The sequence below is a fragment of the Peromyscus leucopus genome, chromosome 1 (assembly GCF_004664715.2).
Source record: "Peromyscus leucopus breed LL Stock chromosome 1, UCI_PerLeu_2.1, whole genome shotgun sequence".
Taxonomy (NCBI): domain Eukaryota; kingdom Metazoa; phylum Chordata; class Mammalia; order Rodentia; family Cricetidae; genus Peromyscus; species Peromyscus leucopus.
In genome coordinates this window covers 2,213,739-2,357,917 of record NC_051063.1, presented here as the reverse complement: position 1 = coordinate 2,357,917, position 144,179 = coordinate 2,213,739, and the positions used below count along the sequence as shown (strand labels likewise).

At 46.2% G+C, this 144,179-nt stretch overlaps 1 protein-coding gene across 6 annotated transcripts; it reads left to right on the top strand.

Annotated features, from left to right (window-relative positions):
* The first annotated feature begins 44,575 nt into the window (after window positions 1-44,575).
* On the top strand, window positions 44,576-128,655 carry Bcas1 (brain enriched myelin associated protein 1). Of its 6 annotated transcripts, none has more exons than XM_037204537.1 (13): window positions 44,577-44,721; window positions 52,075-52,151; window positions 54,718-54,796; window positions 67,922-68,499; window positions 84,658-84,813; window positions 85,512-85,556; window positions 88,201-88,332; window positions 93,836-94,045; window positions 103,146-103,187; window positions 107,938-108,105; window positions 119,724-119,789; window positions 124,077-124,358; window positions 127,691-128,655. In XM_037204537.1, exons 2-13 carry the CDS (start codon window positions 52,080-52,082, stop codon window positions 127,763-127,765), a joined length of 1,905 nt encoding a protein of 634 aa, XP_037060432.1. In that variant the 5' UTR covers window positions 44,577-44,721; window positions 52,075-52,079; the 3' UTR covers window positions 127,766-128,655. The 6 variants fall into 6 exon arrangements, with proteins under 6 accessions (XP_037060440.1, XP_037060442.1, XP_037060446.1 ...); XM_037204536.1 differs by having other exon boundaries at window positions 44,578-44,721; window positions 88,198-88,332; XM_037204545.1 differs by lacking the exon at window positions 88,201-88,332 and having other exon boundaries at window positions 44,576-44,721.
* Window positions 128,656-144,179: the final 15,524 nt, after the last annotated feature.

The following is a 144,179-nucleotide window of genomic DNA, read 5'->3' as shown; positions in this document are numbered from 1 at the left end:
CTATGCCGTATGGGCTCCCCGTAACAGCTAGAGAAGGTAAAGAGATCAGAGTGCCGATCTGGGGATTTGTGGGTTTAAGCAGTTCTCTGGAGTGCTAGAATTTGTGAGTTTCAACTCTCCTGTCTCTAAATATATAATCCCACTACTAGGAAAACTTAAGCCAATGTGGAGGTAGATTACAAACTCAAGTTTTGCCTGAGTTCCAGAGTTCAAGGTCAGCCTAAGCAACTCGGTGGGATCGAGTCTCACAGCAGAAGGAAAGGCAGGACTAAGGATACCACCCGATGGCAGAATACTGCCAAGTGCGTGTGAGATGCTACATTCAATTTCCAGTGTCGATTAATTCATTATATTCTCCAGCACGGTGTGGAAGTCAGTATAGAACACTTGCCTTGTGTGTGCAAGGACCGGATGCAAGGCTGGGTGAGGCAGGACTGTAGCTCCCATGGGGCAGGTCCAAGCTCTATGAGCTGCCCCAGGTCCCCTGTGGCTCATCTGTCCATGGGTCCCACTCTTCTCGTCTTAGAAGACACTGGCATCTGACCTGCAAGTTTCTGCTTGACTCTGAAAATCCATTCATTTTTTTTCCCTCACTCATCCAAGATAATTAGGATTTGTTATATCTGGCTTCAAACTAGGACTGAACTTTAGTCTCAGGAAGGCAGCTAAAGGCAGCAGCTTCCAAGCAGAGCCCTGCGGGGGGTGGGTCTGCCAATGATTGCCTGCTGAACCACATCACCTTCTTGGTTCATCCGGGAGTCACTGGGTTCACATATTGCAAAACCAGACCTGAGATGCTGCCTTGCATCCTTCTTGGGCAAGCAAAGAACATAAACATCTTTGTGAGACCCTGAGGGAGGGAGGGAGGAAGGGAGAGAGAGAGAGAGAGAGAGAGAGAGAGAGAGAGAGAGAGAGAGAGAGAGAGACCCATCCACCAGAACATTCTTCTTGGTGACTACTGGGTTTTGTTGGTATCAGGATAGCCAAGAGGTTGGGAGTTATCTTTCCTTACTATTTTAGGATTTTTCTAAAAACTTTAGAATAGAAAAGCACAAGAAACTGCAGGATTAATAAGTACATAAATTCGGTTTCCATGTTCAAGGTGTGTTCGGAAGCAGAGCAGGAGGAGAGGCCACTGTTGGGGTAGGGAGACGTTAAATTATGAGATGAGACACATGTTCTTTTTTGTTTGTTTGTTTGTTTGTTTTGTTTTTTTTCAAGACAGGGTTTCTCTGTGTAGTTTTGGAGCCTGTCCTGGATCTCACTCTGTAGACCAGGCTGGCCTCAAACTCACAGAGATGTGCCTGGCTCTGCCTCCCAAGTGCTGGGCTTAAAGGCAGGCGCGTGGCCCAGGGAGACACATGTTCTCGGAGCTGGCTCCTGAGGTCAGCAGGATGTGCAGCAGAGAAGATGGACATGAAGCAGGAGAGATGGAGAATAACCCCAAACCTCTGACCGAGATCCACCGAAGCTCTGGGTCTCTGCCCCATCTCTCAGTGATGCCCATGCATGTGACCTACATGAGAGACATGCCCCTCTCCATGAAGCTAAACAGCTACCCACACAGAACAGTGAGATTCGAGTGAGAAAACGTACTGGTGCACATGGACAGCAGGACCTGGACCAGAGTCGCTGCCCCATACCACGGAAAGAAGCCTGCAGGAGCTGGGAAAGTCTAGCCAGTGCTGGCCTCCAGAGGGCTTCACGCCTGCTCTCCACTTCCCTGAGTTGTACAGACTTCCTCTGTGGACTACCCCAGTCAGGAAATAGAGAAGAGAGTTAATTCGGAGGAACACAGTGCCATCGTAGCCAAATTAGCCCAGGGCAAATTTGCCATCGATGAAAGGATTTCTGCACTTGAACATGAAGACATCTGAAGGGATGCATTATTGCATTCTCCCATCCAACCGTGCATTCATTCATTCACTCCACAAACACAGAGTGACCCTGGTTGAGCACTGGGAAACAATGGGAACCGAAACAGACTCACAATGCCCAGGAGCTTCCTGGATCTTTATTGGAGAAATTATTTTGGCCACTCCACGTAGTTTAAAGGATATTTATTTAATGGTGTAACTCACAAATTAAGTAATGGGTAAGTCGCAGGGTCTGGGGAAGGTGTAATGCAGTCCAGCAGTGTTCTCCGGAGCTCTGCACAGTCCACCTTCACCGTTCAGCGTCCCGGCAGGCACCGAGAGAGTGCACAGAGAGAGCGCTGGCCCATCCAGCTCTCGGGTCCCCAGGTGCCTCCTCTCGCCCCACCCCGCCTCGTAGGCCTCGTAGGCAGGCCTCGTAGGCAGGCGTGACAGTTGCCAGAGTCTCAATGGGGGTTGGAACTTCCAGATCCAAGCTGGAATGGCTACCCACTACAGATCTTGATCTCCCTGCTTCTTTCCCACCTCATTGATTTCTCTACAAAGTGTGGTGATACTTTAAAATGTGGATTATGCCAAGCATGGTGGTGCACACCTTTCAGTGCAGGACTTGGGATGTAGGCAGATGTTTGGAAGTTTGAAGCATTGTGTGAGCATGGACACACACACACACACACACACACACACACACACACACACACACCTAATTGTCTTAAAATGTAACTTACAGTCCCTAGCATAAATGCACATGAGGTATACCACTGAGGCATGGGGCCGGGCTTCTGCATCTGAATGAACTTGCCAGAGAGAGGGAATGTAGGGCACACTGAAGCTTGGCAACCTTTTCCCTCTGCGCACTGTGCCTATAGGCAATGATGGAACTCATGTAAAGAGCTGTCACGAGTGGGATGAGTGGTACATGTCCAAAATCTCAGCACTCGGGAGGCTAAGGTAGAGGAAGAAAGAGCTCCAGGCCAGCCTGGGCTACACAGGGAGAACCTGTCTTCAGACAAACAAGCAAATCTATCAAGAGCATAGATCCTTCCATAAGCATTCTCACTACAGTAAAATAAAATCTGAAATTAAAATAACAAATAGAATAGGGAATAATTGCTTTGATGCACTCTTGGCTTTCTTGCAGTGGTAAGGGACACCCCAAATGCCCATCTACAATGAGTCTTTGCCTGCTTTGTACCGTGTGTAAACACTTCACAAATCACTGAGTCTGAAGTTTATGCAATCCTCTACCCAAAGCATCTATCTGCCTTAGGATGATTAATGCACATGCCGAGTCACCACATGTCAACTCCTGTTGACACCGCTCTGTGAACTCAGTGCCCTGTGTCCTCCTCTGCTGAAGTCACACTTTAACTGGGAAGTCACAGGCCTCCCTGGCCTCTCTGACCCCTCTCTCAGTAGGTCAGCGATCTCTGCACACACTTCACTTCCTCCAAACTAGAACCAGCTGTTGACTCATTCATTGAAGAAGGCTGCAGAATGCCCTTGAGTGGCCGGTGATTGGCAGTGGGGAATGTTCTGTGCCTGGTCCCTGAGCTCTGCCCCCAGATGCTCCTGTGGGCTCTGCATGTGTGAGCTGTTTAGCAAAAGTGCTCCCAAACACACAAGGCCATGTGGGGGCTGATGCGATAACTCATGCCACCCATCTCCAGCCAGTGTGACAGTCTTCACTCTCAACCCAGAAATTGAGTCTTGGTGCTCCAAACTGGAATCTGTAAAATCAAAACATTTTGTGAAAAGCTTAGAACTGTGCCCAGAATGTTCCACAAGGTACAAAATGGTGCTGAAGCAGTAAAGAAAGACAGTGTAGGTGTAGTGTGTAGTGGATACCTAGATAGGTATAGGATAGTAAAGTAGATTATTGTATCTACTACTAAACTAATTTAGCAAAATATCAGCCTTAGATAATTTGCACTGATATGGATTCTTATATATTGATACAAATGTAAACTGTTTTTATATTCCTAATTAAGATAATTTGTATATTGATACAAATTCAAAACTATAATCATCATATTGTACACATGTTCCTACTCCTATTTGAAATATCCTGTATATTGATACACATGTAAAATTATATTCACCATACTCTATATATGCTCTACCTCTGTTTAGGATATTTTGTATATTGATAATACATTAAGGATACTGTTATTACATTACACTGTACACTTCTACCTCCATTTAAGATATTTTGTGTATTGTCACAATTTTGAGGTCATTGTCTTTATACTGTATGTCTGTTTATAGACTATTTACCATGTTAATGTGAAACCTTAGTCCTTAGATTATTTAGGTAGAGAAGACGTACAGATTAATAGTCACCCATGCTTGTCATTCTACAGTTATGTTAGTTAGGTTTTCCAGATTTACAGGAACATATGTCAGATAGATAGGTAATCTTGAAACACTTCATAGACCTAGGGAATATAGCATTTAAATGTTTTGGTAACTTAGAATTCAGTTGACATGAGACACGATTACTCCTGGCAGCACCAACTTACTCCTGAGAGAATGTTGGGCTTCTAAGACACTGTTTGGATGTTTGTCTTCTTGGCACAAAATGGCCTGCTGGGCAAAGAACTGTCCTTGCCATGACTGCTAACATATGAACGCTGTCCTTTCCAGATGAGCAGGACACAAGAAAAAGCAACTACTGACTACCGAGACAGGGTAAGATGCTCTTCCAAAATCCTTGCTTCTGAAGATAGTCTGTCAAATATTCTAGGCCTGTAGCCAAAATGGATGCCCCAACAGTGCTGAGAAACTTTAGATGGCTGTCCAGGCTGCCAGCTGTCTCTGTCTATTCTCACAATTATTCAGAAATTGCTTGCTTGTATCACCTGTTTTCTCAGGTATTATTATGTTCCTTTTCAGGCCTTTAATGGCGTTGAAGACTAGATAGTTACAGTTATCATCCTCTCATATCTTAGCTAAGAACATTTCAGATGCTAAAAGTTAGATTTTTTTAGACTAGGACAGCCACTGAAGTAATCTCTGTAACATGCCATTTATCTGTGTTCTAGACATATCTGGATTTTAGTATGTGTCTCTTGTTTGATGTTGTTCTTGCTGGTTGTATTTCTGTCTTTGTTTAGGTTATTACCTTTCCCCTTCCCTGGACAATACGTGATAATCCTTCCTATTGTATATAGTTTTATACTAGGTTAGAACTTTCTTTTTTAGACGAAAGGGGGAGAGGTAGTGGAAACCTGTTCTATGACCCTGAAGTGCAGCCCTAGAGACTCAGCAGGTAACTGCTCTACTTGCTAAGACCTTGAAGTCCACGCCCCTGGGGTGTGGCCTCTCGGCTACCCTTTAGACCTGAGAGGCAAGCTCTCTTCTCTCCCACGTGCACTTGGATGTGGGACTGACTGAGATGGCTGGAACCACGTGAGATTGTGCCCCAGCATTCCAGAACCTGCGACAATTCTGTTCTGTACAGTGAGTTTCTCTCCCCTAATAAATTCTTTGGCCCTTTAAGCAGACTCTGTGGATTTCTTGCTTTAGCAGTGAACACCTTTAATTCTAGCACCAAACAGACCTAAGCAGGAGGATTCCTGCATGTCCAAGGCCTGCCTGAGATGCACAGAGAAACCCTGTCTCAAAAATCCAAACAAAACAAGGGTCTGGAGACATGGCCCATAGGTTAAGAGAATTTGTAGGCAATCATGAAGTCCAGAGTTCAGATCTCAGCATCCACTGATGAGCCTGGTGTCACCTGCACACCTGAAACCTCAGGTCTGAGGGGGCAGAGACAGGAGGATCCCTCAGACTCTGTCCCAGACACTCAGTGGAGGGTGACAGAACTGGACGTCCTCTTCTGGTGCCTGTTTGTACATGTGCACACGCACACACATATACACACATAAAATATAAACCTGTTTTTCTAATTATTTATTTTATGTGCATTGGTGTTTTGCCTGTGTATATGTCTGTGTGAGGGTGTTGGATACCCTGGAACTGGAGAGTTACAGACAGTTGTGAGCTACCGTGTGGGTGCTGGGAATTGAACGCGGGATGTCTGGAAGAACAGCCAGTGCTCTTAACTGTTGAGCCATCTCTCTAACTACAAAATAAATCTTTTTTGAGCACACCCTGACCCCAGACTTAGGTACTCAGCCTTCAGAATCTTCTTTACACTACCTAATCAATTCAGCGAGCTCAGAATAGGAGCAGTACCTGGCATTGTCTGTGGGCTTCCGTCAGCATGTCTTCCTTTAATTTTTAATTCATCATCTTGCTTTGACAATGTTACCTTGCTGCTGTGTCCCTGAGATTCACTTGATTTTAACTTGAACACAGTATCAACTGCATGATGATCTACACTTACTTAACCATTATCTTGTTGCTGGATGTTCTGCTGGTACCTGGGGTTTCTATCTCATATTGTCTTATCATAATATTCCTGTCTATACCCTTCATGTATGCCTGTGAGTACCCTGTCAGGTCATTAGAGAACTGCAGGTCATAGGCACCCAGAGCATTTGTAAGAGCTCACCAGATAGCTCTCCGTCTGTGTCCCAGCATTTGATGTTCCCATCAGTATTCTATGAGAGTTTGCATCTCAGTGTCTACAATGTGGTTCAGTTGGTACAGTGCTTTTTTAGCATGCTCAAAGACCTGGGTTCCCACCCCTGCACCACACAAACTGGGCATGGTTTGGACACACCTGGAATCCCAGCACAAGGAAGGTAAAGGCAGAAAGTTCAGCAGTTAAAAGGCATCTTATGTTAACCGGGAAGTTTGAGGTCAGCATGGGCTACATGAGACCCTGTCTCAACACATAGAAAGAGTTCTGGTCTTACATCTGGGTGTTTCTCTATCATGATGGTGTGTCCTGGGGTGTGCTGCAGAAACCCATGACTCAGTTTCTTCACCTGACAAAGAAATCTCTGACACCATGACTGGCCTGCATGCTTGGTCCTTGATAAGCAGACTTGCTTCTCATCTTGTGTACTTGCTCACCCTTGCCTCCCTGTACCCTCCACCTGGCTTTGCACTCAGTGCCCTGACACCTGGCATTTCCCCCACAGCACACAGGCACTGACAAGGGAACTTTCTAGCACTATCAGTCTATACTAGTCACAGGCTGGGACACTCTTCACACTCAGTGACCACAATGACCTGGAGAAAGCAATTGCCCCAAAACCTCAGTGACCCTGCCTCCTGGGGATGCTCCCTGATCCCCACTGAGGCACACCCATGACTGATAAACCCTAGCTGAGTCTTGGCAGTGTGCCTGCCCAGGGAACACACACTTGCTGCAGGTCAAAGGCCAAGGACTCCTTCTTCAGAGTCACCTACCAGAATATACCATGACATCTGCTCACCCTGGTCTGTTGATTGCACCCAAGAGATGAAGACCACCCTGTATGACTGGTCCCATCTGTCCTCAATTCACTCAGCTGAAGTTCTCTATGGATGCGACACCTTTGCCTCATGGGGCTGTTCATCTCATAGTTGTACAGTCCCTAAGCTCTGTGGTGGGGCTGTGCTACCACTTCAATGAGAAGGAAATGGGTGGGATGACCCCAAGGGGGATGATGTTTAGTGAGTGGACCTGAGACTAAGTATGCAGTGAGTTAAACATAAGAGAAATGAAGAGGCTGCAGCTAAGTCTCGGTCCATGTGTCTCCTGAGGATGAAGATGCTCCTTTACAATTAGGTATCTGTAGGAGACCAGCTCCAACCTATTGAAGGGTTCTTGAGGGGAGGAGTGAGGAATGAAGAAGTATTAGACAGAAATATAGACGGAGATGATGAGAAAGACAGAGACACAGGACAGCTTCTGGAGGCCTTGGGGCAATACCCAGTAACCTGAAGATTTATTCTAATGGGCTTTTTATACACTACCAAGGGGAGAGGCACAGACTTCCCCCTTTTAAGATCAAAGCACAACATACAGCCAAGTGTAAATCCCTCAAAACACCTGGCAACCACACCACTGGCCAAATCATGCAGCCCTGCTGGGTAAAGCAAGCTCAGACTTTCTGACCTTGAGTAAGGCCTTTCTAGGGAGCCTCTGTGGGCCCTCACAGGTATCCCTGAAGCCACAGCTGTGTGGATCCCATGATATCAAGAGAAAGATGGAAGGCACTTTCCCAGTTGCCATGGTGCACTATCTATGAGTGTGTTTTCCCTTGTGACACTATTTGCCTTGTGGTTTCCCACAACAGTGCTGTACACCTTTCAATGAATCATGGAGAGAACTACCCAAAAAGTGATATTTGATCCATCATGATTTGGGAGCCAGAAAGTGTCACTTTTAGCACCCATCCCATTATGTGTCACCCACCTCATAATTATTCATTGAAATTCCTTAAAATCCACATTGAAAATACCGGTTTTCTTCTCCCCCCTCTCCCGCCCTCTCCTGCTCTCCCTCTGTCTCCCCCTCTTTCTCCCCACACTCTCTGTAGTTGGCTGTTCTTTACTCTCACTGTATGCTCCTTGGGCGCATGCCACCCAGCTCCCAAACAAGCACATGGAGTTTTATTATTACTTATGAATGCCAACCCTTAGCTTGGCTTGTTTCTAGCCAGCTTTTCTTAACTTAAATATTCCCATCTACCTTTTGCCTCTGGGCATTCACTTTTCTCTATTCTATATTACTTTCTTTACTTCTTACTCCATAAGTGGCTAGATAGCTGGCCCCTGGGGTCCTCTCTTCTTCTCCTCTCCTTTCTCCTCTCTCTCTTCTCTTCTTTCTATTTATTCTCTCTGCCTGGTAGGCCCAACTATGCCTCCCCTATCTAGCTATTGATCATCCAGCTCTTTATCAGGCCATCCAGGTGTTTAGGCAGGCAAAGTAACACAGCTTAACTGAGTTGAACAAATGCAACATAAAAGAATGCAACACATCTTTGCATTATAAAAAATATTCCACAGGATAAACAATTGCAACACATCTTAAAATAATATTCCACAATCTCTCGCTGTGTGTGTCTGTCAGTCTGTCTGTCTTTCTCTATCCCTTTGTGTTGCCAAGTAAACTTCTTGTTAAACTGTCCATGTCTCTAGGCAAATCTTTTCCTTCCATAAGACAAGGACTGAGATGAGAAACCCTTCACTAGATAAAATTTCACGTGGTGAAGAGCACCTGCTGCTCTTGCAATGGACAAGATTTGTTTCGCAACACCACGAGGCAGCTCACAACTGTCTGCAACTCAAGCTCCAGGAGATCTAATGCCATCTTATGGATTAAATGGACCTCAGAAATACACACAGTGCACAGACATTGTCCAGGCAAGACACACATATCCATAAAATAATAAATTAACTGTGTATATTCATACATATTTTTACATCAAGATTTCCCACAGGCTCTTCCCCCACTGTGTGGTCACAGGGCATCCTTTTAACTCCTCTCTCTCTCCTCCAGGATTCTAGCTCCCTTGTATCTCAACCTTTCAGGGAAATTCCCCAAACCTTCAGCTTCCTCCCTCTCCTCTTATGACCTCAGCCTCCTCTGTCATTTCCCTGTGTGCTCTCTCTTCCTGAATCATTGTGAAGCTTGGTTTGTTCTTTTGCATGGTCTTTCCTTGTCTGTTTCTCTGAACTCTTAAGTCCAGCTCCTCTTGGTCACTCCCTGACATTACAGCTTAGGAGCCCAAGAGTGGCTGTCGATTCCATTCACACACTCACTCAGCAGTGCAGGTTTGGACCAGGGGTGGCGCTCTGCTTGTAAACTCCTTGGCTACCATGCATGAAAGCCTGGGTTTGGTCCCAGGGACTGCATGAAACCAGGCTTGGTGGCTACGTTTGTAATTTCAGGACTTGGAAGGTGGAGACAGGGGGATCAGAAAATCAAAGTCATCACACATGAGACAGGCTGAAGTCAGCATGGGCTACATGAGACCCTGTCTCAACACATAGAAAGAGTTCTGGTCTTACATCTGGGTGTTTCTCTATCATGATGGTGTGTCCTGGGGTGTGCTGCAGAAACCCATGACTCAGTTTCTTCACCTGACAAAGAAATCTCTGACACCATGACTGGCCTGCATGCTTGGTCCTTGATAAGCAGACTTGCTTCTCATCTTGTGTACTTGCTCACCCTTGCCTCCCTGTACCCTCCACCTGGCTTTGCACTCAGTGCCCTGACACCTGGCATTTCCCCCACAGCACACAGGCACTGACAAGGGAACTTTCTAGCACTATCAGTCTATACTAGTCACAGGCTGGGACACTCTTCACACTCAGTGACCACAATGACCTGGAGAAAGCAATTGCCCCAAAACCTCAGTGACCCTGCCTCCTGGGGATGCTCCCTGATCCCCACTGAGGCACACCCATGACTGATAAACCCTAGCTGAGTCTTGGCAGTGTGCCTGCCCAGGGAACACACACTTGCTGCAGGTCAAAGGCCAAGGGCTCATTCTTCAGAGTCACCTACCAGAATATACCATGACATCTGCTCACCCTGGTCTGTTGATTACACCCAAGAGATGAAGACCACCCTGTATGACTGGTCCCATCTGTCCTCAATTCACTCAGCTGAAGTTCTCTATGGATGCGACACCTTTGCCTCATGGGGCTGTTCATCTCACAGTTGTACAGTCCCTAAGCTCTGTGGTGGGGCTGTGCTACCACTTCAATGAGAAGGAAATTGGTGGGGATGACACCAAGGGGGGGGGGATGATATTTAATGAGTGGACCTGGGTTAAGCATGCAGTGAGTTAAACATAAGAGAAATGAAGAAGGTGCAGCTAAGTCTCGGTCTATGTGTCTTTGAGGATCAGGATGCCCCTTTATAGTAAGTATCCCTGAAGCTGCAGCTCTGTGGACCCTACAATATTGAAAAAAAGATTCAGGGCTGGCGGCGGCGGTGGGGGCACACGCCTTTAATCCCAGCACTCAGGAGGCAGAGCCAGGTGGATCTCTGTGAGTTCAAAGCCAGCCTGGTCAACAGAGTGAGAATCAGGACAGGCTTCATAGCTATACAGAGAAACCCTGTCTTGGAAAACAAAAAACAAAACAAAACAAAAACAGAAAGGAAGATTCGGGGCACTTTTCCATTTGCCATGGTACAGTATCTATGAGTGTATTTTCCTTTGTGAAAAAGTTTCCCATGTTGCTGCCTGTATACCTTTCAATGAATCACATGGAGATTACCCAAAAAGCAAGACTGGGTCCATCGTGATTTAGGAGCAGGAAAGTGTCACTTTATCCCCTCCTATGATGTGCCACTCACCTCAAAATTATTTGTGGAAATTCATTAAAAATTCATATTGAAAATACCAGTATTCATTCTCCTTCTCTCTGTGTCTATGTGTCTCTGTCTCTGTCTCTCTGTCTCTCTGTCTCTCTCTCTCTCTCTCTCTCTCTCACTCTCTCACTCTCTCCTTCTCCCTTGGTTTTGCTAAGTTATCTTCTTGTTAAACTGTGCATGTCTCTTGGTGTTGCTGGAGGGCTTCTCTCCAGGTTCCACCAAGCCCCACAGTCCCACAATCCACATATAAAATAATCACTCAGACACTTATATTACTTATAAACTGTATGGCCGTGGCAGGCTTCTTGCTAACTGTTCTTGTATCTTAAATTAACCCATTTTTATAAATCTATACCTTGCCACGTGGCTGGTGGCTTACCGGCGTCTTTACATGCTGCTTGTCCTGGCAGTGGCTACCGTGTCTCTTCCTCCTTCCTGTTTCCCCAATTCTCCTCTCTCCTTGTCCTGCCTATACTTCCTGTCTGGTCACTGGCCATCAGTGTTTTATTTATATAGAGCGATATCCACAGCATCTTGGATCTATTCTTTCCTTCCGTAAGATAAGAGCTGAGCTGAGAGATCACTCACGAGTTAAAATTTCAGCTGGTTAAGAGCATCTTCTGTTCTTGCAGCAGAGTTTGTTTCCCAGCACCACATGCAGCTCACAACTGTCTACAATTCCAGTTCCAGGGGATTCAATGGTGTGCTGTGGAATAATCCTTCAGCACACTGTGGATATGTATTACTCTCATTGGTTTAATAAAGAGCCAACTGGCCAATAACTGGGCAAGCAGAGGTTTTTCAGGAGAGCCAGACTGAGAGGACGATGGGAAGAAGAAGGGCAGAGTCATGAGGAGTCATCAGGCAGAAACAGAGGAAGCAGGAGATGAACATATGTGCTGAAAAAGGTATCACTACAAGACAGAGTGTTGATAAGAAATATGCGTTAAAGTTTTAAGAGCTAGTTAGTAACAAGCCTAATATATCAGCTGAGCATTTATAATTAATAGTGAGTCTCAGTGTGGTTATTTGTGAGTGGGCTGGCAGAACAGAAAACCCTACCTAAAAATAGTGCCCAATGTGGGACACTATTTCCACATAAAAAAGCTCCTTATTAGACAAATCAGGTGTTTTAACAGGCAAAGTAATACAGCTTCACAGAATTAAACAAACACAACCTAAAGAATACAAAACATCTTTGCATCATTAAACAAATATTCCACAGCATAAACAAATGTAACACATAAGATAATATTTAACAATACCCCCCCCGTCTTTCCTTCTCCCTTTTGTTTTGCTAAGTAAACTTCTTTTTTCTTTCATAAGTAAAAAAATTTTCTTTCATAAGATAAGAACTGGGGTGAGACAAACTTCTCTAGATTAAAATTTCACATGGTTAAGAGCATCTGCTGCTCTAGCAGTGGACAAGGTTGGTTTCCCAGCACCACAAGGCAGCTCACAACTGTCTGAAACTCAAGTTCCAGGGGATCTGATATTGACTTGTGACCTCCATGGACCTCAGAAACACACACAGTGCAGAGACATTATCCAGGCAAAACACACACACCCATAAAATAATAAATTAACTGTGTATATTCACACATGTTTTTACATCAATGTTTTCTCACAGGCCCTTCCCCCACTGTGTGGTCACAGGGCATCCTTTTAACTCCTCTCTCTCTCCTCCAGGATTCCAGCTCCCTTGTTTCTGGACCTTTCAGGGAAACTCCCCAAACCTTCAGCTTCCACCCTCTCCTGTTATGACTCCAGCCTTCTCTGTCATTTCCCTGTGTGATCTCACTTCCTGAATCATTGTGAAGCTTGGTTTGTTCTTTTGCATGGTCTTTCCTTGTCTGTTTCTCTGAACTCTTAAGTCCAGCTCCTCTTGGTCACTCCCTGACATTACAGCTTAGGAGCCCAAGAGTGGCTGTCGATTCCATTCACACACTCACTCAGCAGTGCAGGTTTGGACCAGGGGTGGCGCTCTGCTTGTAAACTCCTTGGCTACCATGCATGAAAGCCTGGGTTTGGTCCCAGGGACTGCATGAAACCAGGCTTGGTGGCTACGTTTGTAATTTCAGGACTTGGAAGGTGGAGACAGGGGGATCAGAAAATCAAAGTCATCACACATGAGACAGGCTGAAGTCAGCATGGGCTACATGAGACCCTGTCTCAACACATAGAAAGAGTTCTGGTCTTACATCTGGGTGTTTCTCTATCATGATGGTGTGTCCTGGGGTGTGCTGCAGAAACCCATGACTCAGTTTCTTCACCTGACAAAGAAATCTCTGACACCATGACTGGCCTGCATGCTTGGTCCTTGATAAGCAGACTTGCTTCTCATCTTGTGTACTTGCTCACCCTTGCCTCCCTGTACCCTCCACCTGGCTTTGCACTCAGTGCCCTGACACCTGGCATTTCCCCCACAGCACACAGGCACTGACAAGGGAACTTTCTAGCACTATCAGTCTATACTAGTCACAGGCTGGGACACTCTCCACACTCAGTGACCACAATGACCTGGAGAAAGCAATTGCCCCAAAACCTCAGTGACCCTGCCTCCTGGGGATGCTCCCTGATCCCCACTGAGGCACACCCATGACTGATAAACCCTAGCTGAGTCTTGGCAGTATGCCTGCCCAGGGAACACACACTTGCTGCAGGTCAAAGGCCAAGGGCTCGTTCTTCAGAGTCACCTACCAGAATATACCATGACATCTGCTCACCCTGGTCTGTTGATTGCACCCAAGAGATGAAGACCACCCTGTATGACTGGTCCCATCTGTCCTCAATTCACTCAGCTGAAGTTCTCTATGGATGTGACACCTTTGCCTCATGGGGCTGTTCATCTCACAGTTGTACAGTCCTAAGCTCTGTGGTGGGGCTGTGCTACCACTTCAATGAGAAGGAAATGGGTGGGGTGACCCCAAGGGGGATGATGTTTAGTGAGTGGGCCTGAGACTAAGTATGCAGTGAGCTAAACATAAGAGAAATGAAGAGGCTGCAGCTAAGTCTCAGTCCATGTGTCTCCTCAGGATGAGGACACCCCTTACAGTTAGGTATCCCTGAAGCTGCAGTTCTGTGGACCCCAACTAGATAGAAAGTGCAGCTGGACAGTAGCGGAACCCGCCTTTAATCCCAGCAACCAGGAGGCAGAGACAGGCAAGTCTCTGTGAGTTTGAGGTCCACCTGGTGTTCTAGTACAGCCATTGCTGTTACACAGAGAAAGCCTGTATCCAAAAATCAATAAAATAAAATAAAAGTTGAATCAAGGACATTTTCCTGATTTCTATGCCTCATCAGCTATGCCTTTCTTCCTCAGCATCACTCATCATTCACCTTATCGTTCCACTAGCTCTACTTTTAGGCTTGTTCCGGATCATGGAGAAAAATACCCTATCAGGTATGTGGTGGTTTAGTGGCGTGGGGGGGGGGGTACATCATCATGGTTTAGGAAGGAAAAGGGGTTACTTCATGCCCATGAATATACCTACCTTGTAAATAGTCATTAGAACTTTTTTGAAATCTGCAATGAAGTACCCAGTCTCAGTGGGCTGCCATACCTCTTAGGGGGTAGCCTCTCTCTCTCTCTCTCTCTCTCTCTCTCTCTCTCCCTCTCCCTCTCTGTTTTGTTAAATAAACTTCATGTTAGACTGTGTCCCTTGACTGAATTCCTTCCTTCCATAAGGTAAGAACTGAGGTGTAAAATCCTTCGCTGTGTAACAGTATCAATGGGTCTTTGTTCTAAGATGTATTCTACATGGTTGATCCTCATATGGTCTCAGACAGCTCAAGTATCATGTTCATTTTGCTCAGAGAACTCAGAAAATTTACCCCCAGAGGACCTAGCTAATAAATGATGATGCAGAGATATCAGGAGAGCCAGCTGTGGGTCAATGTCTTACTAATGACCACTGTAAAGGGACCACCACAGTGCAAGCCATGGACTCATGACCCATGTGTGTTCGTACATGTTGTGTGTGCAGGTTGTTGTATAGCAGCTCCCTCGAAACTGAAGCATTTCATCCCTGAAGAAGATAGTTGAAGACTCAGGAATTGAGCAAGTCCTGAGAGCTTTGGTCCTAGGAAGCCCCTTCACATAGTACAAAATCTGTCATTTCAAAATATCTTGAATGTGAACATTTTTCCACAGGCTCACCCCCCCCCACACACACACACAGTAACATACTGTGTGGTCAAAATTCTTCCTTTGAAACTTTTCTTAGTTACTTTTCAATTACTGAGAAAAAACATCATGGTCCAGGCCACTTATAGAAGAAAGTTTATTAGGGGTACTGTTTCAGAGGGTGAGTCCATGATCATCACAACAGGGAGCATGGCTGTAGGCAGACAGGTATGAGAGCCATCTTGAGACATCACCCATGAGGCAGGGATAGAGCTAACTGGGAATGGCATGGGCTTTTGAAAGCTCAAAGCTAACCCCCAGTGGCACACTTCCTCCAATAAGACCACACCTCCTAATCCTTCCCAAACAGTTCTACCAACTGGAACTAAGTATTCAAACACATGAACCTATGGGGGGCCATTCTCATTCAAACAACCCCAGATAGTTTCTTAAGCACCACCCAGTCCTGGGAGAAAGAAAGCTAAAGATCTGTGATACAAGGTGATAGAAAGAGAGGGAGAGGAGGGCAAGGGAGGGGAGGAAACGTTCAGTGACATAGCCCAGGTATGCACAGGTCATTTTGGCTCAGCAAGGTTCACTTCCCCATACAGAGCAGGTGGACCCAGTGGCAGAAGCAAGTTGAAAGTCCTGACAGACCACAGACAGTGGATGATGGTAGGGAACCTTTTCACTGACCCCATCACCTTCACTCTGCATCATCTTCTCCTCAACCATCTCCATGGACCATTTTGCTCTTCCTGATTCCTGGCCACACAAACTCACTCCAGTTCCTTGTGCTCCATGCTACCTTTGCCTGGAAGCTGCCTTCTGTATACAGCGATGGTTCACTCGAACTTCTAGGTAGATATCATATATCAAGATGGTTTTTCCAGACCAAGCCATCAAGCTCCACAGCTATCTCTTCTTTTACTGAAAGGCCTGAGGCTCAGTATCTCCGTCCTTGTCCTTCATGCTGGCAAGGGCTGACAGTTTGAGAAGTTTGTGAGATGAAGTGTGGCATACAAAGTCCTCCTGATAGACATCACTGCTTTCACCCACACTAAACTGTACCCCTTCTCAAGATAAATGGCAGAGGATGAGGGGAGGTTAGTGTCACATCAAACCCTCCTCTCTTTTCATTTCATAGCAAGTTCAAGTTTGAGATGGGCTCTCAGAGAGAACTTGAACAGACAGGGAGGCCAGAAGTAGCTTTGTAGGCATAGTTTGTCATTGGAACTGCCAGCTCCCCAATAACCACACAGAGACAGACTTAATGTTAATTGTAAATGCTCAGCTAATAGCTTAGGCTTGTTACTATCTAACCCATATTTCTTATCTATACTCTACCACATGTTGCCTTTTTTCAGCAAGGCATGTTCATCTTGCTTTTCTCCATGCATCTCTCTTGGCAACTCTGACTCCACCCTCCTTCCCTATGCTTTTTGTCTGCCAAGTCCTGCCAAACCTCTACCTGCCCAGCTATTGGCTAGTTAGTTCCTTATTAACCAATTAGAGTAATAAATATTCACAGTGTACAAAAAGATTACTCCACAGCATGGCTTTGAATTGGGGAGTCTGTCTTGGGGTCAGCACTGTGTGGCTCTGTCAGCAGCAGATGCACACCTCAGTTCTAATTAGTATCTATGAGTGTTAGAGAGAGGGGTCACTGAAGATCCAGAGGGACGAAGGGAAGCCATGGACCTCAGTGCTTCCAATCAGGGAAGAGAGAAGCTGAGTTTTACCTCACAACTGACACCTGTCTGGAGAAGAGGATGCTTGCACAGGGGGAGGGGCTGAGGGCTGATCTGAGAGCAAGTGGGTGTGGTAGATGGATGGTGAGAAGCCATATGCTGGGCACGGGTCTAGGTCTAGAACATACGCACATCTACACCACATGTGGGCTGATCCACTTCTCCTTTATCACAGGTGATAAATCATAAGTGAAGTTAAACTAAGGCCCGTGAGCCCAGCAATCTGCACAGGGCTTGGGATGAGGTCTTCTTTTTATATCATTACTATCATTATTATTATAATATATATTAATATAATGATAAGGGCCTCCAGCAGCCCCTTATCAGCCTTTCCTATCTTGAAGCCCTGGGATTGATTATAGTCACTCACTGTCACAGGCAGCTTTCTGCATGAGTTCTCGGGACCGGAAGCCAAGTGGTCACACTGGCAATGAGAGCACTTTGTGGACTGAGACATGTCTTCACCCCCATGAGCTTTGGTTTATCAGAAGCCCCCACAGACTTGGGAGGCACAAGATGTTCTGATCAGCTCAAAACTCACCACAGGACATGGCTAACCCTCACTAGCTACCTTCTATCGACCCCAGCAGCTTATACTCAGGGAGGGCCCCACAGCATCCATGCCTGTAACCTGCCAGACGTCCACATCCTTGTGTAGACAGAATGGAAACTTGTTAATACATCTGAGCATCAAGAAAGTAGACCTCTCCTTTTGAGTTCAGACCAGGAGTTAGCTATTATTCTGCTTTTCATAACAATGATAACAAGACACAGGCTTGCTCATCACGGACACTAGCAACCATTTAACAGAACATTCACCTCCCAGAAACTTAAACTATTGGGATGTTTATTGTCATCTTAAGTGTGAAGCTGGGGTTTGTACCTCCAAGCAGGGGAGGCTAAAGATGCTGGAACACTGACATCTTAGAACCAGAGCAGTAACCAGGACATTTCCTTCGACTGTTTATGTCACATTAACTGGCAAGCACAGCGTCTGTTTATTACAGAGGCTCACAGTTGAGAGGGATTTGTTGTTGTTATTCATTAACCCCAGGGCAGGACTCCCCAACTCCGACCATCTAAAATTGTGATCTAACTGCGCCACCTGCTGGCAATGTCAGAAAGTACATGTGGCATCTGGTTCCTGTTTCAGAAGGGCTGAGGCGAGGACAAGTGACCTGGCCCAGAAACCCTGCTCTAAATCTTCGTGCTGTTCCACCTTCCAAAAAGAAAAAAGAAAAAAAAAAAAGCAAAAGTATCTGCAAAAAGTACACACTAAATAAGTTTGTATGCAATTAGTTCCAAAAGATGTTTTAACCTGCAAACGTTTTCTGTCCCATTTCTTTGCCAAGCTCCAAAGTGTAACATTGCACCAAACCTAAAAATCAGGCAGCGACATTCACTCTGATTTTTTACCTGAATGAGGAGTCAATTCTGGGAAGTGAATATTTTCTTCCATGTTAAGGGACGAACAGACCATGACCTCACCATGCTGCTCCCTAAGGAGTGGACACCTCTCCTGAAGATGATTTATCCATCATTCATGAAGGGTAGTCACTTGCTCCAAGAATATATTGTTCGTGTAGAGAAACTATTTAGAATTCATAATTTCTTCCATCTATTCAAGGGAGGGATTCCAATTTGGAATTCAAGTGAAAGATTCCAATATGGATATATTCTTTGGGCTTTTAATGCCATGGATATGAGAAGGCAAGCCTTAATTTCAAGGCAGACTTCATGACCCCAGGGTGCTTAAATAATTATACACAAACAGAAAGCAGGGGTTATTAAGGCCAGCTCAAGTTCAAGCCACAAATCTCCCCAATGGGGCATTGTTCCCTCCTTCTGGGAAGGTGGAGGAGTGAACACATAAGGAGCCCAGATCATATCTAGAAATGGCATTTCATGTGTTCCTCTCCAGCTGGTTACACCATGGGCTTTTGTACTCGTGAGCTGCCTGAGGGAGGGAGACCCAGTCCTGCAATTGAAGGCACGTGGTGGCTTACACCAGCTCGCTTTAGTCACACCCAGCATCCTGTTTGTACATGTCATCTACCCTTGGCCGACACCAGCCCCTAGCAGATTAGCTCGCCTGCTTTAGATCTCATCCCGGAACTAAAACAAAGGAAGAAGGAAGAACTGATAAGGCCCTTCTTCCGGGGAGTCTCAGCCTTGGACACACAGAGAAAGCTCCAGCAGACTTTAAGTAACATGAAGTATGGCTGCCCAGACTCGGATACAGACTCTTGATACCTGGGAGGATGGCTCACTGCTTCACACAGCAGGCATTGTGAACCACTGGGTCAAGGGCATCTCTGTCTCCCACGAAAAGCATCTGTGTTGTCTTTAGGATATTCAGAAACCTCTCTTTGGGGCCTTGAGATGTGAAACCTTATCCAGGGAAGGGCAAACTCCAGACACAGAGAACCTGGATGCTTTTGTGAGAGAATGTTCTTAATTCAGAATCCTTACATTAAAACCAATGCATGCCACCACTGAGGTAAAGATCTTGTGGCAGCAGACATTTGATTCTCAGGCAGAATCCTCCTTGTTTTCCCAGGCAGTGATGCGTATGCCATGGGGATGATGGAGCTCTAGCATGTAGTGGCATGGTGAGGCATTCCAACTGCCAGGGAACTGTCTGCAGGTGAACAGCTAATTCCATTGGCTCAGACAAGACCTGAGCAAGAAGGAATCTGGTTAGAGTTTCTAAGAATAGTTCCCTGCTCACATCCAGATGGGCCACCTGGGGGAGACCCTTCTTTGGCATCCTTCCTCTTCCAGTGTTGGTGTGACCACCGAGTCAGTGGCCACCATGGGGCATGGCAAAAGCCTGTGCTCAGAAATGAGTCCATGGAGAGATGGGGAGATATTCTTCCTTTGATGATGTGAACAAGCTGCTGCATCATCCTGGGCTGCGAATCTGTGGACTTCTTAAGAAATAAATAAATGGGCTTACAGTTTGAACCACTGTTCTGGCATTCTGCTACTTGGAGCCAAAAGAACTCCCTAAAAATGTATAGATTTGCTGAAGAAGAGAAATAAGTGATTAAGAAAGAAATGAACAAAACTCAAGGTGCCATCTATATTGATTTAAGAATATATTTTTGTGAAGATCTATTTTTCATTTCTTATTTATGTGTGTCTGTGCATGTGAGTGCAGTTGCACATGGTGGCCAGCAGAGGACATCAAATCCACTGGAGTTGCAGGTCTTTGTGAGCCACCAATATTGGTACAGGGCCACTGAACTTGGGTCCCCTGGAAGAGCAGCAAACTCTCCTAACCACTGAACTAACTCTCCAGGCACCCTGAACACATCTTATACTTTCTGTCTCTATGATTTGCTTATTTGATCATGGCCCTAAACAAGCTTAGCCCCAAACCAACTCTTTCTAATTTGAAGGGTTTGGATAGTGATCAAAGGGGTGTGTCCGAGGAATGCTTCAAAACTTCCAGAGAACGCACAGGCTTTGAATGCAGCAAAGGCTTCTGCGGAATGTGGGAACTAAGATGCATGTGATGTGTTCCAAGTGCTCCCAGTGCTGCTTAGAGAGAGACCAGCCTCAAATACAGACAAGTAAATGAGGAAATTCCTGAGAGACTAGAGAGAAGGAGCACTGGCTCAGTGTTCTCCCAGTTGCCTCTGGGAAACTGGGCACAGAGCAGACATAAGAAGCCAAGGGTGTGTCCCACCGTTGGAAATACTAAAGAGCCAATGGGTAAATTGTCCCACCTACCCCGTTTGAGACACAAACGGGGAAGAGGGATAAATCTTCGGATGAAAGGGAAGGGATGTGGATGTTCCAGAAGACTATGTAGCCAAAGTGGGCCTTCTCTACTCGGTTTTCACAATCACCCTCAAAACAAACATGGTAACAAGATCTATTTAACTTCAGTCAGTAATTCTGTTCCCTGGCCTTTGTAATTGACTTCCTCACAAACGCCTTGTTTCTTGGATTACTGGGCAGCGTGATACTCCTGTTGTTTTGATGATTTGCTCAACTCTTCCTGATAGTTGAGCGGCTGGCTGGACAGGGCAGTTGACTGACCATGGATGGGTAGCAGAACTGGCATCTCCAGGGCCATCTAACCCAGGCACCTCCTCGGTCTCAGCCCTCTGGCTCCAGTTAGTTTGTCCATCTGGATTCTCTTTCCACCTTCTCCCAGCTCCCACCTCCTGTGGGCACTCCAGGTGAGCTGTGTCCACACCTAACGAAGAGCTTCTGCACCCTTGAGCTCCTAGCTGCTTTGGCTGAGGTAGATACCAAGCAGAAGCTAGAGACAGGGCGTGAGAGCAGAGACCTCATGTTGACATGTCCTTCAACAAAAAAGTTATTGTTCTTGTGCTGGGCAGAGTAGCTCATGCCTCTGGTTCCAGAACTCAGGAGGCTGAGGAACTGAGATTTCAAGTCAAACTCAGGCTACATGGTGAGAGAGATGCAGTCCAGCTGGTGCTACAGTGTGAGACCAGGTTTCAAAAACAAAGTCACTGTTGTTAAAGCAACCAGCTCCAACCTACCCTCGCTCCTTCTCAGGACATCACTGCTCTCCATGGGCACCCATGCTGTCCTGTCCTGCCACCCACAAGCCTTGTCATGAATCTCTCTGCAGATAGCCCTTGCTTGGATCACCTGCCTATTAGCACATGTCACCCATTTCCTTTTGACCCTTACCACGAATGGTCCCAAGGATCTCTTGGCTAACTCGCAGTTATGAATCATAGGAGGAACAGAGTGGGCGGGGCAAACCTGCTGCTGAAATGCATTCCTTTTGGTGGTAGGTGTCAGGAATCCAGAGCCACCCCCTTCAGGAAACAAACTGGGCGGTGAGGGCGTGCTGTTGTTTGCAAAACTCCTTACCACACATGTCCCTGAACAGCTGTTTCCACGGGCCAGGCGGTCTAGAAAGTTTGCACAGTGTAGCTCAGACAAGACAAACACATGGTTCCCAAGAAGTAGGCAGCCAAAATGTGTCACTGTGGAGGGCTGGCAGAGCCAAGAATGGTCCGATTCTGCTTGTTAAAAATCCTTGTTTGGATGCCGAGGGGATGCAAAGGGATGTTGAGAATGTGCCATGCTGGACCCTGTGAGTGGTCAAAAGTGAAATGAGAAAAGACCGGCAGACAATAATAAAACCCCTACTGTGGGCCACGTCCTGCCGCCCTTGGCCTTGCTTCGGGAAGCCCCTCAGACTGGCTATTGTGGTACCCATTCTATAGATAAGAAATCTGTAGTCAGTGGGGTTAAAATGACTCACAGCCCATTACCCAGCCAGCAAGTAAGAGGACTAGCATCCAGCCTCAGATCAGAGGCTCCAAGCCTGCTTAGGGATGGGAAAAGAGAGGACCCAGGGGTCCACATACTGTCCTTGTCATAGAGAAACCAAGGCCAAACCAACCAGGAGACTCCCTTGATGCTGGCTAGCTTTCCTGGCACAGGAAGGGGTTATGCAGGTTGCTGGGGGAGATAGGCCACTCACGATCTTAGTCAGAGCTAGACCATACAAGCTGTAATGCTGACCTGACAGATGAGATGTGACCCCTGGTCGAGGAGTAGCGTGACGGTCGTGGGGCAACTGACCACTTGCTGACTGGATTTGATGTCTACTCCACAGGAGGGATTGCCATGCCTGATACTGTAATCCTGACCAAAAGCTGTGGCTCAGGAAGTCATAAGCCTAGAACAGAAGCTGCTAACGTTGCCTTGCTAAATAAAGAGCATGCTGCCAAATTGCCAGCTAATATTTATGCTTATCCCACAGCCCTGGGATATTCTCAACCTTGGTCAGAGAGTGGACAGCAGTCAGGGTAGAGATTCGTAACTGTCAAAGTGCTGAACAAGAAACAGAGTTCAGCTCCACAGGGGATGTGTCGATCGACTCCAGCATCAGCCAAGGCTCAGGAAACTTGGCGGGTGGGGGTGGGGGGCGGGATAAAGGCTGGAGGATGGGGAGGGGTGCTGTGCAATGCAGTTGTTCGGACACAACATGGCTACGACACTCATGTACTTCCAACAGCTGTGGTTCCTTGCACACAATCAAGCCAGCCAGGGTCCTGGCATGGCACGGGATCAAGACCCACCCCTTACCAAGGAGTGTAGCTTGAGTTTTCCGCCTTGCCCACAGTCAGGACAAATCTCTGCCACCCACCAGTCCCACAGCCGCTCAGACCCAACCAAGTAAACACAGACACTTATATTGCTTTCAAACTGTATGGCCGTGGCAGGCTTCTTGCTAACTGTTCCTTTACCTTAAATTAACCATTTCTTTTTATCTATGCCTCGCCACGTGGCTGGTGGCTTACCGGCACCTTCACATGCTTCTTGTCATGGCGGCAGCTGCAGTGTCTCTGGTCATGGCGGCGGCTGCAGCATCTCTGGTCATTGCGGCGGCTGCAGCAGCATCTCTTTCTGCCTTCCTGGGCCTTTTATTTCTCCTCTCTGCTAGTCCCGCCTATCTTTCCTGCCTAGCCACGGCCGATCAGGTTTTATTTATTAACCAATCAGAGCAACTTGACATACAGACCATCCCCTAGCACAGCCAAGTGCAGACCATCTCAAACACCTGCACTCAGGCCCATGGTCCTAATCATCCTCTATACGGACCTGCTGGGTAACGCCACAAAGAACCCAAGAAGGGCTCCCACAGGACATACAGAACATCCCACAGCAAAGGAGCCACTGGAAAATGATTGGTGTTGAGTGGGTAGAGGATCATTATAATTTTGAAGATGTGGCTGCTGGTTGGATTCGCATGCACAAATGGGAAGTGTTATAAAAAAAAAAAATGCCATGAAGTGGAGAGAAGAACATGTTGGAGAAGATGTGGGGTAAGTTAGGGAGATGGGAGATAAAAATGATGATATTCCGTTGTATACAAGTAGGAAATTCTCAGAAATAAAGAGAGGAATCTAAACCACTGTCTTCGTCCCTTTACATCTGTGTCACCTTGGGCAGCGTCCCACACTGGTCAGATGAAGCAAATACCACCTTTATCTCAGTGTGTCACCAGCCTTGACTGAAGGTCCTTTCCCCCTGAGTGGTCCCATCACTTAATGGACATTCAAACATTTTCAGGAATCCAGGAATTGCCAGGTGCACGGGCATATCTGATTACATAATTCTTTTTTTAAGATTTATTTTTATTTCATGGATATGAGTGTTTGCCTACATGTATGTATGTGCACCATGTGGGTATAGTGCCCATGGAAGCCAGAAGAGGGCATTGGATCCCCTAAAACTGGAATTACCGATGGCTGTGAGCCCCCATGTGGATCCTGGGAGCCAAATCCAGGTCCTCTGCAAGAGCAATAAATGCTCTTAACTGCTGAGCCATCTCTCCAGCCCCTGGTTATATAACTTTATATTTTTTGCCTCCTCAACTGGAGCAGAAGTTGAAGAAGAACCATGAACAAAACAGTGTCCAGGAGCAGGGCACAGGTTACATCTCCACTTCAAACAACTCTGGAAGAAGTGAACTATGATGATCCCTTATTTTTTAGTGTGTGGTATATGTGTGTAAGTGTGTTCATGTGGACATGAGCATGTTTCTTTCTCTCTCTCTCTCTCTCTCTCTTTCTCTCCGTGTGTGTGTGTGTGTGTGTGTGTGTGTGTGTGTGTGTGTGTGTGTGTGTGTGTGAATGTCTACCTTATTTTTTGAGGCACTGTCTCTCATTGAACACGGAGCCCACAGACTTGACTGGACTAACTGGCAGTGAGTTTCAAGAATCCACCTGTCTTTGCTCCCTTCCCTCATTGCTAGAGTTACAGGCATGCAGCATCATATGCTGGCTTTTTATTTGGAGGCTGAGGATTCAAACCCAGGTCCTCAGGTTTATGCAGAAAACACTTTACAGACCGAGCCATCTTCTCAGCCCTGTGCCTCTGCCCCTATGCAGAGAGAAAATGGAGTATCAGAAACGATGTCCCCTGTCTGCCTGGCTCCCACACAGTGACTCCTAACCACTGCCCTATGCTTAGTCCCTGTTTTGTTGTTGTTGTTGTTGTTGTTGTTGATGTTGTTGTTGTTTGTTGTATGTTTGTGTGTGCATGTGTGTGTGTGTTTTACAAACATTTCTATCCTTTTTGCTTTATGAAAAAAAAAAACCACTGTTCTGGACACTTCAAATATTAATTCCACACACTTCATAAAAATTCCCAATGTTGTGACAGCTAGCATTGCCCAAACATACAAACAGAATATTTCAGGGCCAGAGATGTTAAGTATATCCCAAGGTTGCACAGCCTTTCCAGTCTAAGCCCAGCTTTGCTCAGACTGACATCAGGGTCACAGCATTTTAAGAGAGACAGGACTGAACTGCCTGCTGGGAGCCATGTGACTTCTTAAGGGGACAAGATCTGAGAATGGCATGAACAAGTTCTCCGGTGCCAAGACCTGGGAGAATTTAACCCATTTTTGGCAACTGCCAACACCATTGTTGATAGGAACAAAGTCTGCCCCCATACTGTTATATTGTGAGTTTGCAAAAACTGAGTAACTAGGTACTGGCTCTCAGCCATCAGCCACACTGTAAACATATATATATATATATATATATATGAGAGTCAATAATGATCTTCTTAGCGACATCAAGAAGATTCATAAAGAAAACCCTGCCCTGTTCTAACCTCAGACTTATGCTAAAACTTCCACTCCTTTTGTGGACAAAATAACTGCAACTCTGAACTGGAGAAGTGAGCTGGAGGAGAGCCCGGCCCCTTGTTCTAGCCTCTGTGGGCTGAACAGTAAAGGTTAATTACTCCTAGGGAGATTCTGGCATTTGATCCTGGTGCCAGACAAACTTGGCCAATATTGACGCAGACCCAGCCAACATCAGAATGCAAACACAAATGAAAATCCAGCTTCTTGGGTAGGAAAAGGCCAAAAGAGTCTGAACACCCAGGAGGATTGATCAAAGATTGAGGCAACCCCTCAGGCCCTAATGCCAAGGCTTCTGTCTGATACTGGACCACTAGAATAATTTGTACAGATGCTCAGGCTGGGGTAGAGCATCTCTTCTCAGACTCAGACTCCCCCTTGTTAGTCTTTGAACATTCCTAGCTTCTGCACATGTCTCTCTAGACAGTATTCCTTTGTGAGGCAGACAGAAACTACTCTTCATCTCTTTCTCTCTTTTGGAAGCTTAGCCTTTGGTGTCTGTCATATAGTAAATGCTTAATAAATACTAGAAGAGATGGGTGCATGTGTGGGTGAATACACGGATGCATGCATGGATGGGTTGATGAGTAGTAGAATGTGGAGATGAATAGATGATATCTGAATATTATGGGTAGGTGAGTAGATAATGATTGGTTGAATGCATGGTCTAATGCAGTGGTTTTCAACCTTCCTAATGCTGTGACCCATTAATACAGTTATTAATACAGTAATATTGTGGTGACCCCCCAACCATAAAATTATTTTTTTGCTACTTCATAACTGTAATTTTGTTATTGTTACAAATCATAATGTAAATTTCTGATATATGACCCCCAGAGGGGCCATGACTTACAGGTTGAGAACCACTGCTATAATGTTTTGATGGATGCTTCTATGAAACAATTGATGAACTGACAAGAACTTCCTTATTCTAGAATTTGAAGAACCCCATGTTCCAACTGTAGTTGGTCCATATAATTCTAAAATCCCATCACTGGAGAATAAGCTTATCCTCAATCCAGAATGCACGTTTGTTGGGAACTTTTCTGTTCTGCCATTCAGCTCTGCCCTGCCAGCTGGCTCCCAAACAACCGCACAGAGACTTATTATTAATTATAAATTCTCGACCAATAGCTTGTTGCTAGCTAGCTCCTACATCTTAAATTAACCCATATTTCTTATCTATACTGTACCACGTGGAGCACAGCACGTTCATCTCCTGCTTCCTCTGCATCTGGCTGGTGACTCCCATGACTCTGCCCTTCTTCTCCTCAGCGTTCTCGCAGTTTGGCTCTCCTGCCTAACTTCTTCCTACCTAGCTATTGGCCATTTAGCCCTTTATTAAACCAACAGAAGGCACCTTGTCAAAGACAGATCTTCACAGTGTACAAAGAGATTGTTCCACAGCACAAGTTGTCTTGTTTCAGGAGTCTTGCTACAGTTCAGTATGGTCTTGTTTCCCATTAACCAGATTTCTCCTTGATAAAAATACAGTCAAGTGCAGGACCCACCTGTGATTCAACCTAAGCATGTCAACCCACACCTCTTTTGAAGGAGTGTTCTATACTAAGTCCTGAGAGGGGACTTACAGAAGTCCTATTTGCTTCTTACCTTATGGAAGTTCAGGTCTACAGACAAGATCAGAGTGACTGCGGTAATTGGTCTGAAGTAGTGTCATATCTTAGTTTGAATTTTAGCTCTGGCAGGTACTAGTTGAGGAAACATGGTTTCTTCACTTCTCTAAGCCATGACTTTTTATTTAAAAAGGGGAAATGTTTTAAAATAGTAATATAGAGGCTGGACAGATTGCTCAGTGGTCAAGAGCTCTGGCTACTCTTCTAGGGGACCTGGGTTCCCAGAACCCATATGGTGGTCCATAACCATCTGTAACTCCAGTTCCAAGGAATCTGACACCCTATTCTGGCCTCCTAGGGAACTGCACACATATATAAAGGTAAAAACTCATATACTCAAAAACTCATATAAAATAAAATGAATAAATCTTAATTTTTAAAAATAGTATAATAATTACTGCAAAGAATTGTATTAAGGGGCAACAAAATACAGTGGTGTAGTAACTGGTCAAGCAGTACAACATGGATATGGTAGCTGGTAGGTACAATAATCAAATAGTCACTAAGAGGTTTTCAATCCAGTTAACAATGATGACTAGCAGTAAGCCAACATTCCATAAACCCTGAGTACTGGCCAGTAGCAGTGAAGAGGGTTTTATGGAAAGTTTGTCTTAAATGACATTGAGGCACCCAGGAGAAAGACGGGAAGGTCTTCTCCTTGCTATTTCCTTTCAGTTACCAACTGACGCTTCTGGTTGCACCAAAGTCAGAGCTTTGGTCTGGTGCCAGGACTTCTTCAGCCTCTCTCCAGGGAGCTCCTCCTAGGTGTGGATGATAGGCAGGTGTCTTAGCCAGACTCATCCTGGTGATAAAGACCTCCGAGGAAAGGGAGGATCTGTGTTGACTCACTGTGTCAGCAGGCTTTATTTTACCATGGTGGACAGAACACAGTGGTTAACAAAATCTTGGCAGCCAGGAAGGAGAAGGAGAGAGAGCGGAGCCTGTGTTCCCAAGTTCCCCCTTTCTTTACCTTTTACGCCATCTGGAGATCCTCAGCATATAGATGGCACTGCTCACATGATTGGGGCAAGCCATCCCCCTATGATGCTTAACCTTCATTGCCAACTTAACTAGACTTAGAATCACCATGGATACACTCCTCCAAGTGTGTCATTGAGGGTGTTTCTAGAAAGGCTTAGCAGAAGACGAAAGAGCAACCCTGCCTTAGTTAGGGTTTCTATTGCTGTGAAGAGACATGAGATCATGGCAACCTTTATGAAGAAAACATTTAATTGTGGGGGCTCACAGTCTCAGAGGTTCAGTCCATTGTCATCACAACAGGAAGCATGCATGTGGACAGACGTGGTACTGGAGTAGTAGCTGAGAATTCTACATCTTGCAGGCAACTGAGACACTGGGAGGTATCCTGAGTCCTCAAAGCTTGTCCTCCACATTGACACACTTCCTCCAACAAGGCCATACTCATTCCAACAAAGCCACACCTCCTAATAATGCCACTTCCTCTGAGATTATGGGGGCCAATTACATTGAAACTACCACACAAACCCTGAATGTGCACAACACCACTCCATGGGCTAGAATCGGATCAGAAAAAAAAAGGCAAGCTGAGAAACCATCATCATCCCCTCTGCTTCTCTGCAGAAACTGCTGAAAGACCCTAACCCTTCAGGCTTACACCCCCAAGCCCCAGGAAATAAGGAACTAAAAAGAAAACTAGTTCCAAGGGCCACCTGACTCAGCCATTATTCAACCTATAACAATGTAACAATGTAAAAAGATTTCTGTTAAGAGATGTGCTCAACTGTGACTGGGATAGTTGCAAGTGTTCCAGGAAGGACCACTGTGACCTTTGTGTAAACTCCACTCCTGCCCTGATACCCGCCTTGAGGTTTCAGGAAGACTGTACATTCGGACGTGACTGTACCCACTCTGTGATCAGACCATGATCTTGTGAAATGAAATTGTATTGGAATTGTAATCTTATGGCTTTTGTGGGTATTTCCTTTAAAAACCCCATGTGGCTGCAGTGAGATGCGGCTCTTGCTCTTAGGAGCAGAGTTTGACCTTCTGTACAGTCGCTTCAATAAGCCTCTTGCTGTTGCATCAACTGGACCAGAGTCTGGGTTCTTGGGGTACCCACTCAAGACCCTAAACCTTTGTGCTCCAACACTGCAATGTGGCCAGCTGCCTCATGCTCCTGCCAGCAGAACTTCCCACCATGGCAGGCGGACTGCATCCTCAAACTGTGAGCCAAATGAACTCCTTCTTCCTTCAGCTGCTTTTTGTCGGGTGTTTGGTCAGGGAAAGGAATAGATTAACTAGCACATCTCTCAGTGAATCCTGGCTGGAGATGTCCACAGATTCATGCAGAGCCACACTTCCTCAGCTCCTGGCTGGATCTCAGTCCAGTCAGACTGACAGTCATATGAACCATCAATGTAGGCAACAAAATATAACCAGAATATAAGACCTTTTTCAAACCGCTGTTGTATCTTTAGCTTTTAGAATTATTTTTTATTTATGGAAGACAATATTCACTTTCTACTTGTGGCAGTCACCAATTTCTAGGGTATGCACATGCCATGGTACATGTGTGGAGGTCAGAGGACAACTTGCAGGAGTCTGTTCTCTTTCCACTATGTGCATCCTGGTGCTTGAACTCAGGTTATCAGTCTTGGAGACAAAGAACCTTTACCTCCTGAGCCATCTCACTGGCCCTGATTTCTTCTTTAAATTTACTAGATAAATTGTGAGTCACTTTACAGGAAATGTGTCATGACGTAGGAGGCGAGGGACAGGACGGAGACCACGTGTGGCTAATTCAAGTATGGAGGACAACAGTAAGAGGAAAGAAATACAGTTGCATCCTCAACATTTGCACACACCTATGACAACCTTTCCTACACCTCCTTAGTTTCTGCTTCGATGGTCTGTGTAGTCCTTTATTGCTCCTCAGACATCTCATGTTCTCAGCTATAGCTCTAGAGAGACAAAGATGACCCTGATATAGCAGAGAAGTGAACTCATTTTCTCAAGGGAAAGATCCATGACTCAAAAAGTTCAGCTTGAAACTCTGTCTAAAGTGCATCAGGGAGGTGGATGGACATATTGCCTGCTCAAATGACCATAGGAGTCAGAAAGATGAGAGCCCAGGAGATGTTCTATCAGTAAAATGCTTGTACAGGTCTGAGGCCCTGAGAGCCCAAGAACTCATGGAGACAAAACACACACCCAGGTGTGGAGACAAAGTACTTCCAAGGCCAGCTGTGGAGAGGCAGAGAGAGGTAGGTCCCCGGGCTCACTCACCGCCTAAGCTCTCCTAGTCAGCAAGCTGCAGCCCAGTGAGAGACTTTCAAAAACCAAGTGGACAGCATCCTGAGGTGACACCTGAGGATGACACCTGAGGGTGACACCTGAGGGTGACCTCTGGCCTCCATGCACATATGTGCACAGCACCCACACATATCGACATGCACACATTCAGACAGAGAAATCAGCAAGGTGACATGGGACCTGTGATCAATACTTCCACACAGACTCTCTGGCTCAAAAGGCCTGGTTACCTCAGCACAACCTAAAATTCATGTGGTGATATATTGTGTTCCCCAATATATTGTGCACCCCAATAAAGCTTGTCTGAAGATCAGAGGAAAAGGCCAGCTACTATATTAAACATAGAAGTCAGGCAATGGTAGCACATGCCTTTAATCCCAGTATTCGGGAGGCAGGGATACATCTGGATCTCTGTGAGTTCAAGGCCACAATGGGGAACAGAGCCAGGTGTGGTGACACACGCCTTTAATCCCAGCATTAACCATAAAGATCTGGAGGTCTGTACAGACAGAGAGGAAGCAGCAGAGCTGGGCAAGAAGAGGAAGTGATGTAGCTGGGCGGAGAGGGGACGTGAGATTGCAGGGAAAGAAAGCACATAGGCCTGGGTATACAGGAAGTAGTCTATGGAGACTGAGGCGTCTGTAAGGTGAGGTTGGCTGTGGCTTGTCCTATTCCTCTGAGCTCTCAGGTTTTTACCCCAATATCTGGCTCTGGGCTTTTTATTAATAAGACCATTTAGCAATTTGTGTTACAAGTTCACTAGAAATAATCAGAATATCTAAGCATTGGATGGAAAAAAATCATACTTGCTGTTCTAAACACTAAGTAGTCTTCGTATCTTTATTTCATGTAACTATAAATATTCTAAACTGTGCAGTTATTGTGTTAGATTAATTATGAAATGTGAAATACACAAAGCATCTCCTTTACAAACACTTTTGCATTTTCATGGAGATGTGGGGTTTTCTGATCGTTTTTTTTTCAAACTTTCAAAAGAAACATGGCATAAGAAATAACTTTATTTTTAAAAAAAGAAATAGCTTTATTGCTTGTGAATTTGCCTCAAGAGAAGTGATAGTGTAAAAATGAAGCTAAGTAGCAGCAGCTGCTGGGACACAAGCCAGAGGGGGAGGGGTGGGACCCAGAAATACTGCAAAGTGGCGCCCCTTAAAAAGGCCGCCAGGTCTCGGTTCTGCTCCTGCAGTTTGTGAGGCTATGACCAGCCCTCCTGTTTTATAACGAGAAGCCAGAATTCTAAGCTTTCTTGTAAGTTCCTCTCTTTGTTAAATGAGAGCAATTGATCCTCGCTTTGAACAACTCGGCTCTTCACTCAGGACACAACCTGAAAGCAAAGAGCAGGAACTGCAGAGGTGAGGAAAACCGGCTATCGAGAGCCTGCTGCTTTGGACAAAGGACAGAGACAAATGTCCAATCAAAACCTTTCCAGATCCTCAGCCACCGAGGAAATAAGAGCTTCAACAGGAATCCTGATGATCCACATGTACCCATCACTCTGCTTCCAGGCCCTTGGTTTTACAAGCAGCTCTGAATGGGCCAGCAGCCCGTGAAAGAATAAGGAGGGTGGGGAAGTGTGCCCGGAAGGCTAGGAAGTGTGCCCGGCATGCCTCTGCACTGCTCTTTCTATTTACCGAGGGTCCTGTGGCCAAGCGGGATGACAACAGAGAACCGATTTTTTAAAAAATTTGATCTTGCCGGACAGTAGTGGCTCATGCCTTTAATTCCAGCACTCTGGCGGATCTCTGTGAGTTTGAGGCCAGCCTGGTCTACAGAGTGAGATCCAGGACAGGCATCAAAACTACACAGAGAAACCCTGTGTCAAAAACAAACAAACAATTGATCTTATCCTAGAGGTTAGCTTCAGATCATGCACAGGGCAGTCAAGGGCATTCTTGGGAGGAAAGACGGCATGGTGCCCACTGGGGAGGGGGTCCTCATCAGGTCAGTCAAGTAGGTCCAGACAAGGCTTAGAGAGATGGAACAAATGTTTTGCTGGCTCAGTTTCCCCTTTTGGAAATGGAGGGGCTAAAAGGTCACAGCTGAGACAGGGACAATGTGTTTAGATACAAACCCAGTGGGGACCCTCAATTCAGTATTAGGATCTTGTCAGAGTGAGCAGGGGTCCTGGAGAGTGGAAGGGTGTGGTGATATACTGTGTACCCTGATAAAGCTCGCCAGAGGACAGAGGACAGTGCCGGCCACTAGATTAGACACAGAGGCCAGACAGTGGTGGCACACATCCTTAATCCTAATTTCAAGGCAGAGATCTGTCTGGATCTCTGTGAGTTCAAGACCACACTGGAAACAGAGCCAGGCAGTGGTGGCACACACTTTTAATCCCAGTACTGGAAGCACACAGGCCTTTAATCCCAGTACTGGAAGCACACAGGCCTTTAATCCCAGGAGTTGACAGCAGGGTGAAGAAAGGTGTATAAAGCATGAGGAAACAGGAACTAAAGCAGTTCAGCTGAGACCCTTTCGGGTGAGGCTTTCAGTCTGAGGATTCATGGAAACAGGATCGGCTGAGGAGTTGGTGAGGTGAGGTTGGCTGTGGCTTGTTCTGTTTCTCTGATCTTTCAGCTTTCACCCCAGTATCTGACTCTGAGTTTTTTATTAAAAGACTTTCTAAGATTCAAACAACAGAAAGAGGAACAGAAATCCTGGTTAGGCTGGAGCCCAGAAAGGAAGGAGTAGAGCAAAGAGCCAAGAAAAGAGGAGGGGGCATCAAAACCCCAACAGTAAGACAGACCAAGCCTGGGGGGCCATGTGTTGTGGAATATCACTTTAACTAGGCAAAGACGTATTACATTTGTTTATGCTGCACTTGTTTAATAATGTAAAGATGTGTTGCTTTGCCTGCCTAAAGCACCACATTGGTCTAATAAAAAGCTGGATGGCCAATAGCTAGACAGTAGAGGGATAGGTGGGGCTGGTGGGCGGAGAGAACGAAGAGGAGGAGGAATCTAGGCTAGAGAGGAGAGCAGAGAGAAGGGCCAGACACAGAGTAGGACACACAGAATGAAAGAAAAGTAAAAAGCCCCAAGGCCAAACACAGATGAAGAGAAACAGGTTAAATTAAGTTATAAGAGCCAGCGGGACAAGCATAAGATAAGGCCAAGCTTTCATAATTGATAATAAGTCTCCCTGTCATGATTCAGGAGCTGGTTGCTGGCCTCAAAGAAAGCCCGGTACAGCCATGAGAACCCTGACTGGACACAAGGTTGGTGAGAGCAAAAGGAAGCGGGATGGGAGGTGGAGGTGGAGGTGGAGGTGGGTGGGACCCCAGCGCTCTGACTGGGTAGCCGTAAACAGCAGAGTTAGAGACAGAACAGCTGGCAGAGGAGGGTGTGCCCCGAGAGCTGAGGTTTTATTTTAGGTGTATCTGTAACTCCTTTGTGTCCTTTTCAACTTAATGGCTTTTTATACCTATTTGTGTTTGTAGAATCTTGAAATTAATTATATCTTAAAACTTAATAATAGTATTTTACACACATAAACACGTGTGCTGTAGACCCAGTATCGGACATGTATAAACACAGGTGGAGCAGAGCAACCACCGTCAAATATATTCCAAAAGAGAACTGTGTGTCTTTAAGCCAGTTACGTAGTTTAAAATTCTATCATCCTACACATGTTTGTATTTATGGACATACACACATACACCACACCACACCTTTAAAAGAGATCGGAATATTCTTTGTGCTCACTTTACATCAAGGCTGTAAGTCTTATTTAGTTTTTTTTTTTAACATAATAAGAGTGTTACAGCTTGCTTCTTGCTACTGTGATAAACACTAAGACTAAAAGCAACTTGAGGAAGAAAGGATTTATTTCATGGTACAACTCGTAGTCCCTCATTGACAGAAGCCAGGGCAGGAGCTCAAGGCAGTAATAGAAAGCAGAAACCATGAAGGAATGCTGCTTACTGGCTTGCTCCTTCTGACTCGCTCACCCTGCTTTCTTATATAGCCTAGCACTACCTGCTTAAAGGATGGCACCACCCACAGTGGGCTGGGCCTTCCAATATCAGTTAGCAATGAAGAAAAGGTCTCATAGACATGGCCCCATGCCAGTCTGGTAGAGGCAATTCTTCAGCTGAGGTTCCCTTTACCCAGGTGACTCCAGGCATGTTTCAAGTTAACAGCTAAAGCTAACTAGAACAAAAACATGGAGATCACAGGCGACAGATTGAATAAATCCCTTAGGGAACACATGACATATTGGCCAGAACATGACAACACATTGAATCACATGTAACTATTATATTTAACTATTGAGATGAGAGGGGTCAAGGACTGAATAAATGTTCCTGAATTCCCTTTATAAAGTTTTTAAAGTAAGTTTGTCTGTCCTGTTTTGGTTTAGCAGGGCAGAGGAATTTTGCTGCCTGAGCACCTTTCCATCCCCCTCTCCCTGCTCCACCTTTCAGAAGAACACCTTATCATGTGTCCGCCACTGAGTGAGAGTAGGGTTGGGGTGAGGGGGTTGAGTCTCAGTCATGTGGTTCCCCAGGATGGGGAGGGGAAGAGAAAAGGGTGGAGCAGGGGGAATTTTTGCAGACTAGAGAAGCAGTTTGCAAGCCTGTGGACTAAACATAGACTAGCTTTTTAAAAACTTGTAATTCAAGTTGTGATTCAGGTGGGGTCAGGTCCTAAGGAATCGGGGACTTGGTGTTTGTTTCTCTTAAGAGGAGTGAGACCTAGTTTTATGTTGGCTAAAAGTCAGCAATGGGAGTGGGGGAAGGGTAGAGATGGACTTACCATTCTGGAGGGGCTGAGTTAGTGTAGATGGAGGCAGGCATTGTGGGAGAAACGAAGACTAGCTATGTCCAGGGTCCTGGGGGCAGATCTGGACAGCACACTCACACAAAGGGGACCAGCCTCTTGGCAAATGTCAACCTCTGGTCCAGGGGAGTGAGAAGCAGACAGATGTGGGGAGATTTGACAGAGAGGATCTGCAGGGGATCATGTGGGATCTGAACTTGCTGGACAGGACTAACTGATGGAAGCAGGGACCTTGGCATGCAGGGATTTGGTTAGGAAGGAAACAGCCTGAGGCAGCAGTTGCTAACAAGCCAGCAAAAGGAAAGAAATTTTTCTGGAGTAGAATTTTAGCAACAGGATTTGGAAAGTGGCACAAAATTGGCAGAGAAGGGGGCAGTTTTATAGCGAGAGAAAGGGAACGTGACAAGTTAGGAGGAGGGTCAGATTTGAGAGTGAAGACCAGGAACCTGGAAGATGGTGCAGGGAGAGCAGAAAGAAGAGTGATGGGGGTGGAGAGACAGACAGACAGACAGACAGACAGACAGCCACACACACACACACACACACACACACACACACACACACACACGGAGGAGGGGAAGGCTTTGAAAGCATAGAACCCCTGCCCATCTTCCATTGCATTGAAGAGAGTCCTTAGAGACTTAATGAATTTGCAAGTTAGACAGACCACCCTCTGAGATTATTGAGCGGGTACTTTGGGCATGCCCCGTACAATAGAACATGAGAAGTTGTGGCTTGACAGAGCCCCTTTTAGAAGACTGGTGGCCCATGGCTGCTCAGCAGAGTGAGGAGGAGTAGTCAACAGCAATCAGGTCAAAGGGAAGGGCTCCCTGAAACCAGCAGCTCCATTTAGTAGGAGCCCACTGAGAGGAAGAGGGTCATTTCCACGAGCTCTCACAAGGGAAACTCCCTGCCTGTGTCTGGGTAGTTCCCAAAGCAGAGAGAAGATCTCAAAGGTCACATAAAGTTAACTCAGCCAGTGGTGGGCACAGTAAGAGCAGTGGAAAGTTAGTCCTTGTCTGAGTTGCTCAAGGAACAGAGTTACAAGGGATCAGGCAGCAAGAAAGGAGGGGGAGGGCGGGAACCCCACTGGGAGACAGGAACTCTATTGGAGCGGGAGTATACTCCCCGAGTCCCCATAGGGGCCACCCACCAAACAGAAGGTTGGCAAAAAGAAAGAAGACATGACAAGCATTTCATTTGGGAGGAAACCTTCATAGGGGCTCCCTGGCGTGAGAACCAGAGCCTGCCGCCTGCTTACAGCTGGGAGAGTTATGGCAGACAAGGAGTGCCGAGGGAGATTGAGAAGTTTCCTTCTGTGGCCGCAGCTGCTCATTGCCAGGGGTAACCAACACGCCTGTTAAAGGACACTGAGTGGTTAACAACCATCTTTCCTGGCCAGCCGTTTCTGGGACGTCCATAGCGCAGGGAGAGAAGATTCCGGAAGAACAAATGACTTTAGTTCCAGCGGCTGAATTACTTTGGTTTCAGCGATTGTTATTGTTTAACCCAAAAGGGAGCTTTACAAAAATGGAGTGACTGTGGCTAAGAAGACCTTGTCTCAAAACAAACCCAAAGCAGTGTTTCAGAATAAGGACTATGTATAACGTTGATACGGAACGGGACAATTACCAAAGAAAATCTTCTCAAGACAGAGTCATTTGTTGTTGTTGTTTTTGGTTTTGGTTTTTGCATATGCCTTTGCATAATTCTCTTCCCATTTGTTTTTCTGAGTCATAATGGGGTTTGAACCCAGGGCTTGCCAGATTCTCTCTGTCACTGAGCTATCCCCTGGGCCACTGCTCCCTGTATGCTTTATAATGAAAATTTATTTCTTCTAGAATCATGGGGAAAAAAATCAATTTAAAAATTTGGGGGCTGGAGAGATGGCTCAGAGGTTAAGATCACTGCTTGCTCTTCCAAAGGTCCTGAGTTCAATTCCCAGCGATCACATGGTGGCTCACGACCACTTGTAATGAGATCTGGTGCCCTCTTCTGTCCTGCAGGGACACATGCAGGCAGAATACTGTATACATAATAAATAAATAAATTTAAAAAAAAAAATTGGCTGGGCGGTAGTGGCACACGCCTTTAATCCCAGCACTTGGGAGGCAGAGGCAGGTGGATCTTTGTGAGTTCGAGGCCAGCCTGGGCTACAGAGCAAGATCCAGGAAAGGAGCAAAGCTACACAGAGAAACCCTGTCTCAAAAAACCAAAAAAGAAAAAAAAAATGTTATTCTCTGGAGTTGCATTAGTCACCTTCCTCTTTGAGACAGAAAACCCAACAGAGAGGATGTGAGAGATGTAGGAGGTTTGAGACTTGGTGTGTTGGAAGTATTAACGCATCCCACTGGGGGAAGCCTTGAGTGAGTTTCGGGGAGGGACAGGCGTCTGCTGAGCTTCTCACATCATGGTGGCACACAGGAATCTGAGGACACCTGACCGAACCACGAGTGGCTATTACCTTCAAGGGCCAACCCCCTAGTGACTCACCTCCTTCAGCAGGACCCTACTTTCCAAACATTCTATGCCTCCACCTCCAAAGTATCACTGCTGGAGTTCAGAACATGACCTGTGGGCACAGCTCAGGCTCATTTCCTGACACCGTGAGAAACCATCGAGGACAGAAAGGACTTTTTGTTTCTGTTTTTTAATTTATTAATTATATTTCATGTATGAGTGTTCTGCATGTATACCTGCATGCCTAAGGAGGGCATTAGCTCCACCAGGTGGGAACTGAACTCAGGACCTCTGGAAGAGCAGCCAGTGCTCTTAATCTCTGAGCCATCCCTCCAGCCCCAGGACTTTTTGTTTTATTCGGGTGAGATCTAGCGATGTTTGTCATGTTGGAAATCAGAACTAACAAGTTTTAAATATTCATAAGTTCATTTAAAAGTATAATAAGCCCATTTGATGCTAATGAAAACACTAGTATAAAATACAACTTTTTCCCAATATCTTCCAGCAAAATTACTTGTTTTGCACCAAAATTTTAAAAAGGTGAAGAACAACAGTATGATTTCAGATTTTTGAAAGTTCTTGGGAGTCTGCCCTGCTGGAAGACACAGGAGTTCCTCCTGCCTCAGCCTCTGCCACTTCGGTTAGGATGAAAACCATACACGCGGTCCCAAGTGGGCAGCTGAGAGACAGACGCACTCTAACAATTGTTCCCAGATAACTCTGAGCACTGCTCCAAACCTGGAGAGTGAGCGTGTCTGGTTATCCGGTTTTATTTTAGAAGAGAAGACAAGGGGCTGGTTAAACGGCCCGCAGTGGAGAGTGTGTCCTGCTGTCCGAGGACCACAGTGCAGTTCCCAGCACCCCTGCCAGGCGGCTCACCAAGGCCATTAAGTCCTGCTCCGGGATCCCATTCATCATCTAGTCACCGTGGGCACTTTCACACATGTGGCATGTATACACACAGGCACTCACACACACATAAAAATAAAATACTATTTTACTTTCATTTTTTTCTCTACTCATTCATTCTAATAGTCATTGTTTTCTGGATGGAGGTATTTCTTTTTTTAATATAATATTTGTATTGATTCTTTGAGAATTCCAGAAATAAAAATAACCTTTTTAAAAAGAAAAAACAATTCATGGAAAAATGGAAACTTATAAATGGCTCTTAAAAACACCTGATGCTATAAAAATGTAAAAAATTTCCAAATATAACAAAATTTGATTTCATTTTGATTAGAATCTTTTGGGGGTTCCTTTTCATTTTTGCATGTGTGTGTATACAGATATATGCCTATGTGTGTGTGGTGCATGTGTAGTATATGCATGTACATGGTTGAGACTGGTGTGTGCACATATGGAAGCCGGAAGATGATGTCAGGAATCCTGCTCTATCACCCTCTGCCTAGTTCCCCTGAGACAGGATCTCTCATCAAAACTGGAGCGAGGCTGACAGCCAAAAAGCCCCAACCACACTCCCGTCTTCCTCCTACAGTGCTGGGTTTGCATGTGTGCTATGTCATGCCTGGCCTCTGACATGGGAGCTAGGGATTTGAACCCAGGTCCTCATGCTGGTCCACAGCAAGTGCCCTTACCCACTGAGCCATCTCTCCAGCCATGTCTGTTTTCTGCCTCTTACTACACGTGTTGCAGAACAAAAATCGCCCAGGAATTCATTTGATGAGGGAAATTATTAGGAACTCTGAGGAATGTATTTCAAACTCCATTTAAAGTGTTGGCAGATGTATCTAAATCAAAACAATGGCTCCTATCTTCAATCCCAGGAGGCTGAAGCAGGAAGGCAGTGATTTCAGTGCCAGCCCGGGTAGCATGACTCTGTCCCGAGAGCAGCGTGAAGAACAGCTTTCTTTGACTTTCACGCGGCAGTATTTATACAGCCTGGTTCCCCACCCCACCCGCCCCAACCCCTATTCTCCAAAACGATGTCTTAGAACCGGATGGGACCAGCAGGGAAGATGTTCCCTCCTTCACTCTTCTGTTGCTCTCCCCAAGATCAGCTCGGTTCTCACGAGGCCTGTGCTCTCTCCCCGTGGCCTTATCTCCCTGCAGAGCGACCAGAGTTCAGTGCAGTCTACAGATGGTTTTAAGAAGGTGAATTTTCTATCGTTTTTCCCTTTACTATTTGTGGGGCTCTGTTTATTCAGATATGTACATATTGTGCTTTTACATATGTACTGGACCTTTAGCTGCTAAAAAAAAAAAATACCACTTCTAAAAACAGATGGTACCCGTGAAAGAAGCCTCAGTACTGTCCCTTCATGGTTATGATCGTTTCACTCTGTCAGGCATTTTCTGTGAATTATCCCCTGCTGGAACTCTGCAGTGGGCGGCTACCACTGTACTCCCTTCATACATGTGCAAACCAACGCATGGAGAGAGCAGCGGCCTCCCGCGGTCACATAGCTGCTTACCTAGTAGAGCTGGAATTTTTTTTTTTTTTAAAGATTTGTTTATTTATTATGTATACAGTGTTCTGTCTGCACACACCCCTGCAGGCCAGAAGAGGGCACCAGATCTCACTACAGATGGTTGTGAGCCACCATGTGGTTGCTGGGAATTGAACTCAGGACCTTTGGAAGAACAAGCAGTACTCTTAACCTCTGAGCCATCTCTCCAGCCCCTAGAGCTGGAATTTTTGTCACTGCAGGAACCCTAGACCCCAAGTTTCCACATGAGAGTGAGCCCCGGATCTGACTGTGAGCGCCCTGAAGCCAGCGTCAGACTACAGATTGAACTAAAGAAATCATCCAGTCGTCTCTGAGCTTAAATTCCCAGCTTCCCAGATATATCACGTCATCATGGCAAAGGGAACCTCAGATGCAACAGAGGAGCTGATCAGGAAAATGCCGGTGACAAATGGGATAAGAAGACAAAGGTGACATCCGGTTTACTGTCTCAGCTGGGGCAGACTGGCCAGCTCACCCAGGCAGGGGGTTGGCTGCCGTCAGCAGGTCCAGTACACACGACCACACTGCAATGGTTCATGCCCACTCCAACTCAGATCCTTAAAGCATAGCAGAGGGGCTGGAGAGATGCTCAGTCAGCAAAATGCTTGCTTTGCAAGGACAAGGACTTGAGTTGGATTCCAGGGAACCATGGGGAAAGAACTGGGGGATAGTACAGCCCACACTTTTGAAACGAGTACTGGGGAGGTTCTGACTAGTGGGTGCCTGGGGCTGGCTGGCAGCCTAGCCTACTTGATAAGCTCAGGCTAATCAAAGACCCTGTCTCAGAAACAACAACACACAACAAAAAATGATGAGTAACAGCTGAGGAGCTGCATCAAGGTTGTCCTCTGGCCTCCACAAACACACGGGGTGGGGTGGGGGCCTGACATTGGCTCAGTGAGCATAGGCAAAGGTCTGTATGGAAGAGGACAGCATGTATGCAGGGTTGTTACGGACTGGCTTGGAGAATGGTGTCAGGATACGCTGGATTTCCAGTGAGCCTTCTGCAACCAGCTCCATCCAGATTCCGGAGACAGGAGCTGACAACTGTGTGGGTCAGTCAATATTTGAAGAGGGGTGGAGATCCTAAGGAGAGAAGATTAGGAGGTGAATCATGAGAGGGGTGTGTTGTGAGCACCTCCAGTCTGTATGCAGAGTGCCTCTGCTCAGTGTCCGGCTTGTCCCCCTGGGAGGCAGAGTCTTCACCAGGAAGTCTTGGTGCTGGATCTCACTGCTGTCTCCACCCAGGGCGTTCTGCTCTGCTTCAGGTCCTGCGGTCACCATCTGGAAATCCCTTTGTTCCCATACCTATGTGTAGGTAGTGTGTACGCATGTATATTTGAATATTCACATGTAGGTAGATATGCATACATAGGTGAGTGTACACATGTGTATGCATGCGTGTGGAAGTCTGTGCTGGCTAGTTTCATGTCAATTTGTCACACAAGCTAGAGTTATCTGAGAGGAGGGAGCCTTAACTGAGAAAGTGCCTCCATAAGGTTAGGTGGTAGACAAGCCTGCAGGGCATTTTCTTAATTCATGATTGATGGGGAGGGCCCAGTCCACTGTGGTGGTTCCTGGGATGGTGGTCCTGGGTTCTATAAGAAAGCAGGCTGAGCAAGACATGGGGTGCAAACCAGTAAGCAGCTCCCCTCCATGGCCTCTGCATCAGCTCCTCCTGCCTCCAGGTTCTGCCCTGTTTGTGTTCCTGTCCAGACTTCCCTCAGTGATGGACAATGGTGTGGAAATGTAAGCCAAATAAACTTTTTCCTTTCCAACTTTCTTTGGTCATGGTGTTTCATCACAGCAGCAGTGACCCTTGCGACAAGGTCCAAGGCTGACCCTGGGCATCTTCCTGGGTCACTCTTCACTTTATACATGAGGCATGGTCTCTCATTTGAACCCAGAGCTTACTGTTTCAGGGTGGTCTGACTCCCAGCTTGCTCCGGGGACTCCTTGCCTCTGCCTCCTACACACTCGGACTGGAGGTGAGCCACCATACCCACCTGGCTTTTACATCCTCACCCTTGCATGGCTCACCTTTCTAGCCCCTTGAAATTCTTCTTACTTTTAAACCATTTATTTTATTTTTAATTATGTATATGTGTTTTTGTCTGTGTAAGTATGCGCACCTAAGGATGAAGTGGGGGGTCAGATCCCCTGGAGCTGAACTTATGGGCAATATTGAGCCTCCTAACATGGGTGATAGAAACTGAACTTGGATCCTTTGTAAGTCCCACATGCTCTTAACCACTGAGCTATCTCATCAGACCCCCCCTTGATATTCTTAACAGTGATATCTGTGAGCTGAGGTTGTGTAAGTAGAGGGGACGGTGTATAAAGGGTGTACACGAGGTGTATGCACAGTGGCTGCTCTTACCACCCTTTCACACCTACCACTCAGGGTGCCACCATCCACACGGGGGTGCTGAGCAAGCCTGGCGGTAAAAGGGCATCTACCCCCCGAGTGTGCATGATCTGAGTGTTAGCCGGCTTGCTGTGCAAGTCAGTATGATGCCAGACACGGAAGGGGGTGGGGGCACACATTCTAAGAACCACAAATATGGGCTGGAGAGAGAACTCAGTTGGGAAAGCGAATTCCCCAGAGTCCATGTGAAAAAGCCAGGCATGATGTTACATACTTATAGCCCCAGCACGGAGGAGGAGGACACAAGGGGACCCCTGGGGCTCTTTCGTCACCTGGTCAGACTGATCAGGGAACTCCTGGTTAGTGAGAGACTCTCTCAAAAGGAGAAGTGAACAGCTTTTGAGAAACAGGAGCCAAGGTTGACCTCTGTATGTGTGTACCTGCCTATACACAAACACATGCACAAGGACACACACACACAAACACACACATACACACATACACACACACTCAGTCACCCAGCTGGTCTGTAAGAACGAGGTCTGAGCCAGCAGCACCAGGGTGGAAGCTTGCATTGCACAGTGGACCGTGATGGCCTCACCGAAGTTGGGTTTCTTGCATGTCTAGGGGCATAGTCCAGAGCTGAGCACTCCCCCTGATAAGAAATCGAGAGTTTATTTCAGCCCTGTATGATGTTTCTGCTGTTTTCTGACTCTGACTCCATGCTCTCAACTGCTGTGGCTATTCTTGGCCAGCAAGACTCATGTTCTGTGAGGCCAGCGTTTACATTGTTAGGACTCTGTGTCCAGTAACAACAAGCCCAGGAGGGTGGGGAAGCCCCACCCACCAGGCCATCTATAGCCTGATGCTCAGCAAATAGTCATGATGAGGGCCTGGATGAGTGCGTTACTGACTGAAGCCGCAGTAATTACTGGTTTGCTTTTCTCTTGAATGTTTTCCCAGGAGTGTCCTTAGCACATTTTCCTCTTGCATTGGCTGTCAGGAAGCTCAGAGTCATGACTGTGAAGGCTTCTCAGCCAGTCCATAAAGAGCATGCACATACTGTTTCATCCCTCCCCATCCTTCTGAGTCTTCATTGGCTTGACTTCATGCTCGCTCTCATGTACGTTACATACATCCTCACGAGGCTCTTTAACTTGTTACACACTGTAACTGTCTTGGCTTAAGAACGTACCTCCGTTGGTAGAGCAGCTTGCCTGGCGTGCACGAAGCCCTGATTTCCATCTCCTGAGTCACATAACTTGGATGTGGAGGTGCATGTGCGCACCTGGAATCCCAGCACTGAGGAGGCAGAGGCAGGAGGATCAAATGATGTCCTTAAACTGCATAGTAAGATCAAGGACAACTTGGGCGACATAAGACCCTGTCTCAAACAAGCAAACAAATTCCTGTCCTAAACTTCTGACCAGCAATGTCACATGCTTTTGTCATAGCAATAAACCACTCTGTCTAAGTATTTTTTGGTGCTCAGAACTTTTACAGGACTAGGCATTGGTGGTGGGGTGAGGGGGAGGTGCATCATCTTCTAGCTAGGTGGTCAGGTTATGGTAGAGATGGCATCCTGGAATCAACGCAGGTAAAAGACAACATAAAGCTACAGACCCTCCCAGAACATCTTCTCCCGGCTTTGACTGTGATGCACAATTGTCACAGAGAGTTCTTGCATCCCAGGTCCACCTGCACAGCCCCACAGGGTAAAGGACACTGCATGAGATGCTCTAAATGCCCAGGAGGCAGGAATGTAAGAGAATTCAGACTCTCTATTTTTTACTGGGAGGAGAGGCTCGGAAATACAGGAAGAGACGCGTTTCCACCGGGCAGGCAGGCAGGGGAGGGGAGGGCTCCTCCCAGCGTGTGTTTGCCCTGCTCTGTGTATTCAGCCAGCAGCCCGGACAAGGAAGCAAAGAGCCCGGGGTCAGGCTCTGCACTTGTCTGGTACTGGGCAGCAACAGCTGGAGACGCAGGACCCCGAGCAGAAACAACTGCTGCAAAGAGCAGGGGACCCAAGATACTCCCACCAGCAGCAGCTCATCAGGTAACTACCCCCAGTGCCTTGAAGCTTTACTGGGGTGTCCACTGCTTGTGGTGGGGGTGAATTGAGATAGAGGCTGGGGACCTGAGGGTTGAATCTGACTCCCCGCCCCTACCTCTCACTCATGTGCTCTGTGGTCTTGGTTTGTGAGAGCCTTGGTTTTACGATCTGTGAAATGGACGTAGAGATTGTGCTTCCTAAAAGCGTCAGTGGCCATGTGGGCTGTGTTGGGTACATAGATAACTCAGGTCTGTGTGGACCCTGGAGGGTCATCAAAGATTGGGGACCAGTGTCTAGGCAAGAATCTCACAGACAAGCAGACTTCAAATCCGAGGCTAGGGACATTCTCTAAGGACCTGCAAAGACAGGTGAAAGGGACTTGTTAAGTGTTGTCTGTGAATCTGGCTCTGTCTATGATCATGGTGACATTCGTGGTGACGTCCAGTGAGGCAGATGCTGAATTCGAATCCCTGGGAATTTGCATCACCCTCTGAACCACTCTCTTGCCTGCCTGGACAAGCCATGATGTTCAGAGGGTGGTCTCAACCCAGCCATAAGCTAGCCAGGTACCTGGGGAGCAAACTCCTTCAGTCTTGTGGGACTCAGTTTTCTCATCTATAAAGTGGGTATCACCATACCTTTGAACTCAGGACAAATACACATGAATGCCCATACGCTGAGCTAACATCAGCCATGGGTCTGCTCTTGGTGTCGGCATCAGGTCCAATTCCCAGTGGAGAGAATGAAACTGGAGAGAGGTGGGGACCGGTCTGAAGCCACAGAGGTGGATCCAAGTGAAAGGCAGAAGGAGGGAAACTGCATTCACAGGGGACATCAGAAGATGTCCCTCAGCCATCAAGATCAGCTAAAGCCAGGAGCAGTGGTGATTAGGAAGGAGGCAGGGGCAGGAGGATCACCACAAGTTTTGGGCCAGCCTGATCTACATGGCTAGTTCTAGGCCAACCAGTAGAATATAGTGAGAGCGTCTTATAAGTAAGTAAGTAAGTAAGTAAGTAAATAAATAAATAAATAAATAAATAAATAAATAAATAAATAAATAAGGGCTGGAGAGGTGGCTCAGCAGTTCAGAGTACTTGTTGCTCTTGCAGAGGACCTGGGTTCTGTTGGCAGCACCCATCTGACCCCTCACAATCATCTCTATGATATGACGCCTTCTCCTGGCCTCTGTGAGCACTGCATGTACACACACACACACACACACACACACACACACACGCACACACGCACACACACACGCACACATGCATACAGGCCAACACTCATGCACATAAAATTAAAATAAATACATACTTTTAAAAATGGAAACCAATAAAAAAGTACAAAAAGATTAATTACATTTGAAGACAAAATTCACAAAGTGAAAATTAATGTGAAAGCATCCTTAACTCAGGAAAATCTCAAGCCAGTAAAAATAAGATCTGTGACAGCATTAATGCTGATTTTTTAAAAACTGTGCTAAAGGTGTTCGGGATGTAGCTTAGAGGTAGGAAACTGGCCGAGCAAACCCGAGACCCTGGGTTCCATCCCCAGCACTACAGAAAAAACGAACAGCAAGAAGGCTCACACCTGTGGCCTAACACTTGGGAGGCTGAGGCGGGCAGACTGCGGTGAGCTGGAAGCCAGGCTGAGTCACACAGTGTATTCCAGCCCGCACTGTAGCCTGAGACTCTTTCTCAGAAAAGAAAAGAAAATTGTTAACCCTGGTTCTTCCTGATGCCTGGGATTCTTGCCTTTCCTGGAGCCACCTCACTGGCTCACCCTGGTTCCAAACCCGCTGAGGTCTGAGCTGGCCGCCCTCAGACCTGGGGCGCGTATTTTGTTTCCCTAACAAGAGAAGGTGTGTGTACTGCCGTGGCTTCAGCGGAGGTGGAGTGGAAGGGAGAACCACAGAAAATTCTTTTTTATTTTATTTGTATGAAAGAATCTGAAACCTCCAGAAACATAGCTGGTCTGGTTTGAGTGTTTTGACAGAGTCTCACTATGAAGCCCAGGCTGGTTCCAAGCTCGGAATCCTCCTGCCGTAGCTCCCTGAGTGCTGCGTTTACAGGCATGCACCACCACGGAGCCAGGCTTCTGGTGGTGTGTTCTCTCTTTAAGGAGGAGGGTATGTACTCTAGGAAGCAGTGGGTGTGCCCAGGCTGACCCTGGCTGGATTGCTTCTGGAGGTACCTGGGAGAGGGACAGACAGCTCTCAGGAGGCCACCTCCCTCCCGCTCCCTCTGCTCCTGCTGGTGTCCTGCACAGCGCCTGCCCGGGACAGTGGCTTCCATACTTCAACCCAACCCTGTGCAGCGGGGTTGCAAGTTCAAGGCCTGTCTGGGTTACAGAATAATCCCAAGGGTAGCCTGGGCAACCTAGTGAGATTCTCTCTCTTAAAAATAAACTGGGGGCTAGGATGTAGCTCAGTGGTAGAGAGCTTGCCTAACATGCTTGAGGCCCTGGGTTCAAATTCCCAATGCTGAGGGGAGAGAGAGAGACAGGGGAGAGAGCGAGCCAGTAAGCTGCCGACCTTCTAGAGCCACTCTATATGCAAAGCAACGGTGTGTCACCAAACATTCCTAGACACCCAGCAAGAAGCCCTTCCCCTGGACTCAGGCATCCCATGCAGGGCTTGGGGGAGGAGTTCAGAGAGGGAGGATTTCTGTCCTGAGCCTCCGTACAGGAGCAACCTGCACTACTGTGCATGGTCCCCTGAGGGTGGCCACCGAACCCCAGCACTGTGCCAGGCACCCGGGAAGGTAGATCTGGATGGTGGGGCTGGACACAGTGGGTCTACTCTCATGATTCGCCAGCAATACTGACCTTGCTTTGGGGGCTGGGGGAGAGCCTGGTGCTGCCCAATATGCCAGCCTGGCCGTGTTGGCAGCACTCTCCGTGGAGTGGTGGGTGGCTTGTGGTTTGTCTGCATTCCACTGCATTGATCAAAGGTGATTTCTTGTTTGCTGGGTGACTAATTCTGTCACCATTCCACCCTTCCAGGCCCTCCCAGCAGTCATTTAGCTGCCTGCTGGGAGGAAGTTCTCAGAAATATTCTTTTGCTATGGCAGACTTGAATGGTGTGTACATTTATCCCCATCCCAGGAGCAGGAGTCACTGCTAATCTACAGCTGAAATGAGGGGCAAAGGTACAGCCCTCTGTCCAATAAGAGGTGCTCCTTAGCAGCACTCAGAGTGGCACATTGGCAAGAATCAAACCCAGAGCAACTGAGCTCAAGGCATCATGACGAGAAACAGATATTCATGACAACTAGCATGCACCAGCAATATTTGTGACATTGGTAATAACTGACATTTTTTTATTTATGCACCTGAGTCCTGTGGAGGTCAAGTCCTGCATGGAGCCTTTATGAGTGTGTGTGTGTGTGTGTGTGTGTGTGTGTGTGTGTGTGTGTGTGTACTAGAGGCCAATCTCAAGTGTCATTTTTTAGATCTTCTGCATCTTGTTTTGTTTTTGTTTTTGTTTTGTTTTGTTTTGCTTTGTTTTCCTGTATACCATGTGTGCCTGGTGCCCACAGAGGCTAGAAAAGGGTGTTTGATCCCTTAGAACTAGAGTTATAGACAGCTGTGAGCCACCATGTGGGTGCTAGGAATTGAACCAAGGTCCTCTGAGAGAGAGTTTTTTGAGACAGGGTCTCTCACTGGTCTGGAGCTCACAAAGCTGGCTAGACTGGCTGATCGGTGAGCACAGGTATATATGCCTTTCTCTCCATCTTCAGTGCTGGGATATGTGCCCAGGTATATGTCCTTCTCTTTGTCCTCAGTGCTGGAATTAGGGGTGCACACCACTGCAGCTGGCTACATTTGGAAGCACTGGAGGTTAACCTCAGGCCTCAGGCCTGTGTGGCAAGCATTTTATCTCCAGAGCCATCCCCCAAACCCTTTAGTCTGCTTAGGCTGCAAAAACAAAAATACCCCAGACAGGAGTGAGGAGCCTTGATGACAGATACTTATCTTTTCACAGGTCACATGGTTGGGAGCCAAGCAGATTCCTCGGTGGAGTCTCATCACTAGGCAACTCTGAGGGACACTGACCGGAACTAGCAAGGACAATAACAAAGATGATCCAGTTTGTAGCTAGCATTTGAGTGGCACCATCATGTGCCAGGCCCTGTGTGGAGCACCTGGAATATATTAACTCACTTCATTCTCACAGTAATCGCTTGAGATGGGGCCTAATGTCCTTAATTAATTAATTCCACTTTAAATTTCCATATGACATCATCAAACAACTGGGTTTTTTGTTGTTAATTCCCCTGCCTTCTCTCCCCCCGACCCAGTCCTGTTACCCCTCAAATGCTTCTGCTCCCAGTAGCTCCCTGTCTACTTCTATGCTATAGGCAAGAACTTCCTGAACTAGGCTCCAGTAGCCCAGGGAACGGCCCCAGGAATTACCAAATAAGACTACATGAAGTTTAAAAGTCACTGCTTACCCAAGGGAACCATCATCAGAGCACAGAGACAGCCTCTACAGAATGGAACAAAAACCTTTACCATCTATACCCAGACAGATGGTTAATATCCAGAATATATAAAAATTTGCACCATGCACTGCAACTCACAACTCCAGGGAGGCTACCTAGTAAAGAGGACCCTAAAAAAGACACAGGGATCACCCAATGACAGAGGAATGGATGAGATCTACATGAGCAAACGGGAGGTGGAGGTGGGGTAATGGAGGGCAAGGGTCCAGGGAAAGAGAGCTTAGGGTAGCAGGAGGTCCCAGCTGGATCAGGAGCAGAGTGGGAGAACGAGGAGGGAGATACCATGATAAATCATTTTTTTTTTAAAAGCAAAGATGCTGTAAGTGTTTTTGTTTTTCGGGAAATTCATGTTCTATATCTAACAGCCTTGTGACTTGCTAGGCTCTTTCAAACAGAGACTCTCTCAAGCAGCTGTGTGACAGTGGCTTCTCCACGCACTGGTGTGTCCTCTGACCTCATTAAAAAAAAAAAAAAAAAAAAAATTGCACCAGGCGGTGGTGGTGCACACCTTTAATCCCAGCACTCGGGAGGCAGACACAGGAGGATCTCTGTGAGTTCGAGGCCAGCTTGGGCTACAGAGACAGCTAGAGTTCCAGGACAGACTCTAAGGCTACACAGAGGGACCCTGTCTCTAAAAAAAAAAAAAAATTGCACAAATTAAACATCAAAAAAAGACTCACACATAAAAATACTGACAATCTATAAATGAGCTAGTGAGACAAATAGAAACCTGAATATGCATTTAAAAGTGTTTAGAGATGGAGTGGTTACTCAGCAGTTAAGAGCACTTGCTGCTTCTTGTAGAAGACCCAGGTTTGGTTCCCAGTTCCCACATGGCAGCTCACAACTGTCCATAACCTCAGTTCCAGGGGGTTCAATACTCTCTGCTGCTCTCCTTGTGCACCAGGCATACACAGGATGCACATACATACATGTGAACAAAACACTCACACACATAAAAAATAGCGGAAGAAAAGAAAGCATTCCATAGCCTAGCCATCAGGCACATCCCAGTAAAAGCACTTCATTATCCTCCTCAGGTAGATGAGGATACTAGGGCTCCTGCAGGCTTAGGAACTGGTCCAGAGTCAAGTTTCTCAGTGTGTGGAGAGCAGGAGCAGCGTGTAAACTCTAGAGCCCACTTCGCAATCCCATGTTCCACTGCATTCACCTAGAGCTATCTGCAGCCTCGGAGTGAGCTCTCCGGACCCGGCAGGCACGCCTGTCATTCTTGCTTTGTTAGTCACAGCACTGCTGGGCCCTGGAAGCCTTGCCACCCTCCTGCCAACCGTTAGTACATGTTTGTTTCCAACCATGCTCCCTTCAACCTTGGGTCCTTTGAACCTAGCCCCGAAGGCTCAAGGAATTTGTTTCTGATATGCTTATATGTGCCAGTAGGTGGCAGTAAACCTTTTGCTTTAGTTTCATTTCAATGCTGCCATTTAGAACAGTTGATGGACAGGTTAGAACAGCTTTAGATGCTGGAGAAAGCAGTGTTGCCTGATTCCAGGTGATCTCAGCAAAACACAGGTCCTGCATTTCCCACTGTTGACTCCCCTTGGTCCTGAAGTTGCAGAAAGACTGTTTAGAGGATGCAGTGAAAGGGTCAGGGAACCTCAGCTCTATGAGATGAAAAGGCATGTCACGTGACTGTGGGTATCACACATCTCCCAGGCCAAGGTATTTCATGACCTTAAATGCGTATTGAAAGTAGTCGCCAAGGGGCTGGGGAGATGGCTCAGTAGGCCAAGGGATTGCACACCGCGTGAGGATTTGAGTTCAGATTCCCGCACCCAAGCCAAAAGCCCTGTTGGAGAGCACATGCCTACCATCCCGGCACTGGGCAGCAGCCACAGGAAGGTTGTTGGCTGGTCCAGCTGGTCTGGGAAGTTCCAAGTTCAGTGAAAGACTCTGTCTCAAAAATAAAGTGGAGACAATTGAGAAACTCACCCAGATGTGGGCCTCTGATCTACACACCTGCACACACACAAACAGGTGTGCATTCACAAGCCCCCCCCCCCAAAAGTAGCGACTAAATAAGATCTAACTTGGATTGAACAATCGGAGGTGGAAGTTTGCAGACCCCATTGTTGAAGTGTCAAATAACAGTGTTGAAAGTTGTAGCAAGCTAAATTTGGAGTTTGGGGAGAGCCATTATGTGTGTCCTGTGCATAAATGTAGTCTTGTGTGTGCGTGTTTATTTATGTATGACCTTTTCCAAGATATTCAACCTACATGCCTCAGTTTCCCCATCTGCACACTCAGGACAATATTCTCCAGGTCCTGCTGATATGTTACAAGGAGTCAATGAGTTTTCCTTGGAGCAAAGCTCCTAGACAGTGTCTCCATGGGGAAAGCCCTCAGCCAACGCTGCTCCTGCTATCCTTTTCTCATGACTGTTTCTCCGAGCTGTAACCTGCCCTGTCAGCAATGACGATGCTCTGGAGACTCTAGGTTCCTCTCTTGGCTCTTCCAAGGGACCTGGATTCGATTCTCAGCACCCACATGGTGGCTGACAACTCTGTAACTCCTGTTTCAGAGGATCCTGAGCCCTCTTCTGTCCCCAGAGGACACTGCATGCACATGGCACACAGACATTGTGTGTGCTGGCAAAACACCCATACATGTAAAATAAAAATTAGTAAATCTTTTTCATGTATATTTTTTAAAATTATACCCAAGAAATTAGGATTTTTTTTTTTTTCTCCAAGAATTTCACTGTGGAGAAAAAAACTGAAGCCTGGTTTCAGATAACAGCCAGCTCAACAAACCTGTCTCTATGGCTTGGCTTCACACACAGGTGCTAAAACTTAGGTTTGTGTTTTGATTTCTTTCTCCTTTTTCTCTATTGGAGGAACAATGGGCAACCAAATGAGCGTCCCACTAAGAACCGAAGTCCAGGAGAAGGAACCGGAAGCAAACGCTTACAAGGTAACACATGCTTAATCGCTGGCACACTAACACCAGAAAGTAGAGTCTAGGGGGCGCTACTCTGTCTACAAGGGCTCACTGACGAGATGGGGTGCGAGGGCCGCTGCTCTCACTGTTGGTCAGTGGTAGCTGAAGTCCTAGAGCCTACCAAGGAGCTGGTGAAAAATGCAGGGTCTATTTGTATGGGGGGGGGGCGGTGCTCAGTGCACCCGAGTTCTGATCCAGCACCCATGGAAAAGGTTGGGTACGGCAGCACACAGACATGAGGATCCCAATGTGACCTCTGACCTCCGCATGCACACACACGGGTATTGGTTGTAGTATTGAGGTAACTCCACGTAGTTAAAAGGGAGGTTTATTTTGTGGGGTAACTTACAAGTAAAGGGATAGGTTACAGGGTCTGGGAAAAGTGTAGCGCAGTCCTGCGGTGTTCTCTGGAGAACTCTGCTCAATCTACCTCCAGTGTCCAGGATCCAGGAACCAAGAGAGCCGGCACATCCAGATCTCGAATCTTACGGGCTCCTGTCTTGGCCCCGCTGTTGATGTAACTGTCTTACTAAATAAGAAACACAGAGCCAATGCAGAGATGAAAGCCCAAGAGGTCAGAGCTAAGAGCCTTTCCCTTCACTTTGCAGCTAGCCTCTTCAGCCAACAGACCTACTTCCTGTGTGTTTGTCTTTATATAGACTTTCTGTTCTGCCTTCTCATTGGTTGTAAACCCAACCACATGACTGCCTCATCACTGCCTGTCTGTACAGACCTCCAGGTCTTCTATGGCTGGTATTGATATTAAAGGCGTGTGTGTCCAATGCTGGCTGTATCCTTGAACACACAGAGATCTACCTAGCTCTGCCTACCAAGTGCTGGAATTAAAGGCGTGCACCACCACCGCCCAGCTTTTGCTATTGGCTCTAATAGCTCTGACCCCAGGGCAACTTCATTTATTAACTTACAAATCACATTTTAGTACAAATAAAATATCACCATACCCCGCCTTGTAGGCGTGACAGTTACTGAAGCCTCAATAGGGGTAGTACTTCCAGGTCAAAGCTGGAACAGCTACCCACTACATATGGGCATGTTATGAGTACACCTCCACCACAAAATGCAGACTCTGAGACTCCATGTAAGACAAGCAATTGGAAGAAATGGTGATCTATGAAGCCTGTGTCTTCAATGACTTCCACAGGTGATGACCAGGGAGCCGATTTAGTAGCTACTCCAAGGTCGGTTTCCAAATGCAGACTTGTTTCTCAGTGCTCCCCCTGGGGATACCGGACAGTATCTGGAGAGGTTTTAGATAGTCAACTAAGGAAGGGGACATTTCTGACATCTAGTGCATAGAGGCCACAATTGCCACCCACTGTCCTACAGTGCACAGGACACACACACACACACACACACACACACACACACACAGAGAGAGAGAGAGAGAGAGAGAGAGAGAGAGAGAGAGAGAGAGAGAGAGAGAGAGAGAGCGCCAAGAATTCCCTAGCCCAAATACCCATAGTGCTGGGGTTGGCAACCCTGGGGATATTTCAGTGATTCAAGACTGACCTCTGGGAAACGTCTGAAATTACAGTGTCTGACTTTCTCCATAGAACAGTTTAACCCAAAATTATGTGGAAATCAGAGTGGACGGGGGGGGGGGGGGGTGCTTTCGAAGCTTCTTGATAATGGCACATAGAGCACTGGTGGAGAGTTCACAGTTAGGGCTCTCTCCTCAAAGTGCCTGGCAAGAGCTGAGGCCAAGGGGCTAGGGAGTTAGATCAGTGGATAATGTGTTTGCCTTACAAACACAAGGACTTGAGTTCGATTCCTGAAGCCCACATTAAAAGGGAGGGGAGAAAGAAAGAGAGAGAGAGACAGAGAGAGAGACAGACAGAAAGAAAGAAAGGAAGGAAGGAAGGAAGGAAGGAAGGAAGGAAGGAAGGAAGGAAGGAAGGAAGGAAGAAGGAAAGAAAGAAAGGAGCGAGCAAGCCAGACTTGTATATAGCAATTCTGAGGAGGTGGAAACAGGCAGATCCATGGGACTTGTAGATTACTTGGTGAGCTACAAGCCACTGTCTCAAAACAAGTGGATATGATTAGAGGAACGCCTTCTGAAGTTGTCCTATCCACAAGCATGCACACACATACATGTGCATCTACATACACACATAAACACACACGTACACACACACAGTGAACTTCCTATATTTGACAGGTGTGTTCACTAAAGGCGTGGCTAGTGGTTACATCTGTGTGGCCACACAGGTGAATTTAGCCTGGCAGGCCACTGAACTGACATGCTAGACTCTTGCTTGGTTCCTTATTAGACAGTGGACCTTTGGGGCCTCGACATCCCATGTGTGTTGTGGGACTTGCCTGCCTGTGTGAACCCAGGAGTGCTCTTATGATGATGGGAATCCATCCAGAGTGAGTCATGTTGCTACTCCAAGGCTGGATGGTAGTTTCTACAAACACAGCTTTTAAGTTTGACTTGGACGATGCTCCTGCAGCCTGGAAGCTCTCCCGTGAGTGTTCCCCCAAGACCTGACCACCGAAACCATCTGTTCTGTTGCAGGTGATATCAGACAATGGGTGTGTTCAGAATGGGAGCCCCGTGATGGTGTCCACTCACATGGTTCAACACTATGATGAAGGTCAGTGCTGTGGGGGAAGACTGCTCTGCCGGAGTGTGACGTCATCTCTGATCCTATTTACAGTGAACAGAACAGGGGTGGACCACACGTTTTCCTTGAAAGCTCACATATTTATTCCCCAGAGTGGCAGAACCCCTGGGCCCATGCTGGTGCTTACACATGGGACGCTGCTTGCCCTATGGTGTTAGAGCCAGAATCTAGTGGTCATCAGTTTGTTCTCCTCTGAGTTCTGGAGAGGACCTAATTCAGGCCGTTCTGACTCAGGGATGGCTGGCTTCTCCCTGGCTTCACAGCAGCTCTAAATACACATAGCAGGCTGGACATGGCTTTACAGCAGATAAGAACAAGCAATAGGGTGGGCATCCCAAGGGTCTGGCTTTGGAGGTCCACACGCCTGACTTAGAACCCCTGCTTGGCAGCTCATTGGCCATGGCACACGGCACAGCAAGGTGTGACTCTACTGCAGTTGGTGACCATTTCATAGCTGACCAGGTCTCACCTCGCTGCAAATTTCCTGTGTGATTTTGGAGAACTGAGATCATAGAGTTACGGGAGATGAACCTACAGCCCTTCCACAGGCTTCCAGGCTGACCTAATCAATAATCCTTACAGGAAGATGAGCTGTTCTGGGGCTGGAGAGATGGTTCAGTGGTTAAGACACCTGCTGTTCTTCCATAGGATATGGGTTCGGTGTCCAGCACTCACATGGTGGTTCATAACCATCTATAATGCCAGTTCCAAGAATCTGATGCCTTCTTCTGGCCTCCGTGGGCTCCTGTATGCCTGTAGTATACATACTCACACAGGCCCACACACATTTTTGAGGGGGGGGTTGTTTGTTTGTTTGCTTGTTTTTGGTTTTTTTCGAGATGGGGTTTGTCTGTGTAATTTTGGTGCCTGTCCTGGATCTCACTCTGTAGACCAGGCTGGCCTCAAATTCACAGAGATCCACCTGGCTCTGCCTCCCAAGTGCTGGGATTAAAGGTGTGCACCACCCCTGCCCGGCCAGCACACACACATTTGAAAACAAAAAAGTATTGTACTTTACACTTCCTAAGTTGTTGGCTACAGAAATGCCACAGCCCCACTGATTTCCGACAGCCCTTCTCATCTGGAAAGGCAGGAGGAAGTTGGCCCCCCAGTTTACCTTTGTCACTAAAAGCAGAAAGGAAGAAATGGCACTAAGCCCAGAGATCCTGGGAAGAAATGTCCAAGGGGCTTTTAACCATCATGAAAGATAATTGTTCTCTGGGTTTGCTTTTGCTTTGTTTTGTTTTGTTTTTGCAAAAGCCACTGCACACCTCCCCTCGGGGACGATAAGGCAAGGATTCCCATAAAGCCACACTGTATGAGCAGAGATAATGCTGCTGCTGCTTAATTAACATTTTGTTCCTTAATCACAAAAATGTGCTTTAAAAAGACACACATCTGTTCTCCAGAGAGGCGCCCGAGTCACCTTCACACTGAAACAGACTTGAAGTTTGGGGCAGAAGCCACAGGAGGCAGGGAGTGGGCACTGAGGACAGTGGAGGACTCGGGTGGGTGGGGAGGATGCTCTGGACTCACAGGACCCGCCATCCATGTTGTCATATTGTAGAGACATTGACTCATACGCGTGTGTGACTTGTGCCTGGGTTCATGGGAGAAGAGTAGGGGCTTTTATCCCCTCACCTGGGACCAGTTTGGGGAGCTTTGAGGTCCACAGCATCCTCCTTGAGAGTGTATGCATTGGGATGCAGTGTATGTCTGCAAGGTGTATACTTATGGAGCCACAGAGCATTGCAGGTGAGGGCCAGTGACGTGCACATCAGTATTCATCCTCTCCCAGATGGTGTCACCCTGGAACCTGCAGGTGACCAAGAGCAGGCTTTGTGAGTGGGTGAGATGGAGAGGTGGTCCTGAGCTCTTCAGGGGGTCTAATGTCATCCAAAGGGTCAAAAAGAAAGAAGCGAGGGGGACAGAACTGGAAAAGAAGCTGTGACATTGGAAGCAAATGTTAAAGGGAGGGAGGGGAGAGGGAAGGAAGGAGAGAGACGGAGAGAGAGAGGTTGAAAGACGGGTGCTGACAGACTTGACTAAGTAGCATACAGCCTCAGAACAGGTGTGGACGTTTCTAGAAGCTGACCCACTTTTAACATGTGACTTTCTGAACTGTAAGATGCCTGTGTTGTATTATGGCCCAAACTTTGTAGTCATTTGGTGCCACAATGCATGCAAGCGTGGCAGTCTAACTAACTTGACTTGGGGGTGGTGTTGGCTCTGCCGCTTGCCAGCATATAATGGTGGCATAGAATTGGAACTGTCCAAGATTCACCTGTGAGATGGGACAATGCCATTCTCTCCGCCCATGAGGGGGGTGTAAGGATGGCAGCGGTGAAGGATGACCTGGAGGAAGTGAAGGAGGAGGGGCCAACTACAGGTGAAGTAGACTGCAGTGCCCACCTGTGTCACTGGCTACCCCCGATGAGTCAATCTTTTTAAAATTTTATTTTACGTGCATTGGTGTGAGGGTGTTAGATCTCCTAGAAATGGAGTTAGAGACCACTGCGAGCTGCCATATGGGTGCTGGGAATTGAACCCAGGTCCTCTGGAAGGGTGGCCAGTGCTCTTAGCCACTGAGCCATCTCTCCAGCCCGGATGAATCTTTCCTGACCAGATTCTCCCTCTTGGGCATTTATTACCAAAACTTCACAGCTCTTTGGGGGAAATAAAAGTGTCCCAGTTCTCTCTTTCCTTGATTCTGCTCTAGTGAATTTATTCTCTTTAAAAGAAAAAAGTGTCTATCTTCACAACTGATGGATGGCAGAGCCTGGCACGTGACTGATCTGCCAGAGCACATCATTTCTCAGGAGCTGATACCTGTCTCTGTCACACACGGATAAGATGTTTCTTAGAATTAATATCTTCCTTTTCATCCCTCGTCAATTGTCCTTAAAGAAGGAACTGCCTAATTTTGCATCTTTAAAATACATGTGTATATCTATGTGCATGTACATATATGGAATCAGTTGAGTGAAGGGAAAATTCTCCTACTCAAGTGAAAAAGGTTCTGACTGAAAAGACAATGAGTAAGAATTTGCCAATTTGGATCCTTGAGGAATTCTCCCGGACAGTGCCCCACATCATAGCTGCCTGACAGCGGAAGAAAGTATGCGGCCTGGGAAGCAGCTAATATGTATATTCTCTTAGCAGCTGCTCTTTCCAGCTGCTCTGTCGGTGTTTGCATTGGTTTTTGGTATTGTTGCTTGTGGTGGTTTTATTCTCGTTGCTCATTTTGACCTTGAAGTCACATTCCCCTATGTTGTCCTACAGTAGCTGGAGTGATAGGACTCAACACAGGGCCAGGCTGCTTCTATACTATTTTAAATAATGCTTGCATGAGTTGAATAAAAGTCTGGTAGGGGATTGGGGCTCTGTCAGTAAAGTACTGGGGTCCTGAGTTTTGATCCGCAGAATCTAAGCTTATTTTTATCTTTTGTTTATTTGTTTATTTTTTAAGGCTGGCCTGGTGTCATATGCTTATAATCCCAGCACTGGGGAGGTGGAGAGACATAGATACCAGGGACTCACTGGCCAGCCAGTCTGGCCTGCTTGACAAGGGAGAGCCTGTCTCAAAATGGCAAGATAGGTAATGCCAGAGAAATGATACCCAAGACTGTCCTGTAGTTTGCACGCACGTGCACACCCGTAGACATGCACCACCTTGCATACACCTGGATACACACGAGCATACATGTACACATGAGATTAATCAATTAATTTAAACTTTAGAAGCCCCTGAGAGCAAAGGGCTCTTTGCCATCTGTTATAACATGCAGTGTACTCAAGGTCTAGACCAGCACAGTTTTCTCCAGCCTTCTGGGAGATTCTGATGCCATGGGAATGTGAGGATGGCTAAGGGTCAGTCTGAGGCTGTGTGAGGTATGGAAACTGCAAAGAGCTAGAAATGACCGTCTCCACAGTTCTGTGTGTGGCTCCTGGTAGGAAGCCAGTGAGAGGTTTGAGGTACTCCAGCGACAGCCTGAAGTTAGAGTTTTCAATTAGAATCCCCCAACTCAAGACACCTGCAACAGTGTTCTAACCAAACACACTGCACGGCAGACCCGGAGATGGCCACCTCTGTCCTTAGGTCTGCCTCACTACTTCATCATCCTAATCATAACCATTATCATCACTATAATCATCAACCATCATCACCATTAGTAGCAGCTGCCATCATCACCATCAACCATCATCATCATAATCATCACCATCTTTACCAGACATCACCACCATTATCACCGTCATCACAATAGTCATCACCATTATCAAAAATTTCTTTCATCTGCTTTGAATCCTGTATCTCTTCTGTTTCCCTCTTTTCCTTTCATTGTCTCTTTCTTTTCACTACTTGAACATTTATTTTCTTTTGCCTTTTTTCTTCTTTTCGTGTATACACAACATACATGATTGCATGTACGTTGGCACACGTGTGTGTATGTGCGCGCGTGTACATGCACATAGAGGCTCAGGGTTGATGTCGGTAATCATCCTCCATTTCCCTTCCACATTATTCTTCACAGCAGGTCTCTCAGCCAAGCCCTAACCTCACCAGTATGACTGGCATTGTTAGCCAGCTTGCTCTGGAAACCCCATTCTCTACCATCCAAGGCTGGGATGAATGACAGGCAGGCCGCCCTGCTCACATGGCATTTATGTGGGTTCTCGGGGTCCACATCAAGCCCTCTTGCTTGCAGTGGAGCACTTTGAATTCTGAGCCCTCCCGGTACGTTTTAGTGGCATAAGGTGAGTGGATCTAGTTCACAGGCACAGTAAACGTTTTGAACAATGTACAGAGCAAGGTCAAGGCTCTGTGGGGAGATAATGTCTCCAATCTAATTTCATGGATTCTTGGACCCCAGCTCAAATACCCTTCTTCAAAGTGCCTGGATAATTTCAAGTCACAGACTGTTTTCAGAGTTTACCTGGGTTGTGGCATGCATCTGTATTGCCTCATTCTCCTTTAAGGTAAACACCATTCCATTGCCACATTTCCTTGATTCACTCCTAAGTGAACAGGCATTTTGGTTGTGGTTGTTTAAACTCCAATGCTTATAAACAACACATCTCTGGGCATTTGTGAGCTCATTTTTGAATAGATATATATTTTGGTTCTCTTGGGCATGTCTATCTAGGAACAGAACTGTGGGTCATATGCTGGCTCAATGTCCACCTCTCTGAGAACTTCCTTAACTGTTTTCCAAAGCAACTGCCCATTTCACATCCTCACCAGTGATGCAGATAGATTCCAGGGCCTCAGTGACGTCACCAACACTGGCTACTGGCTACCTTTTTTGTTACAGCCACTCCAGAGGGTATGGAATAGAGCTGTGCTGTGATTATGACTGCATTCCCACAGTGACAATAAAACTAAGCATCTTCCCATGTGCCTAATGACCACTTGCATATCTATATTTGGAACAGTGATGCCATCCTAACCTGACGGTTTTTCTGCCTCCCGCCCCCTGGGTCCCTTGCCTATTACCATCTCCTCAGTAATTTACCCAGAATCCCAAGCTAGCAATAGTTGGCCTTTGGCAGTCTCCTGTGTGTGGAGAGCTTGATTTCTTATCCTACCCCTATCCAGAGCCCACGCTAATAGCTGCACACAAAAGGAAAGCAAGGTGGCACTTTCTTTGGCAAGCTACTTAACTTTTTAAAACCTGCTTACCATAGTACCTGATCAGCTTCTCTCAATGGTGAGAGGGACATTACCAGATCACGTGCTGCTCTGAATTTCCAGACGGTTTTTGGAAAGTGATCTGGCGCCATCTTTTTTTTTTAATTGTATATTCATTGGATTGGGGCAGCAACTCCACATTTGCTCTCCAGTCTGCAGAAGAAAGAAAAACACTGGTTTAGGATTGTCAAACATAGACCTTTACCCTGGAATTGTTTGCAGGGGAGAGGAAAGAAACAATCTGGAAACTGCCAGAATGTTCACGGATTAGGCAATGGTCATGATTAGAATGGTGGTTTACATATCGTTTGCAGTATCTATATTGAGAAATATTATATAATGTTAAAAAAAAGAGAGAAGGCAGATTTGAATATTTTGGCTATGAAGGACAACTTTTTTTATATAAAAATCAAAAATATTTCTACTATAGAACTGGAGGGACAGCTCAGTTGTAAACTGCTTGCCTTGCAAGCAAGAGGACCCAGGTTTGAGAACAAAAGTCTTTAAAAAAAGTTGGGTATGGCAGTGTATCACTTTAATCCCAGCCCACAAGAGACAGAGGCAGGTATATATATCTCTGTGAGTTCAAGGCTAGCCTGGTCTACACAGCCAGTTCTAGGCTAGCCAGGGCTAAACAGTGAGACCCTGCCTTAAAGAACAAACCCCAACAGGGAGTGGTAGTGTGAGTTTGTAATTCCAGCGTGGTGGAGACAGAAACAGCAGGTCCCTGGGGCTCACTGCCCAGCCAAGCCTACGTAGAGAATCCAGGCCAGTGGAGGACTCTGTCAAAAAAAAGAAGGTGGATGACACCTGGGTAGCGATGCCTGACACTGTCTTCTTCTGACCTCCCTATGCACTCACAATGACAAACGCAACCACCGTATACAAACACGCAGAATTCCTGAGGAGCCACATCAGGTGCAGATGTTGGCTGCAAAAGGGTGGGAGGCAGAGAGGAGGGAGAAAGACTAAGAGAGTCGTCAATTTCAGTAGTTCGGACATGTCAGATGCATATTATCACCCGAGTTAAGAAGAAAAAACAAAACCCCACAAGACCAGCTCAAACATCTGCTCTGTTTGCTCCTGTTGGAACAGCTGGCTTTTCATTTGAAGTAGCCCTGCATATTCTACATTTTTGCAAAGCATATGAACAGTCGGAAGATGGTGAGGAAAGACAAGAGTGGAAAGGTCATCCACTGCCTCAGTCTTGCCCCCGGGAACTGATCGTCAGTCACTCTTGAAAATGTGCTCTGGGCAGCACAGGGTTAATAGTGCATTCGGATCCATGACATCACTCAGTGTCCAGGCAAATCAAGCTGATAATCAAGACTCCATTCCCAAGTCCAAAAGCCCCCTCTGTTATTTGTGCTTGGATTTCCTGCCAAGACATCCTGGCTCTTCAGAACTGAGATGAAAAGCCTGAAATGTGATCGTTCGGTGAAATTTCCAAATCTACCGTCTTCCTCCAAGCCATAAGCATCTGCCCCACGAAGCCTGACTCCACACTTCAGAACCACAAATGCATCTGCCCAGGACTGCAGCCACAGCTGTTTGAAGTGTCATTTGATTCTTGCAACAAGACCCGACTCACTCGCAGAGGGTCATTTTTGCATACTCTCTGAGGTCTTCATTGGTTTCTTTCCCCCAAGGGCTTCCCATCGCCCTTTGATATTTAAATAGAGTTCTCTTTTGAAGAACTCAACATCTCCTTCCCTCCCTCTGCAATGAACTGCTTTGCCCCATGTCTGAATCTGGATCCTGACACAATAGCTGTGTGTCTGACCCATATATTTTACCCGTGTTAACTCCCATAATTCTGCAATCTCCCATAGAGCTGCAGGATTTGGAACAGCACCCTTTGTGAGTACTGAGCGTCCCATATCCACTTTGTGACAGGGTTGTGTAGAAAGTCGTGTTGGAGGAGCTGGAGAGATGGTAGAGTACTTGCCATGTGAATATGAGGACCTGTGCTTGGATCCCCAGCACTTACATTATAAAACACAAATAACAACAACAACAAAAAGCCCAGCAGCAGCACACCTATAATTCCAGTGTTGAGAAAGGAGGACCTCCGGGACTTAGGGAGCAATCAGTCCTGCCAAATCAGTATGCTCGAGGTTCGGTGAGAGACCCCTTCTCAAAAAGTAATGAAATGAGGAAGTCAGCTGAAGTTGACCTCTGACCTCCATATGCATGTGTACACACATGTGCATGTATCCCCACATACATGTGCGCTTGCACACACACACACACACACACACACACACACAAGCACGCACACACGCATGCCATACACAAAAATGAGGTTTGTGTGGAGAACAAGCATCGTGAACCAATAGAACAGGCATTCAGAAGTGGATGCTTTATTGGGAGAACAAAGACGAGCAGTCTCAGCTTTCCCTTTGAAAAGTTCTGTGAGAACTGGAACAAGAAATCTCAGGAAAAGAGGAGCCTGTCCCCAGCAGCTTGTTTCGGGGTGGCTATCCTGCTGTAACCATCAACGTCTTCCCCTGAGTGTGTGCAAGGCTTCACCCAGGAGCTCTGCAGTCAGTTACCTGTGTCACGTGACTTAGCCCTACTGCCAGGCTCCTAAAGACAGCTGCAATTAGACATTGGAAGACTCCGTCCACTTGGGGCTGAGATATAGTGGGGAGGAAACAAGGAGTTCCAGTAGTTCTCTCTTTTCATGGGGGGCATACTCCAGCCCCCCTCAGGGGTTCCCTAAAACACTTGATAGTACTGAGCTTGGGACATACTACGTTGTTTTCCATCCGTGTATGCCTGTGATGATGTTTAGAGCCCAGAAAGACGGCATAGCAGGGCAAAGTGCTTGCCACCAAGCTGAAGATCTGAGTTCGATGCCTGGAACCCACACAGTGAAGGAGTCTTTCAGGCTGTCCTCTGACCTCTGCACATGTACCATGACACTTGCCCCCCACCTGCGCATCCATAATAAATAAGTAGAAGGCTCAATAAAAAGTGCCCCCCAAAACCGGAAGAAAAATCCAAACCAACAGGTGTATAGACACACAGAAATGCAAAACACTGTTTAAAAAGAAAAGAAAAGCAACGAGACTTCTATAAAATCTAGAACTCCTGATGCCCAAGTTCAAGACACCAACTCGGGTAAAATGCCAGGAAGATTTCAAAAGCTTTCTTTTAACATGATTGATGACCTGAAAGAGCACGCAAAGAAGCTGCTAAATTCAATTCAGGACCAGAAGAGGGAAGTCAACTACACAGAGGGACGGTTAGCAAAATGGATGAGAAAATCAGCAATATGAGTGGAAAAGTCAGCAACATAGGAAAACATGAGCAAAGGAATTAAGATTTTAAAAAACCAAATGGAAATATTGAGAGTATTTCAAAATATTAAAAAAAAAATGACGCAGTGGAAATTTTTTCCACGCAGTGGAAATAATCCTCAATGGATTCCACCAAGCAGAAGAAAGAAATGCAGAGAGGGACAATAAGGTTAGTGATCACCTTCATGTAAATGGTCCTTGTCCATAAAGAGATAGGCTGGCTTCCAAAGCTAGAACCAACTGTGTGCGGTCTCCAAGTAAGACATTCCACAGTTGGACAGTGGTGGCACATGCCTTTTTAATCTAAGCAGGCAGAGGCAGAGGCAGGTGGATCTCTGTGAGTTCCAAGACAGCCTGGTCTACAGAGAGAGTTCCAGGACAGGGCTATGAAGAGAAACCCTGTCTCAAAATCAAACCAAAACAAACAAGAAAGAAAAGAGAAGAGAAAGAAAGACATGCTAGTGAAGACTCCCACAGACTGAGAGGCAAAAGATGAAAATCTGCACAGCAAATGGGAACCAGACAACTATATAATCCGGTATCTGTTAAAGTTGACTCTGAACCAAACATAGAAGAGGTTTTAAAAGACCACTACATATTAATAAAGAAACAAATCAGTTCACCAAGAGGATATAAATATACATGCACCAATTTTATAAAACAAACACTACTGATCATAAGAAGTTGGACACCTAAGCTGGAGTCGGGGAGGGGTGAGGTCACTGGACCCTGAAGATGGACTTGAGGAGGTGTGGGGGTCACTGGACCCCGAAGATGGACTTCGGGAGGGGTGGGGTCACTGGACTTCATTATTTGTTCTTTCCAACGTGACTATGTTGACTATATCTCCTTTCTCTGCTCTTGATATTTGCTGTCTTCTAATCAACCTACTGAGGATGAGTGGCCAAACCCAGCTTCTCAGGGCTTCCAGAGCCCAGGCTCTGGCCCTAACACTCTGCTAACAGTATGAACTGTGCAGCTGATGAGGGATATCTTTCTGTGCTCTCTGAATATGTTTTATTACCATTGATTAATAAAGAAGCTGCTTTGGTCTATAACAAGGCAGGATAGAGCGAGGCAGGTAATCCAAACTGAATACAGGGAAAAAGAAGGCAGAATCAGGAAGAGATGCCAGCCAGCCGCTGGAGGAACAAGATGCATTAGAACACAGATAAAGCCACGAGACACGTGGTAAAACATAAATTAATAGGATTGGATTAAGTTGTAAGAACTAGTTAGTAATAAGCCTGAGCAATAGGCCAAACAGTTTGTAGTTATATTAGGCCTCTGAATGATGATTTTATAAGTGACTGCGGGACCGTGGGATCACAGGTCTGGCAAGACAGAGAAAAGCCTCCATCTACACCCACTAGGGCTTCGGCTGTCATGAAGGGAACCCACTCAGAACTCCCCCCGAGTCTGACAAGTCACTGAGTGGCTTAACCTGATCTTGTTTCTTCTTGCTGACGGCTCTTACATAGGTTGCGTGGTATCTGGTATTGAGATTTTTCAAAGCAAAATACTAGCACATTTTGCCCCATGGAGAGTGTTGTCTTGTGGTTTTTTTCCCCCTCTGGCTATAACACCTTTGGGCTCCTTTGGTTCCCAGGCAGAACAAGAAGCAGGGAAATCAGTCCATGCTCTCAGGGGTTGCAAAAGCCTCATCGTGCTTTCAATCCCAGTCTCTGTTTTTGTCACATTTCCTCTCCCTCTGGCATGGACCAGACCCACACTCCATGACAGGTTACAGGCCTCCCTCACTCATGTGGTCCCTGCTCTGCTTGCTGCTCTCTCCTCCTGCCGCTCTTTCCCTCTCTCATGCAGTCTATCTGCCCCCAGTATGAGTTCCGGGGCACAGGAGAGCATCAAAGGAGGCCAACCAGCTTAGCTAATGCACTGACTGCGGACTTCCTGATGAAGCCTCCCTGGTTCCGCCACTGGCCTCATCTTACGTCACTTCTCTGTCTTCTGTGTTACTAAGAGGTCACTGAGGCACACAGGCTCTCTCCTCTGGTTCCTGACTCCAAACACTGTAAGATACCAGAGTTTGGTGGTGTGACTGTGAGTGAATGTGTGCACACATGTGGCCATGTGCTTATCGCCCCGTGTTAACGTGGAATGGAAATACAATGAAGAGCTCTCCAATCCTCTCCCGTCTTTATCCCTGCTCCTTGACTCCTTGCAAACAGATACGGAGCGTGTCTGTCTAAGTGTATACTAAACACGATGTAGTGTTGGCAAGGATGGAGAGGAGTCTTCGACATGATCATAGTATCTGTCGGTCATTAAGTACAGCAGCCCAGACCCTGGATGAGCCTCCCCCCAAGCATCACAATGGCCGTACCAGGGAGCTATACACATTCTCATTTGTTTTATTTTATTATATTTCATGTGTGTATATGAGTGCACTCACATACTTGTATGTATGTAGATGTTCATATGGGTTCAGGTGTATGTGTACACATGGATGTGTGAGGTGGAGGCCAGAGGTCAGCCTCAAGTATTGTTCTCAGGGGCTATACGCATTTGTACTAAAACAGGGTTTCTCACTGTCTTACCAGCCTGGAACTCGCCCATCAGGCTAGACTGGCTGGCCAGTGTGCCCCAGGGATCCACTGGTCTCCACCTCCCCAGGGCTAGAATACCACACCCAGCTTTTTCTACATGGGTTGTGGGGAGTGTGGGGCACAGCTACACACGGAAGGGGGCATGACCTCGGGTCCTAATGCTTGTGAGGCAAGTGGTTCAGTGAGCGAGCCAGCCCCCCAGGCCAACACCCCCATTTTGAAAGTGATGGAAACTCAAGCTCCTTAGGGATTTTCCCAGGGATCTCAAAGCTGGCCAGTAGAAGATCTTCAGAATCAAATCCAACTCCAAACTCCCTCCCACTGCTTTGCTACCAAGGGGCCTTGAAAAGAAGGCAGTTAACTGGTTCAAGGCGGGAAGGGTTGGGTGTCTGGGAGTGCAGCTCCCAGGCGGTTGGGAAGCTGCCACCCCCACACACAGAATGCATGAGCTGGCCACATCTCTAGTGCCCTCCAGCCTTGCTGAACACACCTGCTCTTCAAGGCTACAGAGCGACGCCTTTCTGAGTAGTACTGTTCTAGCCTAGACCTTGCCGGAGGCGATGCTAATAGACGTCTTCTTACATTAAGACCGAAAGAACATGAACTCAGGAGGGGGCTTCTGTCTGACCTCCTCAGTGGGCACTGGAGGGAAGTGGCTTCAGCTCTGGTGCCAGTGGTCTCCCTCACCAGTGGTGCCAATAGCTAAGTTTCCTGACGTGTGTCGAGCAGTTAGTGTATCTCAGCTACTTTCCTGTGTACTTTAAACACATTAACTAGTGTTATTTCCGAAGAAAATGGTGAGGGAGGGTCTACTGTTTCTTCATTTTTACCAGAGAGTAAAGCCAGAGAAGAATTAAATGACTTGGATTCAAAAAGATGTTTTGTTTATTTGTTTGTTTTTGAGACACTGTATGCTCTGACTGGCCTGGAACTCACAGAAATCTGCCTGCGCCTGCCTCCATAATGCTGGGATTAAAGGTGTGCGCCACCACTCCCTGCCGGAGGTGGTCCTCGAATATCCTGGAGGACATTAATAAAATATGTTTGATTACCACAGCTTTGGGGTGTAAGGGCATTCAGGAGGCTGGGGCTGATGGAGCCACTATACATAATATGCAGGACAGGATCCCATAGTAAGGAAAGGCTCAACCCCAGATGTCTAACGTGTTGAGGGCTTGAAGGACCCCCCAGCTCCGGAGCCCAAGCTTTAACCTATTGTGATTTCCTATTGGAAAATCTTAACTTCACGCTTCTCTGGGTTCCAGGAAGATCAAAGATGACAGTAGACCTTGTCCCTCACATACATGGTGCTTGGCAGGTAGTGACTTCCCAGTCACGGCTTTTCTGCCTCACCAGCCTCAGGGGTCTCTCTCCCCGGAAGAGCAGGGTCAGGAGATGTCTACTGGGCTAACCCAACAGGGGACAAGGCAGCCAGTCTGCAGAGGAGACTTTGTTTATCAGAACTTGGAGTCCATTATTCACCCTTGAATTTCCTGGCGTGTTGAATGACCACTGTTTATGTTTGTGTTTACAGTCGATTTGGGAATAAGCATCTCCAAGGATAATGTGGCTACTTCTTCCCCCAAGACAATGGAGGCCCAAGCTGTGGCCGATGCCAGCGGAAAGAATCTTGGGAAAGAAGCCAAGCCCGAGGCACCAGCTGCTAGATCGCGTTTTTTCTTGACACTCTCTCGGCCTGTACCAGGACGTCCCGGGGACCAAGGCTCGGATTCATCGGCTGCATCGGGCAGGCTTGATGTCAGCCCCGGCACAGCGCCTGCGAACAAAGACCCAAGTGAGCACGGGGCACTTCCGGTGGCAGCTGCACCCGGGCCGGCTGCAGATAAAACCAGGCCAGGGTGCACTGAGGCCAAGCAGCAGGTCCTCCCTGCCACCTGCCCGCCCGCACCTTCACCACCCGAGTCCCGGGCGGAAGGCCCCTCCAAGCCGAAAGACTTCGGCTTTTTCGACAGATTATTTAAACTAGACAGGGGAAGAGAAAGCGCACCAGTTGACGGCCAGCCTGAAGAAGCCCAGGGGGTGAGAGACCAAGACCAGGCCGCTGAGGCTCCTGCTTTGCCAGGGAATCCCCATGGTGTCCCTGCTGGGGAGGTAAGTGTGCTCCTCTCCAGTGGGTGCTTCTGTTGGGGACACTGACCACTGCACATGTCACCTGCAGTCACCAAAGTCCTACACAGAGCAAGTTTAGCTTCTTTACGTTTGTGCGGAAACATCCAAAGAGCAAACTACCTGCAACCTCTGTTTTATGTAAAGAAAGAGAGGTGGTAGGTGATGCAGAGTTGACTCAGAGGTGATGCAGAGGTGGGTACCTCCTCACCCACGGCTGAGGTACAGGGCCGGTGTTTATGAGCCCAGACAGAAAGGCAGGAGGGGAAGGAAAATGACTTCTAACAAGCTTAAATACCAGGCCGGGGACGTAGACTGTACTTACCTAACATGCTTGAATTCCTGGATTTGATCCCCATGGCCTCGTACACCAGGCATGGAGGCAAAGGCTTTCAATCCCAGCACTTGGGAGGTGGAAGCAAGAAAATCTCAAGTTCGAGGTCATCCTTGGCTACTTAAAGCCAGCCTCAGACACATAAGACCATGTCCCAAAAGAAAAAAAAAAAAAAAAAGAATTAATTATATCATGACTATTAGACTACAGACAAAATTTCTAGATAGTTGAAATTGGGAAAAGACAATAAGACTAATGTATTGAAGGCTCCTGGTATCAATATTTTCACTACACCCATAAATTTGTGCTCAGGGTTTATTGAAATGTTCTTTCACATGTCTACTCCCAAACTGTACTAGTTTGGCAAACAGTCCAATGAGCAGCATGCGGGGAGGGGTCAGCCAAGAGCCCCAAGCTGCTCCTCTGAGGGCTACGACCTGGTCACCAAAATTCCTGTTGATGGCGGGCAACTGTTTACACACATGGCCTGGGTAGAGAAACTCTGGCTGGGTTTGCATCATTGCCCATGGACACCCAGAGCCGTTCAAAGACGGTGACTTTTAAACAGTCATAGGTCTTTTAGGTGTGGGATCCAAAGCCAGTCCGTCACCTGAGTCATTTATGAGAAGAGAAGAGGCTCTGCCCGTCTTTACATGGTTGCCTCGTGACTCGGCCAAATCCTCCTCCATTAAACAAATCAGGCCAGCGTCACCAGCCGCAAACCTGGGGCATACTCAACCCATTCTTCCTCTCAAAGAACTCAGTGGCGAACAGTTTTGAAGTGGTGCTTTGCAAACTCGGCCTCCTCTATTGGGCTGGGATGAGGACACCCTCAGAGAAGGAGCTAGATTTCATTGCAGTGGGTTCCCAGGTGAGCCTGGCTTCAAGATGCCATCTGTGTTAGAAAGACAGCAAGTATGAATGCAGTCCATCCCAGGGTGATGTCTGGAGTTGAAATCATCTTTCAGAGTAACCCCACTCCCAATTATAAACATGTTTTCTTTCCTGGATAAAAGATCTCTCTCACATTTGCCAAGGAAATGTAAGTACTTAATTGTATTATACTTCAAATTTCCGTATTTTTTTTTTTGGTTGGCAGTATCATTGAAATTTGAAATATTGATTGTCCATCATGTACTATGCACACATAAAACAGTTGTTTTTTTTTTAATAGTATGAGATAAACATTTCTCCTTCAGCCTACAAGTGCATGGATATTTGAATGCGTATATGTGCAAGGTTTTTAAAAAACTGAACAGCAAAAAAAAAAAACGTCGCCTTCTGATTTGTACAGAAGGCCCCTGGGGCCTACTTCTGTGTTTAGGGGAAAACCAATTGTTTTTTAAGTATAGTGAGAAAATACAGCTCTCAGAAAATAACATAAATAAACGTCCCAATCAATAGCATTCTTGGAGCTAGTACCAGCACAATGCAAAGTTGAGCACTGGATGCATCGATTCAGAATTCTTAGGATAAATTATGCATTGGGTTCTGCCATGTCAGCTCTCCCTCCCCCTCTCCCATCCCCCACAGTTCTGTGCCTCCACCCCCCACCGTCACTGCATGCTCGTTTTGGAATTCCAGCCATAAAGCCACCAAGCTGTGAATTAGGACAGAGATAACTGGCCCCCATCTCATCCTGGAGAGGGGTGGGTAAACACACAAATCTGTGTTTTCAGAATGACAATCTTATTTGTGCGCCTCATAAAACTACATTCAGACCATAGCATAATTAAAACAAGGCAAGAATTCATGGACAAATGGAGCCTTTAGCACGGAGGCCAAAGAAAAGATAAATTATAGACCTGAAAGTCTGACTGAGCTGTGATTCACACAGACCAACTGGTTGGCAGGGATGCGACTTCTTCCCCACCTCTCTCCCCAACTGAACCGGGGTTCTAAGATAAACATTTAATAGATTTCATCGCACGTGCACAAAAATGATCCTATAATGGAAATCTGGCCTTACTGGTTATAAAAGAAAACACTGCGTTTTTGTTACCTCATGGTCCTTCCAGGGGCATCTTTGTGGTACGGGGTGGGTGCATGGATGAGTGATGGGTGCCAGAGATGGTTCCTTAAGATTTAAAAATGCTTCTTTTTGCTTATAAATGTATTCAAGTTCTGCACTGACTCCTTGAACACGAACCTTGTACAAGAGAAGGGTGGTTGCCTCTCTTCGTCCTAGCTCCTCTTCTAATAAGTCCCCCCCACTAAGCTTTCTATTACATTTATTTATTTATTCTGTGAACGAGCATGCACGTAGGTCAGAAGACAAACTGGCAATCGATTTTCTCTTTCCATCATGTGGGTCCCTGAGTTCAATCCCTGGTCTTCAGGTTTGGCCGCAAGCTCCTTTACTTGCTGAGCCATCTCGACAACCCTCGCAGATTTTCTTAAGGGATGCCAAGACTGAAGCCTTGGGTCACTCAGGCCACATATCTGAAGAGCCAGCTTGCTGTTTTCACTTCCTGCTCTCCTGTCTCCTGGCAATGCACTCAGAGATGCTCACCAAGTGAAAAGACTACCTCTAAAAACGAGAAAGTGAACTAGATGTGATGGTACATGTCTGTAATCCTAGTGCTTGAGAGGCAGAGGCAGGGTAATCAGATGTTCAGGGTTATCCTCTGCTACTTCGTGAGCAGGAAACCAGCCTTGACTGCAGGAGATCTGTCTCGAAAAACAAAACAAACAAAACAGCAAATGAACAATCAGTTCCAGAGTGTCAAACTATGGATACATTGGGATAGGAAATAGAGAGGAGAGGGACGATTAAAATGGATGGGAGGACAATTTGGAAAGCATTCTCTAAGAAGACAAGGAAAAGTGAGTGAGTGAGTGAGTGTGTGAGTGAGTGTGTGAGTGTGTGTGTGTGTGTGTGTTTTCTTTCTTTGCACAACACCAAGCAGTACTTAGAAATCTACTGCCATATTTCAGCAGCACTAAAAGCACTTCTCTCTAATAATTGTGACTGCAATTATCAGTCTAGAGAAATGCATGTGACAGAGATGCTTCCTGTGATCCCTCATTGCCTGCTCCCCTGTCCGCATGAATGTCCACTCCTTGCCAGCAGCAAACTCCTATTCCATTCCTGTGTCCCTGTGCACAGCCCCACTGTAATTACTGATGCCAAAAACAAAAGTCGGAGCTGGGGATGTAGCTCATCTGGTAAAGTGTTTACCTAGTGTGCCTGAGAGCCCGGGGTCCAGTCCCAGCATGGCACAAACTAGGCATGGTGGCACACGCCTGTAACCCCAGCATCGGAAGATGGAAGGCAGGAGGATCAGAAATTCATAGTCATCCTCAGCATTGAGTCCAGCCTGGGCTACACCAACCAGACTTTGTCTCAAAGCAAAAACACAAGCAAGAACATCCCATGGAGCTAAAAATCTCTGTTCACCTGCCTGAGCTGATGGGAATCAAGCTGATAAACTCCTAGCTTTCTGGTCAAGGAAAAGAGACAGGGAGCCAGAGGAGGGAAAGAAGGAAGGAAGGAAGGAAGGAAGGAAGGAAGGAAGGAAGGAAGGAAGGAAGGAAGGAAGGAAGGAGACTCTTGCCTACAGGAAGCAAGGGGGAACCAATGGCCTTCTTTGATATTCTTTCTACCCTCCACCCCAGTCACAAACAACCAGCATGGTTAATGTGAGAATCACACTTCCCAGTGAGCCCATGGCTTCTTTGGGTGGTGTAAATCCAGTGTCTGGAGCCCTTGAGAGACTTCTCTGGGGAGACACGACAAGCTTATGCACACTAAGGTTTGTCTGCAGAGGAGCAAAGACAGGCGGCCATTTTCTGTGTGGTCTCAGTTACTCGGCTCAGTTAGAAAAAGCAAATAAAATGGACAGAATTGCTTCTTTCTTCCCCCAAAGAGGAAGGAAGTGGATAAGTAAGAATTCTTAGCTCTCTCTCATAGAACATGGCAGAGGACAGTAGAAACATATATATTTATCTTTCTGTTTTACGTGAAAGGGTATTTTGCCTGCTTCGACGTTTGTGTATCATATGCATGCAGTGTCCTCAGAGGCCAGAAGAGGGCGTCAGAACCCCTGGAGCTGGAGTTACTGAGGGGCCATTTGTGAGCTACTCTGTGGGTGCTACACCCTCCGGAAGAGCCGGAAGTGCTCCTAACTGCTGAGCCATCTCTCCAGCCCTTCGATTTTATATTTTCAGGTTTATTTTATTTCCATTCAAAGACTAATCATTTCCCAGTTAACTCCATGGATCTCTATGTGGCTTGTTTCAATCCTGGATGGTGACAAGGCAAATTTAAAATATTTTTTCAAGCACACTCACCTTACAAATGACCCACTTTATAGTTAAATATTTGTTGAGATATTTAGCAACATTTTATCCACAAGATTATTTATTTGCTTTTTATTTATTGAAGTGCTGGAATGGGACACAGGGCTTTGTGCATGCTAGACAAATACTCTACCAACTGAGTGCTCAATCCCCAGTACAAAGATTTTTTTTTTTCTTTAATTCTAGGGTCCTTTGCAAGAGAAAAGTTCAGATTTGGGGAAGACCCACTATGTCCTAACTCTTCACCAGCCTTCTCATGCACCAACTCTTCCACAGAGAAAAAAAGAATGAAAAATATTGAAATTAAAATTAAAAAAATATTACATTAATTTTATTATTAACAGTAATTTCTTGTCCATAATGGCTCAATGAACATAGTTTTCCAATTTGTTCATTTCTCTATATTTTCTATTATTTTTAGGTTGGTTGTTTTTAATTTGGGGAGGAGGATTGAGACAGGGTTTTGTAATATAGCCTAAATTGGCCCCAAGCTCGAAGCAATCCTCCTGCATCAGCCTCTCGAGTGCTGGGATTACAGGAATGGGTTGCCAAACCTGGTTTGTCTGTTTCACAAAATGAACCATGCAGTGAATCCCCAAAGAAAAAACACAAAACGAAACCAACACATCCGATATTTCCTCAGTTCGTCCAGTAAGTGGCGCTATGGGGCTGGAACACCCCAAGTCACATTGGCCATCTGGATTCCTCCCTCCCTGGTCTCATGGGCGCCCAGAGATGATTTTTCTCTCTCTTCAGTTCCCAAACTCAGCGATCCAGATCTTGTGTGGCAATGCCTCGCTCTGCAACAACGCTGGCTTTTCAAAGAAACCCGTCTCCAGCGCTGTCCGACAGTGGCCGCGTTTGGCGCCCTTTCCTGATGGACATTTCCTAGGTTGCTTCGATTGCGTTCTTTCCCAGGCTCGCCGTGGGCTTAAAACATGAGAATGCGTTTTTATTAGTCAGTGTCAATCGGAGTAGGAATCGTGAGAGAAATAAAAGCAACTTTTCCCTATATTGATAATACATTTTTTATTTTCCTCAGTAACTGTGAACTTTGTGGTTTTAAAAAAAAAAGCATATATTGTGTTTGGAATAATCACAATTCGCTAATGGAGCCACACAAAATACTTTTAGTATCTTCTTCCCAGTCGCCAACTTCCTTTTTAGGCAAATTAGCGTCTAGTTGTAGCTCTGAGAATGAACCAACCATCTTTCTCCTCCTGAATCTAATGACTCCATGTAGGTGCCTCTGCTCCAGGAAGAAGGAAAATGAGCGCGAGACACGGGTTCCCTGGCAGATGACACCCGCGGTGCTATCTGCTGGCATCCCGGGGAGAGGAAAGCCGCGTCCCTCGCTTTCCTTTGATCCCAGGCAGCACCCGGCTCCAATTTCTAAGGGATGGAAACCATGGACAGGAGCCAGGACTCTCCGGCACTTCCCTCCTCCTTCCTTCAGAGCTCTGTGCTTTCAGCCCTGGTTCTTGGGGTAAAGGTTTACAATGAAGTCAACTCTAGCCAAGCTTTGAGCCGCCTTGGTCCTGTTCCCAAGACCCTGCTGTGGAGGAAGTGAGGCACTTCTCCGAGAAGCAAGGCAGGGCATCACATCCCTGCTTCCTCCCTGAAACTCCAACCAACACTGTAATGCGCTCTCTGGCTTAAAACAAGAAATTACAATCCATACATTTGTCTATCATGTCACTGACTAAATAACATTTGTATTTTAATGTATCTTTCTATCATTTCTTTGGACAGAAATAAAATCTGAATTCTTAATTTCTTCCCTCTTCCAGAAATGGTAATATAGTATACCCACTAGCTGTTCTGTGCTTTTTAATAAGTTTATATTTTCTGCACATCAAGAGCTTCCTATGCTGAAGAAGTAGTCTACCGAACAGATAGACATGCCAGGATATACTGAGCCATGGCCTGTTTGTGATCTTGGCCTGTCTCCCAACTTCTTCTGTCAGCCTTCTGATCACAAAGAACTTTTTCCTCTGTCAGTTAACCTGTGTGCTGTTAGGTTTAGAACAAACTCTTAGAAATGGAATTGCTAAGCAATTTTTTTTAGTATCTGGTAAGAACTTAACAAAAATTGCCAGGTATTTACCAAAAATCTCCCATGCTTGCCCTCTATCCAGACTGAGTTAGTTTATAGTCTATCGGCAAAGCCTGGGCACCTGTTAGCACAGCCTGCCCGATGAAGGCTTTTACAAACATTTGGATTCTTTGCTTTCCGCTCGTTCACTTCCTGACTTCTAGGTTTCATGTCATAGACACAAAAACCTTTAAGTCTAGAACTGCACGATTTCCCTCATGTTTTCTTCTGGTGTCTTTACCCATTTGGATTATTCCCCTGAGCTGGGGTGGGGCTATGACACCAAGTCAAATGGTACCCTGCCACCTCACCCCAACTCCCGCCAGCCACCCAACCCGGTTGACTGTTGTTTGTCCCGACACTTCTCATCCAGATGTCTTCTTGACCTCATGGGTTGGCCGTGTCATTCATGTCTGGATTAGAGTCCATACATCTTTAGGTAAAATAGCTTGCATGGCTTTAGAAACATGGGACCATATCCAGCAGTGAAGAATGATAGGGGGCAGTAGACTTAGGACCAGATCTATTGCTGAGAAGATATTTGAGCAAGCCTGGAGTCCCCACTCCAGATGAATGATCCAATTTAAGGCAGTGTGGTCCTACAAACCTTTTACTCTGGAACTACATAGGTCAGGGTTCAATCCTGACTCTGCTCTTTGATCATAGGCAAGTATTTATTCTTTTCATACAGCAATTTCTTCATCTGCAAAATTGGAATTGGAAATAGAGCCTCCTTCATCAATCCTCATGAGAACTAGTGTGGCATCGAACTGGACCAGTGTGTTTGGTTACTACTAGAACGAGAGTGGACACTGGTCCTCCTCTTTACACATCCTCAGTAAGATCTGTGGCTACAGAATATCCATCGTATGGCTGTAGTCTAATTTCACATGCTAATACCACGTGCTAATTCATTTGATTTTCCAGTACTCATCAACACCACATGCTAAGTCATTTGCTTTTCCTGGACTCATCGGATTCTGCAGGGGTTCTTAATCACACCTCTCCCACTATCCCACAAGCCCCTTTCTCTTCTGACTCTTGAAAGCAATTTCACAGGCAGTGGAAGGATTAGACAGAGAAATTCTCAAACCTAGTACTACCCACAGTGGCATCTTACAAGTTGACAGTGTAGTGTCACAGTCAGGTGTTGGCATTGATATAGACACAGAGATTTCCATCTCCAAGATCTACATCCATCCCGCCTCCTCCTCCAACTCCCAAGACAACAGGCTAGACTGGAACTATTAAGTAGCTCAGGCTGACTTCAAATCGCAAACCTCTTGCCTCAGCCTCTGTTGGGCTGAGATTGCTGGCCTGTGCCTCAGGTCCCCTCCATTCCTCACTCCTCGCAATTGCTAATCAACGTGTCCTCCATTCCTGTTGATTCCCCACCTCAAGGCTGTTATATCAGCAGAGTCATATGCTTTGAGTAGTTTTTGACGAGCATTTTCCCTCAACGGACTTTGCTATGGATAGATCCAGCCCATCGCCTGTGTCAATACATACTGCCCTTTCCTTCCTGTTTCATTGCTGAGGAATGCCCCATGCTGTGGATTTATCGGCTTGCTTAATATTTTTAAAAATTGTTTAATCATTGGATCTTCCCCCCGTTTGGAGTGGTTGTTAATAAAGAGATGATGGACATTAACATATGTGGTCTTGTGAATAGAGGATTTGTTTCTCCAGAAGGAAAGACCAGGAGTATAGCTGGCACCACCCTCAAGCTGGGTCAGAGAAGCAGAGATCCACAGTTGATCAAGGTGCTGAGAGCGACTGTCTTAACCCTAATGCGACATTTATATCCCTACCACCCCAAGCCACAGAGAGCACCGAAGACGGGGAACAGAGAGAATGGAAGAGCTGGGCATGGCAGGAGAGCTGTGGAATGCTGTGTTCTGGACATGGCATGACCGTCACCCTCATAAACTTGCTGAAGCTGTGGTTACCTGCAGCAGACCCTCAGGACATCAGGCCGACGCCATCAGTGAACATCCCAGCTGGCACTAAGTGGATTACAAAATAAAAGAGAAGGCATGAAGGTGGAAGGGGCCTGTACTGGGGGTCTGGGGTGAATGAGGGCCTGAGGATGGACATATTCAAAGTATATCGTATGGATGTATGAAACTGTCAGAGAGTAAATAAGATAATACTTCAAAAGCACATTCATTTATGTGTATGTGTGTGTTTACACACATGTATGTGGAGGTCAGAGGACACCTTGTGGGAGTCATTTCTCTCCTACCATGTGGGTCTCAGGGACTGAACTCAAGTCTTTGGGCTTAGCAGCAGGTGCTTTTACCTGCTGGAGCATCTCTATTTGTTTGACTTATATTTTTATTCTACGTGTATGAGTGGTTTTTTGCCTTACAGACCAGAAGAGGGCATCAAATTGCCTGGAACTGGAGTTAAAGATGGTTGTGGCCCATCATGTGGGTGCTAGGAACTAAATCCAGGTCTTCTGGAAAAGCAGCCAGAGCTCTTAACCACGCTGAGTTCCTTACATATTCTAGGTATTTCATAGGACAAAACTGTGATAGTGTTTGTGGTAGTTTGAATAAGAATGCTCCCCATAGATGCATGCATTTGAAATCTTGGTCACCAGGGAGTGGAACTGTTTGAAAGGATTATAAAGATTAGGAGGTGTGACCATGTTGGAATAGGTGTGGCCTTGTTGGAGGAAGTGTGTCACTGGGGGTGGGTGCTATGGAATATTACTTGAACTATGTAAAGATGTGTTACATTTGTTTATGCTGCATTTGTTTAACTATGTACAGATGTATTACATTTGTTTTACCTTGCCTGCCTAAGGCACCTGATTGGACTAATAAAAAACTGAATAGCCAATAACTAGGCAGTAGAAGATAAGCAGGGTTGGGGGCAGAGAGAATAAGTATGTGGAGGAATCTATAGGCTGAAGAAGAGAGGAGAGAGAGAACCAGGGAGAAAAAGAGGGAGATGCCTGGTGCCAGCCAAGCAGCCACCAGACAGACAGACAGACACAGAGGAAGCAGTGAAAGTAAGACAGACAGACAGAAAGAGAGAGAGAGAGAAGGAAGGAAGGAAAGAAAGAGAGAAAGAGAGAAAGAGAAAGAAAGAAAGAAAGAAAGAAAGAAAGAAAGAAAGAAAGAAGAAAGAAAGGAAGAAAGAAAGAAAGGAAGAAAGGAAGGTCCTGAGGCAAAATGTAGATGAAGAGAAACAGATTAATTTGAGTTATAAGAGCTAGTGGGGCAAGCCTAAGCTAAGGCAGAGCATTCGTAATTTATAAGTCTCAGTGTCATGATTTGGGAACCAGTTGGTGGCCCAAAAGAAAAAGCCTGCTACAGGTGGGCTTTAAGGTTTCAAAAGCCCAGGCTAGGCCCAGTCAGCCTCTCTCCTTCTGCTGCCTATGGATCAGGATATAGAACTCTCAGTTACTTCTCCAGCACTAGGTCTGTCTGCATGCTGTGATGTTTCCCACCATGATGATAATGGACTGACCTCAGAAACAGTAAGCAAGCCCCAGTGAATGCTTTCTTTTGTAAGAGTTGACTTGGTCATGTGTCTCTGCACAGCAATAGAAACCCTAGCTAAGACAGTGTTGTTAACATAACCAAAGTTAGAACCCCTTGGGAGATAGCCTCTGGGCATGCCTGATTGGAATTACTGTCATTATGTTAGGTGAGGTGAGAAGACCTGCCCAGTGTGGGTGACCCCATTCCCTAGGCAGGTGAGCCAGGCGAGCCCCAGTGTGTATGCATTCATTGCTTTCTTCATCCGACTTCATATTTAATGGAAGCAGATGCTTCAGACTCCTGGTGCCTTGACGGCCCTGTCATGTGGACTATGACCAGGAACTGTCCCCTAAAAGAAGCCCTGTCTCCCTTCAGTTGCTCTAGTTAGAGTGTTTTTATCACAGCTACAGGAAAAGATACTAAGGTGAGCTCCTTTAATTTTAGTGAAGCCTAAGGTATAGGCTGTGATTTTGGAAACTACTCAGCACACTCCTTAATACAACAAATGATGCTGGTCTTACTTGGATCAAATTTGTTCATTCATCCATTCTTTTTGAGCATCTGCGATGGGCACAAGTCCAGGTTTAAGTGATGGACACTGGAGAAAAAGAACAAAGCCTCCCATTCTAGGGGGAAAAAGAGACACAAAGAAGTGAATGGGTGATTTTTTAATACAACGAGGGATTTCTCCTTCTCCTTGCTCTTGCTTGATGCCTAGGCTGGAAAATTCTCCGTCCTGTGTATCGCAGGGTATGCTTGGCAGTATTCCCGGTGTCTGCCTACCAGATGTCAGTTGGACCCTCATGAAAATCAAAACGATCTCCAGAAATCACGACTCCAAGTCCCTGGTGGGAGGAGGAAGGCCTAGTGTTAGAGTGAAATGCCCTAGAAAAATAAGGCAATTAGAACAGGGTGTACTGGATGAGTTGTGGCAGTTGAAAGCAGGGTGGTAGGGGAAGAGTGGCATGAAAATGTAACAGTTGGCAAAGACTTGAAGGAAGTAAGATGGAATATCCCTGGCTTATGTGCAACAACCTGGGACAGGAACCTGCCTGACATGTTCCAGGAATTTCAAAAAGACTGCAATTGAGAAACTTAAGGGGAAAATATTAAAACACAAAATGGCAGAAGAGAACTGAGAACAGAATGCATGAGGGGCATTTGGGACCCTTCATCACAAGGAGACAGGAAACAATGCTATTGATAACACTTGGTCCCTGCGTGGCCTCAATCATGAAGAAGCCTCTTGGGCCTCAGTTTCCTCTCCTGTAAAATAGTTTTGACCATTTCTGCGAGACTGAGGTGTTGGGTTTGTGAAAGTCCTGATAACTGGGAGACTGTCTACAGGATAAAATAGTTCAGCTACAGGAGGTGGTTGGAGGGTTTCAGAATTGAGTATATGTTTGTGGACAGGCTTTGTGAAGCTATTGGTTTCTTAGCCTGGGTTTTGTTTACATGGTGTTGAATTTTACTGCTCATCCAACATCAGTTGAGCTGAGTTGATAGTGGTGGACATCTGTAATGTCAAAGATGGTTGAGTCTTGACATCTGTGTGACTTTGGGCCAGTAACCTCCTCCCCCCCGTCATTGTCTGAACAACTGCAAATTGTAACATTGTTGCAGAAGATTATCAGAGAGATTAAACAGCAATGCATTTGTTTGTATACAGTGGTTTGTATATTGTAAACCCAAAATGTTTGACAACCTGCGTTGTCCTGGTTTTGTTTCCTGTGGCTGTGATAAAACACCCTGAACAAAGCAACTTAAAGGAGAAAGGGTTTGTTTTGCTCACAAAGCCAGGTTACAGCCCATCACTGTAGAGAGGTGAAGTCAGCAGGAACTCAAAGTATCTGGTCTAAGTATAGCCATGGTTAAGGGAAGGAAGCAGGGAAGTAAATTAGCAACACCCATGCACCCTAGTGCCCAGCTTGCACTCTCCCTTTTAATACAATCAAGGATTCCATGCCTAGGGAATGGGGCCACTCACAATGGGTAGGCCTTCCACTAACAAGATAATTCACACAGATGTGAGCACAGACCAAGCTAATCTAGACGATCTCTCATTTGACATTTCCTTCACATATGACTCTAGATTATGTCCAGTTGGCAATTAAAAGTAACCTTGAGGGGCTGGAGAAATAGCTTCGTGTTTAAGAGCACTTGTTTTTCCAGAGGATGAGGGTTCAATTCCCATCTCCCACACAACAGCTCACAGCTGTTTACAACTCTAGTCCCAGGGGATCTGAAATGCTCTTCTGACCTCCCTGGACATCAGGCATGTAGCACACATGTATACATGCAGATGGAACATTCATACACATAAATAGATCTTTTTAAAAAATTTTAAAAAACCATATTATTTCCATGATGAGTAATGATGTATTATGACTAGCGATCTTATCTGAGTTATAATAGCTCATAACAATCAGAAATCACTCCATTCCTCTAACTAAAATACTCTTTTGGTTTAAGACATTCAGACCACATCAGTTTGTCCTGGGTTTCCAGGAACTACCAAAAGAAGAGGGCCAAAATCTGCTCCAGGAGCAAGGTGTCATATTCCCCTCCACTGTTAGAGGAAGTGATCAAAATAGGTAGAAGTGCGGAGTCTCCTGTGGGCTCCTGGAAGCTCGCACCCTGGGCAGTGCAGTGTGGAAATGTCCTGTAGAAGCGAAAGGGCTCCTCCTGTCCCTCCATCCGGGATCTGGCAGCAGTGGGGGAGGGGAGAACAGCTGGAAGTTCACAATGACCTCCAGTCCTTGGGATGAAGGGAAAGACTACACACGGTGTGTGTGTGTGTGTGTGTGTGTGTGTGTGTGTGTGTGTGTGTGTGTGTAGGGAATGTTGACGAAGCAAGATGATGCCTAGGCCAGGAAAGTATGGCGTCAGACTAATCCTTTCCTGCTGCTGGGAATGATGCTTCCAGCTGTCAGTCCCTGTCCACACCCTCTTCCCCTGCCCACCCTGGGCCCATGACAGGCATCGTGTGCTCTACTGACAAACCAGGCAGAAACAGAGCTGCCTGCGTTATCAGAACTGCAGGGAGCCTAGTGTGACCTCCACTGTCTGGCGGGAATATCAGTTTAAAAAGTGTGCTTAACTCTTGACCTGTAAATCTCACTTTGGCAATTTGCCAAAGGAAATGAAGCAACATGTGAGGGCTTAAAAATACAAGTGTGGGCTGAGGAGATGTCTCAGAGGCTCTCAGTGCTTTCCACAGGAGCCTAACGACCCAAATTTGTAGCTGGAGTTTTCCTGGTCCTGCCTGGCCCACGGTCAGGACAGATCTCTCTTACCCACCAGTCCCACAGCTACTCAGACCCAACCAAGTAAACACACAGAGACTTATATTGCTTACAAATTGTATGGCCACAGCAGGCTTCTTGTTATCTAGTTCTTCTATCTTAAATTAACCCATTTCTATTAATCTATACCTTGCCACGTGGCTCATGGCTCACCGGCATCTTCATATGTTGCTTGTCATGGCGGCGGCTGGCAGCATCTCCTTTCAGCCTTCCTGTTCCCACAATTCTCTTCTCTGCTTGTCCCGCCTATACTTCCTGCCTGGCTACTGGCCAATCAGCATTTTATTTATACAGAGCAATATCCACAGCACGAATTCAATTCAGGATCCATGTAAGAGCTGAATTTTATAACCTCACATTCTATGAGAAGTAAGAGGGGAGGCCAAGAGAAGTGTTCAGAATTCCTGGGCCAGCTAGCCTGGGTTATGCAGCCACAGTAACAAGGGAGGCTCTGCCTCAAAGGCAAGGTGGAATGTGAGGACCAACTCCTGAGAGTTGACCTCTGACCTCCATGTGCACACCAAGGCACATGCACAAGCACACTCACACCCATAACCACACCCCACACACACTCAAAAGCAAAACTGTGAGATCTTATAATATACAAAATATAAAACCAAAAACACAATAATTACCCATAACTAAGAATACTGGACAATAAATAAGTACATTGGAAAAACAGAATAAATATCATGGGAGGCACACCAAATGTCAGTGTCTAGCTGCTTGGTTATGGGAGTGATCTCTGTCCTCTACTTATGCAAGAAAAGCAAGTTAAGACAGACGTCCTTGTCTCACTTGTATAAAGTTTTCAAAAAAGATTTATTTATTTATATGTGTGTATATGATGCTGTGTGAGTTTATATATAATACATGCATGCCAGTGCCCACAGAAAGTGGCACTATTAGGAGGTGTGGCCTTATCACACTAAGTGTGGTCTTATTGGAGGAAGTTGTCACTGTGGAGGTGGGCTTTAAGGTCTCATATATGCTCAAGATGCCACCTAGTGTCTCAGACCACTTCCTGTTGCCTGCATAAGATGTAGAGTTCTCAGCTACCTCTCCAGCACCCTATCTACCTGCATGCCACCATGTCCTACCATGATGATAATGGAATGAACCTCTGAACTGTAAGCCAGGCTCCACAACCAAGTGTTTTCCTTTATTAGAGGTGCTGTGGTCATGGTGTCTCTTCACAGCAATGGAAACCCTAACTAAGACACTTCCCTTGATACGTAAGAAACAGCATGGGGCAAAAAAAAAAAAAAAAAAAAAAAAAAAAAAAAAAAAAAAAAAAAAAAAAAAAAAAAAAAAAACAGCCTCTGTCATTGTGGAGATGCTGGTCTGTGGGCCTGTAAGGACAAAGGCTGAGATGGAGGAAGTTAGGGAAGATATTGGGTCATTAAAGGTAGAAAGGGCAGAGATGTGGGAGGAGAGCTTGAGCTGGAGTTTTAGGGACGGGCCCTTGGAAGAGGCAACACTTAGGACTGGGAGGGTGAGGGCTGGAGAGATGGCTAAGATCTCAACGGCTCATACTGCTCTTGGAGCAGACCCCAGTTAGGCTGCTAGCAGTCCACAGCAGGAAGTTCACAATCACCTGTAACTCCAGCTCCAGATGATCTGACACCCTCTTCTGACTTCCATGGGCATCGCACTCACACACACATATTCACACACACAGAGACACACACACACAGACACACACACCCCTAATTTGTAAAACATCCTAAAAGAAGATGTGGAGGATGAATGAAAATTACCTACTGGCACCCAGCGGGGCAAAAGACTCTAGAGGCATGGAATAGGAAATAATTTGTAGTGTGGTATGTTTGAGAAACTCAAAGAAATCAGGCCAGAAAGAACAGAGGGAGAGGAATCAGGGAGAGCCACACCGAGAATGACACTGAGGAGGCCATGTCAGAGTTGGGCCTGACTCCAAAGCCAGAAGAGGGCACAGGAGGCTGGTCAGACATGAAGCATAAATTTGTGCAATGAGTGGGGCTGCTAGGACACAAGTCCACAGGGCAAGAGTCGTGACTGTCATGGAGTGATGACAGTGTCTTGTCTCAGCACCATGGTAAAAATGGGAGAAGGAAAGAAATCAGTTCCCAAATCCCATCCCAGGTACCAGCAAACTCCCAGACCCCAAAGCAGAGTAGTTATCAGGAAATGACTTGTTGTTGTTGTTGTTGTTGATATGACTTGGCTCTGGGATTGTGGGAAATCCCACAGGGCCATCTCTACCCCAACATACAGATCGACATACAGATCATCACACACAAAGACCATAAGGATGGAAAACCTTGGCTTCTCTGACACCCTCCTTGCAGACTCCGAGAGAAAAGGGGTTTTGTTTGGGATGTAATGTGCACTGCTCAGTTTGTTACCTTCTGGCCCCAAACAATATCCCTCCTACCAAGTGCGATGAATGTGTTAGCGAGAGGGGGAGGGAAGAGAGGACTCTCATAAACTCCCGATTGTCCTGCCTGGCCGTGGGCAGAAGAGCTATGGCTGGAATTAGGGATAAGGAAGAGAGGGGTGTGGAATAAAAGGGAGACTCTGAAAGTCCACATCCAAGGAGCTGCAACTGAGAAAACTCGATTTTGTTCCCAGGACATAGTCGACAGCAAGGGGAGAGGACAAGAAGTTGACACTCTGAGTTATTCTGTCCCTGGGGATCCAGAGGTGCTGGGGACCAAGAAGGAGGACCCCCAGGAGGTAGATACCACAGAGAATAGTAACTCCATCATGAGCTTCTTCAAGACCCTCGTAAGTAGTGTTCTCTACTTTTCTTCCTTAATGTCATTGTCCTGGTGTCTAATTCTAAGAATCAAGGATACTTGAATGTTATGGTAGGTATTATCATCAGGCTCATGTAAATGTTCCTTCTAAGGAAACTGTGTTCCTATGTCCTTCAGTGTCAAAGCTTTAGAGCTGGAAGCCATAATAACAGCACTGGGGGGCCGGGGAAGGGGCGATGCATCATAACTGTGGGTTCTGAGCTGTGGTGTGATGGAATCCATTAGTAACTGGTCCCAAGTGTGTTTAGGTTGTTTGCCAATATCAGTCTGACTTCAACAAGTAAAATGAAAAAAAAAAAAAAAAAAAAAAAAAACAAAACAAAAAAAAACCCAACAAGATGTGTCACAGATATTGTGCTTTGACGAGTGACATAGAATTGAGGGGACCCTAATGGCCTTCTGGGAGGTGGTTTTTTGAATGTGATTTAACTCTTGGTGGATGTGTAAGATCTAATACATTTCAGAATAAAATATTGATTTTGTAAACTGTTTATTACCTAGAGGTGCTCATGTTAGAGACATGACCTAATAGAGTTAGGCCAAAGGCGCTTTTTATTTCTCAATTTTTGGGGTGATAAACTAGAATACCCTGAAGACTTGTTTTTATGAATCACAAGTCACCCTCTAGAGCTGGTTTTTAACACTTGCATTTCTCTCACTTTTCAGGTTTCGCCTAACAAAGCTGAAACAAAAAAGGATCCAGAAGACACGGTAGGTATCCTGAAGTACATATATGTCTGGGTTTATGCAAAGAATCGGGGTTCGATTTGCATATGTGTCTTAGATGATATACATACCATGAATATTATATGTTACATATGCAATATATGGATCTACTTAGAAATTTAATAGTGCTATTAGATTGTCCTTTAAGTATTTGGTTTAGGTTAAGATTGTGGTTTTGTTTGTTTGGATTCTGCAGTGCTTGGCGTTAGATCCAGGGCCTCTTGCCCGGTTGTAAACCCTCTACCCACTTAGCCATAATCCCCTGCCCTGGTTAATGGTACTTTAATAAACATTTATTGGGACACTTGAAAGATGATATACTTGCTCTGGCTAAAGAATGTCACAATGCCCAGTTGCTAAATATACAATAGATACATTGGGCTGAGAAAAGAAAATGAGAGAATTCAGGTTTTCTGTTTGGTTGGTTGTTTTTGTGTTTGTTTGTTGTTGTTTTTAAGACTTTCTCTGAAGTGAGAGGCAGAAGCTGTAGCTCTGGGGGTATTAACGTGTTTTCTATTTTCATGGAATTTGAAAAGTACCTCTCCACTGCAAAGCAGTGTTGAACTAAAATAGTTGCCATAGTATACCTGCCCAGTGAAAGGCTAGGTAGAGTGTGGGCGCGGCTGAGCCTGAAGGTTTACAGGCTAGAAGTGTAGACCATCCCTCTCCAAGTAAACTTGGCCTGAAATAACCACCTTTTTATGGATGCTTTTCCTTCCATGTGACAGGACTGCTGGCCTATAATGGAACACATAGTTAAATTCATGGAGACTATGAAACAGTTTAAGCTGGAGAGAGATAAGTGTCCACTGGAAGTGCTTTGGCGGGGATGGGGAATCAATAGATGGCTTAGCCAGCCCATTCATCTGCTGCTTAGGTTTGAAGGAGTTAAGTTGTAGCAGAGGTGGGGAGGGGCACCCTTTATCTTGTCCCGGAGAGGTTGTGTTTGAGCTCCAGGTCATTGATGTGGTGGCCATATGATCCTAACTTAAAGTCTCCACATCTGTAAAGCTGGACCAGGGTTGAGGGGAAGGGCTGCAATGCCTTGCAAACTGTGGAACCCTGTTTGAATGTCATTAATCCTGTTCCACAATCACGTAGTGGATTAATAGATTCCTCTAGACTTTTCTTCTCCCGTTGAAAAACAGATTCCTGAACATTACTCATTTGCTACAAGGCAGCTAAGGTCAAATTCAGTGAATGGTTGGGTCAAGATGTTTGTTTCTGTCTTTTTCAATTCTTGGAGCCCCATACTCAGCACACTGGGCTGTCAACAGTAGAGGATGTGGGTGGTGTTGGGTGGCTTCCCAAGTGGCCCGATTCACTCTTTCTATTTAGCTGGTCCATGTACCAAGACCCATCCACAGTGCAGAGATGGTTCCCCACTGGGCGTACCTTATTGATAAAATCTCATTGTCCCATCCAGCGGGCTGAGAAGTCCCCACTGGGAACTGGTATTTTAGATGAGGGATTATGAATACAGACTGTTTGGGATGCCCAGGAAATGGCCTCTCTTATTCTATATTTGTCTTTGGGGCATCTTTTTCTTTTGAAGTTCCCAAAGTGCTTTTGAAAAGTCTGCATCTCTGTTACACTTGACCATGAGTCTTTTATATATATATTTATATATATATATATATTTATTTCCTTATTTTTATATATTTATTTTATGCATATGGGTGTTTCATCGACATGTATTTAAGTGCACCACATGCATGCAGTACCCATGGAGGTCAGAAGAGGCCATCTGATCCCCTGGAACGGAAGTTATAGGAGGTCGTCAGCTGCCTAGTGGGTGCTGGGAACTGAACCTGGGTCCTCTAGAAGAGCAGCCAGTGCTCTTAACTGTTGAGCCATCTCTTCAACCCTCTGTGTGATTGCTAATGCACTACGTGCTTCATGAAAAACCCTCACAGCATTTGTAACTTGAGTCAACAGTTTGTAGTGATTGTAGCCGAGTTATTTTGATTCTTATCTCCTCCCATTTTGGCTCAATGAATTGGTTCACGCCAGAAACTTGCTTTGCCTGGGAAAGCTGCTCATGTAAAAGTCACTCAAATGTTGTGGGTGATATTATTTCCATGAAGGGTCAAAGGAAATTGGTTTGAAGATGGAAGTCATTTGGTGGTAACATTCAGCCAAGAAAACAAAATCAAGACACAAAACATCTCTGGTCAACGGGTGGTTTATTGGTTTCCTTTCCCAGGTGACATCAGCATTTACACATTTAAAGCTGTTAGTCAAGACTAGTGTTATCTTTTAGGATTTGGTTATGTTTCATTTGATGTTTTAAGTCACAGTTTAAATGGCCTGTCACTGTCTTAAGCAAATAGGGATGAAGAGAGCTGTTTTGGTTGGATTGGGGATGGGGTTCTGAGATGTGTTCATTCGGGCCATTTGCATAGGTGACCCTGTTAAATGCCAATGTTTGCCTGAAACTGTGAATATACTGTCTAGTGAATCATTTTTGAGAACTTTGAAAAGTATTCCCATGGTGCTTTGTGGTTGGGACATGTGAGTGACAGACCAGTAATTAATTGTCACAGTGTCTGAATATACTTTGAAACAGGAAAGTCAAGTGGGTTTGTTTAAAAGCAAATTTCTAAGCTGTGCCTGCTGTTGTCAGAAGGCAGCCAAGGCAGACAAAGTCTGCGATGGACACGCTGGCCAGAAGATGTTGGAGACGCAGGCCAAAAGCAAGAAGAAACGCCTGGACAGCCCCAGGCTAAGACTCACCTTTAGAAAGTTCTTTAGGCATAAGGTCTGTATCTCCTCATACTAGGAAGAAAAAGGACCCTGCTCTTCACCTCATGGCTAGGATCCAGTGCCTAACAGCTCCAAGTCAGGGAATTCCAAGTCTTGGGTGGCTGCGATCACTGAGGGGGAATTTGATGATGCTGAGGCCTGAACTTCAGGCGTTTAAGTCCCCATAGCTATAAACATCTCAGATTGGTTCCTTCCCAGTGGGACCAGCGTTCTGAAATTCTTACCCAGTGTTTCCCAACCGTCAGTCGTTGGCATACACCTTCACCACTTTACTTAAATATGCCATTAATTGTTTGATATTTTTATACTCAAACTGACTATTCCTACTTAAATGTGCCTTTCAAAAACGCTTTCATATTCCATCACATGTGGAAACCAGAATCACTTTTCTTAACAGAAAAATGATCATTAATGTGGCTAATTAAACGTTCTTGCTCGTTTCTGTAGAGCTTAGAGTCCAGTTTCCTCCAGGTTTTTCTTAGGAAGAAATTGGCTGGTGATGGAGACTGCTAAAGCCATCCTGGCAGCAGACCCAGCTTTTCCAGAGAACGTTATTAAACGACTCAAGAGTTAGAAAAGGACAAGTACGCTGTTTGAGCTTTGCTTCTTATCCTGAATGTAAAGTTGTGGTATGCCACCCACTCCTTGGGAAATTCTCTTCTAACCTCAAGATAACAGTATCAGCTTGCTGTCATCCACCTCCCCTGTTCCCTCTGGTGACTGAGTTTACACTGAGCCCACATAGATGCCAACAGGAGAAAACAGTGGATGAGGCCAGAGCCAATCACAGTGGTGGACATGAGCTCAGCTTTGGAGACAGACTCTTCGTGCATGAAGGAAGGCACAGCGCACGTCTGAAACCACCAATTCCAAGGACCTCAGAGTTGGGCCCAATGCTTGGAGAGTCTTTTTGAACCATTAACCATTGTCCACCAAATTTAGTGGGCCTGTTTTAAACACAAAAATGTTCCCAGCTCCATTTTATAGTCCTAGGATTGTATAGGCAAATGACAGTTTCCATAGCACACTCACATAGCAGAATCTGCATTTGCACATGCAAATAACATGAGGTCACCTTCAATTTCCAAGAAGGCTTATTTTGTTCTGTAAAGAGAGAACTACAGCTGTTTCAGGAAGAAGGAAAGGAACCCTACAAAGTGGTCTTGCGGTCCGGAAAGGCTCAGTGGTAAGAGCACTTGCAGCTCTCTCAGAGGATCTAAGTTCATTTCCCAGCACCCACAGGGGGCAGCTCACAGCTGCCCATAGCTGCCCGTAGCTCCAGCTCCAGGGGATCCAACACTCTCTTCTGGTCTTTGTGGGCACTGCACTCACATGTGCACGTACACTTGCACACACACACACATACATTTTTTAAATAATGTTTTTTTGAAAAGTGGTATAGGCAGGTGGATATAGTGCATGCCTATAATCCCAGAACCTAGGGGGAAAAGGCAGGAGGATCACCCTAAGTTTGAAACAACCTGGGTTATTTATCAAGTTCCTAGGAAACCGAGGCAGGAGGATCACCCTAAGTTTGAAAACAGCCTGGGCTGTTTATCAAGTTCCAGGATAGGCAAGGGTACACAACAAGACCTTGTCTCAAAAAAGACCAATAAATACATAAATAGTAAGTGTATGGCCACTTGGGTACATGGGACACAGTTTAGTAACAGCTAATGAGACATATCATAGACTTTTACACAGAGAAATTGGGTTTAACTCCCACTTTGGGAATTACGTGAGGAGGGGGTGTCTGTAAAAGTGTGTGACTCCCTCCATACCACATCTGCCCTTAATTACGGTATCCATTTTATGTGTCACAAAATTTCACATCTGTAGTATCTCATCCCACCATGAATGGCCACCCAAGGTCCATGACATTTCTAGGGCTTTCTAATATCAGTGGCTCTTATCCTAGCAGTAAGGCGCATTTGGGAGAAGGATGGGATCTGAACTCTTAAAATATTATAGGAAGTGCCCTCTTCTGGGCTTCTGTAACCCAGACACAGGAGCTTCAAGGTTGTGCCTTGATTGACATCAGTGTGTTTTTCATGCAAATGTCAATTAAAATAGGAGGACGATCCCAAATGTTCCCAATTCTCATTTATACAGTTTGCTACATATAGGTCATCTGCTTTTACCTCTGTGTTGAGAACTTTCTTTCTGTCTTAGTTAAGGTTTCTATTGCTGTGAAGAGACACCATGACCATCAAAACTCTTATAAAGGAAAAACGTTTAATTGGGGTGGCTTACCTTTTCAGAAGTTTAGTCCATTATCGTGGAGGGGAGCATGGTAGCATGCAGGCAGATGTGATGCTAGTTATATCTTGGTCAGAAAACAACAGGAAGAGGACTGAGACACTGGGTGTGGCTTGAGCATATATGAGACCTCAAGGCCCACCCCCACAGTGGCATACTTCCTCCAACAAGGCCACACCCACTCCAACAAAACCACACCTCCTAGTAGTACCACTCCCTGTGAGCTTATGGGAGTCAATCACATTCAAACCACTACACTTTCTTCTCTTCTTTTGATTATTCTGTTGTCCTTGGGGAGGGGGAATCAAGGTCATTAAAACAGTAAACCAGATCTAGTCTGTGTCTTGTGTCTCAGCTGTAGGAGATATCCATCCCCTCAGGTTCACCAAGAGGCTGTCCTCTAGGTCAGAAAGGGAAATCCTAACAGATTCAAAGTGAAGCCAAGTCTGGAAGTGCATACTTATCATCCCCAACATTTGCTTAAACATACTGAGGCCAGGCATTGCTTGAAAAGGTTTGCCCAGCGCCTGTCCTCTCAGTGGGAAGCTGCAGTCTTTATTAGAAGCCGGCCCGGCCCATGGGACTCTTCTGCTTTCTGCATACCCATTGTTTGGTGTTCTTGTTCTGATGTTTGTACCTTATTGAGACCTCCTATGTCCCACATCCAGAATTAAAATCAAGGGGATGACTTATTTATTAAGAAGATAGTCCCCAGAACTGTTAGACTCCTATGGGTAGGGTCACCAGGTAGAATATAGCATGTGTGGTGAAATTCAGGCTTCAGATACACAAGAAATAATTTTATGTTATCTTGCAATCCATTCTTCATATAGTAATTTAAAATTATTAAGAAAAGGAAGTAATTTTAGTATAAATTTAAATATATTTCATGCAATATTTGGAACATACTTATGCTAGAAAAATTATTATTTGCTGATTTGAAATTCAGACTTACTGGGACATTCCTTTTTCTTAAGTTACATATATGCGTGCGTGTCTGTGTGGGTATGTGCACACGTGAGTGCCGATGCCTGAGGAGCACAGAAAGAGGGCATCAGGTCCCCTGGAGCTAGAGTTCCAGGTGGCTTTGAGCTTCCTCGCGTGGATGCTAAAAACCAAACTCAGAGCAAGAGCGGGATGCTCTCTAACCACTGAACCATCCTTCCTACATTGTCATCTTCAGTTGCAGTCTGGTGACTCTCGAGAGCACTGGCCTCTGTGTCAGGCTGGAATCTTGACAGTCTCCTCCAGACTCTAGAGACAGGATATTACATCAGCTAACGGTGGCAGGATACCTTGTGGGGCTCTCTTTGGGAAGTAAGAGGGTGAACAGGCAGGGAAGGAAAATGCGAAGGAAACTTTGCTGGGGTCCCGTCCCAGGAATCCACTGAGTGGGTGGGAAGCGGCCATGGCCGGATCTGGTCCTCCCTCCTCTCTCCCTCTGTCTCCGCCCCCTCTCAGTTTAGGGGTTGACAGATCACAGGCCCAGCTTCCTTGTCTGAAAATGCGAACATTGGAAAGATGGCTTCAAGACTCTGGTCATCTACAGTGTCATGGTGCACACCTGTAACCCCAGGACTCTGGAAGCTGGGGCGGGGGAAGAACTGACTGTAGCCCAGTCAGAGTTACTGTCAAAGACCTTTTAAAACAAACCAACAGCCAAGAACATTTCGAAATTCTAAGTATACTTTTTTTAATATTTTGGTCTAAATCATATTTTTATTGTCAGGTATTTTTTTTCTTTTGATCAAAAATCATCGTCTGGGAATTTAAAGGGAGTGTGTCGTTAGGTCCAGAGAGCAAAAGTCATAAAATGAAGATGCTTAAGAGAACGAAGTCAGGTTAGAAGAGCCTGATGTTAAAACTTGAATGTCAGTGTTCACTCATGGCTGGATGTATTTGGGCTTCATGAGTCTTCATCCCGACACTCGGGAAGCAGAGCGTAGGACTGAGCAGCCGTTCACGGGAGAAGTGAAGGGTGTGTATGGGAGCAGGTGGCCTGGTGCATGGCTGTGTTCCCAGAACTTGGGTGGGGGGAAGGGGGTGGTAGAGCAGGATGATCAGATATTCGAGGTCATCCTTGGCTGCATAGGAAGCTGAGGCCAGCCTGGGCTACATGAGGCCCTTTGGGGGTGGGGAAAGAGAAGAAAAAAGCAGAGAGGAAAGAAAAGAGAAAAGGAAGGACTGTGGGGGGAGAGAGGGAGTAAGAAACATCAGATATCTTGGAAATGGACTTCAGCACAGCCTGTAGCGGGGAGTGAAGAGGGGTAGGATGGAGGTACAGGAAGGGGGAAAGGGAGGAGCAGAAACCTTCTGAAGAGCTTGTGTGTGGAGTGTGGAGGCTCATCTCAAGTGTAGGAGTGGGGTCTGTGGACCTCCTTCAGCTGACAGTCTCCTCTCTGCCTTCTCCGTGGCCTGGATCTCCAAAGTGGGATGTGGGAGAAAATTTCAGAAGTCTTATGACCATCAAATTTATCTCCACCTTTCCTTAATTTCCAATTGGGCTTGGTAAAGTAATAGTGTTTATAAAATAAACACAAACCATCATGCATGATTGTGTGCATATTCAGAATATTTCCCATGGATGGGAGCCCGGTCAAAACTATTTGGAGACAAAGGGCCTTGGTTAAAAACAAAAAAACACACAAAAAAAACCCTTTCTTTCCTTCCTTTCTTCCTTTTTACATTGATTGATTGATTGATGTGTGTGTGTGTGTGTGTGTGTGTGTGTGTGTGTGTGTATACGCATGCGCAGTACATACATATGTATAGAAACATGCAAGCCACAACACACATGTGCAGGTCAGAGAACAACTTGCAGGAGTCAGTTCTCTCTCCCACTATGTGGATTCAAGGGATTGAACTCAGGTCATCAGGCTTGGAGGCAAGTTCCTTTTCCCACTGAGCCAAGAGCCAGCCCAGAACTCCACTTTCTAATAACATACCACTCTCCCCAAAACCTACCCCCCCACACTAAATTACTTACATAAGCATCATTACTAACAAATCTCCCCCTTGTTTCTTTCCCAAAAGGGAAATATCTGATATATATATATATATATATAAACACAGAGCTATATTCACAGTGGAAATTTGCATAAAACAGAAAATTAGAAAGAAAAAAGGACTAACACCATGCATGACCCCAGCCTGTGCTTATTTTAACAGAGAATCTTTTACTTTTGAAACTGAGATTGTTTTGAGTTTTTCACTTTCTTTTTTACAAACAAACTTCTTAGGAGACTGAAAACTCACCCGGTACTTCAGCCAATCTCAAGTCAGATAAAGCCAACTTCACACCCCAGGAGCCTCAAGGGGCAACCAAGAGTTCGAAAGGCTGCAGCCCACCAAGTCATGTGCCTCCTGCAGCAGCCAGCGACCCAAGAGAAGGCAGCAAGGAGAAGTCGGGGCCCACCGCACTGCCTCTGGGAAAGCTGTTTTGGAAGAAGGTGAGTCTGGTCACGAGGAGTTCACAGGATCCGGGGCGATGGACTGGACGTTGATGATTCTCGTACGTTATTGTCCTCTTCTGTGATTTAGCTTGCCATGGTTTGCGGGGTCCTGGGGGCCCATAGATGTTGATGATTCTCAGACGATATTTCCTTCCTCTGTGATTTAGCTTGCCATGGTTTGCGGGGTCCTGGGGGCCCATAGATGTTGATGATTCTCAGACGATATTTCCCTCCTCTGTGATTTAGCTTGCCATCGTCATGCTATTCACAGGTGCTCTGTAGCGGAGAAAAGGCTGTGAACAAGTAACAGTTGCCATTCTTTGAATGACTAGGGTTAGTGACGGAGGGCTGTGGTGTGTCGACTATCTTGTCCCTCTGCAATGGTCGATAGCCCGGGCTTCCTCAGCACACACTCTTCCAGGGCAGAGGACCCCCTCTTTGTCTTTACCTCTCCCTGTCCAGATGCAGCCCTGGTGAGCCGATTCTTAATCCCCATTTTAGAAAATACGGTGTCCACCAGACCACCAGCGGGGAGCGTGACCTGTAGTACAGCCAAGCTGGCAGAGGTGCCGCGCGCTCGCACAGAAATGGTGGCCGGGCTGCCGTGGTCCGAGAGCGGGGCTTTACCCATCGGTGCAGAGCAAACCCCTGTAACCCGTGTTCAGAACTGCAACCCGGTTTAAAGTTCTCTAAAAGATGAATGAGAAGCTGGGGTGGATTCATACAGCCGGAAGCACCGGAGTCAGTGGCGTCCTCAAAACCCCTGCACTCGGCACCCTGCACAAAACAGCGGCACATGCCCCTCGGTTTCACTCGCTTGGCGAGAATCCGGCTGGACCTCTGAGCCACTTTTTAGTTTTGTTTATTTCTTGTTGTACAGAAAGTTTTTCTTGTAGATTTTTCCCTGGACACTGATTCCTCTCATTCATGAACACATTGGAACATGTCAAGTACTATTTCAATTCTATTTCTGCCTACATACTAATTTAGTATTTTGTCAGCAGTATAACATAGGAAACAGTTTCCAAATGATTTATGTGCACATATTGGTGGCACAGGAGATGACTTCAGTGACCCATATTTGAATAGTCACATTTAAAGAATGATTGTATATTCATATATTATGAGACTTAGATGTATTATGTATATATTTATCATCTATATAGTTATATACCATATATACAAGTACATATGATAGTTATGCATATATTCAGCCAGGCTTGGTAATACATGCCTTTAATCCCACCATTCATGAGGCAGAGGCAAGAGGATCTCTGTGATTTCAAGGCCAGCCTGATCTATATAGTAAGTTCCAGGACAGCCAGGACTAAGCAGAGAAAACTGATCTAAAAAACAAAACCAGAATTGTACATATTTTCAAAGCATATTAACATACTATACTTTAGATCAGCATAGACTTGTGCAAGCTTGAGAGTGGTTCAGAGCAAGTAGCACTCTTGTGGAGACCCCGGTTCAGTTCCTGTGCCCATACTGGGGGGCTCACAACTGCTTGCAGCTCCAGCCCAGGGGACCTGATGCTCCTGGTTTCTGTGGGTGCGCGCACACGCGCGCACACACACACACACACACACACACACACACACACACACACACAAATAAACCTTTTTTGCAAGCAGATTTATTGCTCAAGTTGAGGCCAAGTGCATTGAGTTTAGAAAGGAATCCAGTGAAAAGAGATCATGTTATGTAAAAAGTGTCCTGGTGTGATGGCAAATTTGGATTCTCCAAGAAGCACACACCAAACAGAAGTATGAGTGATTTATGGGGGAAATTCCTGTGAATGGCGAAGGAGTGGAGGCTGGAAGTCAGTGCTGAGGCCACAGTGAGAGACTGTTGTTGGGTGTGTGGGAGAGGCTGGGGGGGGGGCTTGGCTTGCAGCTGGTGCTGGCAGAAGCCGAGGGAATGCCGCAGCATAGCTTGCTTATGGTCAGAGTCCCACACTGGACAGGAAAACAGGACCCAGGACCCCTCGATGCTCTGTCAGTGAGAGAGTCGTCAGGGAAAGGACAGTAGAGTGCTGAGGGTGTGACAGGTGGAGTCTGTCCCCACAGTAAGGCTGACACACCTCCAAGCCATCTCAAGCCTTCTGGGCTGTTTGTCTCACTGACAGATTTTTCCACCTTCATGTGGGGACTAGGTAAGGAAGCCCCGATAAAGGCTAGATGCTCCCAGAAAACTAGAGATGAGATGAAATGTTCAGGATCTGTGGAAAAGGTCTAACATCTGTGATGTCATGTGACATTTGTGAGCTCAGACCAACTATCACATGATCAAAATGGGCCATGTCCTATCTTAAAGAAAAAAAATCTCTTCTAAGAGTTGGACACATTCTTTTAAACAAGAGAGCCCTTGTAGGTGGAGCTGACATGGATAAATTATGTGCTCTGAAGCTCTTTATATGGTTTTTTATGTCTTTATTAGATCTCTAAGAATTCCGAGCAATGTGTTTGATCATATTCACCCCTCCCCTGACTCCCCCCAGATTCACTCCTTCCCTACCCATTCAGCAATATGTCCTCCCTTTTTTTTTTAACTTCTTCACCCATCAAGTCCCATTTGTGTGACCATTTATTCTTGCATGTGTGGCCTCCCACTGGAGTGTGGCCAGCTTACCAGGGGCTACTCTTGTAAAGAAAACTGAGCTTGCTCTCCCAGCAGCTGTCAGTTGCCTATGGTACCCTGGCTAGGGGTGGGACTTCCTCTCCACCTCTCCTGTCCATGCTGGAATTCGGCCTGGCTTTTAGCTCCTTGCTCTTGGCAATGTATCTTCAATGGGATCCTGCCATTTTTTTTTTTAATTGGAGTGTTTAGTGTTGTTAAGGGGGCCAGACTATTCTTTAGATTAACCAATTAAGAGCTAAGTGCTACTAGAGGAGGCTGGGGTGATTCTGTTTCTGAGGTTTGAATGATTCTCTCATACCAGACGTTCCCTGATTATCAAAAAGAGATTGAGAAATGGAAAAACACTCACATGTTATTAAAATTATTAATAAAAAAGCAATTTCAGTATAGGTTAAGAATGTTTCATTCAATATTTGGGACATATTTATGCTAGTAAAATTATTATTTGTTGATCTGAGATTCAAATTTAATGGGGCATTAAATCACTAGGCTGCTCCCATTCAGGAAGCCTCTGGGTTTGGTCTCGGCCCTGTTTATTCCGTTTTCGGTCTGAACAGCTCGAGCCTATCCTTCAAAACACTGCGGGCTCTTCAGCAGCTCCCAGAGATCCTCTTTCTCAGCCACCCTGTCCAGGTTTCCTTCCTGCCTCTGCGGTGCCCTCGCAGAACACGTGCCCAGGCTGGGTGATCAAGCCCTCTCCGCCCTTCTTCATGTGTTATCCGGCACACCTGCTCCTTGGCTGTGGAAGGCGCCGAACTGCGGTCTGGTCCTCCCGGTCTCTCAGCCACAGACTTCTCCGAAGGATAGAGAAGAGGTGCAGGGGGCTGCCCGAGGCTCTCCTTTGCCCCCATGTACTGAGCTGGGAAACCAGACCAGGGGCAAAATCAGATGAAACCCAAGATCTAGACTGGGTTCATCATGGGCAACGTCATGCTTCCAGAGAAGAGTGGAGACATGCCCCAGCCCTCCATAGAAAGACAGGCTTCTGCATAGCAGCAAAGCTCACCCAAGGGTGAGGCCAGTGCTCAGAAGTGACAGATGACTTAGGACAAGGGGAAGTGCTTAACAGCCCAACAGGCAGCCCCAGGGTGTGGGTTGTGAGCACAATTTTGATCTCCATCGGTAGCAGTTCTGTTTATTTTAAACTCTGTGGCTGCATCTGATGTATTTGAATACAGCAGAAGAATGCAAATCATCCCACTTGGCTGCTCCTGTCGGGGAAGCCTCTGGAATCTGGTCTCAGCCTTGCTGTTTTATTTGTTTATCAGTAAAAGGAGTAAATGACGTAAAAGCGCTCATCAAGCTCACCAGCTGGGTGAGTTCATTAACGCAGTCTGAACAACAGACAGTAAAACCCTCAAGAAACTGGCACAACAAGCTGAGGTTGATATGACCCAGAACTCTGCTTTACAAAACTCAGTGTGCCCCTTGACTACAGAGAGCGAGCCATTAAGATTTTAACTGAGCCCCACGGCACACCCTGCCTGCCCCAGTCCAACCTTGGAGCTGGTGCCATTGAAGCAGTGTTTACAGTGTCTCTTTGTTGCTGGAGAGCCTGGGTCTTGGTAACTCTTAAGAACTAGGCTCATCCACTCATCCTCAATCTGCCAATAGTGAGAAGGGGGTGAGTTTTTCATGTGGCCACATTGAGAAGAAGAACAAATAAAGAGGTTCACTGACCTCCAGCTCTATCTTTGGGTCCCTGATGTGAGGCTTATGGTTAAATAGAGAGCAAAATGTATGCACAGCTGAGCTGTCTTGGTCAAGATGTGGTCCTGTCCATCACTGACTTCTGGCTGTATTCAATGCTTTTACATATGCGAAAGAACTGCATATATATGTGACGCATATAAAGGAGTCTATGTCCCGCCCCCACTTGACCTGTCTGTGTGGCTCTAGGGAGCTAAGATAAGTGATTAAAAATTATTATGGGCTTCCATATATATCTAGGATCAACTCGAACCATAGAACTGTCACCAGAGCCATTGAGAGTCACCAGGCCGTTCGCTCTACCTGTCCCAACTCTTGGACTCCAGCATAGTTCATCTGCCACTTGCAATGTCCCAGGGAGAAAGCTGCCTACCTGGACTGGTTCTCTGGGGGCAGAATCCAAGGTCAATTCTTGGGCTCCTGGGGGCATCATTTAATATGGTTTCTGCTCAGCACCCACAAAGTCTCTTCTCTCCATAGAACACAGGCAATTTAAGGGTGGCTGAGCTGGTCGGACTCGATCTACCAGCCACCAGCAGCCAATCCTGCAGACTGACTGCAGAGGCAGCAGACTCCTGGAGTTCTTACTTCCTCCTGTGAATACTCTTTCTGCTTTTTTTCCCTTGACCACAGTCTTTCTGCTCTGCTTCCTACACACCAGCTTCTCCAGAGTCTATGGCCAACTGTACCTGACTCCAGACACTGTTCTCCTTGTTTCTTCCACCTGCTCACCTTCCAGAGGGGGCAAGTTATGTAAGCAGAGTTGCGCAACAGAACACTAACCCTGAGCCTGCCCCTGCAGTCACGGTGTCCAGGACTCAGGTGCTGAGCTGATGTTCTCTTACACCAGATGTGAAAGCGTGGCTGGAACTGGCCTCTTGGCTCTTCTGAATCTTTATGCTAACTCAGTGTTCCAGTAGCTGCTGGTTGGGAGGCTGCACCTGCAGACAAGTTTGTAAACATCTACAAAGTTCAGAAAGATTTGATGGTTCTTTCATACAGTCCTAGAAACACTTAACATTACACAGTGCATAGCTATTTCCCTTTTCTGTTCTAACTAACCCTTTAGGGTGACGTTAAGAGGAGATCTCTCCTTGGTAATAGAAATTATTCTTTACTGTGCCACCACTTTAGTATACAAAACAAAACAAACAAACAAAAAGAGAAACCACACATACAGGGGATTGAACCTAGGCAAGCAAGTACTCTACCACTGAACCATATCCCCTCCACCCCATATCCACCCCACACGCACCCTTTTTTTTTTTTTTTTTTTTTTTTTTTAGTTTGAGACAGGGTCTCAACTAAGTCACTGTTGACATGGAAAGCACAGCTCTTACCTCAAAGGGAGAAAGAGTTTACTCTGAAGTTAACTATTGGTGACCATGACCCAGGAACACAGACTTGGGTTATCTGAAACACCAAGCCCCAACAGTCACAGTTTCATGAAGTTTTTATCTTAACAGAACAAAGCCATAAATCAGCAAGGTTTTGAAATACATCAGTGGAAACATCAGCTTCCAGCAGAGCTGAGTGTGGGCCCCGGATGCTGTCTTGTGACTCTCTTGGCTTTGAGGTTGATGGAAGACAGGAGTCAGTTTGCATAGACCACAACAGCCAGCTAGATATTAGCAGACATTACATTTAGAACTTAAGAGCGATGTTCCCTTCATCTGTTTTTATTTGTGGTTATGTTGACACAGCAAAGGCTCTGATAGCAAACAGTCTGATCTAAGCAAAACTAGGGTCAATGTAGAGAAAAATAGAAAGTAGATTCAAGTAGTACAAGACAGTCTTGAAGATGCTATAAAATTGCTCAAGTGTGAGGAACGCTCGTGAGCTCTCAAAATAAGGACTGTTCAGGCTAATCAGATGATTCAGTGAGTGCTTATTGCCAAGCCTGATGACCTGAGTTTGGTCCCTGGGACCCACATGATGGATGGAGAGAACTTCTACAAGCTGGTCTCTGACCTCCATATACATGCTGTACCACAAAGAGAAACACACACAAATAAACCACTTTAAAAAGTATGCATATAGGAGTGGGAAGGGAATGTCTGCATAGTATGACTTTCAAAGTGCAACATAGCAATCTCAGACTGGTCATGAACCCACCAGGTAGCTAATCTTACCTTTCTGGTCCACCTCCCAAGTGCTGGGATTTTTAGAGGCATGTGCCACCATGCTGGGTTCATGTGATGCTGGGGGTGGAACTCGGGTTTGTGCATGCTAACCAAGCATGCTATTACTCAGCTACACTCCAAACCCCCCAACGGGCAGAAGGATCTGGAAATCTAAAGCCATAGTGAAGATCTTAATGAACTCCTCCTGTCCCTCTCAGTCACCTACACCAAGCTGACAGTGTCTTCTAGAACACAGTGAGCAACTGACAAGATAGGAACCTTACAGACAGGAACATCCAGATAGCACTGGCCTCATGACAGAGAGCTGGGATGGGAAAGAGCCTTGAAACCTTGTGAGCTCTGCTTTTAAATGGTGTGTGTGTGGTGGTAGGGGGTGGGGGTAATGTTTCCTCAATGTAAACAATATTTTGACTCCAGAAGCTATTGTAGGTTGGACTTGAGGAGGTCAGGTATCCCTTGAGTCTTTAATTCTATTTAATATTACACACAGGTAATATTAATTATTATTAATTAATAATTAATAATAATTAATTATTATTCCCCGCTGGCCTAGAGAGAGAAGTTGTCTCTGTCTTAGTTACTTTTCTATTGCTATGATAAAACACTATGATCAAGAGCAATTTGGGGAGGAAAGAGTTTATTTCAGCTTACAACTCTCAGGTTACACTCCATCATCGATGGAAGTCAGGGCAGGAACTCAAACAAGGCAGGATCCTGGAAGCAGGAGCTGATGCAGAGGCAATGGGGGCTGCTGCTTACTGGCTTGCTCCCCATGGCTTGCTAAGCCTGCTTTCTTATACAACCCAGAAACTCCTGCCCGGGGGTGGCAACACCCACAGAGAGCTGGGCCCTCCCACACTGATCACTAATCAAGACAATACCCCACAGATTTGCCTAGAGGCCAAGGTTATGGAGGCGTTTGCTCAGTTAAAATCTTCTCCTTCCAGATAAGTCTAGGTTTCTGTCAAGTTGACCAACTCCAGCCAGCACACCCTCCAAGACAACAGCATCCCTTGTAAATGGTTTTGACTGTGGCATCATTTCCACATCAATAGAAACTTTCAGAAATGTTGGGGTTCCTCTATGCCCAGGATGTCCTCAATATGGAAATAAGATGGGCAGAAACAAACAGTCTAAGCCAATGATCTTAGCTAGGAAGCTTGCAAGTTCACAGTCACCAGATGGAGACTTGGCTTTCAGAACAGTATCCTCCACTCTATTTCACCTGAGCAAGTGACTTGGCTTCTCTGTGTCGCTTCTTACACTGTAAATGGTGGTCATATACTTGTTGTTTGAGACACATTAAGGAAGATAAAGCATGGCAGGCACCTGAGAGATGCATATGTAAATATCTCTTCTCTTCTTCCCCTTTCTGTTACTAAGCAGGACTAAAATGGGTATAGGGAAATGGTTTTAACCTGGAATCTAAAAAAAGACATAGAACGTCTGTGAATATCCTGGTATCATCTGCAAAGTATTTTGTTTCTGGGAAATTATCAAGGCAGTCTGTATCCACAAAAGCCCCACACACCAAGGTTTAAGAACCACTGAAGGAAAGCTATCAAGATGACTTCCAGAGTCATAGCCAACTGTCAGAGTATAGCATTGACCTTTGGAAGAATCAGGATGCCCCCTCTCCTGTTTGGGGAAGGACTCTAAATGCCATGTGACTCCAGGGGGATAACAGGATGTCTGGATTAGAGTATGTGAAACCCTAGGCCCTGGTCTTCCATGGACTAGTCCACCCAGGTTGAACTTGAGCAGGACAGAGTTGCCCAAGACCAAGGGCTGGTGTAGGGAGCAGCCCCCAGTGCTGACCAAGAACTATAATCAGATAAGGCTGGGGACCCTCTTATAAGGTGGGGGTACCTGCTTGCTTCAAGACCCAGAGCACACTTCTCTGTTTCTTTTATAGAATTTCAGAAAGTTATCTGGTTTTGCCTAACAGTAGCTCTGTGTTGAAGGACTGTATTTCCCTCTTGGGCTAGGAATGCAGTTCAGTTGGTAGAATGTTTGCCCGCCATGCAGGAAGTCCTGGATTTGCTCCCCAATATCATATAAGTGAGGATAGTAGTGCACATGGTAGTGCACACTTGGAATCACAGTCCTGGGAAAGTGGAGGCAGGAGAATCAGAAATTCAAAGTCGTCTTTGACTATAGAGTAAATTCAAAGCTAGCATGAAATGCATGACATTCAGCAACAACAATAATAATTATTGTTTTATATTATTATATAGTTATTATTATTGTTCTGTTTTTATTGGCTACTAGAAAATGTGAAGCAAATATGTTCTTTCCCACAGCCACAACTCTGCAGCTAGCGTTTTCTGTGACAATCATTCCTGTTCCAAGCATACCCTACCTGTGACACTGTGTTTATTCTTTGTTTGTTGCGTCTTGAAATACACAACTTTTATCATCTTGCTATACCGTTTACCTTTGTGGAAGCCTCCTTCAAATTCTTGCTCAAACAAGGTCTACATTAACAGTTCAGTATGTGAGAACTACCCTATGGACTGGTAGACCAGATGACCCTTTGCTCTTGGGTGACTTACTTTGGTAACATCTTGACTCTTGTTTTTGTTTTTATCTTCCTCTAGTCAGTTAAAGAGGATTCACTTTCCACAGGTGCAGAAGAGAATGTAAGTGACTCCATGCCATCTCAAATCATCTTAAATCATTGTCATCTTAGGTGTGTCGGGCCATTGAGTGTTCAGCTCGGGGATCCCTTGTTTTGCATGTCCTGTGTTTTGCATCCACTGTAGACTCTTTCATCCCTTCCCATGATCAGGGGCCAAGGTGTGGGGCACCAACATTGGATAAATTCTTTATCATTCCCATTGAATCTACACAAAAGTAGATCCAAAATCAGAGCATCCCTTTTCTAGCTTGTCATCCTTCAGGGGCTGAACGAGTCTACTCCACATAGTAATGGCTTTGCACATCCTTAAGGGATGGGGTTGCATCTTCTGCTTCGTTCTGCCTTGACTGCTTCTTCACCTTCGTTTCCATGGTTATCCAGATTCTCACTAACTTTGGGTGGTACTCAGATCCAGCCATTTGTATCAGGCATGAGGATGTCTTACAGCAATAATCCAGACTGTTGTGTCCACTAGAGAGCTGACCCCAGGGGTCTGATAGACTGATGGTCAGATATTTCTGGCCTTTAATCTTCTAGAGTAGTCAAAAATTTTAAAACAGTTCACTCATGTCTAAAGGAATGGTGTTGTATGAGATCTCTCTTTCTCTCTCTTTCTCTCTCTCATACACACACACACACACACACACACACACACACACACACATGCACGCACGCACGCACGCACGCACGCACGCACACACACACACAATGTGTCTTTTGAAAATCTCATCCTGAGAGATTACTAAAAGCGGCCTTGGCAGCTCCAGGCTGAAGACACCAGCTCTCAATACTGAAAGTGGTGCAGACTGGACATTTTTATGATTGGGGTAAGTGAATGTACAGCTTCTTAAGACAACAAAAGGACGTGATCACTTTGCCAAGGGTAAATGTACTTGCCTCCTCTGGAGTCTCTTGTTCACTTACCGTGAACAGTGTATATGTTTTCATTTTTATTTAGTTACTGGAACCAAATGGATGTTGGAAATCCAAACATTTTCCCTAAAATGTTAGTCATGATAGGGGTGAACACTGGAATGGCTGTGTATGATTCCTTTTATATATATTCTATATTCATCAGCATCTATTCACTTCCCATGGTATTGAATCACATAAGGACATTTTCATACAAGTATATGATGTACTTTGAGTGCTACTCCCATGTTCCTGTCCCTCCTTTTCTTCCCATCCCATGTCCAGTGAGTTCCCATTGTTCTTCTAGAAGTGTTATTATTCTTATTAAGAGAAAAGTCTCGACAATCTCTTGGTCCTGTTCCTTCATACATTCTTTTGTCCATTCATTCACTCTTTCTTTCATTCTATCCTTTCCTCTGTTATTTCTTGAGTCAAGTTAATAGCTCAGCAAAGCTCAGGCCTCCTCTCTTGATTCTAGAAAGTTCTTGTGAACTTTCCTGGTATTTTCTAAGAAGCCAGAATCTTCTCTCCTGTCAACCTGAAAAGCACAAGTCTGCTCGCAGACTTGAGTTCTCTGGAGAGAAACATTTGGGGAAAATCAGTGTTTCCATTCATCCTAGGATCCCTGTATTCCTTGCAGCTCAAGTATCAAAATCTGGAGTTGACCTGAAACAACCAAGCACATTTCACTTTGTACCATATGCTTAAAACAGGAATATAGCTGAATTAATAGATAAATTCCTAGTATCAAAAAGTAACACAGAAGGAAAGCAAGACATTTTTCATGAAGTGAAGAAACGTTTTATACATTGCTTTTTTTCCCCTTGCTTAGCCCTTTACCTTGCATTTCCAATTTTAAGGCTCCACATTTACCATCTAGCTTCCCATCACTTGGAGGGAATGAAGATAAACAGCTATGTCCCAGGCACCGTTATCTCCAGATCACATTTCCCCTGAACTAGTTTACTTATCCATTATACGGGATACTGATGGAACCAGTTTGTGGCTCTTGTGAGAATTAAATGAGATGGGAATTTAGACATCAGTAAACTACAGTTCACAGACCAAAATCCAGTCTACCACCTATTTTTTAATCTGGCCCACAAGTTAAAAGTGGTTTCTATATTTTTTTAATGGCTGAAAAAAAAAAAAGAAAAATATTGTCATGACATGTGGAAATCACATAAATTCAAATGTCAGTACTGGCAAAGTGTTCTTAGAACTCAGCCACATATCCACACAGCCGCATTGTCTCTGGATGTTTTTCCTGGTGGACTGAGACCAGCAACACCTCTGGCAGGGACAGCTGGCTGCCCCCAGCAGCAGCTGCTGGTGAGTGGCAGGTGACACAGTGAAGGCCGGTCCTGCCATCAGTGTCCAGTTCCCGGGGAAGTGATGCTTTCCCAGCGGCTGGGCATCCAGGTGGAGTGAGGAGTGCGTGAAACACGAGTTCATTTCTTCTTCCCTGGAAAGCAACAGCATTCATTCACCACAGCAGTGCCCAGTTCTCTAACCCTCGCTGCAGGACAGCTGGAAGCCACTAGCCTTGTTCCAAGGGCCTGGTGACCAGTGACTTCCGGGGAATGCGGTTGAACTGCCTCGTTTTGTCTAGTTTCTCCCCATACCTTGCCAAAAGCAGCCTGTCAGCCCATGTACAGTCCACTGGGATCCCTGAGCTAAAGGTGGGGGTAACGTCAACCTCAGGTTTTCATGGAGATAGATCAAGGAAATAGAGCCTTGAAGACCATGAAAGTTTAGACCTTCTTCTAAAATCGGATTCTAACCCATAAAAAGTAAAAGCTGGGCCAGCAGGATGGCTCAGCAGGTAAAGGCACTTGCTGCTAAGCCTGACGGTGTGAGTTTGATCCCTGAGATCCACATGGTGGAAGGAGAGAACTGACTCCTGACACACACACACACACACACACACACACACACACACACAAGTAAATAAACATTTACGAGGCTGAAAAATAGTTGGGCATAGTGGTGTTCACCTTTAATCCCAGCATTCAGGAGACCGAGGCAGGTGAGTTCAAGACCAGCCTGGTCTACATAGAGAGTTCCAGGACAGCCAGGGCTACTTAGAGAGGCTCTGACCCAGAAAAAAAAAAAAAGTTGGAAAAAAATATCTGTCTTGACTATAGCAGTTATGGAATAGCTCAGGTATAACACAAAAATGTTTTGACCTTGGTTGGTTAAATTATTATAACTAATGAAACTAATCTTCCCTTGCTAAAATGTATAAAATCAAAGCAACAGGTACTTCTTAGTAAGGGACCTGTCAGTTTCACGTGAAGAAAACAAAAACCCACCTGGATGCAAAAGAAAAAAGCATTACTGGCTGCCGTTGCTGAAAGTGCTAGGGCGAGCCTTGCCGGGGCTCCTGAAGCATCCACCAGGTCACGGTTTTGCAGCACGTCCACTCACGTTCCATCATTATGACACAATTCCCATAAGTGCCACAGACTGACTTATTAGGAGTGATTTTTTCCCTCTAGGCTCTTGTCACAAAGGTTTGAAATGCTTCAAAGACAGAATAATTCGGAACCCAGGGTCAGGAGGTCAAAGTCTGTCCTTACCTACTCAAGAGCCATCTCCGACTCTTCTACCCGCTGGGCAACAGCTCTTTTATGACCGTGAGGTAGCAAATGTAAATCCCACAGACCAAGGACAGCAAAGCCAAAGGCTGGAAAGGGTTTCAGTTCCTAGAGGATGGCAGAACTGCAAACAAATGTGAGAGCATCTTGCTGTCAGGCCTTCGGCTTCATTTGCCAGCAGGAAACCCCATCCTCCTCAAAATGGCGGTGGCCCTCTAGCAGTACATTAGCCAAGTTAGTCAATTGTTCATAATCCTCATTTGTAAGATGGGGATAACTTTACCTTTGCAGCTATGTCCCAAGGTCATGTATAAGAAGTACCTTGTACCACAGACATCAAAAGAGGTAGTAAATGATATAATCATCTCTAAATGGACCCGTAAACCATTGGATGCTCCAGGTCATTGTGGTCATGGAGCAAATGGGTTTAATGTTAACACCAGTAAGAACCAGTAGCATTAGCTGAGTGTTTATGTTACCTGGCACAAGCTGAAGAACTTGACATATGTGGCCTGATTATTCCTGCTCTGCCTTAGTCACTGTGCTATTGCTATGATAAAACACCATGACCAAGGCAACTTATAAAGGAAAGTGTTTAATTAGGGTTTGGATTATCACTTCAGTGGGTTAGTGCATGACCATCATGATGGAAAGCATGGAAGCAGGCAGGCAGGCATGGTGGTAGGACAGTAGCCAAGAGCTCACATCTGATCCACAAGCTGGAGACACAGAGAGAGAACTAAGTAGAATGGGGTGCCTCAAAGCTGTGAAACACCTCCTTCAACAAGGCCTCACCTCCTAATCCTTCCCAAATAGTTCCACCAACTGGGGGCTATTCTCATTCAAACCACCACAGGATCTCTACACAGACTGAATGTAGTTGTTCTGGGGCAGACCAAAGAGAGACTTACTAGAAAGGGTGGAAGGGACTCCTCCTGTCTATGTCTTGCACCTTCATGGGGAAGGAACTTGCCAACTCCACTCCTATCTATCTGTCTGCCTGTCCATCTGTCTGTCCAGTGATCAGCAATCATCTGTCTGTGAGCTCATTAAGTACATCCTGAATATTGCCTCTTGAAGATTGCCTACACAGAAACTAGTCACAGGTTCAAACCCTCAGCTACTCTGCAGACGGGAGAACCAAGACTCCATAAACGTGTTCTGGGGGAATATTTAGGTAGCGGGGGTTGTTTTGTGTTGTTTTGTTTTACTTTCTTATTACCTGGCAAAACAATCCAGGCGGTGTGTGAGCCACCAGTAGAAACTGTAAGGTTTGAGGGAGTAGAGCCTGCCTTACAAACTGTGGATCTCAATGAAGAAGAGGCCCAGCCCGAACCCACAGATGTAAAAGTTAAAGAAGAAAACAAACCCCGGCGGACCCCTCTGATGGCGTTTCTCAGACAAATGGTAAGCCACCTTCTGTCCGTCCATCCATCCATCTGCCCATACAGAGGAGACATGCAGCTCATCTGACACAAGGGGGCGGGTTCTACCCATGGTGTGAGATCAACTGTAGTAAGGCGTGGGCACTATGGATGGGCTCAGTGAGTAGCTTCCCTCTCACTCTTCTCATTGGTCCTCGGGCCTGCTTCTTGCTACTGTTCTTTAACTTCTGCTAGCTCCCTTCTTAGTAAATTAAGAGGCTTTCAGTTGTCAGTGATGACAACAGTATCCACTCAGAAGTTAATTTCATTGCTGGTTTTGCATTGTGTGTTTGATGTTGGTGAATGATACTGCTTTCTCGTTATGATGATGAAGTGAACGTTCCTTTTATTCAAATGTATTGTTTGCATAAAGAACATAAGAGCATGTAAAGATGGGGCTGGAATGATGACTTGGTGGTTAAGAGCACCTGCTGCTCTTGTGGAGGACCAGAGTTCTGTTCCCAGTGCCCATATCAAGTGGCTCACAACCATCTGTAACTCCAGTTCCAAGAGATCCAGTGCCCTCTTCTGGCCTCTTAGGGTATTGCACACATAGGGTGCACATACAAACAAGCAAATGCACACACGTACACATTTTAAAAATAATTTTAAGAATATGTAAATAAATTAAAAGAGGCCTTTAAAAAAACAATATAAGGCATTTCCTGGATTAAATACTGAATAATATAACCTATAGCCAGGCATAGAGGTTTACACCTGTAATCCTAGCACTCAAGAGGCTGGAGTGGATTCCAAGTTCAAAGCCAAATTGTGCTACACTGTGCGTGAAACTCAGTCTGCAAAACAAAAAAAGGCCAAAGCTATAGATTGAAGTCCAGAAGTTCTGAAGATAACATGAGATATGAATAGCCTAGGCCATTCAAATGCAATAATGGTTGCCTAACATTCTTACAGTGGATACACATATGGCTGCATAATTTGGTTGGTGAGGTTGCCATACTCTTAATCTGTGTGGAACAGAAAGAATGTGGGCAGAGACCTTTGTGACTACGAGAAAAGTAAAGTCAGCCGGGTAAGCAGCAGCCTAAGAGAAAGGTCATCGGTTTAATTCTCTTTTAATGAAGAACAAGACTTTCACCCTCAAGTGCCTCTGCTTTCATATCTGGGAGTCTAATCCATTTGGAAAAAAACTCCTCAGTTTCAGAAGCCTCTTAACAAGCTCACAGACAGAATAAAAGCCAGCCAAACCCTTGCAGGCGGGAATGAGACTTGGAAGGTGTCGGCAGAGGCCAAGCTCTCTTGTTGGCCCCTGGTATGGAGGGTGTAGACGCGAGGGCAGGCTGAGGCTAAGCCCCACCCTCTCATTGCCCATTTGCTCTAAAAATGGGGTCAAGATTTGAGACTTTCCGGCCAGTAAGATGGCTCAACAGGTAAGGGCACCAGCTACCAAGCCTGGCCACCTGAGTTCGATCTCCCAAACCCCCACACAGTGGAAGGAGAGAACCGGATTGTGGCGAGTTGTCCTCTGGCCTCTATGGGTGCACTGTGGCATTTGTGCGCATGTGCGGGAGAGCACCCATGAGTGTGCGCATGACACAAAAACCAGTGTGATTTTTTAAAAAAAAGAAAAGATTTGAGACCTTTGGGCCAAGGAGAAGGCTCGGCAGATAAAAGCACTTCCTGCTCAAGCCTGATGACCTGGCTCCAGCCCCAGAACTTGGGTGAAATGCTGATGCACTGGCATGCATCTGTCATCCCAGCCCTCCTACGGGGCCACCGGAAGTGGAGGCAGAATGTGTTAAGATTCACAGGCTGGCTGGCCTGGTGGCCCCAGCAGCAGCAGAGGCAAGAACTGACTCCCAAAGTTGTTCTCCGGCCCCACATGTGTGCCATTACATGAGAGAGCCTGCTCCCACTACACGTGTGTGTGCGTGCCCACAAGCCCACGCACGCGCCTACACACACAGAGTAAATAGATAACAATTTCTGGAGAAAAAAAAATGAGATGTTTACACTTGTTTTCACATGACACCAGTAAACATATTTGTCCCATTTCTGGTAATTGATACATGATAAATGGGATTCCCAATTTCTTCATCATGATATGAAAAGGGATCAGCTTTCTTGTTTCTGGATTAATTGGGGAAACAGAAGAATCAGCAAATAGAATTAGCACCTCTTCCAAATTACCAGTGTGGCTAGCTTCACTGTGAAGGGGAGAAAAAGACAAGGAATTCCAAACTAAACATAGAAATGGAGCCAGAGTCCATCTCCAGCAAAGCCTTGAGCTGGGAGAGGTTCAGACCCTGTGTCTTTATCCCTCGATGCTGTCTGCCAGACACTGTTTTCTTGCAGTGAGAACAGGTCATCCGAATGGTTGGTAAGAACTGGAGGCAGGGGAGGCCTTTGGAGCTGCCTCTCCAAGGATGGGTCACCTCCTCAGGTGACCCTTAGTGACCTGTGTGTTCACTGCTCTCGTCCTCTGCAAACTTGAGCTCTTCTTTCTGTTTAAACCCAGTCTAAAGCTTCAGTGATGGTTGTGTTCACACACACACACACACACACACACACACACACACACACACACACACCACAAAACTCCTGACATCTCACTGTCCTTCTGTTTTGTTTTCCTTAAAGCCTGCTATCGGCATTGTGATCCATTCTGATTCATAAGACGAGGTTTTCTAGCCTTAACAACATTCCCCACAACTCCCTGACATCACTCCAGCCAACTCCGGTCACATCCCTGTCCCTGTGGGTATTAGAGTTCACAGCCCTGAGACAGTCGCACCTCACTGTTTCAATGGCTTCCTCTACTTATAGTGAATGGACTTGTCACCTCAGAGCAGCCGTTACTCTGTGATGATGATGACCGAGTCCAACTTTTCCATTTTAGTCATTCGCTGCCAACAACGAATCACCGACTGTACAGTGACGAGCTGGCACAGGGCAGAAAACAGTTAGCATCAGGAGTTCCATTCCCTCAGGGAATAAAACCCAGAGAAGCGGGGAAAGACCTCCATTTTAAACTCTGCTCACACTCAGTGAGTAGGCTCCAGTATCTGCACACGGTCTTGATTCCTTCTTTTGCCTACATGAAGGATGTACATGCACTCAAAAAAAAAAAATTGTTTTTACATTCATTTATTTTGTATGCTGGGGGTGATGCATGTATGTGGCGGTCAGAAGGCAGCTTGTAGAAGTCAGTTCTCTCCTTCCATCCTGTGGGTCCTAGGACTCAAACTCAGGTTGTCAAACTGGGTGGCAGGCACCTTTACCCACTGAGCCGTGCCCGGGACTTTACACTCACTTTTATGTGTGTGTATTAATGTCCCTGCTGGGGAGATCCCTGGAAGGTGGACCCCGTGATTACTTCTAGGAAACTTTTTTTTTTTTTTTTGTATATTATTCATGGCCTCTCAATTGACTTAAAATCTTTGGATTTCTACAGGGGATCAAGGCCCAGAGCCTGCCTTAGGGATTGAAAATAGACAAGACATGTAACCTACTACTAAGGTTAGGGCAATCTTTCAAAGCCAAATAACTGAATACTTCAAACACATTTTTAGGTAATTAGGAAATTATAATTTTATTTACAATAATTGATTTAATGAAAAACCCAATAGCAAAACCTCTTGTTTGTATCCAACTTCAGTAGCCGGAGAGTTGACTGCCTGGCCTCTGTCTCATGCCTCTTCCTTTCTGCTGATGCATTTCCTGTTTTTTGGCAAAGGAATTCTTTGTTGAATACTATTTTTTTTTTTTTTCAAAGAAACGCACTGAACTATTCATTTCATTGCCCTTCTTTAACCTGTTTCTTTGGCTTCTTGAGACAAGCTTTTACTATAATGCTTGAAATTCACAATGTGGCCCAAACTGGCCTCAAACTCATGGCAATCCTCCTGTCTCAGCTTACCAAGTGCTGTGATTACAGATGTGCACCTCCCTGCCCTACTTGGCCTAGTTCCTTTCTTAAGAATCATTTTCTTCCCAGAAATGAACCTCTCACAAATTGGAAGATCTTCATTTCTAGTGTAACTCTATTTCAGGTAAAAGAAAGTAGAGTAATATAAATCCTAACATAACATTCGACACAGATAGTTGGACTAAACCACCAAAGTCCCACAGGCTTCTGCAGGACACCAAAATAATTGCAAGATATGTCTAAGACATCAGCCCATCAGAAGGGAGAAACAGATTCTTATACATACTAATCAGCTGATGTCAAGAAAGTGACTGAAATGCTAGTATATTTTTATAGTGTGAGTAGGCAGAGGGCTGTGTTCATGTACCTAATCACCAGGTAGGCAGATTCAAAGCCAGAAATGTGGGAGTAGAAGGATGGAGATTTCAGATTTCTAATCTGTCAGCGTAATAACAGGCTGCGTTGGGAAAGCCCCCTTTTTCTCCACACTAGTTTTAACTAACTACATTATTCCATTTACTCCTCCTTGGGAACCTTTCTCTGGCCCACTGGTTTTATAAGAAAACCTTGATTGGTGTGACATTCTCAGACTGAGAAAAAGACTTTGAGGTTTAATAGGGGGCAGCCAAAGGCCCAAAGGAGGAAACAGCCAAGAAACCTAGTTTTCTGTTAATCACATTCAATCTAATAGGCTAATAAAATAAAAAATTAGTATTATCAGGGGAAAAGAAGATGGTTTGAAAAGAGAATTATAAAACAAAATACAGGAGTCTTTAGGCCAGAGTTCTGGTCTCAAATGCCCCTTTGAGTATTAAAACATTCATAATGAGGTGGTGAAGATATGGCTCAGTGGTTCAGAGCACTTAGGACATCAGGTTGGTTCCCAGCACGAATGTCAGGCAGCTCACACCCCAGGGGCTCTGAAGCCTTCTTCTGGCTTCTGCAGACACCTACACACACACACACACACACACACACACACACACACACACACACACACACAAATAAGGAAAAATAGAATAAATGTTTTAAAAAGTCAAACCAGGCCCAGCTGTAATAGACGTTCTTACTTCTTCCAAGTGGTCACCAGGAGAGCCTGGTCTGAACAATTCACCCAAACCCTGGAGCAGACTTGGAGTCCCAAGTCAAGTGTTCCCTTTTACTCCATTTCTGTTGTTTCTAAAGCTGCCCTTTGACCCAGGCGTTATTGCTGCTTCCTGTGTGGCCATTGGTTTCTGGAGTTTGTGGAGGTAGTATGATGCTGAGCCCTCGCTAGGGGTTCCCTTATTAAGGATTTTTCTGTAAACATTGTCTTTATATGTTGGGCTACTGGTCTTAAAATTACAAGGCAAAAGAGGGGAATTAATGCTTGGCTTATGTTAAGCTTGGGTATAGGGTTCTTGAGTATATTTGTTCTTACAGTGAAAGTTACTTCGGATAGATCATTTATGACTAACACAGTCCCACTTCAAATGAACATCTCAGTGAAGCAGAAAACTGTGATGTATTACCTCTGTGGACCTGGAAGTTTAATGAGGATCCATTTCCTTGGATCCAAATTAATATGGTTGAGTTAGGAAACATTATTACTAATACTCTCACACTGTGTTAAAATTTTACCTCCAAACCGAGAGTGGTGACCCACTTCTGTAATCCCAGCATTCAGGTCAGGTCCAGGAGGCAGGAGAATCAGAAGTTCAAGGTCACCCTTGGGTACATATTAAGTTTGAGGCCAACCTGGGCTACATGAAACCCTGTATCCCCCCACAAAAAGATAAATAAATAGTCACCCTAATTCTTCTTTGGCTTGGAGGTAGTGTTTTATTTGTTTATTTGTGTTTTGAGATAAGATATTTCCATGTAGCCCTGGTTGTCTTGAACTATATATCTCACTATGTAGATCAGGCTGGCCTTGAACTCACAGAGATCCACTATAATAGCTAGTCTTGCTTGTCAACTTGACCTACATTTTGAATGAACTATAATCCAGAAATGGAGGACACACCTGTGAGAGATTATTTTTGATTGGGTGCATCCACTTCTAGTCCAGACCTTTGAGGTAGGAAGATGCACAGCTTTGATCTTGATCTTGAGGCAGGAAGACACAACTTGAATCTGGGCCACACCTTCTGCTAGAAGTCTATACAAGGACATGGAAGAAGGAAGCTTTGCTCTTTGCCTGCTTGCCCTTGCTTGCCTTGCTAACAAGTCCATTCCGTCAATGACTTTAGAGCCTACTTCTTTGGGATCCCAGTGTATACTCAAGACCCACTGAGAAATCCAGCCTAGTGGACTAAGAAACTACTAGATTCTTGGATTTTCTGTTTATTGGAATGACCGTTGTTGGATTAGCTGAACTGCAGCCTATAAGTCATTCCAATAAATTCATACACACACACACACACACACACACACACACACACACACACACACACAGAGTGAGAGATTCATTCTATAAATTCTGTTACTCTAGAGAACCTTGACTAATGCATCCACCATGCCCTTGCCTCCCCAGTGCTGGGATTAAAGGCTTGAGCCACCAAACCCATCCCACTTCTTTTAACTGTCAGTTTTGGTGAAGGGTCAAAATCCATGTGCATTCCTTTCCAAACAACGTGAACTGACCACCAAATGTTTCTGCTCAAATGTTGGCCATCTGAGTGCCCCATGTTAGAAACAGCTCCAATATTCCTCAGGGTATCTATCAAACTATCAACATGCATAGCACCTTGCAAGGACCATTAACATGCAAGTCTCGGACACCAGGACTAAATTCTGTCTCTAAACTGTAGGCTGGAGTCCTGAGAGGCCTCACCTTTAAGTCTCATGAATAAAACCATAGTGGAAACAAGGTACTTGGCAGAGAGTAGGAAATTGCTTCCGAGCCTCTAAACTTTTCTACATGACACTAAATCGTTTCTGAAAGAATTTTAGTATCCTCAGACCATAACTTTTTTATTTTTGACAACTGGAAAAAATAAAGCCTCAGTGGTCATGGTTGTTTGGATGGCAGAGCCCAACATGGATTTTCCGAGTTGTCTCTGAAAGAGGGCTCTGCCTAGTTAGGTTCTGAGGGAGGGCAGGTGGGAGGCGTTGGTATGTATGACAGGCATGATTAAGGAAGTGGCCTCAGATGAACTTAATGACATCTTTGTCTGATGCCAGAAGTCAGTTACTTTGGCATACACACAGCTTCTTGTGCTTCAAAACAAACAGAAAAAAAAAGCCATCAGAAGGCTTGAGAGACTTGCTCCCATTTTTCCTTAAGAAGGATGGGAATGGTAGTGATCTTCCTGGCAACACAGCATGGTACTGAGCTGACCCAATTCTCCTCCAAGACTAAGAGACAGAGGGAAAGAAAGCATGCCCAACCCAGCCCTTGAACTGGAAAAGCATCTATGGCACACATCTTAAAATAAGGAAAGTCAAGTTCAACAGTGCAGTCTTAGAATACAAAAGAACTTTATTGTCAAGAAGCTATAGAAGTGTCATTGTTTTCGTTTTTGTTGTTTTAGTTTTTTTTTTTTTTTTTTGGTTTTTTTGGTTTGTTTTGTTTTTGTTTGTTTGTTTGTTTTTGCTTAAAAGCTATGTTGTCCGTGCATGTTATATTGATTACCTTTCTATTGCTGTGATAAGACACCATGGCCAAAGCAACTTAGAGCAGAGGGTTGATGGGGGTTGGAGCCGGAAGTTGAGTTCATGTCTTGAACCAAAAGGAGGAAGCAGAGAAATAGTAATGCTGAGAGCCTTTAAACTCTCCAACGCTGTGTCCCGTGACACACTTCCTCCACAGCCCACACTTGCCAAGCCTCCCCCAAACTGTGTCACCCACTGGGGACCGAGTGCTCAAAGGCCGGAGCCCATAGGAAACCCTCTCACTCAGCCCACCACGCATGTGTTTGTATTTTACAACTCAACACTCCCCTGGGAGGGGATAGGTGGCTTGTTTGATAAACTGTTTGATTTCCAAGTCTGAGGATCTAAATTTCACCCTCAAGCCAGGTATGATAGCACATGCTTGTAATCCCAGCACCAAGGAAGCAGAAACAGGTAGCTCTCCCGGGTTCGCTGGTCAGCCAGCCTAGATATATTGATGAGTTCCAGGTTCAGTGAGACTCTGTTCCAAAAATAACAGTTGGGTGCTTCCAGGGGAACATCACTCAGTGTTGGCCTGTGGCTTCCACGTGCACAGCGCCACACAAGAACACCTCCCCACTCACCCACACAGACATACACAGTCCCCCAGGGGCTAACTGAGGTGGACAGAAGCCATATTCCGAAGGCCACTCTGGAATGCCAGTCAGTAGAAGGGGCTCCGTCTACTGACCCCAGGGGGCCCAGTGAGATCACAAAGTGTCAGAATGGTAGCAGATGGTAAGGAGGGCTGCCAACAATCACCACAGGAGTCGGTTCCCTTTCCATGATGCTCTCAGGCAAGGTTGAGCCTCTTAGGACAGCACAGGAGACCGAGAGGAAGGAAGAGCCACTCTCCGTGCCCCAGGACCTAAATTCGGTCAAGAAGACACTGGCCCTTAGTGAATCTCACATCGAGTTCTCTGAGAGGAGTGCATGGAAGCCTGGGACAGTGGCTGTCTCGGCCACAGTTCTACTTCTGTGAAGAGACACCACGGCCAAGGCAACTCTCATAAAGGAAGCATTGACTTGGGGGCTTGCTTACAGTCTTAGAAGATCAGTCTATAATCATCCTGGTGGGGAGCATGGTGGCACACAGGCAGGCATGGTGCTGGAGAAGTAGCTGAGAGCTCCATTCTGACCCAGGCAGCAGGGAGAGACTGAGAGAGAGAGACTGAGCCTAGCATTGGGTTTTGACACCTCAAAGCCCATCTCCAGTGACACGCTTCCTCCAACTAGGCCACACCCCAAATCCTTCTAATCTTTCTCAAACAGGTCCACTCCCTAGGGACTAAGCATTCAAATATGAGCCTACAGGGGTCTTTCTCATCCAAACCACCACAGTGGTGCATGTCGGTAAATCCCAGTTACTCGGAAGGCTGGGGCAGAAAGATGACAAGTTCAAGGCCTGCCTGGGTGATGTAGCAGATGCTGCCTCAAAAAACAAAGAAACAGGAAGTTCATAGAGCTTGGCAGCACCTCACCCTCCATTCCTAACCAATCAAGAAACACACACCAAGGGTGTGCCCGTACTTGGGATGCACTGGAGATGTGGTTTTAGGAATTTAGGGATCCCCACACTCTGCTCAAACTATTGATGGTGCTAGTCAGTGTTTCTGTTGTTTGGAGAGCAACACCAAGTAATATTTAAGAAGCTCATGGTCCACCTTGGTAATGGGCATGTCCCCCAAACATCTGTACTTCAGATTCATCTGTCTCTAGCTTCTCCAAGCCCACATTATTTTGCTTACTCTAATTTCAATTTACCTAATTCAGATATTCTAATTTCAAGTAAATGTTTAACCACCGCTAGCTGACGGTATGGTACCTGCTCTTCTTTGGGAGGTAGAAAGCAGAGGTGGCTTAGAGTATGGAGCCTGGACTCACTGCCCACTGTCACAGCGTGCGTCTCTAACTAGCTAGGTCCACAGTCCAGCCTCGTATCTCTGAGCTTTCATTTTGTTTGCTCTTAAAATGAGGAAAATAACGTTAAGGTTCTGCTGTGGTGAATAAAGCATGCACAGTTTTCTCTCTAGGCACAGTGCCTGCTCTCAGTTAGCTCCCCACTCAGATGTTAGCTTTGTGCTCTTCTCTGAAACCTTGAGCATCCCATCTCAGACAACTGAAGCAGATTACACTAATCAGTCAAAATACATCAGTACAGTTTTCTTTCCTCATGCATGTATGATATGTGTGCTTATATGCACGTTTGCCTGTATATGGGTACACATGTGTGGGGGTGTGCATAACGTGTGCATGTGTGCCTGAGGCTGGTGCTGGGAGTCTTCCTTATGTTAAGGCAGAGTCTTTGGTTGAACCAGGTGCTGTCAGATATGACTAGCCTAGCTAGCCCGCTCCTCCAGGAATCCTATTTCTTCCTCCCGTGCACTGGGATTATAATGGCCACCATGCCCACCCAGCTTCCCAGGACCTGAACTCTGTGCTCACACCCACTGCTTTCACAGAAGGTGTGGAGCCAGCTCCCTGCCTGCTCTAACATTCTCAGGATTAACTGTTCTTGGCTGTGCCCTGTGAGTGCACGCCGTCTGCTTAAGAGAACAGCCCAGGTGATAACAGTGAGGGTGAGCATCTCCTCTTCACCCCACACTGCTTCCGCCCCACCTCTTGCACAGCTGGGAGAGGAGATGCAAAGTAATGACTAGCTATTCCAAGACTCGACCTGAGTCGGTGCTGTGGATGAGACCCGAGCGCTCATCACCACACCCAGTGGGTATTTGATGGTGTCGAGCACTGGGCATTGCTGTGTGCACAGCTAAAGCTCCGGAGCGCAGGTTAAGTCTGAGTGTGGCTGTGGCCAGCTCGGGCATTAATGTGCTCAGAATCCCCTGAGGGGCTTATTAAACACAGGTGGCTGAGCCCTAGCCCCCAGAGTTTGATTCAGCAGATCTACACCTAAGCAGGTGCGAAGAATTTGCATTGCTCTAACAAGTCCCCAGGTAAGCCTGGTGCCTCTGTGCCTGTGGCCACACATTTGGAAATACTAGTTCATTCAGCTCACCTGGTTGAAGGAATCAAAGATGCAGAGTCAACTAGATGCAGCCCTGTCAACTAGATCACTGGCTCTAGGGGGCGCTAAAGGATGGCGCATGGAATGCTCACTAACCCTCAGCACTCCACTGGATGAAAATAGCAGTTAGCAGCCAGGCGGTCCCAACGGAAGGCTCCAATGCCCAGTTGTTCTTTCATTCACTCACGTTTAATCACCTCCTTCCAACACTGCTTTCTTCTCCTCCTTCCCCTTCTCAAAAAGGGGCCCTGCTGCCTCAGCCCATACGTGGAGGGATTACAGGCATTTTCCTGGGGAGACAGGAAGAGTTGTCTATTCACCCCAGCTAGGGGGCCAGTGACTGAGCAAAGTACCAACTCCACCGAGGTCTCCCATGGTAAACCAATGAGTTTATTGGGTTTTCTTCCAGAGCATGAGTGAGGGGTGACTTATAGGCGCCTGGGTGACCCCAAAGCAGCTGCTGCACTGAAAGGTCTCACCCCAGCATGGATAATGACTTCCTTATAGCTAGCTAGATGGAGCCACACCCTTCTCCTCCAGTTAGCCTTCCACATGCTGTATGCCCTAGTACTTCCTGAGACTACAAACAGCTGAGGGGCCGGGTAGGAAAGAGTGGCTAGAATCTCAGGTGAAGAAGGCCTAATGATCCCCCCTTTCTATGAGGGGCAGTCAGCAGGCCTGATTTGGAGGGTCTCTTGTAGCAATCACAGTTGCTCCATGGCAGTGGCTGTGATGCCCAGAGGACCATGATCTATACAACCCAGGGGTGCCCACCAGAGCCAGCCTCAACACTGGCACTTTCCTCGTGATCTACTCATCCTGGAATGACATAACCCTGGGGGCTTGGGACTTTGGCTGCTCCTTTGGGAAGCTAGCCCTTGAGTTCCGTCAGACTCCACATCTCTATGAGCGGTCCTTCCTAGTTGCTCTTCTAGGGTCTCGATCCTAAATCTCAAGAATAAATGACGGGGGTCATCGGTTTGGGGAGTGCATGTGTCTGTCCCTTGTTGCTGTGTTGCGGTCACTGAAAGGACACTGTTTGTTATTGTAGTCAGTGAAAGGGGATGGAGGGATCAGCCGCTCAGAAGAAAGTCATGGGAAAGACTCCGGTTGCCAAGTAAGTGACCTTGAACTCAGTCTGGTGGTGGGTTTAGCTGATGCTAAAGTGTCTCCAGGCTCATTTTCAATGCAGTTCTCAGTCATTTAGGCAGCGTTTCCAGATTAGGCGCCCACTGTGTACCCAACACTGTGGGGCTCTGCAGACATGGTATGAACTCGTCTTCAGCTATGTTGACCCTCCTCTTCTCTCTTCCCATGGGAAATTTCCTCCCAGCCTTCAAGTTTTAGCAGAAATGTCAGCTCCTCAGAGATCCTGTGCCCTGCGGCCATCACCGCCATCTTGTTTGTTCACTTCCTGACACTGTAATGATTCTCCTGTGTGTCTCTCCTGCCTCGCCCATGTCTGGAACATTGTGGAGCAAGCAGGTGTTTCCATTTTTCTATCGTTGTGTGTGGGGTCTGGCACACAGTGGGAACTATCCTGAAGCAGATGGGTGATGCCCGCTGACTTAGCTGCTTTGTTCTTAACAGAATATTTTATATCTGCATGGGATCTTTCTTTTAAAAATGGGATCATTGGGCTGGGGATGTAGCTCGCTTAGTAGAAAGCTTGCCTGACATACACAAAGCCCCGATGCCATCCCAGCACTGCATGAGACCAGGCATGGTAGCACATGCCTCAATCCCAGCACTGCATGAGACCAGGCATGGTAGCACATGCCTCAATCCCAGCACTGCATGAGACCAGGCATGGTAGCACATGCCTCAATCCCAGCACTTGAGAGCCAGAGGGAAGAAAATCAGGTGTTCAACATCGTCTAAAGACCCTCTAGTTTGTAATCTGGCACTTTTTAAATTTTAAATGAATACCTCTATAAAAATATCAAATACTGGGGCTGGAAAGATGGCTTAACAGTTTAGAGCACTGGCTGCTCTTCCAGAGGACCTGGGATCAATTCCCAGCACCAACATGGCAGCTCAAAAAAGTGTCTGAACTCTAGTTCCAGTGGATCCAACACCCTCACACAGACATACACGCAGGCAAAATATCAATACACATAAAATTTAAAAAAAATTTAAAATATATCAAATACTTTTCTAGTAATTTTAATAATACGAAGAAGTGCTTAAAAGCCTGGATTTTAGACTCAATGAGCCAGGGCCTTTTTGATTTCTGTTTTTTGTGGAGTTTTTGCTGTAGGTGTTTTGGCAGATTACTAATCTCCCAGTGTCTCAGTTTCCACACCTAGGTGGATGTAGGGGAAGTAGACGTTATAGGGCGTCCTACCTAGATAACTCAGTACCAGGAAAGGACTGAGAACATTCCTGGCCTGGAAGACTCAATGAATTGTTTTATATCAGCATAGGCTGCCATAACAAAACACCATACGCTGAGTGGCTTAAACCACAGACATGTCTTTTCCCTCATTTCTGTTGCTGGAAAGGCTAAAATCAAAGTATTGGCATGGTTCAGTCTCTAATGAAGGTTCTCTCCCTTGCTTGCAAACGGCTGCCTTCTGCCTTGCAGGGGACAATAGAGGAGAGGAGGAGCGAGGGGAGAAGAGTGCCCCCTAGTGTCTCTTCCTATAATGATGCTAAACCTTTGGAATCAGAGCCCCAACAGTACAACCTCATTTCATGTTGAATTATTACTTTACTCCAAATGCAACCACAAAAGGGAATCATTTTCAGCGTATGAATTGGGGTTGCACGATCCAGCCAAATGTAGGTGCTATTTGTCATTATTATTAAACTGTTGGTAGGGAATAGCCATCCAATATTCATATCACGTGAATCTACAGCATAATTCAGAATACAGTCTAGTGTTGCTATTTTTATTAATAATTAGAAAACTTCTATATATGTGGGCAGGAGGAACAAGGAAAAGCCCAGTTCCCAGATGGAATTTTTCCCGAGAAGGGAGGGGGAGTCCCTGCAGCTGGGCAGTGTGAGCGGTGGGCCACTAGTGTATCACCATGCGTCATTGTTTCCCAGTGCCTCATCTGCACAGTGCACTCAGAGCCTCACAGTTTCTTAAAAAGAGGAACTTCAGGCAAGGTTACGAGGGTGACCAGCTCTTCTGTTAGCCTGTTGGCTGGGGACTTTCCTGGACATCAAGCTGTCAGTTCCGTGTCTTGGAACCACCTCCCTCTAAGAAAACCCAAGATGATCGCTACCCAGCATTGGCATCCCACATGGGCCAGATGTGGCCATTTGACCCTCAGGTGGCATGACACAGACGAGGACAGGGAGAGCCTCTCACTGCCTAGTCACACAGCAGGGGCATGATAGAACTATACTCAAGCCAGGTCTCTGACTCCACTGTAAGGATTTGAGTCACTGCTAGATGCTGACATCTTCCACACAATTTGTGGAAATTCAGGGGTTTGCACAGCATCGCAGGTTCCCAGCCTTCCCAAGGAGCATCGTGGCAGGAGTCCCCTTCGCCCGCAGGAGACAGTTGCTCTGGGCTTCCTATGCTACTGAGGGATTCACCTCCATGTCTTATCACTTGCTACAGCTTTGGCTGCTGGGAAAATGGCAGGATTAGGTACAGGTGGCTGCAGAATAATTTGAAGGGTGTTGGCTACCTCGAAGGACATCTACTTCCTGAGAGCTGCAGTCTCCGTGAGCTCAGGCTCAGAGCGGCCTGTTCGCTTGGCTTCTGGCTTCTTTCTCAGAGCTGTGCTGGGTTCACTGATGCAAAACACCAGCTTTTATTCGTGGTCAACATAACAGCTCTGCTGTGGGACTTCCTGCCTGGGTACATGACAGCACTTCATGAATCAGACTCTGTAGACCTGAATTAAGGGGTCAAATGTGGCCCATGGGTAGTAGATGTAGTAGATATACTTCTATTGTTTGGTGTAACTTTCAAAGTTGATATGGATTGCGTTTTACAAGAGTTCACTGCCAAGGTCTCAGAAGCCTCATATGGGCATGGGACCACCAGCACTTAGGAGGCAGAGGCAGGAGGATCACAAGTTTGAGGCCCGTGCTGGCCATGTAAAGACATGATGTCTCCCAGCTAGGATGTGAGCAGCCACTAGCCAATTGGATGGTGCGTGTGACATTGGGTTCATCAAATTTCTCTTGCTACACCCGTTTGCCTCCCTGCACTAAAGCCAGAGTTGTTGAGACCTGTGTCTGTCTAACACCAGAGAGCTTGCTTGGGACCCTGTTCAATCACCGCTGGGGAGAAGGATTTCTCTGGGGTTGTTTGGTCTCCCTCTTTTCTGATTTTCTGTTGTCTGTACTGGTAGTCAGTTGAGGTCAAAAATATGATGAGAAAAAGATTTTAACTTCCTGACAGATTTTTTTTTTTTCTCTGCGTAGCTACAGTTTTCCCAGAATCTTCTAGGACTGGGATTTTTACAGCCTGTACATTGTAGGTACCGTGTAGGGTGTCTCATTTTGGTATTGAAAGATGCCCATTCAAAACTAAAAATAACCATCTGGGTTTTTTTTAAACTACCATTTCATGACATAAAGGGACAGTTTCACATAAAAATATAAGGCATATGTAATTATGAATTTCAAAATGTGCACTCTCAAGTCACTTGGGCTAATTATGGGACACCCTCTCAACACTGCCCCGTTCATGAAAGGGCTTCAGGAATGCTGGATCCACGGTCACATATGCTGACACCCATACTGATTTGATTCGCATGTTCTCGGCTCTGCTTTTCTCTGTGTTGACTTCCTATCTGGAGATATTTTTTTCTCTTGAAACGAACTCACAAAGGCTCAGGCTTGTATTTTCATAGCTTCAAATCCAGTGGAGTAAAGCCAGACCTCTTGGTTTTTCTAGCAAAGCTCAGATTAGCCTGTGTGTCTTTAGCTATCCTGAACCAATCAGAGCTAGCTTCAGCTATCCTAAACCAATCAGAGCTGTCTCTAGCTTATCCTGAACCAATCAGAGCTGTACAAGTTCCATCACATACACTGTCGTGACTGGCCAGGCCTAGGCTACAGGCTCTTCTCCTGGGGGTAGAATTAGTTTGCCTATATTGCATGGGGTAGCTGTTATTACTACCCCAGTTTACAGGTGGGGAAATTGAGGCTCTGGGGAGTTAAGTGGCTCAGCCAAAGTCATGTATGTAGTTTGACAAAGAGAAAGAGTCCTTACAGGGAATGCGTAAATGAATAATGGGTTATTACAAAAATAAATACATAAATACATGCCCCCTGTTATACACGACCTTGATGATTTTTTTTTTTTTCTCCACATTTTACCCAAACTCATTTCCAACATCCAAACATCTCTGTTTAACACATTTACCCTTCTGCTATTAAGAATCCTCTTTCAGACACTAAACGGGGGCTTTGTTTGGAATTACTGTAGACGTCGAACTCCACGGAGAAGACGCCCTCGCCCCCAGAGCCGGAGCCCGCGCCAACAGCCCAGAAAGGCAAGGAGACCTCCTCGAAGGAGAAGAAGTCGGTGGTGGACAAGAAGTCTGTGGCTGAGACCAACAAGCAGAAGAGCAGCAAACCGGAAGCCAGAGAACCCGCGCAGTGCGCGCAACAGCCCGTGGTGGAGGCGACCTCTCCGCAGAGTGGGGACAAGCCCCAAAAGAGGTCCGAGAAGCGGCGACAGTCCCTCGGGGGCTTCCTGAAGGGGCTGGTGAGTGGATGGGGTCGTCGTTCTTGGTTCTTAGCTAAGGGATGAGGTATTAATCTCCAAAGTGTAGCTTGAGGTTAGGGGCAGGAAGGATGAGGATGGGGGGGGGGGGAGAGACAGGAAGATCTAAACAGCATTGGGGTGGTAGGAGAGAGTGAGACCAAAGGCCTATGCTCCCAAGGCACTCCACCCAGCTTGTCTGCAGTCCTGCTCTGGCTGCCTCCTAGCTGTGTGTCCTTAGCTGAGCTATTCAATCCCTCAGTGCCTCAGTTTCCCCCGTTGTAAAATTTAGGTCAATTTGCTTTTTTTTTTTTTTTTTTTTTTTCGGTTTTTCAAGACAGGGTTTCTCTGTGTAGTTTTGGTGCCTATCCTGGCTCTCACTCTGTAGACCAGGCTGGCCTCAAACTCACAGAGATCTGCTTGGCTCTGCCTCCCAAGTGCTGGGATTAAAGGCGGGCACCACCACCACCATCACCACCCGGCCCTCAATTTGCTTTCTATTGCTGTGATAAATACCACAACCAAAAGCAACTTGGGGAGGAAAAGGTTTATTTCAGCTTACAGTTTACAGTCCATCATGGAGGGAAATCGGGGCAGGAACCTGAAGGCGGGAACTGACACAGAGACAATGGAGGAGTGCTGCTTACTGACTTGCTCCCTGTGGCTGGCTCAGCCTGCTTTCTTACACAGCCTAGAACTGCCTGCTCAGGGGATGGCACTGCCCACAGTGAGCTCGGCCCTCCCACTGACGTCATCAATCAATAAAATGCCCCCATAAACTGGCCTACTGCCCAATCTAAGTCAACTGATGCTCCCTCTTCCCTAAAGTCAACATATTTAATGTGGAGTATTTGAGGAAGGGACCATTTATGGACTGGACAGAACTCTGAATCAGAAGAGGATCCTAGAGCCCAGCTTAGCCCTACCAGCCACCAGCTTACAGGCTGGACAAAGTAATCACTGATTGGTTACAAGAAGCATCAAACTGGCGCAGTGCACCGTTTACCTTATTTAAGTTTGATATGCTATGTTGCCTGCTTGTGATTGGCCAAACTAGACAGTTTGTGATTAACTGGAAGTCCGGCTATTTGCTATACAAAATACTCTCTTATGTTAGGTTCTGGTGTCTTTAGCCACTCAGTCACACTGAACTCTGTGACATAAGAACTTAAAGAGCCGACCTCAAGCTGGTGGCCCCTTGCATCTTTGATCTGCCAGGGGTAATGCTTGCTTGAGTTACTTCTTCACCGAAGGAGCAGCTGAGACTGCTGGGAACAGAATTCCTTTGGGGCTGCAGTTTCAGGCAGAGTGGCCGAGACAGTCAGATTTGTTCTGACCACTCCATAAAATGATCAGAGTTGGTATCCCCAAGACCCATGTAAATACCAAGAGGGTGTGGCCATAATCGTGTAATCCCAGCACTTAAGGAGGCAGAGACAGGATCCCTGAAGAAAGATGGTTATAGACTAAGTTAATCAGTGTGGTTTTGGTCCAAGAGAGAGACCCTGCCTCAGTATGTAAGGTGGAGAGCAATTGGGGAAAATGCCTGGCATCAACTTGTGGCCTTTGCATGGCCTTCACGTGTGCACCATACACATGTGAGCATGCATGCACATGTGCGTGTGCACACACACACACACAAAATTAAAAACTATACTGTGTTATATTTCCTACACTAGACTATGTAGCAGATAGTATGTATATATTCTGTAATATATACTATCCTATGTTATGTATAGTATATCACACTATTCCCTTTATATAACTTACTACTATAGTACTAACTGTGCTCTGTATACCTTTATGTGCTCTGTGCACAATCCTATTTTGTAAGGTTCTACTTTATACTGAAGAAAGAGCCACCAGTAACTGTTTCCAATCCATGTGACATGTATAAATCTCAGCTCACATGTGTCAGGAAAGAAACTGTGTTCAAAGGCTAAAGATTCTCTTACTCATTGGTATGAAATCCTGGAAAATAGGCATAATGGTGCAAGCCTATAATCCTAACTCTCAGGAGGATTGCTGTGAGACCAGGGCCAACTTGGACTAAATAGTGAGTTCTAGTGTAAATGAATTGCTAAACGGTCTTATTCAATTAAAAAAAAAAACAAAAACAAAACAAAAACCATGGAGCCAGATAGATATAGGAGTGAAAACCTGACAGACCAGGGAAATAGGAAAAGACACAAGCTAACCTCACCTCACCAACATCTCAGTCTCCAAAGAGACCTACTTCCTATATACCCACACCTATATGCCTTTCTGTTCTGCTCCCTCATTTGCTCTCTCAGCCCAGCTACATCACTTCCTCTTCCTGCTCAGCTCTGTCACTTCCTGTCTGTCTGTACAGACCTCCAGACCTCTATGTTTAGTGCTGGGATTAAAGGCATGTGCCACCACCTCCCGGCTTGTATCACCATGCCTGGCTCTGTTCCCAGTGTGGCCTTGAACTCACAGAGATCCAGACAGATCCCTGCCTCCCAAGTGATAGGATTAAAGGTGTGTGCTACCATTGCCTGACTTCTGTGTTTACTATAGTAGCTGGCTTTTTCCTCTGAATCTCAGATAAATTTTATTGGGGGACACAGTATGCTGGGGGACACAATGCATTACCGCATTCTAGGACAGCCAATATTTGGGAGATGGGCAGAGACAAGGGTGTTATGTATTTTGATTTAGGTGGTGCTGACACGACCATTGTACTAATGCAAGCTCATGGAACTGTGTGCAGGAAGGGCTAGTTTGACTGTGTCTCAGTAACACTTGACAGAAAATACAGTAGTACAGTCGTAACAGTTCCTGCATGTGTCCACCTGCCACACCAGGACAGCAGTAAGGTGCACCCTCCACATGCCAGGAACTTGGGTGGCCCTGAGGATGCAGCAGACAGAATCCACAGAGGAGGAAGATGCCAGAGTAAAGATAGTAAGATCACTCCAGATAGTGATGAGGAATAAATCAGAGCTCCATTTTGTGAGACAGTGAAAGAATGAGTTGCTTGACAGTGACTAGAGATGAGGTGTCTGAATGAGCTACAACAGGAAGTCCCCACCCCAGGACTATTCTAAGTGTGTCACAGTGTGAGCCCACTTTATCTTGGGAACAACCCTCTGAGATGTTTAAATATTCCCATCGCAAAGGCAAAGACATCAAATCATAATGTGTCTAAGATTTCACAAAACCAGATAGCAACGTCACTAGATGCTGAAGCTGGACATCTACCCACGAATAGGGCATATTTAAATAGCACATTACCTAGCTTAGAATAAGTATGCGGTAAGTCCTCCTTGTTGCTGCTGGCTTTATATGGACTGCTTTATGTTTCTCTCCAGGGACCAAAGCGGATGCTGGATGCTCAGGTGCAGACGGACCCTGTATCCATCGGACCAGTCGGAAAATCCAAGTAAACAAACAACTCAGTTCCCACCAGGTCCTCCTCCACTCCATCTCCCGTCCAGACTCACTCTGTGTATATATTTGCCTTTCTCCTGGTCAGCCAATGAAATTCTGCCTACAACTTCGACCTGAATTGTTGTAGATTGAGGTGTATTATTTACGTCTCTGGTCCAGTCTTTCCTGGCAATATAACTGTAAAAATGGGTTAGCAGGTTAACTAGTTAATCCAGGAGAGCTGGTGAGTACCAGGCGTGGGATGGAGGAGGTAGATAAAGGCATTTGTGTTAAGTTATGAAAAGATGACAGTATCCAGTAAGTTGCAGAGGGAAAATGCAAAAAAAAAAAAAAAAAAATGAGAAAAAGAATATTCTGCTTTGTAGCAGATGTCGACTCATCCCTTAAGCCTGAACGGGGAAGGGAAGACCTATTTGTTTCAGTTCACACTTGGAGGAAGGAGGACTCTGGGCAGGTCCTGTGGGCATCTGCCTACTTTTTGGAAAGGAATGTGTAGGGTATATAGAGGAATGGGTAAGAGTCAATTTTCAAATAGGACCCTTGAAAGTTATCGGGAAAGGGAGTGATTGATTGGAGAGGGATTGCAATGATTTGGGGGAACAATTATTTCTGAGGTGTAGGGACAAGGGCCTGGATTACCAACTTTAAAAGAAAAACCAAGGGCAAAATGAAATTAAGTTGCAGGTTTATTTTGTGACACCAAGGGGTGCCAAGACCTCCACTTTCCCTTTGCATTCGGTACCCCTAACCAAGATTTGTCTCTGCAATATTTCATTATTAATGTTTCTTAGATGCCTGAGGAGTTCGCTTCATCTGCTCTGTCTGACGCTTATCTCACACCTGTCTGTAATGCCTAATGTGTTCAGGATGTTCTCTGATTTAAAAAAAAAAAAAAAAAAAAAAAACTCCCCCTAACCCAGTTAATAAAAATTGACAGATTATTTAAATACTTGAGGTGTTTTTTTTTAATTCTTGTATAGAGAACTAAATTGAATCATGAGTCCATTAAGGTGTAATGCAAAGTAGTGTATGATTGACTGATGGTCCTGTATATTGTACCTCTCTTTTTCTGATTTAATAAAAAATATATTGAATTTTAGAAAACCTTTTTTATTCTAAACTTTAAATGTAGCTCTCTGATGCTCTCTACAAGCAGGTGAAAAGTGTCCACTACACAGGCCCACATACATGTTCAGATACCTTTCTGTACATGAACATTCGTTCTTGAAAGCTGATATATACGGGGCTGGAGAGATGGCTCAGAAATAAATAGCACTGGCTGCTCTTCCATAGGTCCTGAGTTCAATTCCCAGCAACCATATGGTGGCTCACAACCATCTATAGTGGGATCTGACGCCCTCTTCTGTCATAAATTCATACACGCAGATAGAGCACTCATACATAAAATAAATAAATCTTTTTTTTAAAAAAAACTGATATATACAGGAATAGATTGGTGCACACATGTGACTGAACTTAAGGTCGCAGCCTCTGCCCCAGCAAACCAGGTTCAGGCCACCAGTCCTCCATAAGCCTTTAATTAAAAGAGCCAGATTAATAGTGAAAACCAGAAAAGGGAGATGTACCATGTGGCCACACTGGGAAGAGGGACAGAGATCCAGTGAGCCTCTGCCACCCCTACAGCCTTCTTCAGGGTCCTGAGAAGTGGGTAAGGTTTAAATAGAAGACAGGACTACATAGCCAAGCAGTCCAGCCCTGGCCATCATTATCTTAGCTCCAAGTCTGCCCCACAAGCTGTAAAACTTTCTCCAGTGAACAAACACCTCCTCTGGAACTCCGGGGCTTCAACCTTTTCCTTTCCATGAGGAGACTCCTGGAGAAACTGTAATTTGTTTCAGTAGTCTGATTGTCAAAGAGGATCACAGGTGTCCCTTTAGAATATATTCACTCCTGCCAGTCAGGCAGGTTTTACACACACACACACACACACACACACACACACACACACACACACACACACATATCCACACAAGTAGACACAGATCCACACCCACCTTCACACTGGTTCACACAAGCCCACTTACTGCACATGAGAACTCTCACAGGGGTCAGAAATAAACATCGACTACCCTGTCCTGGCATGGTGGAGAGCATAGGAACCATACCTAAGCAGACTAGGAAACGGGTAGACGTGTCCGAAGAAGGGCCATGTCTGTAAACCCCAGACGTGGAGGGAAACCCCCAGATGTGGAGGGAGTGATGGCAGCATGGGCCTGCAGGCTGCTGACAGACTGACTGGACCAGAAGCGGTTTCCTGTAAGCTAAATATGCTTCCTGGGTCCTCCTGACCTGAGTTAGAAATCACTGTCTGTTCCTCAGCCGGTTGGGGTGGGGGTGGAGGCTACTAAAAACACCTCGGGAAAGCTGGAGGGGGAGGGGGCAGTGGCCACAGGACCCAGTCCCTCCCAGTTGCCATCAGTGAGACCAGGCAGCTGTCGGCCCCTTCGCCTGCAAAGCCCCGGGGTGTTGCCCGCTGTGACCTTTGGCCAGCCTCTGGGCTAGAGCAGCCCACGGGAAGGTGGCAGTCTCTCGGCCAGTTTCTCCTTACAGGGCACCAGCGCTGGGGGTTCAGATGAGACATGTTTCCAGGCAGGATAGGGAGGTCCGGAAGCAGAGGAGAGCGACTCAGGCCACCAGGCAACAGCGCCCTCCCACTTCCTGGAACCCAAACACAGGTTGGGGTGGGGGAGGGGCCCTTTGCGGAGAAGCTCCGAGAAGCCCCTCGCTGGCTCTTATTCCTGGTCCCTCCCTTCTCCTGGGCCGAGAAGAGGGAACTCTGAAATGAACTTGTGGTTTTGCTTTTGTTTTTATGAAGGTCAGGAAATTGAAGCCCCAAACTCAAGCAATGACTTACTGCAAGGACCCTAAACCCAGCTGCAGTTTAAGAAGGAAGTTTTGTGTTTCGTGTGAAAGTTGTGTGTGCTCTCCGCTGTAGTCCCTTTCTGATGAATTCAGAGCAGACGCTAACCGCCACACCCCATGCCACTGTAGTGTGAGAAAGAGCAGGCGCTCCACAAATGTGCACAGAAAGACTAGAGGACGCAGGGGTAAGAAGTTGCAGGCGACCCCGTGGAGGTGGTAGAACGGGAAGCAAATCTGACAGGCGGCGGAACAGTCCAGAAGAGAAAACAAAATTAAGAAGTTGGGGAGGAGAGGGGACAAAGTGCTGGGTTTGTCACGATGAGTCATTTAATGATTTACTGATTTATTTGTAGGTGCACAGGGAAGTGTCTGCTCTCCCTTGCCAAGAAGACGTGGCTTTTCCAAGAATGGAGCTAGTGAGATGAAATGTCCACCACTGTGCGTGCAAGTGTATACACACACACACACACACACACACACACACACACACACACGCTCGCTCACTCACACTCATGTGCACAACACGTGTGTGCACACCCTCAGTGATGCCTTCCAGTTCCTGCTGACAGAAACTTTTTGACTGATATCCGTAAAAGAATTCCCTCAAAGGAGCAGCTGTTCCCAGCAGCCCGAGGCCACCCTTGGATTCATCCTCTTGAGGAAAGAGCCACAGACCTAAGGAGCTGCCAAAAATAGGGAGAAAAAGAAAGCCAGAGAGGGTGCTGGGTTTGTTTGTAGCTCTTTGCTCTTTACACACGGTTCTGTGTGTGTGTGTCTCCCTCATGTGTCTCTCTCTGTCTCTCAGTGTCTCTCTGTCTGTCTCTGTCTCTCTCTCCCCCTTACCCTCTACCCCCAAACACCATGCAAACAGTCCAGATACACTGGGCAGTGGGGATCTCATTAAATTTACAAAGTCCAGAACTGGCCCCTCTGGCTCCTCCTCAAAGATGCAGAAGAAGCCTAGGCCTCTTGGTCCGGGCCCTGCAGGTGTGGTCTCTTCCGTCCCACAGCCCCAAGCTCGCCCTGGGCCTGAAGCAATAAAACCAGAGTTTGGGGTGCAGGACTGGGGTACAGTGCTGGCCCAGCACAAATGAGGCCGCGTGTTCCATTCCCAGCCTTGTGGGAGTGGAGGGGGCAGTGGTGTGGTCATTACCACAAACGGGAGAGAAAAATCCTTCCCGGCCTGCCTGCGGGAAAAGTCACCCCGAGATTAGGGGTGGGCGCTGGCAGGGCTCGCTTTAACCAACCACCCTCTCCTTGTCCTCTTCAGAGCCATTTAAGTAAGCGCAGTGAATAGAGTCCGGTCCTTCCCTGGTCGGACTGTGTTCGCAGCTGTTGAAAACGGAGCGGCATGGTCCCCTGAAAACCACTGCCCGTTAGCAAGAAAAAGCAAAACGGCAGCAAACAACTTCCAAACATTGGTTATAGGGGTCTTTGGGCCAGGGCTAGGGATTGCTTCTCGGGAAGTTGGAAGTTTTGGGCCTCTGCAGCACCACCCATAAAGCTACCCCTGGCTCCTCTGCACCCTGGAGCCTCTAACTTGCCCGGCAGAAGCGAACCACGTGATTTAACAGAAACAAGGGTAGCGGCCCTGCTGCCTGACAGGACCTCACACACAACCTTCCCAAAGCACCGTCTAACTTACGTGTGCCGTCCCCCCACCCCAGGCCCTCGCCCCTACGCACATACACTTAATTTAACTGCTTCGTTACATTTTCTTAGAAGCCGGTGGGCAGGAACCTGTATGGGTTTGTTTCAGATTTCCAAACGGGTGCTTCCTGACAAAATGGCCCCAGCTGCACATCTGGCAATGGTTGCCTTTGAAGGGAGCGCTTGGGAGAGACTGTCATTCAAACGCCTTTTACCTAATGCGACCACATGGGTGCGCTCCAGGACCTGAGTTCTGCAAACTGACCAAGGCGCTTTCTTCTGTTGCCTCGCCAGGAATTTGGACCTAAGAAAGGAACATTAAGAGTCTGTTGATTAACTTCTAGAATACAGTCGGGTTTCATTGGGAGAAGTGGAAGAATTAAGACAAACTGGCCACTTCCCCACAGCCCTCCGAATCAAGAGGAGCTAGGTAGGTTTTCTGTTCCTTTATGCGCCACCCTGCAGAACGCTTAAGGAAGAATGCGGGATTGCCAAACTTGCAAGCAACCTTGCAGCGTCTATCACGCTCCACAGCCTGACCTTACCTCTCACACTGACTCCCCTCCCCCAACACACCCGACTAGAGATCAAATGAATTCCCATCTCTACTTCCTCCAGCAACAAACGGTGAGGATTACGGTGAGGTCACAGCTAACAGTGCGGTAGCTAACACACTCAGTACTCAGTAAACAACATGCATTCCAGCATAGGAACCCGCAGCAGCGACAGAAGCCCCCTTCTCACATCAGCTGCTAATACTAGCAATACTGATATTTATTATGGCACACACGGCATTATGCGACGGCCTTCGCTCTGGTTCTTGCAGACTTCTGGCTGATAATGAAATACACCCTTACATATAACAGGTGTGCCACAGCCTGGCTCTGGTCCCAAGAGGCTTTGCACTGCCTTGTTCTGTGGGTTAACTTTGGACTAAAACTAGTGGCAGGTGATAAGTGCCACTGTAGGCAAGGGGATTATGGGATTATTATAATTAGTTTCACCTGAGTTTTGAGTGAACTCAACCTCGAGAAGGCAGCTATGATGACTGTGGTAGTTAACCGTGAACCCCAAACCAACCGCTTCTACAAAGTCTCTGTTAGCCATAGGGCCTGTGTGAGCCAAAGCTTAGCCCCAAAGCACAGTTACTGGACTGTAGGTTCCTCCGGAACAGGACATTTTTGTGTTTTGTGGACACTGGCAGATACTCAGTAAATGTCACTTGAACTGCTAGATGGATAGATAGATATTCCACAACTACTAGCCCTGAGAACAGATCACCATATGCTTGAGGGTGAGCTTCGCTTAGCTCCGAATGCCAGGTGGCCTGCTCAGTGACTCTCAATGGATGGCCCTGGAGCAGCAGCCGCAGCATTGACTGAGGGCTTGAAGGGGCTGTAGAGTCCTCCTACTCTAATCCAGACGCTCTGGCCAAAAATTCCCGGGGTGGGACCCACGCACCTGTGTCCTTCCGGAGCCTTCAGGCAGTTCCAATGTAGAAGAAAATGTGAAAACCCCTGAGAGAGACCACATCCTGAAGTGCCCACCGAGTATGCAGTCCAAAGACTGGCCCTGAAGGCGCAAATTACAAAAGCCGGTACAGACCTTCACTAGAAGCTGGATACTACTGTGCAGCAAGCAGATGGTCTTGTTTCCTCCCCATTTACAGACGAGAAAACCATCTGAGCCTACAGAGAGCAAAAGCGCTGTTGTCCAAGGCTGAAACCCAAGCTAAACTGTTATTTGTATGTTTTAGAGACAGTCTCATGTGTACTGGGCTGGCCTTGAACTCATTATATAGCCAAGGGTGAGTTGAAACTTCTGCTGTTCCAGACTCTGCCTTCTGATGTTGGGATTCCAGATGTGCGTCACTGCGCCTAGTTTATGTGGCCCCGAGGATCAAACCGTGGGGCCTTGTGCATGGCAGGAAAGCCCTCTACAGCTGAGCTGCCCCCCGGCCCTGCCAACAACAGCTCTTAAAGGTCTGCGGGAGACACAGGAAGGGAAAGAATGGTGACGATTGTCTGAGGATGTGACAGCGTGGGACTGAGAGAAAGCACTGTGACAAGGCCACTTGGATGGTCGGTGGCCTTTTGCAGAGGGGACAGTTGAGCTAATTCAGGAAGAATGAAGAAGGCTTGGCCAAGGGTTCCCAGAGGAACAGGAAGTGCCTGAGTGTAGACTCCCCGGAGTGAACTGAGTAGTTCAATGCAGCTGGCCGGCTGGTGGGATAGCCTGCCTTGGAGGGGCCAGAGGGCAGCACAGAACGGATCTTCCGGAAAGTATAGGAGTCTGCTATAAGACTGTGAAACTATCTATAAGCTGGGAATACAGTTTCTGTGGCAGACAATGAATGTGCTTACCATGAGCAGGACTCTGATCCCCAACATTCATGCTTCTCCTCTCTCTCTCTCCCTCTCCCTCTCCCTCCCCCTCTCCCTCTCCCCTGCCCTCCCTCTCTCCTGCCCTCCTTCCCTCTCTCTCAATAGGCAGCCATAGAAGAGATATGAGTTACAGGGGTGACATAATTAAATTGGCATTTTGCTTCAGGTAGGGCCTAATATTCAGGCAGTATTTACCACATGACTAACTATCCATCAGATATTAATTAAAAATGCATCATTTCTTTTTAAGCTTAGGTAGTGACTATAAGAAATATCCACTTAGGGCCTGGAGAGATGGCTCAGTGGTTAAGAATACTTACTGTTCTAGCAGAGGACATGAGTCTGGTTCCCAGCACCCACATGGGGTGGATCACAACTGCCTGTAACTACAGCTCCAGGGGATGGGGCACCCCTTTCTGTCCTCTGGGACACTGTACTCATACACATATGCAAACACACACATATACACATAATTAAAAATAAAATCGTCTTATGTCTACTTAGATAAAACCTATCAGTGGATTTAACCATTAAAAAGACACCCACAGAAGCATTCATTTCTAAGTGTCGGTGTTGATTGGACTCGGGCCCAGCCATCCACCGGAGTGATCCGTAGTCACAGTGCAAGGTTCAGAGAGCTTGGACAAGTCGGAGACCTTCATTTGTTCTGTTGAGTCTGCACGGTAATGATTCGGAGGTTGAGAGCAGACCAATGAGAAACCATCTAGGGCATGCTAGCTCAGTGGGCAGGTTACCAGTGCACAGCAAGAGGTATTGATTGCAGATGGCATCTGGCCTGGGGGGAGCATGGGTGTTCTCTTGTGTGAAGGCCTTCGGTCTGGGATGCCTTGTCTCATCCTGTCCCCTCTCCGGCTCATTAGAGGGCAGGGGAAGCTCCCGGATCACATCCCATTCTGAAGTATACCAGTTTTTCTGGGGAGAAGAAATCGATCTGCCTTTGACTTTCCTTGGTTGCAACAATATGAGAAGGTTTCCATGGCAATAGAGTCTGTAGCTGCCCAGCCCCATCTCTTCAGCCCACCTCAGAGTTCCCAGGAAGTACTAACGGCTTCTCATCTCAGAAGTTCCTCGTTCTCTGCTCCCCTTCTTGGTGGCCTTCTGCAGATGCCATCAGAGCTTGGTCAACCTACCTTCAGAGTGTTCTGGAAATCTCTGAAAGTTTGTCCCCAGAGCCAACTCTCCCCAGTGAGAGAGGGAAGATGGCATGTGAATCTCCCATCTCTCTGTGGACAACTTTAAGGTGTCCTCTCCACATCCCTGCAGGGTCCTTAGTGGGCACGCACAGTAGTGAGTGGCATACCCATGGCTACACATTGCCCCCTATCACTTCCCCAATAAACCGCTAGTGTCTCATCTTCCTGTGGCAGGGGCCGTGTCTATATTAGACATCTCAAGAAGGCTGAGAGAGACCATGCCATTAGTTTGGTGGTGAAAACTGGATGTGGGCAATGGTTTTGACATTCTGGAGGGTTGAGAGAAGGCTAGCCCGCAGCAGAGAGGTCCAGAGAATGAAACAAGAGAGAGACGGATAGAGGAGGCGTTGGTATGGTAGGAAAGAGTGTGAGTGCCTGTGAGAAACAACGCCAGGAGGTGGCTGAGGACAGCTGGAGCCAGGCTGCCTCAGAAAGTATGGCCTTTCTGTGGCTGGAAGGGATGGTAAGGAAACACACCCATCAGTGACACCCCCACCCCCGACCCCTGGCTGAACAGACCCAGAAGCTGTCGGCAATGGAATCAGGAGAGGCAGTTTGAACAGGAGGTTGGAAAGAGGACCCTGGAGACACCACAGCATAATCAGAGACCTGGTTGTAGCTGGAGTGAGGTCCCAGCCCTTACGTGGGTCTCAGGAAATGAAGATGTATGGAATGGTAACGATGGCATGCCTACTGTTTTATCTTCAGAACAAACAAAGTTAGTGGTGGGAATATGCCCGGGCAATCCAGGTCAGCATGCCGCAGAGACGCCTGGGCACTCATGCTTGTTGCCACGTTATTCACAACAGCCAAGGTACAGAAGCAGCGTTGATGCCCATCGACAGGTGAATGGATAAAGAGGATGTGCAGTGTGTATACATAATAGTCTTACTCGTCTGTAAAGAAAAATGGAATTGTGACATTTTCCAAAAAATGGCTGGGACTGGAGATCATTGTATTAAGTATGTGTGACATGGGAAGACAAACTATGGGTGGGGGTGGGGGTCTAGATGGAAATAGGGGAGGGGGGGCATGAAAGCCAGAGAAGGACTGTCGTGGGGAAGCGTGAGGTAAACAGAGCAGGAAGGAAGGGTGGCAGAAAGGGTGTGAAAATGTCTGGATGAACCCAGTATTTTGTACACCAACTTAAAGTTAATTTTAAAGATTCTTAAACCCTTAAAAAGAAAATAAACACTTAAAAAAAAAAAAAAGAAGAACGGAGTGGTGGTTGCGGTTAGTGCACAGACCCCGAGTCCACAGAGCCTCCGCTGGAATGGAGTTCTGCTACTCACTAGCCATGTGGCCCTGAGCTTAAGGTCTTCAAGCCTGGCTTTCCCGCCATGGAGGTGAGAGCAAAGCCCCCTCACCAAATGTGATGGAGATTCAGCGATGCTTAGCAGGAGATGAGTGATTGTGGGGCTGGGGCGTGTTTGGTACCCTACTAAGCGCTCGTTTCCATGGAGACACTGGAGCTGAAAGTCAGCTATCTGAAAGTGAAAAGGTCGTCAGGCCATTGACATCCCTGGCGGTGGGAGGACAGCCCAATGGGAGAGGTGCTTGCTGCTCTAGCCTTAAGGACCAGGACTGCAGTTCAATGCCCAGCACATCATACAAATCCAGATGTAGGGGCGCCCGCCTCTAACTCCAGAGCTGGGCAGGCAGAGACACAGCCCTGGGGCTTGCTGGCCAGCCAGTCTAGCCAAATAGGTGAACTTCAGGTTCAATGAGAGGCCTCACCTCAGTTGAGACTGATACTCAATGTCCACCTCTGGCCTCCACACGTGTGTGTGTGTTACATACATATGCACCCAAATGCACACGTACACACTAACCGGCTAGAAAGTGTCTCTTCTTCTTTTTACTGCTTGTCTAAGATCTGCCTCCAGACTTCTCTTCAAAGTCTTATGAAAACATCTCCTTTCCGGAAGTTAGGCCAGAGCTGGAACTGGAGAGTCACCCCGCTGAGTGTCCACTTTCACATACCCCATCCACTCACCCACCCCATCTAGGGACCTTTGCTGGCCAGTCCTCACAAGTATGCAACGATGCTGAGAATACAAACACGAAATTAGGCCCTCAGCCCAGTGAGAGCTAAAACTTTATGTCCCTCCTTCTGCAGGACAGACTTCTTCAGTTCCCATAAATTTGGGCCTTGAAAAACCAGGTCCCATGGCCAAGGTCTTGGAATGGTTAAATGGCTTTGCAAACATAGAACCTCTTGAACCAAACAGGAGGCTTGATGAGAAAGAGCTGGGCAGAAGCAGCATCGTTTAAATCAACCACAAAACAGGACATCTAGAGTGTGGGGCAATTCTGGAAACTTGCCTAAGAAATCAGCACTCTAGGCCTTTCTCTTCAGACCCAGAGGAGAAATCTCAGGCCCTTCATGAAGTGTCTCCTTAGCAAGCAGGAGAAAGATCACCATTTCCCAGGTGTGCTATTCAAGAGAATGTCATCCATCCTGTCAGTTACCTGGATCCCCTCTTGCTGCTAACCTGGGGTCCACCTGCCTGGATCCCCTCTTGCTGCTAACCTGGGGTCCATCTCTTGGGTTTGTTGTTCTAAGATGGGACATGCTATGCAGTCCTGCTGCTCTCCGTTTCAAAATTCCCCTATGTATGTACATCAGCCCCAAGTGCCAGAGTTAGAGTTAGTGCCACCAAGCTGGACTCTCCTCCTAAGTAAAGCCCCTCCTCCACCCCACACATAAACCTTCCCTCCATCCTCCAGTCTCCAATATTACCTGGGGGAAACCAAAGTCGGTTGATATGTAAAATCCCTTCCCCTTATGAATACAACTACAAACATAAAAAAATAAAAAATACACCTAAAACGTTGTTGGAAGCATCGTAGGACCTGGCAATAAGGACAACGGAAAACACCTAGACTGGCCATGCACTTTCAGCAGATGGGAGCTGGAGAGTAATACCCAGGGAAGATAGTGAGACCCTGTCTCAAAACAAAACAAAAACAAAAAACAGGGAAGGAGAGAGGGGAGAAAGGGGAAGGGAGAGAAGAAGGAAGGTTGAAAAATCCTGCACCAAATAAAATACGCTTGTCAGAATTGAAGACAAAATATGCTTTCAGAAAAAACAACAAAATTAATATACTACCGACAAAGGTGCATTTGTGTGTATGTATGTGTATGTGTGTGCACTCATGTATGTACGAGTGTGGTGTGTGTGTGTGTTTCTGTATGTTTGTGTGTGCATTCATGTATGTGTGTCCGTGTGTGGTGTGTGTGTGTATGAAAACAGCTAATAATACATTAGCATTGTGTTTCTAATGTATTAATAATTACATTAGGTATAAACAAACTAAATACTTCCATTCAAAGCTTTCATCCCAGGGGCTGGTGAGATGTCTCCACGGCTAAGAGGACATGTTACTGCTGCAGAGGACCTGGGTTCTGTTCCAGGGCACAGCCTGTGGTTCAGGACTGCCTGTGACTCCAGCTCCAAAGGAACCTGACACCACTGGCTTCTTCAGACACCTGCACTCACGTGCACAGACTACACACACACACACACACACACACACACACACACACACACACACACTTACAAATAAAAAGAAGCCAGGTGGTAATGGTGTATGTCTTTAATGCTGGGGCACTTGAACTGCAGAGGCAGGTGGATCTCTATGAGTCAGAGGCCAGCCTGGTCTACAGAGTGATTTCCATGACAGCCAGGGCTGTTACACAGAGAAACCTATCTCAAAAAATCAATCAATCGAAGAGATCTCATACTAATTGGGGAATAAAGACAACTATATTCTAGGGGGTGTCTGAACACAAGCATTCCAAAGGGGTGAAAACTAAAGATGAAACTATTCCTGCAGTTGTGCAGTGGGGTTGACCAGTGTCAGTAAGCTATGCTAATGAGGTGAAGGCCGGGTGATTAAGAGTCTGAAGCCGGGGGCGGGGTGGGGGGGTGGGGGGGGGGGGGGTGGAGAGATGGCTCAGCAGTTAAGAACACTGGCTGCTCTTCCAGAGGACTCGGGTTCAATTCCTAGAAGCCCATGGCAGTTCACAACTCTCTGTAATCTGGCACAGACATACATGCAGGCAAAAATGTCAATGCACAGAAAGAAAGAAAGAAAAAGAAAGCTGGGCGGGCGGCGGTGGTGGTGGCACACGCCTTTAATCCCAGCACTCGGGAGGCAGAGCCAGGTGGATCTCTGTGGTTTCGAGGCCAGCCTGGGCTACCAAGTGAGTTCCAGGAAAGGCGCAAAGCTACACAGAGAAAACCCTGTCTCGAAAAAACAAACAAAACAGAAAGAAAAAGAAAGGAAGGAAGGAGGGAGGGAGGGAGGGAGGGAGGGAAGGAGGGAAGGAAGGAAGAGAAAGAAAGAAAGAAAGAAAGAAAGAAAGAAAGAAAGAAAGAAAGAAAGAAAGAAAGAAAGAAAGGAAAGAAAGAAAGAGTCTGAGGCCAGCCCAAGCCTGCAAAATGACTCAGCTAGCTAAGGAAGTTGCTTACCAAGCCTAATGACCTGAACTGGATCCCTGGGATCCACATGCTGGAGGAGAAAACCAATTCCTGCAAATTGTCCTCTGATGTTCACCTGAGTGGTATGGTACACATGGACTTTCCCCCCCCTCCCCCACAACACACACATACAAACAGAATATAATAAGTATTTTTTAATGTGGGAACATATCACATGAATGTATCAACCTAAAGAAGACTGCCTTAGCTATTCCAGTATCAAGTGAAGTCGATTTTAAGGAAAGAAGCAATATAAATAAAAAGAGATATTTTATAATAGCAAAAAAAATTCATCATGCTCTCTGGAAAGGCAAATCAATTCTGTCTATGTACCTAGAAAGATAGCCTCAACATGCAAGAAGCAGAAACTGCCAAATCTAAGGGGCAAAGTCAAGAAATCCACACACAGTGGCAGGCTCTTCAACACTGTCTGTAACTGAAAACAAGACAAAAGCCAAAAAGAATGAAGAACTTTGATCAACTTCGTGTACACTTGACCTCAAGAAACTTCAAAGAATAAACACAAGTTCGGCATATTTCCTGACCACGGTGGAATTAGCTAGAAACCAACAGCAGAAGAGAACACGTCTAAGTTGTTGGAAATGGAATAAAACGATTCTGAAAACTCACAGCTTTAAAACCAAATTCCAATGGAAAACAGAAACCATTTCATGGGTGCAGGATGTGGCTCAGTGGATAATGCATTTGATGTGCAAACCCCAGAGCCCATGAAAAGCTAATGTGTGTCTGTGATCCCAATACTCCTACAATGAGATGGGAGACAGAGACTGGGCTGCTCCAGAATCATGTTTACTGAGGAAAATCAGCAGGTCAGTCATCCTGGAGGGGACATAAGGAGACAAGTCTTGGGACTGTTGAAAGGTTCTAGCACATTCCCGTCCAAGTCAGATTAACTGGAGGTCTGAGTGCTGCAGGCCTGTCTGGTACTTGACAACCTCCCCAGAAGATCTTCCTGAACGACTTCGGAATCGTGCAGGCCAGCAAGCACTGTGTATGCAGCTGCTGTTGTATGAGACCATGTCTCAAACAAGGTGAAATCAGCGAGCAACACCTGAGATTGTCCTCTGACCTCCTTACCTAAACCATGGTGCACACACACAAGCGTTTTGACTAAATGAACCTTTACCATATCAAAATACAGATTCACCTAAAGAGCAAATTTTTGCCAGAAAGTGGTGGTGCATGCTTTTAATCCCAGCACTCGGGAGACAGAGGCAGTCGAATCTCTGTGAGTTCAAGGCTAGCCTGGTCTACAGAGTGAGTTCCAGGATAGCCAGGGCTACACAGAGAAACCCTGTCTCAAAAAACAAACAAACAAAAAGCAATTTTTTCTATTTAAATACATTTATTAGAAAGGAGGAGAGGATAAAAATCAAGTATATTCAGACTTTTCTTTGGGACACCAGCTCACAAATAATGACTGAAACTTATTATTATAAAATCTTGGCCCTAGCTTAGACTTTTTCCCCAATAGCTCTTATAACTTAAATTAATCTGTTTGTATTAATCTACACTCTGCCATGTGGCTTGGTTGGCTACCTCTCCTCTGCAGTGTATGTCCGAGTTCTTCAGTTTCTAGATTCATTCCAACTTCCTCTCTCTGCCTGGAAGTCCTGCCTATTCTCTCCTGCCTAGCTATTGACCATTCAGCTCTTTATCAAACAGTCACAGCAACACATCTTCACACGGTGTAAAAAAAAAAAAATTCTGCAGTAATCAAGGGCCCAAGTATCTGTCATGTAGAAAATAAAAGCAAACGAACTCTACAAAGTAGAAATAGAAGGTACTAACTATAACAGAAGAAAGTCATGAAAAAGAACACAAAAGCAAAGTAGCCCTCAGCGACCCCACACCTCCCAGCAGCACGTCCCCTTGCTCACCCATGCTTTCATTCGTCCGTCCAGCACACACAGAGACGCTGCTGTATATGAAGCCTTGTTCTGGTTTCTTAGGTAGAAAGGCAAGCACGTGACTTCGAAGAGCGTGTAAGCGACTAAAGAGAGACAGCAGCGAGCAGCAACTCGGTGGTGTCAAGAAACAGGGTGTTCCAAATTAAAATAAAAGCAGAGACAAAAGAAGAAAGAAGAACTACCAGAAACAAGGCAGAGAAGCCAGGCTTGCTGACACTGGCAACCCCCAAATCTGAAAGGCAGAGGGAGGTGGGCCTGAAGTTTGAGGCCAGGCTGATCTACATAAAAAGATCCTATTCCTCCGTGGATGATTAAGTGATCGGTAGATAGATGAGAGGTAGGAAGATTAGATAGATAGATAGATAGATAGATAGATAGATAGATAGATAGATAGATAGACAGATGATAGGTAGGTAGATAGATAGATAGATAGATAGATAGATAGATAGATAGATCAATAGACAGATAGAAGAAAGGTAATGCACAGTGAAACATGGTCCAATTTAGTTAGCAAGATCAGAGAAGCCTTCACTGAAAGCTGCATTTGAGAGTTTCAAACACCCAGAAGTCAAGCATGCCAACCTGAAGAGGTTTACAGAAAACAGGCTCAGCAAGCCATGGGGAGCAAGCCAGGAGGCAGCATTCCTGCATCTGCCTCTGCTAAAGCTCCGCCCCTGAGTTCCCATCCGGACTTCCCTCGGTGACAGATTGTTACCTGGAGACGAAGATGAAACCAAGCCTTCCTTCCCCAGTGGCTTCTGGCCATGGTCTTTATCACAGCAGAAATAAAAGCGGGCAGTGTTGTTTCCAGGCACTACATCTGTAAGAACTTACTGCAGGACAATAGACAAACCAATGCACCTGTGTTTACTCAAGAACCACAGAGGGAGGTGCACCTGCTGGATGCTGGTGCTGTTCCAGTAACCAGAGCTGTGCCAGAGAGCAAGACTGGTAAGTGCCCAATGACCTCAAGCACACAGAACAGGAAAGGAAGTCATGTCTTAGACTCTCTTTCTGTCACACACATACTCGGAGTCTCTCTCTCTCTCTCTCTCTCTCTCTCTCTCTCTCTCTCTCTCTCTCTCTCTCTCTCTCTCTCTCTCTCTCTCTCTCCCATTTAGGCCAGAGAACAGCTTTGGCAAGCTTTGGGTTTGGGTGAGTCATTCCTCAAGAGCCACCTACCTTTTTTTTATTTGTTTGTTTGATAAAGGTTTTTCACTAGGACCTGGAACTGTCAATTCAGCTAGGCTGGCTGACCAGCCACTGAGCCCCAAGCTCCCATCTGTCTCCACCTCCCCAGACCTGGGATTACAGGTACACGCTGCCACGTCCGAATGCTTTCCCCCCTGCTCCTCGTCTTAAGACCAAACTCATGTCCTCGTGTTAAAGACTTCACCACCTCAACTGTCTTTCCGGGTCAGAAGTCAGCTCTTCAGGGAGACAAGGAGTGGATCAGATGCCACAGCTCTGCTCAGATCTTCTGATGGAGGAAACAGAGGGTGGGGTGTCAGAGGCCACTGAGAACAAGACAAGTCCAGACTGAAGAGGAGCACCCTGTGCTCTGGATCCAAAGGTGACTCACTCACATTGTACACTCGGCGTTTTGGAAAAGGAGAGAGAGAGAGTCCTGACAGAGTCATGAGTATTTACATGTATGAGTCAACCTGGGAGTGAGCCTGTGTCCAACTGAACGCGATGCAAGTTTTGAAACTTCATTTCCAGACTATTCCCAGGGTGCAATAACTTCCTGTTTTCATTGCAGCCTTCCCAGTCTCTGCGGCTGCCATCCTCTACTTCAGTTTGGAACGATGAGCACACAGAAAAGCTCTACGACAGTCCCGTAGGAAGACGAAGTACACGG

Bases quoted from the DNA above. Each gene is read 5' to 3' on its own strand.
- Bcas1 (XM_037204536.1), top strand. From the start codon at position 52,080: ATGGGCAACCAAATGAGCGTCCCACTAAGAACCGAAGTCCAGGAGAAG. The intron at 68,500-84,657 runs GTAAGTGTGCTC...TTTTGTTCCCAG, and splicing joins ATGGTGTCCCTGCTGGGGAG to GACATAGTCGACAGCAAGGG. The intron at 119,790-124,076 runs GTAAGTGACCTT...GAATTACTGTAG, and splicing joins GGAAAGACTCCGGTTGCCAA to ACGTCGAACTCCACGGAGAA.